Source organism: Temnothorax americanus, unplaced genomic scaffold (genome assembly GCF_048541705.1).
Source record: "Temnothorax americanus isolate GAGA-0224 unplaced genomic scaffold, ASM4854170v1 Scaffold27, whole genome shotgun sequence".
Classification (NCBI taxonomy): domain Eukaryota; kingdom Metazoa; phylum Arthropoda; class Insecta; order Hymenoptera; family Formicidae; genus Temnothorax; species Temnothorax americanus.
The window spans coordinates 740,005-872,500 of record NW_027509411.1 but is presented as its reverse complement, the minus strand read 5'-3'; the positions used below and the strand labels follow the sequence as shown (position 1 = coordinate 872,500).

Here is a 132,496-nt window from a genome sequence, read left to right as displayed (position 1 = left end):
GCAACATATGACTGAGCACAACTAAATATAGAATTACCTATATCCATAACAGCGTTTTGCAAGGTTAATCCTTGACTTTTATGAATGTATCATTCATCGCACAAAATTTTTTAATTGCAAATCGGAAACGTACCTCGAGTTGAGCTCTTCTGCGATCAACGAAGTCGGGATCGAACGTGTCAGTCGTCACTTTCTGCTTTCTGCCAAGCGTAGAGAACCTTCTTTTCCGGCAGCGATAGTAGATGGGTGCGTTCAGCCGATACTCCGCTAGCCTAGCAATCGTGAGCAGTCGCTCGTTTCCTCTCCTTTTAATCCATTGGGTCAAAGGAGAGGAAACGAGCGAAAACGAGCGACTACTCACGATTGCTAGGCTAGCGAAGTATCGGCTGAACGCACCCAATGTAGGGATACGAAATCTTTAGATAAGCACGAAGCAATTCAATTCAGTATATCGCCGGCACGATTACGGTGTTACTGCCGTTTCGCGTACGCGCGTATGCGCGCGTTGTCGCACCTTACCTCGCGACGCGTAATAAAGAGTCACACGATCGGTCTCGCTCCGCGCGTACTACCGTGTCTCTCGATCGATCGAGATAGGTTAACTCATGATGTAAAAAGAAAGGTGTTTCATTCCCGAGATGCGCAGTGGTCTAAAATAATGACTGCCTTCTGACCAATCAAAAAGCCTCCCCAAATGTAAAAAGCAACATGGCTACTTCCATGATATGTAAGAGGTTAGATTGTTAGCCGCCGCATGAGCGGATTCTCGCTTAAATCCAACCGGCGAGTTTTGCTTATCTGACGTCTAGTTCCTGGTTGTTCCTGTCATACTTACGGAAGTAGTAGGAGAAAGAATAAAAAATACACAGGACTCAATGTCTCTGCTAGACAGAGAGAAGGTGGATCATTACCGTCGAATATAAATGCATCGCATAACCTTGCTTCTTTAATTGACTAATTTAGATCTAACATTCGATAAGAAGGTATTTATCATTAGAATTAATAATAATATTTATAAATATAAATGTCCTTGTTTTATTAGTGCATGTAATGAATTATATAAAAAATTTCTTTGAAAGACATTTTATCGTCATAATATTGTAACTTTGATGAGAATGTAAGCAACACATTGGAAATTTTCTTATCTGTTTGTGAAGAAGAGCTTCTACGAGGAACGGTCAGCTTATGATTGGACCAATAAGGAAAAATCCAAGTCTCTAGACAAACCATCGTACACCAGTTTACCGCGCAGTTTCTTGGGCCCAACGAATCTACAGCTACTACGATAAGAGGTTTGTCCTGGCCATCTTTAAATGTGCCAACTTATTATTAGTAAGCTACATATTATATTTTGTTTACAGAAACAATGCCATCGTGTTCCATAAAAAATTGCAAAAATCGAACATGCGACGGAGATGCAAAAGGAATAACCTTTTTTAGATTCCCGAAAGAAATTCCAATTCGTAAGCAATGGCTTAATGCTTGTCAACAAACTGAGACAAGTTTGAAAGTTGATTCAGGTAAGTTGCTGTAATAAATGTATTTCCCCTTATTATCAGGTAGCAAGCACTTTCAGGTAGCAAGCACTCGTCATTTTGACGTCAAAATGACGGACTTTTGACGTCAATTGACGTCAAAATGACGAGTGCTTGCTACCTGGGTAAATTTCCTTAAAATATTTTAACTTTTTTTTAACACCCTGTGTAAACTATACATATTGTAATAAGTATATTATGATACAATTTTAGCAAGAATATGCAGTGACCATTTTGATACAAATTGTTTCATAATGGAATTCACAAAACCGAGGTCAAAAAATACACTTGCCAAAGAAGTACGACGATTAAAAAAAGGTTCTGTCCCATGTAAAATGTTAAAACTATGTGCAGGAATAAAAAGAAAAAGAATGTCGCAAAATGAAAAAGATAACGAAAATAATAAAAAGATAAAAGGAAATAACGTATTGTAAGTATTTTCTACATTTTTTAATATATTAATATTTATACATGTATGTGTATGTAAATAAAAAGTAATTTTTTGATATTTTTTCAGAATAAAAACTGGTATACCTACGTATGCAGAACTTGTGCAGTATGCAAAAGAGAAACAGGAACTAGACATGTATGTAGCTGTATATCTTTATAAGCTTTCTCTATATACATATATACACACACACACACACACACACACACACACACACACAAGCACTATAATTTATATAAAAATGTTTTGTATGTTACAGAAATAAAGAGATTAGCAACAATAGTTCAACGAAAACATTACTGATAGAGCTTCGAAACTCTGAGATAGACAAGCAACAATTATTTGAAGAAAATCAAAATCAAAATATTGAAAAAGGCAATATAAATGTTGAAGAAGAAACACAAAATATGACACGGGAATATCTTGAAAATATCGAACAAAATGATACAATAGAACTAGATATGTACGTACCTATACATCTTTATTATAAGTTTTTCCCTATTATACTTAATACATTTATATGTATATACATTTTATATAAAAATGTTTTGTATTTTACAGAAATGAAGAGATTAACAGGGACAACAATGCGAGTTCAATGGAAACATTAGTAATGCAGCTTCGAAACAGTGAGGAAGAAAAGCAACAATTATTTGAAGAAAAACAACAATTACTTGAAGAAAATCAAGATCTTGAACAAAAAAACGAACAATTAAATAAACAAATATCACAGTTGCAAGCTGAAGTTACAAAAATAATGAAGAATAAACAGAAAGAAGCCGAAGCAATAGCAACCAATGCTTTGAGTAAAGTATTTACACCAGGTCAAATTTCAATATTAATGTCGACACAAAACCGCGTACATTGGTCGCATGAAGACATCATGTCTGCCATTTCTTTACGCTCGTTAAGTCCAAAAGCATATAAATATTTAAGGAATGTTAAAAAGGTACCATTGCCGTGTTTAACAACTTTGCACAATTGGGTAGCTAAGTTTACAGTTTTACCTGGGATTTTAAATGAGGTTCTAAACATTATGTCAAGTAAAGGACACAATCTTTCAACAGTAGAGAAAATAACTGTTTTAACATTCGACGATGTATATATTTCAAATAAGTTAGACATTGACAGAAAGCAACAAAAAGTTTATGGGCCTCATAAGACTTGTCTGTTTATCATGGCTCGAGGTTTATTCAAGAATTGGAGGCAACCAGTTTATTATAATTTTGATGTATCAATGTCCCGTGATATTTTATTTACTGTCATACAAGAGCTATATAAAATAGATTACACTGTTATTGCTGTTACGTGCGATATGGGTTCAAGCAATATGAAGTTGTGGAAAGATTGTAATATTGGAGTTGAAGATTATAGTCATTCCAGGGATAAAATCACAACAAATATCGAGAAACAATGTTTCATTACGCAACCCGCAAACAACTCCCTAAAAATATTTTTTTATGCAGACGTTCCGCACCTTTTGAAATTAGCAAGAAACAATTTGCTAGATTCTGGATTTAAAATTAAAGAAAACTTTGTGGACAAAACATGTTTAGAACAACTACTAACGTTGAATAATGGTGATTTGAAAATATGTCACAAATTAAGTACACTACATCTTGATGCGAGAGGCACGCAACGACAAAACGTGAAACTAGCAGCTCAAGTTTTCTCAAATAAAAATGCACTAGCCATTAAATGGTGTGGAGAAAATGGTCTTCTTGGCAATACACAATGGAAACATACATCCGAGATATTAAAACTTTTCAATGATTGGTTTGATGTCTTCAACAGCAAATTTAAATATGACAAATGTGGCGTATCAAATGCCTATGGCATTAACGTAGAAGAACAAAATAAGATTATTAGTAATATGAACGAATTTATGATGGAAATGCGAGTTGGGCAAAGAAAGAGTTTATTGCAATTCCAGAAAGGAATTTTATTATGTAACAGATCGCTGCAAGAAATGTTTGCACATTTACAAGAGAAGTACTCATCTGAAATGTTTGACGTAAAATATGTGTTAACGAGAAGATTAAATCAGGACATTTTAGAAAATTTCTTTTCCTACATAAGATCCATGGGAAGTGGATATGATCATCCCACACCCGTAGAAGTAAAAAATCGTTTGAAATGGTATATCCTTGGAAAACACTCAGAACATGTATTTTCTGTACGAAAAAATACTGAAGGAGATGGTAGTTGTGAATCGTTAATTACTATAAGTGATGTACATAATCCAGATTCTGTTTATCCAGCAGACCGATTGTCTGATGAAGAAGAAGATATATTACTTAGTAATACCCCACAAGTCGGACAAAATGTCGATACGACAATTAGGGAGGAAATATATAATCATAACATACCAGAAGAAACTGGAGAAGGTATGAAAAAAATTAAAACTTTTTTGTAAATACTTGTGTAACTTCCCATCGTATTATATTAATCATTGTATTGTATTAAAAAAGATTCGCCGCCGGTCTCATCATGTTCATGTATATAGTTGTCCTTAACTTTATACATCTATGTATAAAGTTATACATCTATGTATACATCTATGTATTTATCATTAACTTTATACATCTATGTATAAAGTTAATGATAAATAGCGAAATTACTGATAAAATTGAGATATATTATTAATGTACCAATTATTCATTTTTCTAGTGCAAAATTTAAGTAATTATGAGCCTAGTTGTCATGAAATACAATTACTTGAAGATTTTGAACAAATCACTAATCAAGAGATAGTAGAAAAGAATGCACTTTTATATATAACCGGTTATGTAGCTCATAGATTCCGAAATCGCTATAGTAACTTAGGAATTTCAACAAAGTCTTTACCCAATCCACCTAATGATTGGCTTTGTACAATATCGAGAGGAAACTGCATGTATCCATCCGCAGACTTCTTAAAAGCAGCTGAAGTCATGGATACAGAATTTGTAAAATTCCATGGTGATTCTTTTAGCACTGAAAATAAGATCTTTGAAAAATTAACTGACATTGTATCAATAAAAACAAATAATATTTTTCCTAAGGAAGTTATTGCGTGTTTAGTTCGCACGAGAACTTATATAAGACTGAGAAAACTTAACAAAGAGATAGTAGAAAATAACATACGTAAGAAAAAATCAAAAAAAATATATAAACTGTCTAATAAAGAAAATGTTGATAAAAATAAAATAACGTTATAAAATATAAATGCATTTATTTATTTGTTATTATTATATTATATACTAACATCTATATACTTACTTTTACATACTTATTTTTTATGAATAGCACGGCTTCTAAAACTTAGAGCGGTCTACATAGTCCGATCTTATATTTAATATTATCATAGGTTTATATATATATATTAATAAGGCATTGCAACGGCCATTGTATCAATAACAGCATTTTATAACGTAACTAATGGTTCAATGAAGAAAATTTGTTTTCGAAAAAGAAATTCTTATTTCGTCGGCTGCGTTCCGACATCCGACTAGACATACGACTGATTGTAGAACCGGCCTAATCAATCTAGGTTAATGATTTTATCATTTCAAATTATATCACGTATTTTTATTTACGTAGTCTTTTATTACTTTAAAAATTTTTAATTTTGTTTGTATTTTTTTTACATTTACAACTTTTCTTTACATTTTTTCCAATACTGCATTAGAATTTCGCGCTACATTTGGGGAGTGAATTTGATTGGCTGCTCCGTATTTGGCCGCCATTATGCGCAATGAAACACCTTTCTTTTTACATCATGGGTTAACTGATCAGATGATGAACTGACTGACAGGATAGCGCTCTAAACGAACGCACTGTCTGCACTGCACTGCACTGCGACACTAACGCCGCTAGCCGCCAGTGTCGAAAAAGTGAAAGTGACGTTCTCTGTTTGTTACATGTATGTTATAAAGAAAAGCGGTTGACGGAGACGACGTATCTTAAAAATAAATTTTCGCATTTGGACTTTGCGTCGCAATATCTCCGCTCGTAGGGCACGTAGCGGAATATTATGAGAGAAACCCCCGCCCCCCTAATTGGACTCCAAGCTATCGATCAAGCCTACTTAGAACTTGATCCGTTCACTCGTTATCGAGATCTCAACATCTCGGGTACTCGCAACCCGTCGCGTCGCGTAAAAGAGTCACGGTCGGTCTCGCTTCGCGTGTACTTGGCGCGAGACACTACCGTGTCTCTTGACCTTGAATTTGATGGCCACGTGTTCCAAGTTGCCGATGACGAGGTCCACATAGTGCGCTTCGTAGTTTTCGGTGTCTACATGTATTAATACCTCGAATTCGATATCTACGTGTCCTACATTGGGTGCGTTCAGCCGATACTTTGCTAGCCTAGCAATCGTGAGCAGTCGCTCGTTTTCGCTCGTTTCCTCTTTTTTGACTTACTGGATTAAAAAGAGAAGAAACGAGCAAAAACGAGCAACTGCTCACGATTGCTAGGCTAGCGGAGTATCGGCTGAACGCACCCATTCAGATTTAAAGTTATTAATACACCTAGACACCAAAAACTATGAAGCGCATTATGTGGACCTCGTCATCAGCAACCTGGGACACCTAGACATCAATTTCAAGGTATTAATACACGTAAACACCGAAAACTACGGAGCGCAATATGTGGACCTTGTCATCGGCAACCTGGGACACCTAAACATTGAATTCAACATATTATTACACCTGGACACCGAAAACTACGAAGCGCACTATGTGGACCTCGTCATCGGCAACCTGGGACACGTAGACATCAAATTCAACGTACGATTACACCTGGACACCGGAAACTATGAAGCGCACTATCTGGATCCCGTCATCGGCAACCTGGGATACGTGGACATCGAATTCAAAATATTAATACACGTAGACACCGAAAACTACGGAGCGCACTATGTGGATCTTGTCATCGGCAACCTGGGACACCTAGACATCGAATTCAACGTACAATTACACCTGGACACCGAAAACTATGAAGCGCACTATCTGGATCTCGTCATCGGCAACCTGGGACACGTGAACATCAAATTCGAGGTATTATTACACCTAGACACCGAAAAATACGGAGCGCGATATCTGGACCTTGTCATCGGCAACCTGGGACACGTGGACACCGAAAACTACGGAGCGCACTATGTGGACCTTGTCATCGGCAACCTGGGACACCTAGACATCGAATTCAACGTACGATTACACCTGGACACCGAAAACTATGAAGCGCACTATCTGGATCTTGTCATCGGCAACCTGGGACACGTGGACATCGAATTCAAGGTATTAATACACGTAGACACCGAAAACTACGGAGCGCACTGTGTGGACCTCGTCATCGGCAACCTGGGACACGTAGACATCGCATTCAACGTATTATTACACCTGGACACCAAAAACTACGAAGCGCACTGTGTGGACCTCGTCATCGGCAACCTGGGACACGTGGACATCGAATTCAAGGTATTAATACACGTAGACACCGAAAACTACGGAGCGCACTATGTGGACCTCGTCATCGGCAACCTGGGACACGTAGACATCGCATTCAACATATTATTACACCTGGACACCGAAAACTACGAAGCGCACTGTGTGGACCTCGTCATCGGCAACCTGGGACACGTGGACATCGAATTCAACGTATTATTACACCTGGACACCGAAATCTATGAAGCGCATTATCTGGATCCCGTCATCGGCAACCTGGGACACGTGGACATCGAATTCAAGATATTAATACACGTAGACACCAAAAACTACGGAGCGCACTATGTGGACCTCGTCATCGGCAACCTGGGACACGTAGACATCGAATTCAACGTATTATTACACCTGGACACCGAAAACTATAAAGCGCACTATTTGGACCTTGTCATCGGCAACCTGGGATACATAGACATCAAATTCAAGCTTGATTCATAAGAATCGACTTAAAAATTCCCTAGCGGCACTTTCTGCCAAGCATAGAGAACCTACTTTTCCGTTGACTCAATATTTATTTTATATATATACCATGGTATAAATACAAGGGTATGCTCTTGCGCACGCGACCAATCAGAATTGTCGAAGTGTGACGTCACAGATAAGCGGTAAATTTAAAACTGCTGTTTCCAAACAGCTTATGTTAGCGGCATTCTCGTCAGATATATTATTTTAATTTCAAGTTTGCAGGGAAAAAATCTGTTGTAAAGTAATAGTTTATGAATTAATAAATACTCTGTAATAAAATATAATATAAATAAACATTATAAACTTAATAAATATAGAAAAGTTTACAAAACAAATATATAAAAATGTTAATATTTTTTTTACTTTGTTTGACAGCTTTCCTCCTCATATCACTTTATAGGGATTAAATGACAACAATAATAATAACAACATATATAAAGATGCTATGAAAAAGATTTATTATTCGTAAATTTGGTTAACTTCTTTTTCTTATTCTTAAATCTATTTTGTACAGCAATGGTTCGATTAATTTCGCGTACCCTAATGTAGGTTCTTGTCCTAACAAGACATAGCAAGACCTCTCTTGGCAGTTCGATAGGTTTTAATGCAATTTCTATTTTATCCGTAAGTTTCTTGAAGATGAATTTGTCTTTACTAAGCTTTGAACCGTGATACTTGGAGAATTCTGTGTTCATAATATGTGCAGCTTTTAAAAGATCAGACGATGGGTACATGCATTTCTCTCGGGAAATAAATTGTAACCAATCTAGATCATTGACAATTGGTAGCTCGCATGTTTTAATACCTAGTGTGTCGAAGCACCAGGGCCATATTTAATTGTGGTCCAATGGGTCCAATCAGATTCTAGCCGAGTGTGACGTCACACTTTGACTGCGCAGTGGGTGTCCACGGGATGAGCATACCCTTGTATTTATACCATGGACGCGCGTTGACGCGTCTGGCGCCCAACGGTAAATTCGTTTCGCGAAGTGTCGGAGGTGCGAGGGAATCGTCGGAGAGGCCTGTCATCCCGCTCTCCTTACTCCTTTTGATCCGGCACACGTCCCGGAGCGGTCCGGGAGTGAAAAAGTCGTGACAATACATATATATATATATATATATATATATATATATATATATATCATACTATTATATAAAACTCGACTGTTTGTCTGTCCGTCCGTCTGTCCGCAAACTACTCATTCGTTAGTAGACCGAATTTTTACCAAGAGTACATGAAATAGGGGTAGAATTTCCCGGGGAGAGCTATAGAGTGTATGGTTTTTCATTACCGATTTTCTGGAAACCGGTTTTTTTAATTTCATCAATTTTTTGGGAAATAATTGACGGAATTTCAAAGAATTGTATATAAAACAGGGGTTGAATTTTCTGGGGAGTGCCATAAAGTGTATAATTTTTTGTTACCGATCTCTTTGGAAGCCGGTACTGAAACTTTTTTAATTAAAAACCATTTGACCGAATTTTTATTAAAAGTATATGAAATAAAGGTAGAATTTTCCGGGGAGTGTAGAGTGTATAGTTTTTTGTTACCGATTTTCTGGAAACCGGTTTTTTTAATTTTGCTAATTTTTTGGGAAATAATTGATTGAATCTCAAAGAATTATATATGAAGTAGGAGTATAATTTTTCGGGAAGTGTTATAAAATGTTACTATTTTTTGTTACTGATCTTTTTGAAAACAGGTTCCGAATGACTAAATCTCAAAGAATTGTACATAAAGTAAGTGTTGAACTTCTTGGGGAGTGCTATAATAAAATATATAATTTTTTGTTACCGATCTTTTTGGAAACCGGTATCAGAAGTAGATAAGAAAGTAATATTTTTCAATTTATAGCATTTTAGAGAGAGAGAGAGAGAGAGGGGGGAAGAGGGAAAGGGATGGGGAAATGGAGGGAGGGTAGGGAGGGGGAGAAAAAGAGACTATTTGCGTGTCTTATTACACATGTCCTTCGGGGCGAAGCCCGGGTAACCAGCTAGTATATATATATATATATATATATATATATATATATATATTAAAAATATAATAAATGAAAATTCAAGGCTCAATTTGGATTATAATATTATAATAATATTTAGTTAGATCTCATCATATTGTCTTTTTATCGGTTATATATTATACATAGTCACGTATACGTCACCAGTGACTGATGCGACAATCAACTAAATCAACATGTTAAACACGCGATAATGATATAAACTTTTTAAGTAGTAACTGATAAAAAATAATGTTAGTAACGGAGTGGGACGTGTAAAGTTGATCTGTCAGAAATGGTCAAATTTAATATAGTTTTATGAAATATGTTAAGCATAAAATAAATATATACACACAATATAAATTTCTATATTTTTGAAATGCTTACTTCCCTCTCTCTCTCTCTCTCTCTCTCTCTCTCTCTCTCTCTCTCCTCCCCTCTCTTATTCGTTATATCATAGAAGAAGATATGTTCATGTATAATATTTTAGTAATAATATTTATTTGTCGAAAATTGTATATATATAGAAGAACGGGGAGTAGCCCCGAACAGTGGGTAACCCCAGACATTATTAAAATTCAAGTATCTATGGCCATAAATACGCGGTATACTTGAATTTCAATAATGTCCAAGGCTACCCACTGTCCGGGGGATACCACCCGTTCCCCTATACAGAATGTCTTATTTTAAATGTCCCAAGCAAATATCTCGAAAAATATAGATAATACGGAAAAATGTTTCAGACAAAAGTTGTAGGATCAAGGGGGACAAATAATGGTAAAATCAATTTTCGAAAAAAATCGATTTTTTTATATCACATAAAGGTCATCACTATTTTAAAATAAAATTGATGATTATTTTTACATATGATTATGTAAAAAAATACATATAAATATGATTTTTTAAATTATTTTACATGTAAAAGTATTAAAATAAAGTTATAAAAAAATTAAATGGTTTACGAGATATTTCATATTTTATTTTGACATTTTGACATGAAATATAAAACAGAATAATAAATTTCTTTCGTTAGTATATAGAATAACAATTAAAGTAATTTAAATCGACCTGATGACTGGCAATATATATAACGTCTTTCCGATATAAACATTGAAAAACTGTGAGCCAACTTGGTTTGTCGGATTCACACAGCACTTTTTTCAGATCGATATCGAGACATCATTAATTTTGACCATGGTTTTGGTCCGTTGATGTAATTTCTAAATTAAATAGTTTTTAATTTAGAAATTACATCAACGGACCAAAACCATGGTCAAAATTAATGATGTCTCGATATCGATCTGAAAAAAGTGCTGTGTGAATCCGACAAACCAAGTTGACAAACCATATTGCCAGTCAGGTCGATTTAAATTACTTTAAATAAAATATAAAACATCTCGTGTTAACTATTCGTTTTTTGATAACTGTACCTTAATCCTTTATATACAGAATAATATGATGAATCAATTGTAAAGAAAACATATCGTTGCTTTGCAAAAAAATTATGCAATTTCCAGTATGCAACTACACGTCTTCTTTATAATCGATAATCGATTTATGTATACACCGGAAGAAGGAATAATACTACAGAATTGCATATAAATTTGTTTATTATTATCTGTATAATATATTTGAAACAATATCATTCTACAACATTGCATAAAAATATACAAAGACATGAAAAAATGTCTTGACTCATTCGATAAAACATGTTCATGAATAATTGTCTAACGTTGCATCGCTGTTACTAGAAACGAAACGATTCGATATGTCGTTTGTAATTTGCAGTTTAATTAACTGATGTCGAATTGAAACAAAAATACTGAACTGTGAGAGTCTTACAATACATTCCATAAATATTTTTAAAAACAATTCAAATTTAGCTACAGGCAAATACAAATAATTTCAGTTTAATATTTATAATAGAAATAAGTTACAAATATTAAGCAAAACATCATTCCTGTAGGCCTATTATGTAACTCTTAACGACAGTTTCGTTATCGTTATATTGTCGTTACGCAGTTTTTTTTACTATATATAATATCTGCGCAACGCAAATATAACGACAACGAAACTGTTGTTAAGAGTTACAGAATAGGCCCACGGCGCTCGCAAATTAACGACATTATTTAGACTGCGTTTCGATATTCACTGCCAGTACTGAAAATCTATAGTTTATGTCACATATTACTATAGATTTTCAGTACCGGCATAGTGAATATCAAAACGCACACGGAGAGAATTTTTTGCTATATTTTACCGTTAAATTCATTACAAACTTGGGACGACTTGGCAACCAATCAAATATTATCAATAACGATAGGAATTTTTGAAATATACGGGACATTTTACAAACAACGTAATACAAGTTACCAAGCAGATTGGTAATTTTTGAAAAATTATTGAAATTGTAGTATATGTTTTACTAAAATTAATCAAACATATTTTATATTTTATTGTATAATAGATATTAATATTTTTATTATAGTAGATATTAATCAGAATAGCTCGCATAAAATTCTTCGTAATACACGTTGTCCCACGACTATCATAATTTTCAGGGTTAAAAGAAAATTCTCTCTGTGCAGTCTTAGAAAACAGATTTCTAAAAACAATTGAAATTAAAAATTACAGCGATCAAAAATGAATCAATTCTCACATTATGTTTCTTATGCAATGAAAGAAAATTACTGTGTTTCATCAATTTTTTTTGGAATGCGCTGCACAAGAAGCGTAAGTTTAATAATCAGATAAAGAAATAAGGACTCCCCGGGAGCAGGTATCTCGACTTTATCATAAACATGTTTAAAGAGTACGTAGGCCAGAAATAAAACTCGGTTTGAAACTTTGTAAAAACTTGTTTCGTCATTAACAAAGGATCCATTTCGTGCGTATTTGGTCGAATAATGAATTTCAAAATTTCTTGACGAAGTTTTAGCCGCATTCTCGTACGAACGCAATTACTGTTTTCTTTTGAGATCATTGATCGAAGGATAACAATGATAATTATATTAATAATAATAATAATAGTAATAATTAATAATATATAATGATAATCATATAATTATATTACTTAATAATAATAATAGTAATAAAAATAACTATCCGTAAAGTATCCCTTACCAGGAGAGATATATCTATAACTTATGTACATATCCCGTGCGTGTATGATCCTCACTCTGTTTCTTTTCTTTTTTTCTTTAAATTACGTATCGTTAAGATAATTTACTATTACTCAGCAACATAAATAATAATGTAACACTATTATTTACAAACTCGCTTTCTCTCTCTCTTTCTCTCGCTCGCTCGCTCGCACACACTCTTTCTATCTCATTCGTTCTTTCTTTCTTCCGCTCTCTCTTTATTGCTGCCTCGCTTAATCGCGCGCGTTGCATGCGGATCTGGTTCGATGATCGACGATGCACCTCTCGATCGCGAACGCGTGGCAATCGCGGAATTCTTCGTTTAATCCTTCGTTAACACTTTCCCAAGGAAATTACAAAAGGATCTATTTTTCTATCTATTCAACCTTGGTGGACATGGGAATCGAGTAAATAGCCATCCGTTAGATCGGGAAAGTATTAAAATCGACCGACGTCTCGCTGTTCTTCTAAACTTCTAGGTGTATGTGTGCGTGTGTGTGTGCTTTATTTTATTCATCGAGCGTTAATAATAATATATGTTATCACAAATCGTCGCGCGCGACTAGCGGTGGGGCATCGCTCCCGCGCCGCGGAAGCGATCCAGCGAAAGGAGAGGAGCTTCCGGTCGCGCTTTCCACGAAAGTGCGGCGCGAAATCGGCGCCGTCTTTCGCAGCTTCCTGAGGTATTACACACATACGCCGTGGATCTTACATGTGGAACAGGCAATTTTATAAACAGAGAAAAAGGATGATTTGAAAATATCTTTAGTTTCAACGTGAAAATCTTGAAATGAGATTATATTGCGTTAAATTTGCTTGAAGAAAACTTGCTTGAATGAAGTCATTAGATATATAGTTATATATAGTGCAACCCCAAGAAAAAAATGTTGAAACAAAAAGTTGAAATTCTTATGAAAAGATTATAATAGTGATGTTGCTTACATATGAAACAATCTATATCTTCTTACAAGAATCATTCTTATAAAAATTTCAACTTTTTATTTCAACATTTTTTTCTTGGAGTTGCACTATATATAATGACTTCATTCAAGCAAGTTTTCTTCAAGCAAGTTTGACGCAATACAATCTCATTTCAAGATTTCCACGTTGAAACTAAAGATAAATCAAGAACATTCTTTTTTTTTCTGTGTAACAATTCGGAGAACCGTCGTATCCTACCGCGAAATGCCGCGCGCCCTGATTCTCGGGGGGGGGGGAGGGGGTCGGTGCATCGCGATCCGTCTTGCCCTTCGAAAGCGATCCCGCTCTCTCGCCTCCGAATGCATCCGAGATTAGTCCGCGCGATCGTCGATCATCGCAATGTGACGCCAAAACGGAAACCGCCCGGCCGCGGCCGGTCCGTTTCGCGTCCGCTTTCCGTTATTATACGTTTTCTATCTACTTCTCTCCTTTCCCGTGTCTACGTATTTACAGCGACGAAGGAAAAGAAACCGATGCGCCGCGCGTCATCGTCGCGCGTGGCCTCTTCATCGATAATCGCCTAAACTCACTTCTCTCCTCCTCCTCCTCCTCTCTTTTTGTTTTATATATATATGTATATCAAAACCATTTCGCGTAGAAATACTGATCCCACTAAATGTCCCTCGCGGTGGTTAATTGATATCTAAATTTTCAGTAGACCGTCTTACGACAGTCTTCTCTCGTTTCAGGATGAACTTCTCTCTCCTTCGTCGTTTCTCGCGATAAAAAAAGAATTGAAGACTGCGAGGGAAGAAAAGGATTCCCGACGAAGAGAAGGCAAATGCCGAACAACCCGCCCGTATTAACCTAGACAGCACGCATGTCCAAAATCGGGACATAAGACGTCTTAAAGGTATGTTTAAGACATCTTTAAGACGTCTTATGATACGATGTCTAAAAGACGCGTTTGTTTAAACGCTTATTATCGAGATCGAAGGTTCTCCACGACACCGCGAGCATATTATCCCTCATTCGTGCGCCCCGCGCCGTTGCGTCGCGAAAGGTCAACGCGGTAATTGATATCGCGTTTGACAATAGAGGACTTTCGCGAGTGGCTCGAGCCCGTCGTCATCATGTCGGAGCATTGTCGCGAGGAAATGTGCGAATGCGGCGTCGTCGGCCAGTGGATCGTTGTTCTGCTCGTGCACCGCTTTGGATCGATAAAAACGTAGCTCGTGCGAGACGCCTGCAGCAGATTCGAACGAACGAAACGAGTGACGAGCCATAAGTACCTGAACGACTATAAGCGCTAACGCGACTTCCGGGGAACCATTTTCGGACACGCTTCGTCGAGGTCGACGCTTCCGCGCGCTTCGTCGTTGATGTGTAAATCGGGAATCCGGGACGATATTGACGCAATTAAACAGGACGGGATCAACCAGGTGTGAACGGGTGAGAATGATCGAAACTCGTCTCGGAGAGGACGACGATGACGACGATGGCGATGACAAAACGCGCAAGTTCCGGGATGCACGAAATTGAACAGGGCCGAGCACGTGGAGCAATTACTTTATCACGATCGCAATTCCGCGAGGAGCCGGAACGGCGAATTGACATTTTCGGGGTACGCGATTCTCGCCAAGCTATCCCTTTCCCCGCCATCGCCGTCGCCGCCGCCCTTGTAATCCTTATCCCTCAACGCAGCGGCGGCGGCGCCGGCGGCTCCTACCTACCTACCCCCTTGCTCCCATTCTCAGCCTGCTCGTTTTCTCTCCCTCTCGATGATATTGATCCTCCTGTCGCGAGGCCCACCCACGAGCAGCAACATTAGGCTGCCATTCGACCTAGTGTAAAACCGTATCGCAGATGGAGACGCGCGAATTTGACCTAAACCCCCGTGAGCCTACTGCGTGACTCTCAACGATAGTTTTGTTATCGTTATATTGTCGTTGCGCAGTCTTTTTCTACCGTATATATTATAATATCTGCGCAACGCAAATAAACGATAATGAAACTGTCGTTAAGAGTTATCAACCCCCTGTTTCGCCCGACGATTTTTCGTATGGAACGAAACAGTGCCGTAGGAAAATGAAAGAAAATGAAACAAAATTTGGGATCGTTTTTTTTTGTAAGCCGCAAAAGGAAAGACGTATGCGGCTGGCAAACGAAAATCCCGATTCCAATTCTTGCGGAGAGGGGGAAAGGGGGTATAGTAACGAGATATATTGGGAAAGAGATAAAGCAGGGATGCATAGTAGAAAGTATCGCGTTGCACGCCGATCGCGAAACACTCGCGTTATTGGCGGCGGGATAACGTGCCGGATAACGCGCATTAATTTTCGGACGGATCGATACGCGATAAGCCGCCGATGGTTTATCGTCTCTGGGATTTTCCGCGTGGCGAAACGGATCGAATTTATCTTGTTCGGCTAATCATGGAGTTTCCGATAACGCGTCGTTACTGACGGCAACGTGACGTCACTGACGAGACGGAGATTTTGGAAAAGTTCGAAAAGTTTCGGTGAAGAGATATATATATCTTTGTAGGAACTCAACGCTTTTTATTAATAACAATTCAACATGGAATTTATCCTATATACGAAATGCCCGTGTTATATAATGTTTCTTTTATAAATATTTATAAATAATACGATATATATATGCGTCCCAACCAAGGTCACCCTCGAGAAATTAACACGTCGCAACCTTCGCCTCGATTCGCTCCTTTCACGATCGATTATCGACAGTGTGAAAAAATCAATGTTTTCAACGATGCAGCATCGCGATTACCTGTCCTGTCTATGCGTACGTGCGTAGGTTCCCTTTGCGCAAAACCTCGTACAATGTTGACACCGTGTGGCTAATTGTCTAAAAAGTCGGTAACAAACGGCTCAAATTGTTTTTTTATTTTTGTTAGGCACATTGCTTCCTTCTCCGCAATCCGTTCAAAAAAGAGAGACAACGATCCACTGTGACAATCGACATCACGCACTTTGCTCTCTCGGTTGGTCCCTGATGCTCTTTCCTATAACAATGCGCAATTCTACCTCCTCGCTCTTCTCTTTTCTTCCGTCCCCTCCCCTCGCTCGCGTGAAACGTACAAAACGGACAAACCAATATAATAGATTTTCGTCGATTTTTCTCAAAGATTTTACAAAGGTATTGACGTGAGAATCAGACCTCAAATCTTCTTCTTCTTTTTTTTCTCCTTTCCCCCCTTTTTTAGATTATGTTTTGTGGCCCCAATATTTTACAAGATAGTGTCACCCCACCCGATTGAAAGAAATTTAAAAAATGATTATTATTATTAATATTATTATCTTCTAATCCACTTGGCGCGGGACTCGCTAATTTCTAGCAAAAAGTCGCGGACAAGCGACAATAAAATCCGATCGGAAGTCTTCGTGCACACTTTCGGCGAACGGTCGAGGATGTGCTCTTCTGCGAATGTACATATAAGCGCGGGATTCAATATCTGCTTCTCTTATATTATAACATTAATAATCCTTTCTGTCGTGTATTCTTTTTTTCCTTTTAAAAACAGTACTTTTGATTAGACGAACCACAGATCGCTATCTTTTTGTTATCTATGGAATGTATCGCTATGGAAGAATAGTCACAGATTCCTTTTTCTCTCTCTCTCTCTCTCTCTCTCTCTCTCTCTCTCTCTCTCTCTCTCTGCCTCCCTTGTAGCATCGAACTACATTGCGATTTGTTATACATCGTTAACAGTTCCGAATACATACGAACACAAAGCGGAAACTTTGAGATTTTGTTCGTTATTCATGATTTCTTAAAAATCCGGAATAAAGTATAAGAAGTCACCGTTTAACGAAATAAATAAAAAAAAGGACAGAATGGTGAATATATTTCGACGATACACTCCGCGCAAATTCCCGAGAAACGATTGCCCCTTTTAGAAAATACGAGTAGTTCGCCGCGTCGAAAATGGAATCTACCTCACCGTGATTATTTTGTGTGCAGCTTCGACATAGCGCGACACAGCACATTCGGTATTGAAACTTAATAAATATATATACCGATCGACAAATGTGCTCTGTCGGCTGATACATTCGTTTTCACGTCTTTTATCACACGCTCCCTCTCAGCCGCGCATAGTTTCTTCGTGCACGCGTCTCCACTTGCATATTACCATCGTCGTTAATCACTATTATCATCATAATATTTATCTATATATTTTAGGTTCCTTATTCTTATGTAATCTGCTAAACTGTGCGACCTTAACGCCTCGAAATTCTTCTAGTTTTTTTAATATCTATGTACAATTACGAATCCTTTTATCCTTGTATTAGCGCTAACAATGCAGTTTAGGAGGAAGTTCTTTTTCTCATCCTTCTTATCGTAAGAATCTCCCGATGTACGGACCCGATCAGATCAGCGTACGCGATTTTTCACGTCGCGCGACGCAAACTCATAAAAATGAATTGAATGTTTGATAATTGACTTGCTGTTAATTGTAAATATGCCGTTAATGGCATAATTAAATACGCTACCTTCTATAATCGTTAGGTTACTACATTATTATTTTCATAATAATGTAATAATATAACGATATATGATTACGTTATTATGATATAATAATATAATATATAATCGTTACATTGTTACATTATTATCCTTATAAAGTATTAACGCTCGGCCGAGCTCGTCGATCCAGAAATCTTGGAGGTTTTTCAACAACGATCCGGCGCAAGGTAACCAGTTTTTGTCGGCCGAATATAGGTTCAGTCGAGTAAACCCTAATCGCGGCCTTCGTACAATATCTCTATCTACTCGCGCAGATTTCGACGTGAAAAATCAAGAGAGAGGAGAATCGTCTTGCGGAATGCCCGTCGAAGTCATCGCAGTTTCGTCGAAGTCGTCGACGCGAGCACTCGAAAATTTATCGATCGTTCTCGATATTAGCCGGCCGTGGGCGAACTTGAAAATAAAATAGGAACCGCGGTCTCTCGCGATGTTTTGTCCTCCTTCAAAGTGCGGCATTGTTGCCCGACAAGAAAACGAGAGATAGAACGATTTCCACGTACCTCTTGATATCCCACGCTACCACGTCACCACGGGCTAAACTCCCTCGCCCTTCGGCGGTTATTATTACAAAATTAAATTTTACTAAAATGTGATTGCTTAGAAGAATAGTCGGCGGCCGCGGAAGCGGTGACCGAGAATGCACTACGACCGGCTGTGGGACGTTGTCGCTCCAGTGGGTAACTGTCACTCTCACAATTGCCTGTTCTCAAATACAACAAAGTACCTGCATATCACCAACCTGCGTCCGTTTCCTCAGCGTCGAGTTCAAAAGAGTCAGCAAATTTCTTTATTATATTACTATTTTCATCGATCGTTCCGTTTAGAACTCTCATAAGATTCGAAGATCGAAAAAGGACATTCGGGTCAACGCTCTCTTCCAAAAAGGTACTGACAAAGAAATCAATTCGAATGATACAATGAGGGAAATCACGATGAAAAGCAGGTCGATACGCGGACAGACGAAAAGAAATTCGTCGATATCGTCGCGCCAAGTAAATACTTTAGGGGGACAGTCGGTCTCACTCGTCAGCCATTCCTAGTAAAACCGGCATACCGCCAGACACCGACATCTGAACCGACCACACAGCAGGCGTGGTCCCATTACATCATCGCATCGAGATTAAAACCGGAGTCGAGAGAATTAAGCAGCTCTTGGGCGCTGAAGTTCGACGTGTCTCCCGGAGGAAGGTTCTCCAGGAATTCGAGAGTAAAGTCAGGGGCCACGGACGGATCCGTAGTTGCGGCTGGTGGCGGCGGCTGAGTGTGCTGCTGCGGTGGTGGTAGACTGCGCACTCCCGGACTGCCTCCGCCGTACTGCTGATGTGGATGCAAGGGAGAACCTAAACATACAATTCATCAAATCCAATTAAATGTGCCCTAATATCGCTATGGGTACAAAATACTCAGGGCACAAAATACGGGACAGATAATCTCACACGGAGATTCCGATTGATATTCTCTAAATCTCATAGAGTGGTTTCTAATATATTAGAATGATTGCGATAGCCACTCTAAAAGAGAGGGTTGTCACTCTAATTTGAGTAAATACGGGCACTCATATAAGGTAGGAGTGAATTTTTCACTCAAATTTTTAGAGCACCTATTCCAACGTAGTGATACGATCTCACTCTAAGGGTCAAGCACATAACATTACGTAGCGATATACGACAGTCGTAGTCGTGAACGTAAGTAACGCACAAGCTTTGACGTATTCTGATTGTCAGAATACGCCAAAGCTTGTGCGTTACTTACGTTCACGACTACGACTGTCGTATATCGCTTCGCAATGTTATGTGCTTCGGCTCTAAAACTATAGTGAATCATGATTCACTAAAGATCAACTGATAAATGACTCTAACAGAGTGAAATTTTCTATTCAAAATTGTAGAGTGACATAATTCGACTTCTATGGACACTGATCTACTGCATTCGAAAATAGTGTCCTTTTACTCAAATGGAATGCGATTTCACTCCAACTTATAAAGCGCAATTTTACTCTTTCTTAGAGTGGTGAATCACTCGAAGTGCACAGGCTCAATTTTCACTTTTCGTTACACTTGCATTTTATTTGTTTTGTGTGATATTCCTCTCTTCGACTTTCAGAGAGTAAGTATGACCAATAAAAAAAATTGACCCTCCAATACGTCGTAACATTATTGTTTCTGATGTAGTCTCCTTGAGATATCTTATGGATAACTTACCGGTTCCGGTAACGTTGACCGAATTTACGGATGTTGTCTGTGACATTTGCATCTGCAACGACATCTGATTGTTGTTCTGTTGCATGGCCAGCGTTTGCTGTTGATGCTGTTGCGTCAACAGCTGCTGCATCTGCGTGCTGTTGGCCATCCCCGAGCCGGCTAGACCGCCGTTTTGCGAGCGGATTAATTGTTGATGTTGCATCTGCGCCGCGGTCATTTGCATTGTGCCACCCGCGCCACCCATGCCGAAAGCACCTGCAAAAAATTGTACGATCCGATAAAATCCCCGCATGTCAATTCTGCGAAATAATTTTGACAAATAATAGCGAGTAAAAATTCGCCGGGACGCGCTTAACTCTCTATGAATATAATTTGCATTTATGCGCGTTCGTATCCAAACAAAACGAAGCGACACGGGCATTCGCGTTTTCCGACGGAAACGAGGGCTTCGCTCGCAAGAGCGAACCCCCCGCGAACTGACGCGAAATGAGTTCTGACATCGGCAACCACTAATTCGCGACCATCAATACGATGGCACATCCGGCGACTCTATAGAGGAAGTTCGGGTAAAGTGAAATACTCTTATAAATAAAACCACCGTGATATTTAAAATATTAAGTGTCACAATCTAGCAGTGGAATTACTGGTTGCCGGCCCCATAATCTAACATACAAAGCGGTAGCGTGGTACATACAACGTGTCGTTAAATAACAAATTAAAATGGAAAATTTGGGGTGTATCGCATACAGCGTGAGGTTAGTAAACTTTTATTTTGCAGTTAACCTTCTTAATCGCTTTTTGTTGCATGCAAAACTAAAGTAGAACTTTAGTGTAGTATACTTAGCAAGTGTCATATGGTGTACATTTCTATTTTATACGACGAAAAGGTAAAAATAGTGATGTCGGACAAGTCGAGATAATTCTCTTTCTTAAATGCGTTTTATTTTACGAGTAAAGTTTATGAGTAAATGGTTTATATTATTTTGAGTATATATTATTACATTAATAAAAAAGTTTTAACCATGTTTCATACATTTTTATATAACAATGTTATAAAAATTACAGTTTGCAATAAAATAAATGTATAATTTAATAATTATTATAAACTATTTTATTATTAACACCTTAATCTTATAATTAATACTTTGAAACACGGTAAAAATTATTTTTTTTTGTAAGAAATGAAGTAGTTTACCTTGCTCGACAAAGTTCAAATTAACCGACAAAAATCTACCTTCAAAAATTTTGCTATAACATTTAACTCACTATAAATAAACGAAATTGATTAAGAACACGTTGTAAAACAAACATTTGGCATTACAACTCAGCGTAAACAAAGTTCAATTATCATTAATAGTTTTCAAGTTATATTGAAAAAGACTTAGGGTGGTTCAAAATACCACTCTTTCTTTTTTTTTCTTTTTCTCTTTCTCACCTTGGTGACCTTGCTGGTTGAATTGTGAGCGCATTTGCGCCTGAAAGCCTTGCTGCTGTTGCATCAAAACGTGTCGCCACTCCTGCTGGGCGCCGCGACCCGCGATGCTGTTCCCAAGGCCGTCCGGAGGGCCGACGCTAACGTTGGGCGGCCGTTGATTGTTGGTTCTCGGGTAGCCTAGCCGCTGGTGCATCTGATGCATCCCGCCGATGGCGGCCATTCCGCCGCCGCCCATGTACATATTACCACCGGCTGCATGTAACGCCTGCTGCTGCTGCTGCTGCTGTTGCGCCATTTGCGGCCTCATCATCGGACCTGCGAAAAACATCCACACGTACCATAATGCCGGGACGTTGCTTAGCGTTGCTTAGCTGTTGTTACTTAAACTCGAAAACTGCGAGAATGAAGAATGTTTTGCGGCCGAGTCGAATGCATTAAATTCAACCAAATCGAGACTGCGAATTGTGACGGCGCGTTACGATAAAATTTTAAAGGAGAGAGCGCGCGCGCGCGCGGCGAGGATCTGCAGATTTCCTTCGGTTTGGATAGAATCTCGGGAAAACCGGCGTCGACCCGATCAATAGGAGAGTCTTGTAGAGGCCAAGATATATAAGGATAGTTTCGACTCCCTCCGTCTCCTCGATACCCCTTGCCTGCCTCCTCGGCCTTTCTCCCTCTAGCTTGGAGCGAATCCAGCGGAACGTCAGCATCACGTTTACGCTCGGTTGAATTCTTTCCGCGGTAATATTCAACAACGTGTAACCCGCGCCAAGATGTTGAACAACGGTAAACACGAAATATCTGCTTATCGCCAAGCAACGGATCTTATTGCTGTATTATTGCTAATTTTTTTTTCGCGAAATTATCCAGTTCTTATATGTCGAGATCTGGATATTAAACTGTAAGGTAGAAACGAACAAACGTGTAACGGGGCCGGTGAGATTATTTCTCATCGAACTTACCCGACGGCGGCATAGGTTGTTGCGTAACTCTGCGCATGGGTCCGGCATTGGCGAACCTCGCTTGCTGACCCATACCAATACTGGCGTGCATCATCTGTGCCTGAGCCGCGGCCTTGTATTCGGGCGGTGGCGGCCTTACACTTCCCATTCCACCCGCCATATGCTGTTGCTGCTGCATCACCTGTAACAGCAGAGACGCACGAAAATCAGAAAAAAAAATACAAGAATGATATGTAAAGCGACCTGACAGAGACAATAAGACGTTCTAATCTTAATTTAACTAAATTTTAGAACGTTCTAGAAATATCGTGTGCTAGAAATATCATCTTATCGCATCTCCAAAGGCAAACACACATTCACGTGTCCCATTTTTGGTGATTCGCTTCGAACGGTGAGACTAGGAAAGTCGTCTCCGACGCCGTGCGCCGGTGCGAAAATCGGCGAGAGCGCGCCTGAAAATCGCAACGCGCCACGCGCGATTTTAAGCTCGGTTCTTTCGCGGAGCCTCGAGAGAGCGAGAGAGCAGAAGGGCGTTGCTCGCCTAATCGCAGGTTGTTGCTCGGTCGAGAGTGGAAAGAGACGGCCGGCGCGACGAACGAGAGGAAGCGAGCGGAGGAGAGAGCGGCGCGAGAGGGGACGAGCGAAAGGGTGAACGTATCCGAACGGCGCGGCGCGGCGTGGAAAGCGACAGGCGGGCTCTCCGATTCGACTGCATCGGCGATTCCCGCGTATCGGCCACCGCCTGCATTGTCGTCTCTCCCTCGCCTCGGACTTTCCTCTCGCGGCCGCGTAACACCAGGAAGCGGGAAACGCAATCCCGGATGCTCTTGCGCAACAAGATCGCCGCCCCGTCACCACCGCTGATCCCGCTAAATCGCGCGCGCAGCGATGCGCTCAACGCGATCGCAATAAGTCACCGATTACGAGCGTCATTAATCACAGGAGAGAAGAAAGTTATACTTGCTCTTTCACTCGCGGGGGGTTTAAAAAAGTTTCTGAGAGTATTGAAAGTATTTCCCGTTGTTTTTTCCTTTCGTCATCGATTCTATCTGTGCCATGCGAGCCGATTTCGTAATTTTGCAAAAAGTTACCGAAGTATTTATCATTTCGATTTGCATTTATGGTACCGCTATGGCATGAGAGATCGAATGGGTTTCTGTTACGAGCCCGGGCAATTCCTAGAACTCATAGATGACGTTATACGATGATGTTCCTGTTGTTCCGCGCACGTTAACTATCCTAATGGATCGGAATGGATACGGGACCGATCATCTCGTCAATTCCAATATCATCGCGAGGCTACGAGTAAGCGCTAAACGAGATCTCGCGCTTGTACATATTGCGGGTGAGTGCGGAAAACCATAAGAGAACATACCGTGAATTCCGATAAAGATATATCACTCTATCATTTATAACACTTTCCGCATTATGTTAAAGACATTATTAGTACAATAGAATAATTACTGCAATAAAACATAATAAATATAATTATAAATAAAATATAATTCAATATATATAAATATTGTAGCATGCAAGAGTATATTGATAAGGAACTGTGATTCAATTAAGATGAAGTGATTCAAGATGAAGCGATCCAAGAATTAGCCGCAAGAATTATACCTCCTCAATTCATTGAAACTGTTCTGTCTACTAATAATCAATTGCATGAGCATTATACATGTATGTAAAAATGTGTTTCGAAAGAAAGCAATCGATTCGCGCATATTAACGTTGACCGAGCACTCCATGCCCGGGATAAAATTATTGGGCTGGCCGCGCGCGCCGTTCTGGATGATGCACCGCAGCACCGCTTTATCGTCTGCAGCTCATCCCTGGTAGAACGGGATGACTAACCAACTGCGCGAAACATACAATTAGTAACTGGAGCACGAGCGACCGTCGTCTTTGGTACCTTAGCATTATCGAGATAACAATAGGGCTGTTGCGGACTGAGGACTGAGTCATCCGCCGATAAGCGACTACGCGACACTCCGAGATCTCGACGAGCAGCTTCGTGTACGCAATTTCGCAATTGCTAGATCGATTTCCCGGTGTGTGTGAAGCTATAGCGTCTCATTTTGCGGAAACTCACAAATTATTGAGAGTTCTGACTTCCTTTTTAATAGTTCTAGAGTTCTTGCTAGTTTAAACAAATAGTTCTGGCTTTTAAAGCCAAAAAACGCATCAGTACAAACTGAGACGCTATTAGGTTCACGCAGCGTCTCACTTTGTCCTACACAAGTTCCACTACTGTATATCTCATCAGATTTTGCGAGATCTATAGTTCTATAACAGTTCTATAAAGAGTTCTGCCATATAAAAGCAAACAATTAATTATAAGGTACTAAAAAAAATTACAATGTAACGAGTATACCGAGTTGAGACGCCAGTTGAAATCTTGGAGTTCTGGCTTATATAAAATATTTTTCGTATAGTTCTGAACATATAAAAGCAATTTCTAAAGAGTTCCGTTGGCAATGTTGTAAAATTTTTAAATAAATTAATAACGCTTGAAAGTCAGGAATTTATCGAAAATAGGTGAGACGCTGGCCGTATTTCGACAGTTCTGCAAGTTTTATTATAATTTTCGTACAGTTCTAAAAGTGTTTTAACGTTTTCTAAAGAGTTCTGGCGATAAACATTATTTAATCATTTTTTAAATCATATAAAAGCAATTTATATGCTCAGAACTACTCGAAAAATATTTTACATAAACCGGAACTCCGAGATTTCAACTGGCGTCTCAACTCGGTATACTCGTTACATTGTAATTTTTTTTAGTACCTTATAATTAATTTTTTGCTTTTATATGGCAGAACTCTTTATAGAACTGTTATAGAACTATAGATCTCGCAAAATCTGATGAGATACAGTAGTGGAACTTGTGTAGGACAAAGTGAGACGCTGCGTGAACCTAATAGCGTCTCAGTTTGTACTGACGCGTTTTTTGGCTTTAAAAGCCAGAACTATTTGTTTAAACTAGCAGGAACTCTAGAACTATTGAAAAAGAAGTCAGAACTCTCAATAATTTGTGAGTTTCCGCAAAATGAGACGCTAGCTTCACACACACGATTTCCCGGCGATGCGATGCACGTCTAATCGCGCAACAATCGATCGTAGTTTTTCAATGAAAAGATATAAATCAGGCCGCACAACAAGAAATTACTTAATCCAATCTAAATCAATTTGAAAGTTTAGTTATGTAGAGTTGGAACTATTAGAAGAACTTAAGAATTATAATAGAAGAACTCAAACTAAGATGGTGTACAGTTATCACGCGGATCATCCCGGCCAATTTCACTTGTCCGATACTTGTATTAGAGAAGAATTAACTCAAGCCGTTCTTCATATCCACTATTGTGGTTCGGTTATTTAAAAGCGATATTCATTGTCGGATCTTATAATTAAGATCGTCTCAAATTAATCTTCAAACGTTGTACGACTCGTTTCATTGGCTTCGGAGTATCTGAAAGTAAACTTAAGACGATCTTATATACGATAAGATCTGACTATGAATACCGGCTCCGGAAAGCGTTTGTTTATTCAAACCGTTGTTTAGATGAAATGAAGAGTAAGCCGCTATCTGCCGCCAAACTTCTAACAATGTGATCGGTGGCTCGAGTGTCGTTCAGATTAAATAAAGCTTGGGTCGCATATCAATAAAGAATGAAACGACTTAGCGAAAAGCCGCCCACGACATCGCGGTGCCTTCTATGATCCAACAGTTAAGAATGACTACTAAATCTTGAACATATACTTGGATATATCTTATACTTTGATTGAAAAGTTTGATTGAAGGCTTTTACGGTAAAGAATTAAAGAGTCATTAAGAAAAAACATCGTCCTCTATCAAATCCTCGTTAAGCAAAGATAATCCCGAATTTTTTCTTCGTTAAAAGATCCTTAAGTAAAAGAGAAAAAAATCGGAAAGAATGTATACGTGAAGAAACTGACAAATTACAACGATTTGCGTTTGTGTGATATTCTTTGCGTACGCAATAAGCGTATCAAATGACGCTTAACGTCATCAAGAAAAGTAAGGCCAACGCGATGAGCCAACGCGAATAAAAGCGTACGTATCGACGACGTTTAATCTTGCGTGAGGTAATCGCCGAGAACGCTAATTTGCCGATATCCCGCTTCCCTCGATATCACGGAGCTCCCGCAGGAAACTCCGCGGCGCGCGGCGCAAAAACTTTTTCGCCCATTGTTCCCCGTCTCGGAGAAAGAGCCCCCGTTGTCCCCCGCGCTCACGCTATTTGTCCCATTTGTGTCGCTTCTTTCAACGCGACGGGGCAGAAGTTGCAAAAGACCTAGTAGCGGTACCTGTTGCATACGCGGACGTCGCGGGCTCTTTTTCTATTTCTCTCTTTCTCTTCCTCTTCCTCTCTTGCCGGAAACGAGCTTAATGTCTCGGATAATGTGCCATCGCGCCGCGATCTCGCGATCAACTTACCTGCATAGGCTATCGTCACGGCGAAAGCTCTCGCGCTCCGGAAAACGATGTCGTTTATCAGTGTAACGGCTCGAAATCGCAATTCTCGAACGCGATGATATCGGCCGAGGTGCGAAAGCGCCTTGTGGAAGACGATAATAATCGCATAAAGATAAACGCGTACGATCGTTACTACGTGAAGCAATTCAGGACAAACGAGAACCGAACGCGTAATCTATGTAGCATGAAAATAATTTCGCGTCTATTTCCGCGCGATGTTGGGTAAGTATGAAAAAATCCGGAAGTCATTTACGTTGATTGCGAAATCGCTCGAACGGCGACACGTGTCATTGTCGACACGTGTCACCGTCAACGCGCCGCCGTTTCCATCGTCGGGAAACGGGAGCTCCGCGAACCTCGAGACACAACCGTGTAAAACAACCGCGTGTAAAACAAGGAAAATTTTGTCGGCGCGAAGAAAATCAGGTCGCTTTACCTGTTGCGCGCGCATCAATTGCTGCTGCTGCTGCTGGAGAAGCTTCGCGTGCTGATGCTGATCGACCTGACCCGGTGGCACCTGCTGCGGATGGCCCCGCGTCCCCGGGCCGGCAGGGCCCGGCTGCGGCACTCCACCGGCGGCCGCGGCCGCCGCTCGCTGCCTCAGACTCTGCTGAGTGAAATTGATAGTCTGGGACTGCGAGACCGAGCAGTAGGTGTCGGCCTGATTAGCCGACGGCCCGGCTTGATTCTGCGTCTGTTGCTGATTGAAGTACATGCCCTGCTGCGCCGCGACAGACACAACCGGCTTCAGGTCGCCCGTGAGCTGCATATGCTGGCCCGCCGACACCTGCAACAAAAAACGAAACTAGATATTTCACATTGTTACTCGTCGGTCCTGGCAGAGTCGCGGGAATCGAGATACGCGCGATAAAAATTTAACCTGGAAATATAATACGGATTTAATTGCATCGACGCTTGATTATGATGTCTTGAGCGTTCACGCTTAAGGATGTATTGCACCTATTTTCAAAGCGCTACCAAGTGGATAAAAACTTGTGAGAATGTTCTTTTAGTCTTCCTGATGTGCTACAAAAAAAGTAGACACAAATCCACTAAACGGTTGCTGAGATATAACGATTTTAATTTTCACTGATTTTACACGGATAAAACAGCTAAAAAAATGTTGAAAGAGCGCTACCAACATTTTGAATTTGTTTGTACATGTAGTATACAAATTGATGAAAATATCTGCCAAATTTCAATTGTCTTCACTACACCGTTTTAAAGAAATAAATTATAACTTGAGATAATTGTGCTGTCGGCACGAATGTATCTCGATGGCTTGTGAAAGCGCGGCAATCAGCTGGGCAAGCGAAGCATAATCTATGGCTGTGGCTGACGCTACACGTATAGGGTAAACCAGCCAGTGAATGAACAAATAAGGGGTGTCTCCTATTCATTAGAGACGTGAAATAAAATTATTATCCGTATCACTTTCGGCATCGATGTAGTTGAATCAATATATCATACTGATTATTAAAAAAAAATATTAAAGGTGCTTTCAGAATAAAACATTTAGAAAATAAATGGAAAAGTGACAAAATGACCGATATACCAGTGAATGAACAATATTGCCAGGATATGAACGGCTGCTTACCAGTGAAGGAACATATGTATTTCATGTAGATATATACCTACTAATGTATATAGATCTTAATAATTAAAGTTAAATATTATATTTTAACAATCACAGAATGTTATTTTTGCACTGGAATAATACTATAAAGCATATAAACCTATGTATTATAAAGCTAATCTAACCTAACCTAACATAAAGCTTTTTTGGCTTCTTAACTCTTGACAAGTTTTATCTCAAATCGGAGATTAAAGTAACTTTACTTCTTTTCAGTCTCAGAATTAATAAATTTCTTTTTCTTTGACGTAGACTTACTAGTTACTCTTTTTTTATTTTTTGGAATAATTTGATCAACATATTTACAGCAGTATCTTCTGTAGTTATTGAATCATATGTATAATAGCTATAGAGACGTTTTTTTCTTAATTAAAAATGTCGAAAATTAAAAATGTCAAGTCAATTTATCTAGATTACTATCATTACTATCTAGATACTACCTAATTACCAAAATAGAGCCCACATGTTCATTCACTGGGAAAAGGTTAGAAAATCACACCAGTGAATAGACATCGTTATATTTAGCGTATTTTTACGAATTTACAGAAAAATGTTTGACAAAATAAAATATTGACTCTATCTTTACTTATATGATGCAATATTTACCTTCGAAAATCAATTATAACGCTTATTCAAACGTAAAATCGCAACCTCTCCAAAATTAACCTCTTATTAGCTTGCACGTCATAAGCATAAAAATATTTCTCCTTAAAGGGATCCTAAAGTGAAGACTAAACTTCCTCGACGTCGGTAATGTCAACATTGCTAATCCTGTTTTTTATGTCATATATCTATATCTGTCCTTGTCTAACGAGAGGCATCTGTCCTTGTTTCGATTGCTGCGCCATCTCTCGCTACACGCAATGTCAACCTGAATGTGCTTTTGCACATATAAAAGTTTATTTAAACTAATCTTTTTTTCTAGGCTTTCAATTGTTGTCCCTAGGTCATGCCGGTCTAATTTTGTGGATATTTATTGTGGAATTTTTGTACACAAAGCAAATATTGTCGTCACGTATACCAAAAATTAACAAAAATATTAATTTTTTCTCGTTTTCGATATAAATTCGACCACCATGACCTAGATTTTGATGCGTACTTTAATTCTAGACAAGAATTTTGCATTTCTATAAAGCTAATTAAAAGATTAGTGCTAAGAAAAAAAAGCCGGTATTACAGACGGCTTTAGGATCCCCTTAAGTCGACACTTTGTTTATAACCGTGACATTGATCTCAACGCCACCTGTTAATTTTTCTCTTAATTTTCATCACAAAATCATTTATCTTTGACCCATAATTTTTTTCATATTTAAAATATAAGTGATTTTGTTCATTCACTGGACCCCGTTCATTCACTGGCTGGTTTACCCTAACTTTTCGTTGAGCGACTCTTTTTTCATAAACTGCTTGTGTCACTATTTTGCCTTTCCACCGATAACTTTTCGTGTTTGACATTGTAAAAATGTAAACGAACAGACAACCTCGCAGCTCGCATCAAGTCTCGCACTACTGTGCAAGGCTGCCAACCTACGTGAATCGAGTCATAGAGAGTCGCATAACAATGTTTATAATATAATTATTTGTGTAACAAGTGCACGAATTGCAATACGCGTGCGTGATAGACCACTTTTCATGCACGTGTTACATAAAATAATATTCAAAATTATCGTTTATATGATACATATTTATCTTTTTTGACGTTATTAAAGTCACATTTATTTATCAGCACTGCTGAATAATGTCTTTCGCTTTGAAATAATTTGACGTTATAAAGTTAAAATCAGGGAATTTTCACTGCAAAAAGTTTAGGCTCATAAATTACAAAAATCGCAAATAATACTGGAAATAACATTTGTAAAGTAAAAAATACCTTTCTAGGAGTAAAAATAAGACTTCTACTATCATTTGAGTATCTTACATCTAGATTTACTATGCGTTAAGCGTAGATATTCAAGTATTTCAAATTTTATGCACTTTTGTCTAAGATTGTACCAGCGATACATCCTTAAGGATAGGAGTGATAGTGGGGTGTGATATATCGAGGAGCTAGCTCTCTTATTAGTAGAGTCAATTATTTTGTTACAGTTGTTATTTATTGTTCCCAAAGAATGCGGTCGAACTGTCGATCATCGGGAAGAGAAACTCTTGGAGAATTGAGATGTTTCTCGTAAATATAGATGTTTCTCTCGCTACAGATGGATGTTAATACGTCACCACAACTCGCAAGGCGTACTTTATCACGACTAATATATAAGCGTCTAGTGTCAGATAAACATAACGGCGAAATGTAACTGGTGTTTAACACGATGAGTTTTTTCGCGCACGCGCGATCCTTTTTACGATGCGGCACCTATCTCGCTGGTGTAATAACAAGTTGCCCGTTTAAATCGGTTTTAAACACCGGGATTCGTCTGTCGAACGGGACACGGTTAACGCCAAAGTCGGGTCTCTTGCTTCTTTAAGACACTTTAACGACACGCATGATTACACAGTAGCTAACTCGCTAATTGCGCGCACGCGGGATGCGGCGAAAATGTTATGAGGGCTATAAAACGCTACGAAATTGCATACTCGTCCGCCCAGTAATCATCTCGCTATCAACGTTTCTTTCTCTCTTATTTTCTTTTCATCGTGCCTGTTTTCTCGCAGCGAAACGCGACTTTCCACATTTCGTCTTCGGAGATTTTCCGAATTTAAAATCAAAGCGCAAAATTAAAGTCCAAGATTAAGGTAACGATTGAAAGCTCTGGATTTAGGCATTTTAGATTATTCCCGTTGTTACACCATTACCACATATGAACTCGCAGTGACGAAAAAGATACCTTTCGACGGATATATTCGTCACACGGGTGGGCAGGAATTTCTGGAGAAAGGCAGTTGACAACAGACTACAACGGTGACTATCGTCGGGAACGTATAGCCAGCGATGATACGAAGTGGTCACCGTTCCTCCATATTTCATCTCCACGTGAGAGGAGCGAAGAGGGAAACGGTCGAAGGATAAGCTACCGGGCGCGGATCGTGTCCCGCGGGTGACCCTTCGATCTAGCCGCGATTATTGAACCCTCGTAATCTAATTGCGACTTCGTATCCCGATACACATGTACACACATACACGCACACGCACACGAACTTGACCGTGAGACTCTAAGCATCGCCAAATTGTGCATCGTATCGTATAACGCAGTTCGTCGCTGTGCGTTTTTATTGAAATTGCACGTCTCGGCGTCGATCAACCATCAGGTTTGCGAGATCCACGAAGCTTATGAGAAGAAAAGAGACGCGTTCGTTTTAAATGTAAAGCATATATAAAATAGTACGTGAACAATCGCGGTATCTGAGTACAGATGTAGACCACGGACGATGATAGACGCTTACGCAAATGCACAGGTATGGAGTCGCTTCCTCCGTTGATAGTTTCCGGTCTACTAAAATCGTCCAGACATATATGATATACATATAAGTACATATATATATGGTTATATTATGTATTGTATATATGCATGTATAAATGTATGAGCAACCCGTGTAGACGCTTAGCTGTACTATATTGCGAAGATCTAGCCGCACACCGATACGTCAGGATAATTATACGCGCAGTCAAGGATCGGTATTTAGTACAACCGGCGTAATTTCGTATTGTATACATATGTATATATAAGCATATACCGCGTGCACGCATAATGTAAACGCCATGTACAGCTGCATTTACATGTACGAGAGGGAATTATCACGTCTATCCGCATCCGCTCGATGCGTATCCGTATACACGTGTATTTCGCGTGATAAGCAACCATATTACGTGTACATACAATGTATATACGAGGTGTTCCAGAGTTCCCGTCAATCCCTTTATCAAAGTTCTGATTTGAGATTTAACAACATATATTAACATATTTAACAAAATATTTAACACTGGCGATTGAAGAGTCATCGCTCTATGTTGTGGAATTAATTTCTCTTAATGAAAGCTAAACTGACCAAAGGGCGACAGTTCTCGAATGTATGTATACATATGAAGTGGAAAGGCGAAGCATAGAAAATTCGAAGCGAGCGAGGGTCAAGCAAATGAGAGCAAACAAACGACTTGGCTCAACGTGCCTCACTGTCTCACTGAAACAAGTTGTTCATTGGCGTATCCGACGTTTTGTTCCCCGGAAAAAATCTCCCGGAAATCAGTTCCCGGAAAAAATCTCTCCGGAAAAAATCTCCCCATCAAAAAATCTCCCCCGGAAAATATCTCCCCCGGAAAAATTCTCCCCCGCAAAAAATTTCCGTGCCCAGCAAAAACCGAGGTGCCGATGACCCCTCATTTTATCTCAGCCCAAAACATCTCAGCAAAAATATCTCGTCTATAATATTTCAGTCCAAAATGTCTCAGTTCAAAAATATTTCAGTCCACAAATATCTTACACAATAATGTATCGAACAAAAATATCTCGAGTAAAATAATAATAATGGGACGGAACGTACTTTGGGGGCACACTATGTGTCTAGTTTAACAATAGTGGAGCCCCCCGCAGGGGGGCGGAACCTACTGCCTATACTACTGCCTACGCATATACTTTCCACGCGAGACAAGGTGCTATATGGGTTCACAACTTGAAACTGATCACTGTTATTCGAGGTGATATTGCTGACGATGAGTAAACACAGTACAATCAGTTGACGGTTCCGAATAATAACATATACAAGCACCAAATAAAGTCGCACAGTCTAGTGTAACGGCCTTTAAAAATGCCATCTCAATTTGAAATACAGTAGTACTGAAATTTTGGATGAAGAGATTTTTTTCGGGGGAGATTTCTTCCAGGAGAGATTTTTTCCGGGGGGGGGGGGATTTTTTCCGGAGGAGATTTTTTCCGGGGAGATTTTCCCGGGAACTTATTTCCGGGAAGGATTTTTCCGGAGAGATTTCTTCCTAGAACCTTCATTGGCGTTTGTTCATACTTGTTCGTGTTTGTTCGCGCTTACTAGTCTGATCTGATGTTTTAATGTGTACTCGCATTCACAACGCAGGAAACGAAACGCAAAATACATACATGCTCGGTCATCGCGAACCTGAAATACGATTTATCCGGGCGAATACGTCTACGATACACGAAAGAGATCGTGTAACCCGGTGAAGCGTATGAAGATATAGCCGGCCAGTAGGAGAGATCTACTCGGCCGTCGGTCGCACGTAATTAGCCTAAATCACAGACGGCGTCCCGCCGAGGGGGTGGCTCCTGGACGCGACATCTGCATAGCACGTGTCTTGTTACTGCGACGCCTCGTAAGGGCTCGGGAAGAAGAGAGAGAGAGAGAGACAGTTTAGCAGGTGCTTCCGCGTCTCCGGGGGTGTCGCGAAGGAAGGAAGGGTACGCGGGAGCGCGGCTTGCCGAGCATACTAATGGGACATAATTTCCCGACACTTGGAAGAGCTAAAGACTTTGCTCTAATAAAACGGTGGACCCGTCGTCCGTGCGCGTTTTATCGATCGAAACCTGTCGCGCGATTGGAGCCCCCGTTTCGAAGAGAGCTCCGGAGCTTCGACGGGGAGGAAGTCTTGCGATAAAGAACGACTTCCTTCTCGATTTGTATTCGAGCGTGTATTCCGGTTCGAGATCCTTCCAGTGTCGGGGTTCACGCTGAAGTGAAAGCACAAAGAAGCAAAATCGAGAATACCGAGAGTGCCGATACGCGCGCCCGCACGAAACGGGGCCAGATGTGACAAACCGTTTTTGAAAAATCGATAATTACACCGAGGCTCACGGAATGCCGATACTGCGAGCTCTTGCAATTAAGCCCGATTAATGATGTGACCGCCATTAACGAGTAATTCGCAGAGACCGATAAATCGAACGCGCTCATAAACTAGAGTACTTAGATTCGTTCAATTTATTGTACTCGGGCGTACTATTTCTGCATAGTATATATATATATATATATATATACTATGCAGAAATAGTACGTCCGAGTACAATAAATTGAACGAATCTAAATATATATATATATATATATATATATATATATATATATATATATGAGATATTAATATATATATTCTAAACATTTATAGCTTTTTTATTAGGTTAGATCATATAACTTCTGTTCTTTTTTTCTTTAAATTTACTTTTGCGTAAAATATTTTTACGTTTAGCTTCTCTATTCATTTTTTGATTGTTTAACATGAATTTTGCTTCAACAACATCTTCAAAAAGTCATCATCGATAAAAAAAGCGATCTGTTTTTTGCTCTACTTATTAAATTCATATGGACCGAGACTTTGCAAACTAGCACTACATTAAGGTGCCTTTTCATGCTGACGCTCGACGCTCGATTTGGGCGTCAAACTTGATCACGCGATAGGTCACGTGAAGGTGCCTTTTCATGCTGACGCTCGACGCTCGATTTGGGCGTCAAACTTGATCACGTGATAGGTCACGTGATAGTCTTTTTAATTCCAGCGTCAAATGGCAAAAGCTCAACTGTGTTCAGCTTTGACGCTTGACGCTCATTTCAGTCAATTGCTTGTTTTGACGCTCGCATATTTGATACTATTTCGCCTTCTTACCGATGAAATTGGTCACGTGACCAGTTTTGACGCCCAAATCAAGCGTCGAGCGTCAGCATGAAAAGGCCCCTTGGATAGTTTTTTTAATTCCAGCGTCAAATGGCAAAAACTCAACTGTGTTCAGCTTTGACGCTTGACGCTTGTTTCAGTCAATTGCTTGTTTTGACGCTCGCATATTTGATGCTATTTCGCCTTCTACCAATGAAGTTGGTCACGTAACCAGTTTTGACGCCCATCAAATCAAGTATCGAGCGTCAGCATGAAAAAGCCCCTTTATTCGGTGAGTTTTTTTGCTGTCTTCACTGTTAAATTCATAGGGTTAAATTAAACTCAATTTTGAGTAATTTTTAACTATTCCATAGGTCGCCACTGCTCCTACTCAATATGTAGTTAATTTAACTAAAACAATGTTAATTTGACTAAACCAATGGAGTTAAAATAATCCTATTTTGTTTCAATTAATAAATTTTGACGCACATGGTAGTTAAAAATAACAAAATAAATCTAACTCATGGTATTGGTTTTAAATTTCATCCTCTAACCTTTAACAGTGTTCTTTCTCATTAATATCAAATCTTACTTTAATCCAAATATCATATCTTCAATTATGTTATTGTTATTAAAATCGATTAGTTGTTACAGTCACTGAACTGATTTAACTTGTTTCATCGTTGACTCACCCGTATCACAGATGAATAGGTGAACTTAAACGATATATACATATTTATGACAAGTTAAATGTAATATCAAATTAAACGAATAATTGGATAATTTCGCAGCGTTGCGTAACACCTCTCTACGCATTTATGCGGTTCGATTAATATCCATTAACTCCCTCGCGTCTCAGACTTCCGACAGAGCGTATGATTATTCTTCTTATCCACGGAATCTCTTGCCTCGATCATTGCCACGCGACGCTAAAAAATCTTACTCCGCGAAACGTTTTTGGCTCGTGAACTGGTTATACTTGTAATCAATTATCCATCTTCCACATACATATATAGAACGGGAGAAATGTATTTTATCATCTGTCAGGCACATGTGATGACTCTATTTAAAGTTAAACGGAAATCAACTTTTATTCAGCGCTAAGAATATTTATATCACTATAAAAGAATAGTCTTAGAACGATACAAGATATAATTAACAGAATATATCTTAGAATACGTAAATAAAAGATGGTTCGGTTCGACAGATCTGGAATACTTTGTTCACCAGCTATATCGGGGCATGGCGAGAAGCAAGAGGTGTGCACGAAAATCAAACATTCGAGAAGAAAATCTTCTCCAAGCTGCGTAGATGGAAGCGCACGTTTAACGCGACAATACCGCGTCGTCATTAGCATACTGTACAGAGCCATCGCACTGCCACAACAATCGATATCGCTCTAAAGGCCTTCACACACGAAACGACGGAAGACGTAAGACGTAAATCATAAGGAAATCCACCAAGCAGAGTCGACTATTCCCCTCTTTAAGAGGGAAGAAGAGAGGAATAGTCGACTCTGATTAGTGGATTTCCTTACGATTTACGTCTTACGTCTTCCGTCGATTCGTGTGTCCGGGGCTTAACAGACGATAGCAACAACGAACGTGCTCGCGTAGTGTCGTGTCGCGTCGCATCGCGTCGTACACATGGCCGAGGAATCGCATTGTGACTAATATCTTGCGATGCTGTAATCGCTAATCATAGCGCACGCGTCCGAGGTGCTCACTCGCGACATGACGAACGCGCACGCGGAAAAATTACTCAGACCATTCAAATTTCGACCTGGAACGCGATGTTTCGAGCGCAATGGAGTATGATACGATTATATTTTTTAATGATTTAAAAAAAATTCCATCATTGAATTTGACAAGCGGCATTTCTGTTTTACTCAATTTATTAAATACAAAGTAAGTTATACTGATGGTCCAATCAGGAGAAAATCAGAAAGGGAAAGAAACACATGAAAAGAAGTGCGAGTACACGTGTTGTAACAGCTTAGAGAACCACTGATAGGTTTTACCGAGTGCAACGTACCAAGGTTCGCGAATACTGCGTTGCGGCAGCGACGACGGCAGTCCGCGCGGGAATGGCATTCTGACGAGTGACCTTGAGATGGACACCTCACGACGGACAGAGAGAGGTTCTCGCCTCTCTCGCGATGAAAGGAGAGAAGACCAAGGCCCTGTATCGCGTATATCTACGCGCGCGTTATACCTACGTGGCTTATCCCGTGGCGGATTACGATGGCCGCCGTTCGTGGAACGGCACGCAATTGCGTAGCAAAAGGAGTATACGCAATTGTGCACCGGCACACGGAACGGGAGAGGGAAGGAACGGCGATGAAGAAACGGCGAGGAAAGGCGAGGAGGCGAGAGAAGAGAGAAAAAGGAACGACGGGGGGGGGAGAGAAAGAGAAAGAGAAAGAGAGAGAGAGAGAGAGAGAGAGAGAGAGAGAGAGAGAGAGAGAGGCGAGAACGGCTCCACGGGAGCGAGTCGCACGAGTCTCCGCGGCCGGTGACCTCTGCCCCCTCTTCCTCACCTTCGCCGCCTCGTATTTCCCGTATACACATGCGATGTGTGCTAAACGCCACCCGCGCCACCATCACCGCTATCACCACCGCCACCGCCACCACCGTCGCCGGTGACAACGCCGGCGTTTTCCATCACCTCCCGGTGCGAGCGAGCGACGACCCATCTCCAGTCTACCCCTTTACTACCCCTCCCTCCCTTCTTCCCTGCCCGAGCGTCGGCCTCGTCGCCTCATCCTTGGTGACGCGCGGATATCGTCGCTCGACACATCAATCGACGACTACCGACTACTGCTCGCGATGCAGTCGGCCAGCCTGACCTGATGTGCGAACGAAAGGGGGATGCGCGCAATCGAGGTTGCGACCCCTTCGCTTCACGCTCGGCCTACCGAGAACACAGGAATTAGCCGCGCTTCACCTCGCGACGCGTCTGTGCTAAGAATTAGGCGGTTCGCGACGCGAAACAAAAGTATACGTGCGTCGTTAAACGCCTCGTATCGCGCGCGAATGAGGTAATAAAGACACTATCGCAAGCACTTGCGAAATCGACTCTACTTGTTGTCTTCGATTGCGTAAAAAAAAAAAAAAGAATTTTACGGCAAAATTACGTGGTTACTTTCGTAGAAAAACTCCCGTTATATCCTAAGACTCGTAAAAATTATAGTCTGCCTCAAACAGTCGGATAATAAGTGATCAAAAATACATCGCGAAGGGGGCAGTGCCATACGTTTTTAAATCTCCAAAATATCGATTTCCCGCAAATAACATTGCGACGTCGAACATCGGAATTTGTTTTCCAGAATCGCGACTTTGTTCGCAATCGTTTATCGCCACGCTAGTTATGCGTTGACGTTGTTCGCGATACTCGCGACGATTATCCGCTTTGATTATCTCCGAAGTTTCGTGCAGCACGTATAGTGTCAAATGTTCTCGGGAAGGCCAATTGCTCCGGTACACAGTTTTTCCCGCTACCTCGAACGACGCTCTACCGCGAAATCGGGAAGGCGAGCTTCGTGGCGACCTAGGTACCCCATCGATATACCAACTTCTTAGTCGACCACCGCGAGTGAGGCGACCATCGAGTGAATTCGCTTCCGTCGAAAAACAACGATAACACCGCATAATTCGAGGGCAGAATTCAAGGGTGTTGAATACGCTACTTGCATTTATTTGCCCGTATAACGTCTGTTACTCCATAAAGTCCGCGACCCTCTTTTCGGAGGATTCTCAATCTTTATCATGCAATCCTTACTTCCATTTCCTTTCTTCCCTTCGACCTTCCGCAGACCCATTTTTTTACGGTTCAATTCAAGTTCACGAGTAATTCAACCGATTTGCCCTTCGGAATTTTCTGGCATGAGGACGTCCGTAGTGGAAAAGTCGGGCACGGGAGGAATCAGTAGTACAACCGTCATAATCGTCAGACATAACAACCTGAAATTGCTTTAGGAAAATCTAAATCGTGCAACCTCCTAACCGATCGCGGATTTCTTTGACTCGCGATAGGAATTGTAATATCGCGATAAAAACTAAAAACATATAGTGTTAACGAAACGTGCTTAAAAATATCCAGTATAAAGAACAGTTGCCTTAAACGGAATTATTCTTACTAATTTCTTATCTGCGAAAGTAAAACCAGAAAGTGTAAAACGGAATAAGGGAAGGTGACTGCCCTAACAACATCGCCGAGTTAATTCTGAAACGGAGCTCTCGGATCGATAATGAGCGCTTCGTGGGTATTCCAGCCACCTGGACTCTAAAAACTGGATACTCTCTAGGTATTCGTCGACGTTGCGAGGGTGCGATAGTCACGTGATTGCAACGGCGACGGGCCCGTATAAAGTGAGGAGGGTTGGAAGACAGAATTTTTCGTGAAGGATTTGAAGGCCGCACGCGACCACCACCACTACCACCACACCATCGCCATCGCTACCACCACCACCACCACCACCACCACCACTGCCAGCTACGTCTTACACCATAATTCTACCGTTTCTTTCTTCCACCGTCGCTTTCTGAATGCCATCTGTCTCCTTCGTTCTTCCGAAGCTACTGTTCGCCGTTTCCCTCCCGATCCCCACTCTCCCTCGCCGACCCTGTCGCCCCAGTAACGACCTTCCTTCCTTTTTCTTCACTTGAACTATCGGATTGCTTGATTCTAGGTACCGCCGGGAAACTACCGCCATTGGCGTACTCATCGAAGAGCGGATCGTAATTCATATCTCATCAGCGACAATATTTTACTTTTATATTAATTTCCAGTGTGTCTCTTATGTGCGAGACCTGCGAGACCCATGCACAGTTGTATATTTAAGCAAATTAATTTATCAGAAAATCTGATATTTTTACTAAAGATAATCTATGGCAATTGCAACATTAATCGCAAGGGAAAACTCGATGTGCGATAACATTGAACTTTGCGCCAGAATTTTTCGACGAATATTTTTTGTATGTAAACTTGATATTTCTACAAAACTAGGGTATACGTACTGACATACGATAACTACGTTTATTCTTGTAACAATAATTGCTGTTACTCGACCAGTAGAAGAAACTGTGGATTTACATCAAATAATATTTACAAAATAACGATTTCGCTTCCAGCAAATGTAGCTTTTTTGGGTGCAGTTTCCGTCATCGAACGTTGAAAAAATTCGGTTTCGCAATTCCAGCCTCTCGGCGTGACATCCGTGAACTTGCATTGACGTTCTACGTTCTATGTACCGAGAGAGGAAGAATGCACGTTGAGGGAACTGCAAGAAACGCGCGAATTCACGAAGGAATTCAAGCATGCGGCGCCATCGTCCCGCATAAAATGCACATGCGGCGACCGGTTAATTGTCACACACACGTATATGCACGTCGCGCGATTTGATCGAAAAGGAAATCATGAGATGAAGAAGAGCACAGTTTATTAACATACTTTAAAATCAAATCCTGTCCGAATATACAGAGATAAAAAAGAGATTTGTTAATTGCAATTAATTAACAATTAATCGTAAAAAATTTGTTTGTTATTGAAAGAAGTGGCAGAGAAAGATAAATAATTCTAAAAAAAAACCCAGCAAAAGCGAATTCCAAGAATTCCAAGAACGGATGCTGAAACGACTAAAAAAAGACACCGAAAGAATATCAAGAGGATAGAAGGAAGCGAGGGAGATAGAAAATCTCTACTTTCGCTGAAAAGATTCGTGGTCTCGACGCACCTTTTGTCGCTCGACGCATCTCAGCATCTTCTTGTACAGTTATGGCTCGAGTCATGCGCGACCGCTGAGGCGAATGTCCGTGAGCGACCGTCGACGGTCAATTAGTTGCTGTACGTTAGCTCGCGGCTCGGACGGAAGATAATTAAGCTGATCGCCAGCGAGCATTGTCGCCGTGACAATTAGAGAACTCGACAACGTACGGAAAACCGTGGTAAAATCTCATGTTTAGATTTCTTTCGCGCGACAAACCTCGAGAGAAAAGTAAACCTTACCGAGAGAATTGGAGTAGTTTCCTAAAAAAAACAATGTGCCATAACGAAAAGAGGGGAAACAAGTTAAAATAATACAATATAGAAGTATCCATTACCTATTATGTGATGTTGAAACAAAATATCTGTTACGGGGTAACGAAGACCTAATACAGGCTTATTATGGACCAAGAGAGACAGATTACTTCGGCAGATTAGCCTTGAACGACGTTGTTGGTACGAATGGGATTTTCGAACGTGGCAACGACGAATCGCCACATGCAAGTTAACGCACTCGCTTAATGACTCGTAGGAAGGGTGGACAAGAAAGTAGCGAAGCGGAGAGGTCGGGTTACGCCGTGAAAGGGAAACGCTTGAATACGGTTTAAGCGGGGCGTGCAGCCAACAACACACAGAAGCGGGGGTCGACAGGCGTTGATTCTTGTATATTATAGAAAAGCCTGGGTGTGTATTTTGCTGCGCTGTGCTCTATGTGCATATGCATGTGCATATGCATGTGCATATGTGTGTGTATATATGTATGTGTGTGTGTGTGTGTGTGTGTGTGTGTGTGTGTGTGTGTGTGTGTGTGTGTGTGTGTGTGTGTGTGTGTGTGTGTGTGTGTGTGTGTCGGCGCACGGGAATTCTGCTGATCGATATTACCGTAGTGCACGCCTCTGTCGCGTATATATATATAATTCCCTCGGTATTGTCAAGATGTTCGAAGACAAAAGTGCATCGCTCTATTTTGAAGCACCCTGTATCTAATTTTTCTTCTTTAATTTATGTCATCCACATATGAAATGTTGCATCAATAATTTTAACGTAATATCTTCATAAAAATAAACTGTCGTATATGTTATATAATTTATTAAAATATGAAGCTTGTAAAATATGAACTTTAATCGTTTCAGCATATTGTCGATCTTTCATCATGGAAATTGTATTTCCTGTTCAATGTTGAGAGAAATTATCCTCAGAACTAATAAGTTTCTATTTTATTCTATCTTGTACTACACGCGATACCGCATCGATCTAAATAGCTCACAAGTTGACGATCAGCAGTGGATCTTTGACGTCGAACAATGGTTTCGCCACAGCTCGCAAACTTCCGCGCGCAGGCCCGAGGAGATCAGTCGTACTGAACTCTAAAATCGTCTAACAAGTTTGTGTGCGTCGGCATGCCGTCGGTGCCGGTGTCGCAAGACCCCGAAGCGTGGAATTGCCGGATTGCGATCGCGCTTGTTGCACGCGCGACAACGACGACGAAAGAGATTAATTTTCATTAGCTCGCATCTCGCGCGTGCACGCGCATACGTTTACCGAGCATTGAACATCTCGATCAGATCTGAAATTACCGAGATTTAATAGTCGCTGTAACAGGTATTATACGGTTCCTATATACGATTCAGGTCTTCCTTCCTTGGATTACATAAAACACTGCATGTAGATGTCGAATAGATTTCAAATACGTCGCAGCTGCGCGGATTGTATTTTATTTCTTTAAAGTACGGCGCCATTTTAATAAATTGTCGTCGCGTCAGAATCGGATCGGCGCGACGCAGCGATCTGTTTCTCTTCGATAATCGCGGATGAGGTACAAAGTAGGTCTAATAGATAGAAATGCAAACTTCGAGGTCGATAATTGAAGCAGCGATGATGAGCGGCATCAGCCGCACTCGTCCCAGACGGATCGCAGAGCTCTCTCATCGTCAGGCGTAGTTCAATCGGTAAGCTTCTCGAAATGATATTAGCCGATCAAATTGAGTCCCGTGTGTACCTAACCGGAACGGATACGCCGGTAAAAGATGTCGATGCCTCTTCCAGATGAAAATGTATAATCGAGCATTAGTGGAAAAACCATCAGAGAACGCGAGAGCCGGTAGAGAAAATTGAATCTACGCGTGACTGATTTGTCGACGGGAAAAGAACAGGCGGAGTTTGAATACGTATGATGATATATACCGTATGATGATATACCGTATTATTTTCTAATGGTAAGTTATTAGCTTTTCAATTCTATAATAAAATTCTATATTAAAATTCATCAATAATTCTGTAAAGATTGTTCATTTCATTGCGCAGAAATATTCGGAGTATATTGTTTCTTTCCTGCTGTGTCACAATTATCTGTCGATAGAAATTATTCACAAATACCGCATCATACTTTTCGAGATACATTTAGAAAATTTCAGCTATGACGTCAGTCACAATCGTCCTTCCCGAACGATGTAAATTCACAGAGATCGTCGTAGCGGAAAACGGGCTTTTCCCATTAATCGTGCACGATCTTCGTCAATTACAATACTTTAAAGCTACGATTCTCGGCTGGCATTCTCCGGCTATCCCGGCGATAACGTTCATCGTTATCGAAGGACCGATCGATATGGTCGTTACGAGGAGAGATTTTAGACCGCTCTGTCTGATACTCCCTCTGCAAAGGGGAGCGGACGGTTGAACGGAAGAAGAAGAGAGAGAGTCAAAACGGTGCGAAAAGAATTTAGCGATGGTTTGTGGAGCAAAAGGCTGCCCTTTGAAAAATTCTTCGCAAGGATGGATCAGAGGGAAAAAGCTGACAAACTGCGATACAGACGATAAAGAGATGCAAGAAAAGTATGACTAATAGAAATAAGGCAAAAGGGGGCGAGGAATAGGGAAGGGGTTTGGACCAACATGATAGAGCGAGAGAAAAACGAAACTCCCAATGCGAGAGTGCGAGAGAGCAAGCGAGCAAGCGAGAAAGAAAGAGAGAGAGAGAGAGAGAGAGAGAGAGAGATGTGAAGAGTAGCTACTGCTGGCTGTGGCTCCCCGATATCGATTTCCGACAGACGGCATTTAGTGCTCTGTATATTCTGTCTGGTCCCCATACGTGTCTGATACGAGGACATATACGTATCCGTGATGGGCACGACACCGTGATGCGCGGTAGGCACTGGAGAACCGAAGGGGAAAGGAGGAGGGAGGGAGTGAGGGAGGATAGGAAGCAGAGGCGAGAGACCGCGGGCGCTGCAAATTGCAGTCAAGCGGCATACAAGGTGACGCAAAGGGAACGGCCGATGCGTTCCCGATGAACCTCGGAGGCGAATGACCCTTTCGCGTATAGCAATTAGAGAGACCTCGAAGAGAGATTGAAGACCGGTACTGGTGGTGGTGACTTGGTAGTCGTATGGCGAATAAAAAACAAAATTTGAGTGAGTCTTTGAACTGTTTTGAAATTAAGCAAATGCAGTTCGAATAGTAAAAAATAAGCTTGAAATTAAATAAATAATAAAAGATGGAAAATTTTTTAAAATTTGTTTTGCAATCAATTAAATACGAAAGACACATTTGATCTTTTATATAAAACTTAATAAATAATGTAAAAGAGAGTTTAGTATTTGAATATTACAAACACAAGCGTGAATGTTAAAATAAACTCGTGTTTTTTTATTTCGCTCGCTGAATTATTAAAACCGATAAATAATCGTCGATAAGCGGAAGCTACCGGTCATTTTCAAGATATTGCTGTCCGATAAAATAATGTTTATCGACATAAAAAAAAAAAAATAACGAAAACGTAAGACGGTAAAGACCGCTGGCGATTGCAATTAAACGTCGTAATGGAATCTCTCGCTTCCGTTGCCTTTATGAAGCGCAACGTGTTATTATTCGAGTGCACTAACGGTGTGCCACATCGAATTCTATAAATAATATGCGATGCACGCGAATATTCCGGTTTTAAGCTGGGCATCCTAAGTTTGTATCGCCTCAAACCGATCATAGTTTCGACGCGACATGTGTAATTATTTCCTGATTAAAATCGAGATCAAAAGTCAAGCTAAAAAATCTTCGTTATCCATGTCATGTTATGTATTTATAACAATATTCCGTAATATTCGGAAAATGCATCAATATTTTTACATGCGCTAATTAACATTTGACTAATTAACATGAGACTAATATGTCGATTTCTGGAGAAGAAGTGTCAAAGGAAAAAATCTCGGAAGGAATACTTTGAGTTGCTTTTCAATTTTACAAATGTATACGTGGAAGAAATTAATTTTAATTACCACAGTATTTTATAAACATATTATTCAATGATTATGACTTATTGTCACCATATAGCACGCCAATAAGGTTTTACGTTTTTCCCCGACTTTTCTCGATGCTCTCTGACTTTTCCGGGTTTATGCGATCCGTGGCAATCTCGGTTTCTTAATCAACAAGAACAAATTGTCCGATCTGTGATCCGTGACGATAATGGGATCGCGAGGTGGCGGGACCGCGGCTCGATTTACACAGAAGGGATTCGCCTTCTCGCGGATTGAAAGATGCTCTCACCACGGCGAACGGGCCGGTCGGTGCAGCCGGGGTGTAATTAGCCCGCACAATAGCGAAGGTGCCAGTAAACTCCTCATTAATCAAAACCGCTTCCAAGAGAAGCCTTTGCCCCCCCCCGTTCCCCTAACTCCTCGCATCCCCGTTTCCTCACGCGCGCTGGAAGGAGGAGGCACGTATTAATTATTGCTCGCGGTTGGCCTTTGTTTACCCCACCAATATTCCATCCACTACCGCTCACTCGCGGGGGTCTTTCTCCTCCGTTTTACGAGCTAAAGTCTCCGCGAAGCCAATGTCGACGCTGTTGTTCCTTAATCGCCGATCGATACACTCGTCTAATCGCCAATCGGTGTACTCCGCAACACTTCGAGGGGGAAAGGATAATATCATCCCCCTCTTACCAGCAGAGCGTTGATGATTATATAGCTAGCGAAAGCAGCGTCGCCTTCTCCACCCCTGTTTGCATTCTCCATGTTCCGTTATAGCTGTGCGCCATGCTCACGAATAAGGACCTGAGGCTGAGTAAACTTGTCCCAGTTTTCAACTCTCCGCGGTTCTCGACGACGAAACAATGAAACCGACTATAAACGTGCGAATCATCGTGTCCTCAAATCGACGTATAAAATCCCGTCAATGACGTCGCGAAATAATCGACCGAATGTATCCAAAGATGGATCAACATTGCGTTCGGACAATAAACAGGAACAAACAAGTGCGATAATCAAAAATAATTTGCGGATTACTTGCGCGAGAAACGTACCGAAACGCTTTGAGTGAAACTGATGTTGGTACCAAGCAAGGGTAAAAGCCGAGGGTAGAGGACAGGGCGGAAGCGATAATCGATGCTCGGCACCAATTAGTAAAACCAACCCGCGCGCGCTGGACTTGCTTTGAGCCTGCTATCGCGGAACAATGCGCGACGGAACGCGCGTATCGATCGATTCTTTGAAACTTCTCCCGAGCTCGAGAATTCGAGAGTTTGAGGAAAAAAAGAGAGAGGGAGGAAGAGAGAGCGCCGCGTCGCCTTCACGCTTCGTACCGTTACCAATTTTACGAACTATGTCACGTAATATCTTAGGGCCACTTCGACCAAGCTCCGATTAACTTAATCGTTGATTAGTCATTTGTTAATCTGCTTCATGAGCAAATGCGATTGGTCATTTCCAATGGACTAATCAACGATTAAGTTAATCGGAGCTTGGTCGAAGTGGCCCTTAGAGATCGCGATAATGATTTGTGCGATAATAAAACAATAAATAATCCTTTGTAGAATTAATCGTTATTTTTATGTGCCAAATCAGAATTGATTCATGTAATACAACGCTCGTCGTAAAAACAAAGCTGCCTTTCCGCGTGAGATAAGGCAGGATGCTGCACCCTTGCTTACAGGGTGTCATCCCGCGTTGTCCTACTTCGCGCGGTCTCGTGTAAATGTGTAGTACGTGTGTGTGCGCGCGCGCATCCCACAGGCATGTGGAGTAGCGTGTCCTTGCAAAGTTTCGTCTGCTTCTCTCCTGGTCAACGTTCCTACGCCTGCTACCCGGGTATCGACCGGGCGGAGGATGAGGCGCGATTTAATCCTCTGGGAGTAAAAAGGGCAAGACCGAGAGAGAAAGAGAGCGAGCGAAGGAAGAGGGAGAAAGGGAGAGTTGAACGATAAAGGAGGATAAAGTTGGACCGTCAAGAGTTCTCGCTCCTATCATCTCACGTGAAAGGGGAATTGTCTCGTAAAATAGTCAAGCGTTGCGGGAAAGCGTGAAAGTCCCTTTACCGAGGAAGTAAATCGAGTCTTACGATCAGAGAAAAGAAAGTACCAGGTGAATTAAACATAAAGTGGAAAAGATCGAACGACGTTCGGTCAATATTAATGTCAGGTAACGTTAGTCACTTGACTTAGTCGCCAGATTTTGTGAAATTCGAGATATTTGTCGTATACAGAGATCTAATGTTCCATAACGTTCGAACGTTACGGAGAATATCGCGAGTAATGTTTCACATAAAATGGCAGAGAATCCCACGGAGTATTTTATCACTGTCGAGAGATCCTTCGGCTGTCGGCGGGGAAAAATCTCAAGGACGCTGACGCTTCGCACAGCGACTGGCATCAGACGGGACTGAATATCTCTGAGATCTTCGACTTTTCGATCGAGTTTTCCTGCCGTCGCGTTCGCCATCGCTAGGGAAACTTTCGACTACTCGCTAACCGACGAGGAATAATCCTCTCAGAAATATTCCTGCCGGGTGTTAGTCGTCGCCATCGCCGCCGTCGTTATCGCGGTACGGTAACGATCGTCGACGTTAAAGTCACGAGAGAGGGATGGAGGGAGGGAGGGAGGGAGGAAGAGAGGCAGAACAAAGAGAGAGGAGAGGAGAGAGGAGCGCGCGTGAGTGGGATCGACGAGGTAAGAGAAACAGGAAGAGACGGCGAAACTCGACGGGGGTTGAAGGGGGGAGTTGAAGAAGGAAAACGCGTGCGGCAAGGGTGGTAAAGGAAAGCTTCTCGTGTGTATAGGTGTGTCTGCCGGAGAGCTCCGCGAGGGAATGTTAATTAATTAGCGTTGCGGCATTGATCACGCCGCTACTTTGCACCGCGCTGCGCCCTATACACCACGACACGCCATCATTGCCTTGTGAGTCCATATTTTCTCTCTCTCTTTCTCTCGCTTGCTCTCCTCCTCGGCAACCTTTTCTACGCCGCCTCCATTAACCGTCGGTGCAGCCGTCGCTAATGGCAGAGCGCGCGATACCCGCCACCGTCGGCATCGTCGATGCCATCGTCGTCGTCGTCATCGTCATCGCGAAACCACTCGTCTTGAAGTACTCTTCCGCCGACTGCGCCAGACTGCTCGTTGGTATCGGCAAGCAAAACGGCTGTATGTAGGCATCACGCGACACGAGAAACGTGTCGCACGCAAGGCGCTATACTTGACAGCAAAGAGCATGTCGATGAAGTAAGCCCGAAAGTGAACGAGGAAGCACGAATTGCACGGTATTCATATACGTTTCACCGCTGACTTTAGCTATTTCGAGCTCGAAGGAATCAGTGTTTCAGAAAGTGTCACACCTCGGAGATATTTATAGACAAGTAATTTTTTGCGATTAAACGTCTGCAATCACTTAGAAAACAGCGAGTAACAATACAGTCAGACAATACAATGCGTTTTACTTTCTTGAGTAAAGACTAGAAATAAATATTTGTCAAGTAAGTATCACAAAAATAAATAATTCTACGTTAAATTGTCAATAATTAAATCCTCAGTCCAATATTTGTTAAGTAGATTAAGATTTATATTATTATATACAGTGTAAATTCAGATAATCAATCGTCCACGAGACCCAAAGATCTCAATTTCACACGGAGCACGAGCAAGGATAATTCGTCAGATTTCCGAGAAATATAAAGAATTGCGCTAGCGGATTTGGGATAGAGATAGAAAGAGAGAGAGAGAGAGAAAAAAAAGAGAATAAGCGGAAGTATCGCCCGGCAGGGATGAGTTTTTTTCTGCGGAGATTTGTGTCAGCCAGAGGCGGCGGGGTTCCGCAAGGTGGTATCTAGGGCTCGGCGTCGAACCACCACCCGTTTCACTGCCTACATCTACACAACGTCCACCTACACACGAAGGAGCATCCTCTGCACACATCCCGGAATGCCGCTCAGCCACCCCGTTCGCACCTACGCGCCGCCCTCGTGAGGAGAGGAGAGAAGAGGAAAGGAATAGCGAGACTCATACACGGGGGATAGCGGACGGGCGAGGGGGCAGATGACGCTTGTAGGCAGAGTCCTCGCCCCGAGAGATCTCATCATCGCGCTACTACCGAGAGAGAGAACGAGGGCCGAACCCTCGGGAAAGTCAATACCTTCAGCCAAGATCGCACCTTCGGAGTGCCTACTTTTCCGCTTCGCTCTTTCCAGCAGACTGCCGTCTGCTTTTCTCTATCTATCCCGCTTTCGCAACCAGAAATTCAGATTGCAGAGAGTTCCTGCCGCAAAAGTTATTGAAGATAACTTCGATCGATGTTTTATCCATGACGACGTTTTACGGAGATTTTATGTAACTTGATCGTGATGAATAAAATGTTGATTTTCTATTGTTACATCGCTCTCTCGTGAAATTATTCATCGTAATACACAAAACATAAGACATATTTTATATGATTAATTACAATTATATAATAATTGTTATATCTCGAGTGTCTATATAAAATTAGGTTCGTCATGTTCAGAATTTGATAATCATCGCTCGGGACTTAATGTGTCTGAGAATGAAATTAATTCGGCGATTAAAGCAGCGCATCATATGCAATCGCCTCTATTTACGACTTCGACTAATCGTGACTGATTATCGTAATTATATTTTACATATTCGCATACTCAATCTCGAGGGAATCTTTAATTAAAGAGAATATATCGAACTCAGATTGCAAAGGTATTCTCTTATAAAATTCATGAATTACCCGCATTTTTGCAACCAATGCATTATTAATGTATTGTAATCAAGTTCTATAAATTACAGGTTTCGAACAATTAACTTAACATCAGTCTCATTTCATAGAAACAGTTTGCAAGATGAGGTCACGCCGTCTGTAACATACGGGATGTTCGGCGAAGAATATGAAAAAGAAATGACTCTTGTGTGTGTGTGTGTGTGTGTGTGTGTGTGTGTGTGTGTGTGTGTGTGTGTGTGTGTGTGTGTGTGTGTGTGTGTGTGTGTGTGTGTGCGTGTGTGTACTTAGTTTCAAGTTGGTTTTTTCTCGATTATACCTGCCGCATACCTTCTGAGATTTTCTAATTTCGCGAGTCGCTCGAGTCGCTTCCTCGATTCCAGGTCATCGCGCCGCACCTGATACGCGATCCGTTACACGTCGCGCGAAGTAGCCGAGTAATGGGAATCGGATACTTCGGCCGCGGCTGCGCCATACAGACTTCGATCGCCGCTACGTCGACCGACGTACCAAGGTATACAACCACGAAGAAGGGCCGTTGCGCGCGCGGCACGCTCGCGGCAAATCACCTTTGACCTAGATTAGAGACACCACTTCGCCGGCGCGGATGGGGGATGACGCGCGCGGGTATATTAAACCGATGCGATATTCGGAAAATTATGCGCGTTAGCACAGCCAGTCCTATTATAAACCGGCGCGTCTCGGCAGCTCCTGATTGGCGAGACGTACGGGGCGTGTGTCGGTATGGTGGTGGCTGCTCGTCTTTTTCATACTCTACGAGGCGTATCGAGTTAGGTCATGCTAGCGGGGTGTCGAGATTCCTCGAAGTTTTCGACACGTTTTATCCCTACTCTCCGCGCCTTTCCATTTTGCTTCTGACGACTCTTTACTTCGACCCCTCGTCTCCTATAGCTTGTTAATTATTCTTTGCTAGTTTGCTCGGAAAACTGATGCATCCTGATGGACTCGGTTCTTTTGAATTATTATCACAAGATAAAAATCCGTGAAAGCGATAAAAAGAAATTATTTTAATAGGTGATGCAACAAAAATAAAATTTATTTATATCAAGAGACACGGTGTGTGTAGTGTCTCGCGCCAAGTACACGCGGAGCGAGACCGACCGTGACTCTTTTACGCGACGCGACGGGTTGTGAGTACTCGAGATGTTGAGATCTCGATAACGAGTGAACGGATCAAGTTCTAAGTAGGCTTGATCGATAGCTTGGGGTCCAATTAGGGGGGGGTTTCTCTCATAATATTCCGCTACGTGCCCTACGAGCGGAGATATTGCGACGCAAAGTCCAAATGTGAACATTTATTTTTAAGATACGTATACTACTTCTAACGCCGACGTCTTATATGATGACGTCATAATCAGAAACGTTACTTTCACTTTTTCGACGCTGGCGGCGCAGGTATCGCCAGTTTCGATATCGCGCGCGTATTTCGAAATTAGGTCGATAGACTTATCGGTCAAGAGGAAGATTTCTATTTAGGTAAAAATTAGGTATATATACTTATATAATATATATTGAGTCAATTGCTTCATGTTTATCTGGAGAGATTTCGTATATCCTTACATCGTATTACCACCATTGCCGGAAAAGAAGGTTCTCTACGCTTGGCAGAAAGTGCCGCTAGGGAATTTTTAAGTCGATTCTTATAAATCAAGCTTAAATTCGATGTCTAGGTATCTCAGGTTGCCGAAGACAAGGTCCAGATAGTGCGCTTCATAGTTTTCAGTGTCCAGGTGTAATAATACGTTGCGCCCGTGCCGAGACACCCGTTGCGCGCTGAACTTCGTCCACGTGAACTTCGCTCGAAGAGCTTCAAGTCGAAGCGCGGTCCTTAACGACGGAATTATTGATTTATTGATTACACATTGACTGTGAGATTTCGCTCTGGGTTTCCGATTTGTTCGGACGTGTCCACCCGAGCTCTTTGTTAAACGAGTTCCTATTAAACGAGTTCCTTTCTAACATAAAGAGAGTCTTTATTCCTGGAAACGGGATTACGCGCCGCGTTCGCGAGTGAGTGTGTGAGTGAGCAGCGGACGCACGGATAAGCGTAACATTTTGGGGGCTCGTCCGGAATGTAGTAGAGTCCTGCGGAGTCAAAGAGGAAGTGGTCGAAGGAGACGTAGTCTGGTTACCCGTAGCAGCAGCTCGGGGTAGGACAAGAATCCGTCTCGGGGAAGACCTGGACTTCCTGAGGAAGAGGACCCGGTGGGGAACCGTCCGCTTCAGCTGCCCTTCCGGATTGTCGGGACGACAATCTGGAAGAGGGAGGGCAGTGTTGCGCCCGTGCCGAGACACCCGTTGCGCGCTGAACTTCGTCCACGTGAACTTCGCTCGAATAGCTTCAAGTCGAAGCGCGGTCCTTAACGACGGAATTATTGATTTATTGATTACACATTGACTGTGAGATTTCGCTCTGGGTTTCCGATTCGTTCGGACGTGTCCACCCGAGCTCTTTGTTAAACGAGTTCCTATTAAACGAGTTCCTTTCTAACATAAAGAGAGTCTTTATTCCTGGAAACGGGATTACGCGCCGCGTTCGCGAGTGAGTGTGTGAGTGAGCAGCGGACGCACGGATAAGCGTAATAATACGTTGAATTCGATGTCTACGTGTCCCAGGTTGCCGATGACGAGGTCCACATAGTGCGCTCCGTAGTTTTCGGTGTCCAGGTGTAATAATACGTTGAATGCAATGTCTAGGTGTCCCAGGTTGCCGATGACAATGTCTAAATAGTGAGCTCCGTAGTTTTCGGTGTCTACGTGTGTTAATACCTTGAATTCGATGTCTAGGTATCCCAGGTTGCCGATGACGAGGTCCACATAATGCGCTCCGTAGTTGTCGGTGTCTATGTGTATTAATATCTTAAAATTGATGAAATTGATGTCTAGGTGTCCCAGGTTGCTGATGACGAGATCCAGATAGCGCGCTCCGTAGTTTTCGGTGTCTAGATGTAATAATACCTCGAATTCGATGTCTACGTGTCCCAGGTTGCCGATGACGAAGTCCACATAGTGCGCTTCGTAATTTTTGGTGTCTAGGTGTATTAATAACTTTAAATCTGAATGTAGGACACGTAGATATCGAATTCGAGATATTAATACACGTAGACGCACCGAAAACTACGGAGCGCACTATGTGGACCTCGTCATCAGCAACGTGGGACACCTAGACATCGAATTCAACGTATTGTTACACCTGGACACCGAAAACTATAGAACGCACTATCTGGAACCCGTCATCGGCAACCTGAAACACGTGGACATCGAATTGAAGGTATAATTAATACACCTAAATACCGAAAACTATTATGAAGCGCACTATGTGGACCTCGTCATCAGCAACCTGGGACTCCTAGACATCGAATTCAAGCTTGATTCATAAGAATCGACTTAAAAATTCCCTAGGGGCAGAATTAAAATTATGTCATGACATAATAAAAATTCGCTGAATTAAAATTATGTCTAGACATAATAAAAATTGGATAAATTAAAATTATGTCTTGACATAATAAAAATTGGATGAATTAAAATTATGTCTGACAAAAATAATTCCGCATTTTTATTATGTGTATATACACAATTTTAATTTATACAATTTTTATTATGTGTACACATAATTTGTTTTCGAATGAACGTAAAATGTATTTGTTATAATATCCATTATTGAAAATCGATACGCGCGACAAAAGCGTATATCATTAATTATGTTATTATTTATTATATACATATATTTCTATCCATATATTTTCAGTATTATTGTTACATTAGAAAAATTATTGGCATTTAGGATACGAATCTTTTTCTGTTAGTTTGTAAGTTTCATGATTAAAAAGATCATGTCGTACTATTAACATATACCTAAGATTTATATAGAATCGTTATTAATTTTATTATATATCTCAATTGCGCAAATCTCAAATATGTTTTGTAAAAATTATGCATAATATTCCTATGCAAGGATACTTGTTTAATTATTTCTTTCTATTGCATTTAAGTATAGAAAAATATACAATTTCTATGTGTTTGCACTTTATATTTAATGAGCAGGCAATTAAATATATATGATTCAATTTGCGTCTATGTCTCTTTATTGACTGACATAGTTATATACTTTTAAATCTGTTTCTTTTCTAAAATTCAATCAATTGAATAGCAAAAACTACGTTATCATATTATATATTTTTGGTACGTAGTGTGCAAATGTATTTTGAAATGAAGATTACATATTTTCTACTGAATTATTTACACACACACGTGTGGTTTCAGAGAATCATTTTTCGCCAACTCAAATATGTTCCTACTCAACTGTCAAAATATGAAAGATAATTTTATCTAGTTGTGACATTTGCTCGATATCTCGAAATAATTTTCAAGGATGTGTGAGTACGAATATATATATATATATATATATATATATATATATCGTACTATTTAATATTTATAATAAAAAATTATAAACGATGCGCGTTATGTATAAGAAATTTAACAGAATTGCTTTTATCAAATAGAATTAATTTGCGATTAATTGAAGGGAATAAAAGAATAAACAAATCGGGTAAATTTCAGACACGTGTTACAGTTGTCCATCTGTAATTATCAAAAATATCAATACCTGAAGATATCGATACATATACAGTTGCAAACAACATTCAGTAAGATACGCGAATAAAAATAAATAAAGAATTTTACAGTTAACGACTTATTAACATTATTCGCTATATTGCAATTATGTTTTATGTTGAAATTGAAAAATATATACAAGGTGTACAGCTGAAAGGGTTACAGATTATTATTTTTAAAAAACTAAGCAAAATATTAAATTGTTGTTTTCTTTAGAAATAATAGTCCGTAACACTTTTAGCTTCATACCTTGTATATACTGTTTATAAGATTATAAGATAATAATATTATAAGAATTATAAGATAATAAGATTATAAGAAAATAAAAATAATTCGGAGAAGAATGCGATAAGAGTAATATTAAATGATTATCAGCGTGGATGTGCGAGTGAGTGATATGGGTGTGCGTGACGACGCGGACGGCGGATAATGCGGCTTATAATTAAAAGTAGAAGATAAGTTTATTAATTTATTTAAAATTTCGAGTTCTAGCAACGCCAAGTTTTTTTACAAGAAAAATTTATATATTTTAATAAAATATTTTTATTTTGTACTGTTACCTCTGTAATTCTTTGTGACCACTAAAAAATACACATGTAAACTTTGTATTTAAATATCTTGTATTCTTTTGTTAAATTTAAACACAATTTAAAGATTTTTCAAAGTAGTGCAACAATTATTACATATATTATGTTATATACATTACAATATATGTAATTGGCGCTGTAATTTAAAGAGATATCATTTCTTTTTTGTAATTGTAATAGATCACTTGATGCGCGACTCTTCTTTTTGATAAGGTAACATAATTTTGTGATGTGTCTTGATAGATTACTTGGGTTATAATTTTTCGGAAATAAAGATACTATATACTTAGATTTTTTCGAGATTTTTCGAGATATAAAGATTACGTCTACCACTTGTTACTTAAATTTTTTCGAGGTATAATACTACCACTTTTTTTTTTTTTTTTACGTTAAACTTTCGAACATTATTTTCACGCACGATGACCTTTGTTAAAAAATGGGAGCGAAATCAGAAGGTATTTTATGAACTCGAGAAACTTGAAGCTAATAACTTCTGAACTCGCGCCTTCGTTGTTTCGACGCGCATCGAGAGAGAACGTTTGGGACGCGGTGGCGAAACATTAATTTCAAATCGTGGATAAATGTTTGCTCGGCCGGTCGTGCTGGGGTTACAGGGAGGGTGGCTACGCCGGAATAAGCCTGGGAGGGCCTTGACGCCGAGGCTGTCGCGGAAGGACGGTGTTGCTTATATACGGTGGCGGCTATTGGGATCCGGGGAATCGTACATCCTCGGAGAAGACGGCAAAGGGACGCCGTCGGGCGGGAACGAGAGAGAGAGAGAAAGAAAAAGAGAGACAGAGGGGGTAAAGAATAGTACTACGTGCCTCGGGTGCCAACTCTTCGGAATGGTTTATATAGAGCAATCGCGCGCAAGCGAGCCATGCACTCGCGTCAGGGTGGCTTTCAGGAAAGCTGTTAATGGCCGGTACCTTCAGAATACACGACGGGCTCTCGAGCTTCTCCAAACACGACCACAATGATTGAAATGGAGCCGTGTTTGCGAACTGTCCTGCCGGATCGCGAAGCATCCTCTTGATTAATTCGCACGTTATTATTTTTTCCTCGTACAGCAGATACGTCACACTGATATAGCGCGCTATAACAAGATACTGATGTAACGTGGGACGTGCTATACCCGCTCAAAGATCTCCCTGTGTTACTCTTGAAGAAATTTAACTTGCGTTACGCTAACTGCAGGAAGAGTCATCGTCACTTACTAAAATCATGGAGCAATAAGAACGAGATATAAGATGCCGGGCGTCATCGGCCGGCACTGCGACATGCAAGAGAGCTCACCGTCAACAGCGAAATATTTCGAGCAAGTAGGTCGTAAGAACTCCTAATTAAACGTCCGAAAATACGCCCGGTGCGAGTATTTCGGGATAGAGCGGTGCGTGAACGGCGACGAAAGATGTCGAGTTCATTGCACGCCGACTGGCCGGCGGTAAACGTTCTCGAGATTCGCTTCGTCACCGACCGGCACAAACGCGAAGATACGATCTGCGGCGATTTCTGCGGCGTATTAAAACGACGGCGCGTTTATATCGTAAAGTAATGCGGTCTCGCGAAATCTCAGTTTCTATCTCCGGGCGACACGATTTCATTAAGCGAATGCGTCTGTTCATCACGATCGAAATCTGGCCTTCGATGTGACAAATCCACTGAGAGAATAGTCGGACGTGACCACACGATGCAAGAAAAGGCGCGATAGCGAAAATGAGATAAGTAGCACGTGTTTTGCCGCGACACAGTTATTCGCGGATGTAAATATAGTCCAGAAAATCTCACGCAATTATATTTACAGACTGCGGTAGACAATGCGGCTTTATCGAGCCAGCGCTTCGGCGATCCGCTCGAATCTCGATTCGAATTCGTACAGCATGTGTTTAAGGAATGGTGTAAACCCAGATGTAAATGAAATTTAGTTAACGGGATATTTGAGGCTCTGCCAAGAAAAGCTCGTTTATACGATATATCTCGAAGCTACCCATGCAAGTCCGTCACATTACACGGCATGCATTTGATTAATAAATCAAGTTCAACGTATAATTATGCAGAAATATGCAAGAATTTTTCACGTCACTTCGAGACAACATTACTTAATAATGCGTTTATAGAGACAATGGTCGTATTCTTCCTTAGACGTTTGCAGTGACAAGATCGACGATTAAAATAGACAAAGTATATTAAAGTTCTACAACTATAAGACATAAGTCACATAAAATTCGTATAACGCCACGTTGTAAAAATATGTGACTTGGAGATGACGAAATCGAAGGTTCGTTTCGTCTCCACAAAAGTTCCCTTAACTTTCTCAAGAACGCAATCTGCAGTTTGTGCAAATTCTCAAAAAGTTTTGATCGTATCTGTTGCATAATGTTAAGCAGAACTTTCTACAATGCCTCAGAATTTCACATATACGTTTTTTTTCCTATTAAATAAACTGCGAATCCTCGTTTTTCGCGCGACGAGCATTTCCGTTGTTTGTCTCCTTAAGCTTACGTCAGTGTTCTCTGTGTTGATACGAATTCCAAGTTCACGACAATCCTATGCATATTTCTTCAAGCACACGAGAGAGCGTGATAAAGTCACGTGTAATCAATTGCGTACAACGTACGCAATAAAATATGAAGATGCAGAAATGTGTGCGGGATAAAATGACGAAGAAAATAAATTCAGTTCTGAATCGATGAATTATGCGAAAATGCGCAACGTTCAAGGCGGGATGCCATCAGGCTTAGAGAGTTAATAATGATTAAAAGACCGGCATTATACATCGCATGATTTCCCGTGTGGCTCATTACAGTATGGTTTGATACTGCTAGCAAGGCCGTATTGCGATTTTATAATTGCACCCGCCGTTGGATACGCGAACTTCGAGCCTTCCTCGAGCGAGATCGATTTATATCGTGGCAAAGCCTCGCATAAGTAAGCAATGGAGTTGCATGAAGATGTTCGGGAAGCATGCATATTCGATAAGACACGATCAAGGTGGATCAATACGTATACGTATATATATACGTGCCATGCACATGATTTTTCCAACATCCGGGAAAAATCGTGTTCAAAGACCAAAACGAAGTCTGTGGTATCACAAACCATGCTCGAATTGTGCTGAACAATATACACATTACGCATTAAAACGCTCTAAATTGCCAACGCTATGTAGTGTTGTTCGATAGTCGCATAGCTTTTGCAATAAAATACAATGTAAATGAGGGCAACTATTTTACAAGAACTTAAAGCGAGAGCTTCGTCGGCGTACAAAACCTTGCCACGCGACCCCTGGAGACGATCGCCAACTTATCGAACAATACCTGCGACAGTAGCAGTACTACTTGCCATTAGCAAAATTAAAGCTGCACCGACTAAGCCTAACTTATGACTTTAATTATCGCGTAACCATTACGCGCCGCTGTTTGCCGTTGACGTTGCGGCCTCTTTTCATAAAGTGCCTGCGAGACTTATGATACTCCAACGATTACTAAAGAGCCGACGATACCGCAAATTTTTATTGCAACGCGTGACTTTTAACATGTATAAGGATAGATGGAGCTCGTGAGTGGAAAATTGCGTGAATAAGAATGAAAAGGACAAGTATTTTTCCGATCATTGCTGCATACGGTGATGTCGACATTTTAATTAAAAACGTTATTATTCGTGATACGCGAGCCGAATCCCTCCTTCTGTATAGCTAACATTTTACGCTTTGCTCACTTCATTTTACTTTATTAACACGTTGATGAGAACAAAACGCTGATCGCCTTCGGCTTTTAATTGCTCGACTTAGTCGTGAATTTGGCACTTACACAAATTAAATTTAAAGTGCGTATATTCTTTGATTTTGAAAGCAAGAGCAAACTTTATTAGACGCGTTTTTTTCTTATAAATTTCAAGTTTTCAATATTAAACGTCTTAATAATATCGAAATAATGGAAGAGAATAGTTGTATAATCTTTAACAATCAATGTTAAATAAAGTATTTCAATGTCACAAAACACTCTTGTTCATCGTTCAAATATTTCTTGTCTCGCCGAATATTCTAGATATTAAATTCACGCTTTCTATATGCATTACGAAAAGTCATATCGCTAATCACTCGCTATATTCAATGGAATTTTCGACTTTAATATCGGTTAGAACACAGCGAGAATCCCATCCAGCCGGGGAGGACGCGGCGAGAAGAGGGCGCACAGACACAGTCGGAGAGGGATAGATACGAGAGCGCCGAGTCGTTTTAAAATACATCTGGGAGACGGCGTTGCTTTCAGAGGAACGAAGAGAGCTTTGCGCTCTCGCGATGGAATGGCTCTCGCCGAGTATATGACTGCGAGATGAACGACGGGACGAGATAGACGGGCGTCGGGTAGATAGGTAGGCAGGCATGAGAGAACGAACGGCAGGAGAGACCGGACGTAAAGGGAGATGCATTGTTTACAGTAATGAAGGCGTAAATAAGTGATGAGTCGAGCGACGCATCGATCTCGCTCGGCCGGGCCCTGCCTCCGACTCGCTACGGCACTGTCGCCGGCAAATTCACCCCTCCGTCCCGTCCCGTCCACCCTAGAAAGTCTGCGGAGACTTTCAGAAGAACGTGGTATTTTACCGCCCTGCGCTTTCAGTTTAATAACCTTCTTTCTGATGTCATCCGGCAAACGATGTGCCAGCAGCAGCGTATACTATTCCGGAATATACATTACGATTAGAATTTTATCACTCCGCCGCCGCGAGAGATCGAGCGAGAGATTTAATGCGAATAATAAAATATCACCGCGAAGATCAATGATAAAAAATACCACTGGCGAATAAATATATCTAACTCCTCGTAAATGTTTATGTAATGCAGGTAATATTGTTTTCATGTATATTTCAAACATTTTCGTTCACGCGCTGTCGTACAATGTTTATCTAACAACGTACCGTCGATAATTTACACGACTTGCCCCCTTGAGCGCAAGTAGTACAGCCAGCGTATGGTCAGACAAACAGAAATAATATATAGAAATGTATGAAAATATCCCGTATACAAGCCAATTGCACAAAAATCGTAGATACGTTATTACGATAATATAGATGTCTGTCTGTACATCAATTGCGGCACATGATAAAACAAAACGCTTTTTAAATATATGCGATGTCAAGAAATGGAAATATAAACTGAATAATCGATGCACGCGTAGAATTGTGGCGAAATATTTTCAGCATATATCTTCACTATATACGCGCGAGGTAAAAAATCCAGGAATAATTATTATTTTCGTTATAATTGTGCCGACGTAACATATCGCTGCGCCGCACATCGGGGCGGTTCGCTGTGCCGAAAATACCAGCTCGCCGGATTTTACAACCGACACCGGGTCAACGTTACCGTGCGGCTGTCGATCGATTTATCGCGGTCCGCGCGTCTCGCGAACATATTTACTCGATTAAAAGCGCTCACTCGGCGCGCATACTCGGCGTGCACGTTTTTAATCTGCTTTCGACGTATCGGACCTGTCGCGCGCGTTTGTGCCGCCCGCTTATACAACGAGGCTCTCGAGCCTGCTGGACGGTATATAACTTCCGCCGTCGTGCGTCGTCGCGAATAAACGGCGCGACACGACGGACGGTCCACACGTGTCTATCGCGAATGAAATTAACATTGAATAAGAGACGCGGCGCGCTTTATGCTTCATTGAATCGGCCATAAACTCTCCCGCGTAACGCGCAGTACGTCTTGTTTTTCCGCGCGCGCATTTGCGCCTAGCAAGCGCGTGTCAAGCGAGTTTACGGTTTACGGTTGGTATATAAAAAAAAAGAGAAAAAAGCGTTTGGACTAAACGAGGAAGATACGCGCGCAATTTTACGCGTATTACGCGTCCGAACACTCCAAACGCGCGCGATCAGAATAAATATACGCGATAACGTAACTGACAATAAGTTAACACATTCATTGCGGTGCGCTTCACCGCGTAAGTCGACTCCGGTAAAACAGAGTTGAAAAATGAGTTAATATACCGTTGCAACGAATCGGCAGAACTGTGAGCGACTATGCATCAAGGACGCGACACGCGAACATCAAAGTGACGGTGAATTATGGCCAGTACTGTCTTAATGGCCGCGATAAAAAGTATACTATTGTTGTCATTGGGCCATATGCGTGCGCATTTAAATAATTTTTTTCCTCCCTCCCTTCCCTCTTCGCGTCTTTATGGATCTACGAAGAAAGATTTGTTCCACTTTATATGCGAACTACCTTGACTCAATTCCGACAAATAATCGCGGAAACAGTCATGAATCATCGTCATTTTTCATTAAAATTCTGCGCCGAGAAACGATCGATGGCCACTCGATCGAGGTGATAATAATAACACGGAGTTCTTACAAAAGTAAAAATTTTTCTATTATCTCTTCGAGATTTCTGACTTTCATCATTTTGTAGATAAAGTTTTGTAAGATTTCATAAAATTCTGCTTAATTTTTTACCCGAAACGTAAGATATATATGGTAAAATATTCAAAGCTAGGTATCAAAAGCAAGATATAATAGTAGAATATTATCGAAGTATCGCCGTGATTGCGTCGCGCAAACACATCGCAAAACCTCATACGCGCAAGGATGGCCACCAAAGAGATCGGCATTGAATCGAGCTTACGTCACGTTCCATACGGGAAGACAGTCTCTGGTATCATCGGGAGCATCTCGTCGCCATTCGCCACGCCTAATTATCATATCTTCGTGCGTCGCGTATAGACATCGGAAAGCGTACAAAGGCGAAGGAGCGCTATACGCGCTTATTAAACCGAAATCGACGCTTCTATCTGTTTGAGTCATAATCCAAGTGCGCTATATTGACGCCATTGTATAATATTATTAGAACAGGATAGATAGCTATTAAACGGCACAGATAAGGATTAGGAGAGCAGATTAATCAGGGCAATTAAGTAACGAAATAAATTAAACATGTAAAAGAATATAACGCAACTATTATACTATCTATTTATTGCTTTTATTCGAATTAAAACAATGAGTGCAAAATTTCTGCTTCCCCGCTTTATTGCGTTTCTCGAGCCTATATAGATTATACTACGAAGGTTATCGCCAATAAGCACTATTGCACAACATTTCGATAATACTGGCAAGCTTAAAACTCGTCTAATTTTCTATTAGCAGATAATTAAATTCTGCTGCTGCTCTGCTTTCCGATTCTACCGTCAAACAATTAAATAAATTGATTATAAAGATTTAAGATATCTGTATATAGCGCGTAGTATTTACCAAAAATAATATTAATTACGATAGATCTAACTTCTTGGTAGCGTACTTAAAAATCTTAAAAAAAAATTCCGACTACCATCGACGATTAGCGAACGCGTACAAGTGTTCAACAGTGAGTGGTCATTGACGCTTCTTAGCTGACGAGTGATCTATCTCATCAGTCCAGAAAGAAAGAGGCGAGCAGTTAGCGCGCGGTTGAATGTAGTCGAACACGCGTGCGGGAGTTTGTCGTGTCATCGAGAAGGAATTAGTAGCTACCGCGTTAAAAATAGCGCGGTGGCGGCGAAATGATTCTGTTACGAGAGGAGAATGGGGGGAGAGCCACGAACACAACATCGAACTAAATTCTTGATTTACAAGTGGAGCGGAAGCGACTACCGCACAAAGCCGTGGCTCGCGCGTCTAATGTGCACTCGTAAACGAATTTTATCGTCGCCACAGTTACGCAGACAAGCCAGCTGGAGAGCTGTGTCGCGAGTGGAAAATAGAGAGGCTCCCAACGCGTGGGATCCCCTCTATGTAGGTAACACAGTTTTGATGACCACATTGTATATTTCTTGAGATGTTACTTTGACCAACATTACGATGAACGCGCGAGTGCGTGCAAAATTTGAATCTTTTTTTTTCATATTCGATCGAAAATTAACATATGAGAATAGAATGTTGTTATCAAAAATCCATTGTACGAATCAATGAGAGACTAAGAATTTGAACGAAAATCAAATTAGCTGTAACATTAATAATTTGTGTGTGTATTCTAAATTTAGCCAAGAAAACATCTCTATTATCCATTCTTCGTGGGTAGATTTATGCGTCGGGGAGCGCGCTGTTACAGAGAGGCGTCTGCTCGATCGAAAGAACGCGTTTACAAGCGTGGCATTCCATGTTGGTTGGAGCCCGAGTTATTTGCAGTCGGTGCAATTGCACCCAGATCGTGGCCTCTTTTTGCGCCAAAGACGACGGGAACCAGAAGCATCGAGACGAACGAGATAGAGCTCCGAGGAGAAATCTTATCGTCTCGAGTGGCGATCGAACATCGTCGACTCGAAGTTTGTCAAAAGGTCCTGTTACATTAAGGGCTCGTGAGCGTGCGTCTGATAGCGAATCGACGCGTCATACAACTCCGTATTCGGAGATGGACGACCAAGAAACGATAAACAAAAGAAACTACAATAAGGTGCGATTATGGTATATTTAGCGAATCGCAAAGCCCTCTTCAGGCTCCGAGAGCGTTCGCGTACGTTTAAAGGCAACGCGCAACATTAATACGTAGCGACCTATCTTTAGAGGCGAGCTAATCTCGGTCCGCGAGGAAAGAAGAAACACGGCGCGATTGAAGCGCGCGCGCGGGAGTCTGACCGCACACGCGGTTCCGCTTACGATCCCGCATGCGGCGTACGGAAAAAAATACGCGACTTCGACGGAGAGGTGCGCGCGCGCGCGCGCGCGGTCATGGTGGGAGGACTCTCTCTGGAAGACGGCGATCGCGATTTAAGAGCGTCGTCGCAGCCGCCGACTCAGCCTCGTTGCCGACCGGGTCTACTATTTTTGAGAGATATTTATCTGGCCTGGATCAAATATATAGTTATGAGTTCCAGAAGGCGCTCGATAGTTCCCCGAAGAGGTCACTATTGGCCGCCGCCACCGCCGCCGCCGCCGCTCCGCGGAACGCCGCACCAAAAATACGCGTGCCTGCGGTCGGGCTACTTGTCGGCGCGTTCGTTCGTTCGTTCGGTTGCCGCGATATCCTCGGCGACGTGCCAGAGTTGAGCGACGACTGGGGATAGCGATGGCGCCGATATCCTCGCGGCAAGACGCGCTCAACGTCTTCTCTAGCAAGAGAGACTTCAAGTTCGAAAAATCATTCCCTCGAAAACAACTCAAAAATTAGGCCTAGAGATTAGATTCAGAATTAAAGATGTACACATTTTGTGAAAAAATCATAAGCAAAGACTAATTTTTAGTTAATTCTTTGACTGGCAGGAAAATAAGCACTAAACGGCCCAAGAAGGGCAAGATAAAAAGTTCTGTCCGATTTTCATGAAACTTAGTACTAAATGGGTTTCTTGAGTCGCTGAATACGAATATGGGGTCAGAATTTGAAAAATGGCGGATCCTAAATGGCGACCAAAAATTCAAAAAATTCAAGAAATTGACATCATTCCAAATAGGGGTTTATTGCATCATTCCAAATAGGGGTTGCCATATTGGGTTCGCCATTTTAAAATTTTCACAGCAAATTCGTATATTTAACGATCCCAAAAAACACAGGAACAGTTTCATAGAAACATACCAATTATTGGATTCTTCAAAATTTTGGTTGTATCGGATCGAGTATTTTAGTATTTTGAATTTTGCATTTTTTAATTGCATTCCTAAATTCGTATTCAGCAACTCAAAAAACCTCCTGGTACCGAGTTTTATAGAAATCCGCCAATTTGTAAAAATCTTCAAAATTTTGAATCGCCATATTGGATCAGTCATTTTTAATTTTGTAATTCTGATCCTAAATTCGAATTTCGCGACCCAAAAAAACCTCTAAGTAGCAAGTTTCGTGAAAATCTTGCTAAGTGGAAAAAAATAAAACAATGTGCGCGTATATGCGTCAATGCTAGTTTTGGTACATCTTTTTTCTGCGCATATACGCGTCGAAGGATTAAAATCACAGATCAGTTATACGCTGTATAATTTCGCAAGATTACACAGTACGTAGACGTAAACGAATGACGAATAATATGCGTCACTGAAAGATTGTGAGCAAGATAAAGGTATAATAGCGACCATCATTGTACAAGAAGATATTCAGAAAGAAGCAAACGTCCGACGCCACTGAACACGTGCAGCTCGGCTACATCGTTTGTCTTGCGGACTTTGTTAGCCTTGTTACATATGAGAGTGATGTATACATACTTCAAAATATCGCCGCGCACGTCGGAATCGCGCCGGACGAAAATACTCGCTAACGCTTCGTAGTTTCGATAAAAGATGCAAAAGATCCAACGATGCTGTACGAAGACGCGATAAACATTGACTAGATTTGATTTTCAATCAGAATTAATTATACGAAGATAATAAATGCTAAAACTAAAAAATATATACGTGCAATAAAATTGTTCATAAACCACAACAAAGTTGTATACGTACGACAGCGTAGGATTTGTAATCCTGATGAAATTGCATGGTACATCGACAACAATATCATTCGCAGAACGTTGGCCAAGGAACACGTGCACCCGTTTGTATACCCAGTACACCAAACAGCGTACTGACATCCTCGGTATTTTCGCGAGTCATAGGCTGCGGTCCACTTGACGCTACAAATGCTTTGGAGCGTTCTTCTTCTCCTTCTTTCTTCATTGAAAGAAAAGAGAAAAGAAATGCTTCGAAGCATTTGTAGCGTCAAGTGGACCGCAGCTATAGTTCGCCGTTGCGCGGATTAACATACATAACATGCCCGTGCAATACGCAAGTCACGCTGTATTCGATAGGTATTCACCCGGTATAATTCTCGATAATCTCGCGGTCGAGCTTTATCGGGCGGCTAACTCGCGCGCCGGTTTCGCGAGTAGAGTGACACGCGCGTAAAAAAAAAAGTCGCGGCCGTGCGTGCGCGCGTGCTCGGGCGCGTGGAATCACGAATTCCTCGAGGACTCGCTCGCTCACTCGCTCGCGCGAGACAATCGCGCGCGGAGCCGCGCGGTATAGTTGCACTTGCGCGGTGTCACGGTCGAGTTAAAATTAGCAAGTCAACCGGATTCGCGCGCCGGGCGTGGACGGGAGAGGTGCGGAGACGCCTCGACTCGATGCCTCGATGAACGAGCGTCAGAGCGCAAGCAGCGCGGCGGCGAAACAATGACGACGATCATCGTGCTTGCGCTCACGTCGGCGCGGGCGCCCGCGTCCCGTGTCCCGTGTCGTGTGCACGCGTGCACACCGCGCGCGGCCGTTCGTTCTCGTCCTTGCCGCGGGCTAAGTATCCACCCGCGTGCGGCGCATCGACGATGACGAGTTTCCGTTACGTCAATCCGTAGATGACGACCAACGTGCGCGTCACTAGATCGGATCGCGAAATCATATACGTCGATCGACCTGGCAGCCACCTCTCGAGTTGGCGTTCTCTTTTTTTTTAGGCATCGAGAGAGAGAGAGAGAGAGAGAGAGAGAGAGAGAGAGAGAGAGAGAGAGAGAAGGAGAGAGGGAAGGAGGGAGGGAGGGAGGGAGAGAGCGGAAGAGAGAGGGAGGGAGGGAGGGAGGGGGAGGGAGGGAGGGAGGGAGAGAGAGAGAGAGAGAGAGAGAGAGAGAGAGAGAGAGAGAGAGAGAGAGAGAGAGAGAGAGAGATTATTCGCGTACGTCTGAAAAAATATAGGTTGCAGTCCATTTGATGCTATTTGGAAGCGTTTTTCTTCTTCTTTTTTCATTAAAACAAAGCAGAAGAATGCTTCAAAGCATTTGTAGGACTGTTAAGTGGACCGCAGCCATACGCAGTCGTATCATAAGGATAAACTTGCACTGCAACTGTCTTGGAAAGAAGGAAGATATATTTAAAAAAAATGATAACTATGATAGATTCAGGATACATGTAAAAGAGACGCTTGTTTCTCCATGCATATGGGATGCGAGCGTGTTTTTATTGTCCGAAGCTAATATAAATAATGCATACTCGTGTAATGCATAAACTCGATGACATCTGTCCTTGAGTATGATTATGTATATTGAGCGCGACATCGCTCAGTTTCGACATTATTTTTGCGCTGCTAATTGTTCGCGGATTCGAGCGAATAACGCGCGCGCGGAGATTATTATGTAGACGGAGCACGGAGGTTGGGCATCGCGAGTATTTGTACCTCGTTAATATGGGATACCCCCGTGGGGGCATATCGACGAATTTCATTTTTCGCGCAAAATTGAACCGTATTCGAAAACAGAGATTAATATGTTTTTTCACCTGGGATAAAAAATAATGAATCCCCAACAATATTTTCGTTCATTTCCGATGCGGCGTTCAAGCGGGCGCGATATCGTAGAGGGTAATTTCGAAAAAACACGTAAAACTAATTTTCGCAAATCTATACCGGAGATTTCGTCAAAATTGCACGGGGACGTGATTCGCGCGGATATGCATTTCGCGCACAAGTTATGTTTATGTTATCTCGATCACTTAAAACGAAAATGTCGATCGCCATAGCAGGAACATACTATGTACATACAGGACCGGCGCGATGTAGGTTATAAACGGAGGGACGTGGATATCGATTTCAGCGCGGTATGCACGAGCATTGTGGAATGTGCCTTGTACATTATGCCGGATCGTGTGCTGGTGTGTGCGAACGGCGCGGCGGCTGCACCGTCGCTTATACCGTGACGCGCGGAAATCGACGAGCGCGTCTGAAAAATCACAAGTTGCTCACCAAGATGTTATAGACCGCGTACATGACATACGTGCAAAGTGTATTAAGCGTAATCGGTGCAAACTGTAATTTCGCAGAACGGAGATCAAAGCGAGTATAAATAATTCGCACCTAGCGTCGTTGTGCATATGGACGACATCTACTGAGAGTCCTCAATTTTAATAACGATAAATCAATAAAAAGAATCAATATATGCCAGAGCTTTTCTACCTTTTCTCATTACTTTTCTCATTACTCCGGTTATATTGTCGATCCATAAGATTGCACGCGAAGCGGTGTTTTACACATTAACGTATATATGATCAGTGTCGGTGAAGCGGTGTTTACCTGCCTGCTCATACGTGTGACGCGTTCGTTCACTACGAGGAAAACGCGTGTTCACCGATTATAGCTGTGGTAGCGTTTAGCGCGATAAGAATTGCGCAGCTTGCGCGAGGCGACGGCAATATATATATATATATATATGCGCTGCTTCGCAATTTGCAACGACGCGGCAATTACGTTGGCCGGCACGTCGCGTCGCGTCGCGTCGTCGCGCGTCCTTCTTCGATAAGAGCGCAGCGTTAATTTATGCACACCATTTGCGATTTATCGTAACCGCTTGTCGCCGCCCAACGAACGCCGATTTTCCCGAGCGTCGCGTTTAAATCGCGGGTACCTGGCGGGGATACTCGCGCCGTTATTTACCGTGGATACGTAATTCGCTGTTACTTGATTAATCGGGGCGATGGAGGTGGACGCGCGGACGTCGCGTCGACGCGAAGGAACGAACGAGGTAGAAAGCGATAAAGTATACACAACGAACAAAAGCGTGCGACTGGTTAAAAGTCAATTGTATGTTTCGTCAAAACAGCGTCCGGGGTGGGTGATACTCGTCGGCGCATTTGCGTTTGTGCGTCGAATAATATGAGGTATTCCGGACGCGCGAAAATCAGCCGGCTCGACGACGGGACGAGTGCTGTTTCATTATCGAATCACGTTTCAAGTGGTACGCGCGGTGTAGAAATAAATTGAGAACAACGTTACACTCGTCGAGCGGCGCGGCGTGGCGCGTTGCACCACGTTTTATTAATTTGTGTTACCGCGTATAGTGTACAAATATATGTGTATATATATATATGTATGTATATATATATATATATATATATATATCCGTTAGCTAAGAAAGTACGAGGGATACGTATCGATAGAAGCGCAATATTTTTTTTTATTGACAGGCAACAAGGATCGTGAATCGACACCAAAGTATTTCACCGCGCCGCCGGTCGACTTGTATTATACGGCAAAAGCAGTCCAGCAGTCCCGTCAACGATTAAAGTGTCTTACTCGACAAAAGCGAGCTATTAAATGCTAACTTACAACGTATGATGTGCCGATTGTGCGGCAATAATGGCGCAGTGGCAGGAGCGTGGACTTTGTACAGGGTCAAGATGAAGGTCACGCGAAAAGGAAATGACATCCTTCTTGGACTCATTACGATATGTAGATTGTTGACGTCATTGTCAGCGATAACCCTTCCGTCCAAAAGCCCAGCCGATCGCGCATATCTCACACAGATCGTTTCGATGAAATAGACAACGCTAACGGAAAGGGTGACAATAAAGAAGAAAAAGAAGAAAAAAAGAAGGCGCACACTCACGTGCGGGCAACGATTATCATTTGAATGCGCGGCACAACTGCTCTTTGGCACCCCGAAACGCGCCTCGAAATCGGGTAATTTTAATATTTCGTCAATTAAGCCGCGGACGCTGTTTTACATAGGTCAGGACGAGGTTATTAACTGCATGCGATCGACCTACTTTATTTCGACAGCGAACCATCCATCTGCATTTGTCGTAATGCTATCTGAATATCGATCAAACTACCGAATCGTCAGATCGAACGTAAGAATTAATCTCACAACGATATGCGATAATGCCCACGAGAAGTCGCTTCGGAATTCACGATAGAAATACAGAAGTTAGACGACATGACTTAAATGAAGAGTTACTTAATTAGCGGAATTAGTAGTTCCCGCTAACATTTTGATTAACTTTTACCTCCTCATAAATTTGTACGGCTCACCGACGCGGACGGAGGTAGCGACAGGCAAATGGATGCTGCACCCTCACCAGTTACGCCATTGGAGGCGTTTTCATCTGCGTGAAATTCCTGGCATAGCTCGCGATACGAAGAAGATTCCACGAAATCCATTCCACGCGTTATTCTTCTCCTTTGCCAGAAAAGATATATACTTTGGCGACGACGCGTTTTCGACGGTGACGCGTTTTCTCTCTCTCTCTTTGAATCGGGTGACGGACGCATCAAAATGCGTACACTGATTACACTAGTCTCGGTAACGAGCGGTAATAAATTCTTATTGAGCATTCGCGCGTTTGTTTGCTACGTTACCATTCCCGATTCCGTAATTAGCGGTAAATTAATATTCGCTGCGAGTGTACGAGCGCGGTTGAATGTTTCGAAAACCCGCTTAACGCCCATAAACATACACGCACCCCCTCTCGCCAAACGAGGAGGGGGAAGAGGAGGGCTAAAGGGAGAAGAGGGGTTACGCTTCGCAAATCGTATCAATCGCGTCGTATTTACCGAATGAGTTTTACGAATTACATCGTAGCACGTTTGATTTGCACGGCATTTCGATACGTCGATTTTCCCCGCCCACTCACCGATGATACTCGCGTCGCTTTTCCACCGTAGCCGGTTAAATTTGTATATCGCATATCCGAACGTGACGCATAAATAAAGAATGCTTTCATCAATCATTAAACGAGCGATATTGCGAATTTTATGCAGTGGGTTAAAGCGGTTAAATAGCAGTACGAATTCTTAATTAAATCCTATCGCGTTAATTTCCGTCTTTCCAACGCAATTCTACCTCTTCTCCTTTGGAATGTACAGAGGAGGCGAAATTTGTCGACGCAATTGCAACTTCGACGTGTACCTGACATCGACTCGAGCGACAATTCCGACGCTTCGCGATAAACGGGCAACACGGTCCGTCTCTCGATGGACTTCCGTCCTGATAACGACACCGATTCGGAGGGTCTGGCGACAAGAGGTTACGAAAAGAACGTGGGAAAGTCGTGTCAGGGTATGTAAATCGATCGCGCGACACCGTGGGTCCTGAAGAGAAACTCGGGTTTCCGGACTACGCCGCGTAAATGACACGTCGACACGTGTAAAAAGAGAGTTTCCTCTCTCTCTCTCTCTCTCTCTCTCTCTCTCTCTCTCTCTCTCTCTCTCTCTCTCTCTCAATTTTTATGGACCTTAAACGAGCATTTGAAACAGTAGATAGGAAAAGGTTAATAAAGAAATTGTATCAATATGGAATTAGAGGAGCGGTGCTGGAATGGTTGAAGTCATATCTAAGAAATAGAACACAGCAAGTTCGATTTAACGATCAATGGTCGAAGTTATTAGACACAGAAAACGGAGTGCCGCAGGGATCAGTGTTGGGACCTCTGCTGTTTATTATATATATAAATGATATAATCAAAGTCCGACTAGAAAGAGGTAGTATAAACATGTATGCGGATAATACAATAATATATGTAATTGGTAAAAACAGTGAGGAAATAGAAAGAAAATTAAATGCAGCCTTTTCCAAAGTGGAGAGAGAGAGAGAGAGAGAGAGAGAGAGAGAGAGAGAGAGAGAGAGAGAGAGAGAGAGAGAGAGAGAGAGAGAGAGAGAGAGCAGTGGATGAATATAAATAGGTTAAAAATGAATGCGGGGAAAACAAAATACATGATAGTTAGAAGTGGGAGGAAAAAAGTGAGGGATGGTATCAGGGTCAAATGTTTAGATGGTACGGATATAGAACGTGTGGAAATAATGAAATATTTAGGTATAATTATTGATGACAAGCTGCGATTTGAAAACCATTGTGATTATATGCTTAAGAAAGTAGGGAAAAAAACGAGTTTTCTAAATAGAATAGGTAATAGTATATCGCCGTATGTAAGATGTATTATATATAAGACAATTATAGCGCCTCACTTTGAGTTTTGCGCGACTCTGCTAGTCAATATGGGAGAAACACAGTTAGGGAAGTTGCAAATAGCGCAGAATAGAACGATGCGAGTGATACTACAATGTGATAGGCGGACCAAAGTGGAACATATGCTCCAAGCGTTACAATTTATGTCGGTAAAACAAAGGTTGTATTATAACACCTGTATATTTATTTATAAAATTTTGAACAGCATGTTACCTGAACAGCTAAGAAATAGGTTGCAAGTAGTACAGAGTGAGTGGAAAACAAACACGCCAGGCGGAGGACATTGCGATACAGTTCCGTAGAACTATGAGCGCACAAAAAAGTGTGTTTTATGAGGGGTTCAAGATGTACAATGCATTGCCAACCAAAGTAAAACGTTGTGAACAAATTAAGAAGTTTAAAAGAATGTTAAAGGAACATATCGGAAATATGTAATTGATTTGTATTACAAATAGCCGAGAAGGCTAATAAAGATCAGTCATTCATTCATTCATTCATTCATTCTCTCTCTCTCTCTCTCTCTCTCTCTCTCCCTCTCTCTCTCTCTCTCTCGAGTAGTGCGGAAAGACGCTGAGAGCATGAAAAAAAAATCACCGATTTGATCTCGCTTACATCGCATTCCCGATTATACGGCTCGATATTCAATGGTTGATTTTGTCGGACACGGAGATTTCAACATCAATATCCGTTTATCTTTTCTCTTTTTTATGAGCCTCGATAAAATATCTCGATGTCGAGACGAAACCCATCGATCCGTATTGACAGCCACGCGCGCGGGGCTCCATGATTCGAAGCCCTCCGAGAATGATTAATTATAACCGCGCGGGATCGCGCGCACTGATCCCATTATCGTATCGTACAACGAATCTCTGCCAATCACGGGAATTCCGTATCATACCAGCGTCAAAGTAATATCAATGACGTCGATTATCCCCGCCCATGATATTTACATGACATGAGCGAGATTGTGCCGTTGCTGATTCGGGCGGAAACGAAAAATCACTACGCAGCCGCGCGAGAATAAAAATTCGAGACGGAATTGAGCGCGGAAAAGCAGAAGATGTGTGCTTATAGACAGAGTTGAGGGGAGATAGAAGGTGGATCTGTGTGTGTGGCTAAAGAGGTGAAGGAGGAGGGAGCGTCTCGCCTCCTCGACGCATTGAGATGCAAATACGCGCCGCCTTAACGTAATTTACGAGGAAGGAGCGTGCTCTCGAGCGAGCGAGTAGAAGCGCTTCCGAGCCCAAATCCATTCGAGCAGATAAGATCTGTCCGAGCAGCCGCCACAATGGACCGGGGATTTTATAGCGACAAGTATTCGCACGCGGTGCCGGAGAACCACCGTTTTCTCTCGGTCAGCAAGTTCCTCCCGCCGGGATTGACGTAAGTATAAAAGGGTCGCGGCTGATCCTGCGAGTTTCTGTGACCCGATGGCGATTCGCGGTTTGCTCTGAATCTTTTGCGGACTCTGCGAGATTAACATCATTAGGTTTTCGTCGAATCGACAGTAAAAATAAAGCTTCAAATTAATTAAATTAATGTATTGTTAGTTGCTATTAATTATTTTAGTTGATAAATAGATAAATAGATAAGAGAAAAAGAGAAATAAAGAGAGATAGAAAGAAGAAGAGAGAAAGAGAGCTCGATTATCATGTCAGCTTCCCTAACGATTGGCTCCCATTGTTTATAGGAAGATACGTTCGCGTGGACATCTCCGTTGACAGTTTTATTCAGAGAGCTCCCTTCATCGACAACGTAGCGAATTGAATCGGGGCCCTTATGTAATTCAGCGCGGCGAGACGAGCGTATCGACGAGCGCGGCAATCCTTTTCATTCGTTCAGGTGAAATCTTTTGTACGCGAACGTACAGACGTATGGGGCTACCTCATCCGGACGCGACGCGCGACGCTGCCCGCGCCGCCGCGCACCGACGCCGGCGTCACGTGCATATTGTCACGAGTGCAGCCCCGCGACTATCACTACGGAGCGTATTGACGCGGATTGCAGGCGCAGGTTAAATCGAGCAGACGGCGACGGTGGCGTCGCGACGCCGGCTGTGCGCGGCTGCGTAACCCCTCGCTGTCCACCTCCCCAACTCCCAACGCCGCTCGGAAGCGTCGGCGCGGACGCGGAGAGATAGAGAGAGATAGGGAGAGAGAGGGGGGGGAGAAAGAGAGAGGGAGAGAAAGAAAGGGAGAGAGAGGGAGGGAGGGAGGGAGAGGATGCGGGAGCGGGGATGGTGGACTCTGGCGAGAAGGAAAATTTACAAAGAGGACCGCCACCGCCACCGTCGCCGCCGTTGGGAGAAACGAGACTACTTGTTGCGCGTCGCGTCGCTGCGCGGCGCCCCCGTGACGCCGTGGTGCTCCCTTCTACGCCCCGTATCACCGCGTTTCATCGACGACCAACAACGTCCGCTACCGCCGCCACTGCCGCCGTCGCCACCCCTTTGACGCCGCCGCCACCACCGCCGCCGCCTCCGCCGCCGCCGCCGCCGCCGCCGCCGCCGTCGCCAACGATGCCCCGCGATGCCGACGACAAAAATAGACGCGTCGTCGCGGCGCAACAGATATCACTCGGGCTCGAGTAGCCCTCGGTTGCTCTGCGCGCCGCTCGTTTCGATTGCCACGATAGCGACGATTGGCAGCGGCCGGCACCTGGCTGAGAGAAGTCGCTCTGTCAAAACTTGGAAGCGCTCGATACGAAATCCATTCCCGTTGAGAAGAATAAATATTCCGTTGAGAGTCTAGTATTAGCTCGGGGGAACTTTATCCGCTTGAACTGGATAAACTGGAGAGATGTACGGTGTACTTTATTTATATCCTTGCAAATCGAGAGAGAGAAGAAGCAATATAGCTCAAACAAAATACGGTGTACATTTCGCGCGCAGTCGTTTATGTATTATGGCTGCATTCCGATATTCACTGTCAGTACTAAAAATCTATATTTTTCTATATTTTACATCACGTATACTACAGATTTTCAGTACTGACAGTTGCTGACAGTAAATATCGGAATGCAGCCGCCTATTTTATAATTACGCAGTTAATCTCCAATTCATATAATTAGATAACAATATTATTTAAACCGAATAAGTAACATTTGCTTCGCCAGTGAGAATAATAAATACAATTAAGCATTGTTATTGACTGTAACTGGCAATGATTATAATCGTAGCAGCGATTATACTCGTCGTGACGAATCGTCACCCCATTTCGACCAACGATTCTTGGTCATTTTTAAATTGATGTAATTTTAGATGCTTATAATATAAGCGTCTTGATTAAATAATAAAATTTATTGCGAAAAATTAAATAAACAATATTATTTATGATACATTTCTTTTCTTTCAAATACCAAGATACAAAATGCTATCTTTCGCTGAAAAAAATAACTTGCAGAATACATATTTCCGATATGCGATTTCGTTTTCGAGAGAATCGATCTCGTGGAGAAAAAAGCCACTTCACTTACCTGAATCTGGTTGCCAATGTGCAGCTGCTGAGCCTGATTGATCTGCAAAGTCGAAGTACCGGATCCCGAAGGAGGTCTCGGCGGCGTGGAAGTCGTGTTGAAAGGTCCTTGCGAACCGGTCGGGTTAGGTCCACCACCCTGCGATCCTCTCGGTGGCAGTGGGTAACCCGGGCTACCGTGATTCGGCATCGAACCCGGGCTGCCATACGGCGAGTATTGTTGCTTGTAACCGCCGCTGGGCCCCAGCATGCCGGGCTTGCCGCCCGTCGCGGTCGGCTGGGGCCTCTTCATATCTGTGAGGCCCGCGGCGAATTGGGTCTGCGAACTGACAAACATATCGTTGGTCTGCTGACTCTGGAAAGTCGGAGTGCCATTGTTCTTGTGATACGAGCCGGTTCCCGTGGCCGTCGCCTGGTTCTGTCCACCGGTCGGGCCGGTGCTGCCGGGACTACCGAGGTAATCGGAAGCGCCACCGAATTGAGAAAACTCGGCGTAAGGGGACCTCGTCGCCGGGCCCCGCGCCGCGGCGGCCGCTGCGGCCGCTGCAGGGTTGAATCCACCCAGGCCCAGTTGCTGACTCTTGTGCTGATGCTGCTCGGCCATTTGCTTGAGCGTCTGCGCCGCCGGGCTCATCTCAGATTTGAAATCCAGCCCGGAGTAAGGAAGTCGAGCGGGCGAATACTGCGAGGAGCCGAGAGCGCCCGGGCTCGAGTTAGCCGGCATCGCGTTACCGTTGTTATTGCCGACATTGTTGCTGTTGACGCTGTTGTTCGCGCCGTTGGCGTGCTGCTGCTGTTGCTGCTGCTGATGGATCGCATCTTTATCGTCTTCGATCTTGATCTGCCCGTTATTCGTCGGCAACCCGTTATTGTTGTTGCCGCCGTTATTATTGTTATTGGCGGCGGCGGCGGCGGCAGCTGCGGCCGCGGCCGCTGCCGCGGCATTGTTCGCCAGCGTGTCAACGCTCTTGTCCTCAAAGTCGAAGTCCTTCATAAACTCCGGATGGAAGTCCGATATCTCGGAGATGAGGTCCTTGAACGCGTCCGACGTAATGATCTCGTCGCCGGTATCTTCGCCCATGAACTCGGAGAAACCGGGGAATCCGGTACCGTTCGCAGCGGCGTCCTTTTCCAGTGCCGCGGCGCACTGTTCCAGATCCACGAACTCGTTATCGGGTTCTTGTTTGCATTCGACTAGGTTACCGATGTCGACGCAACCGATTCCGCCGGTACCACCGGCGCTACCGGCGCCACCACCACCTGCGCCGGGCCCGCCAGGACCTCCCGGACCACTTCCATTTCCGGGCTGCGGTCTAGACGCGGCAGATGCTGACGTGTCTGGACCGGGTTTCGGCGATGAGGATGAATTTAAAAGATCGCTCTTCACCGACGCGTTCGTCAGCGCTTTCACCGTTACGTTTGTAGAGATCGCCTGGGCCTGCGAGTTATTCGCCGCCGAGGTCGTGAACTCCAGTTGCTGCACGATCTGCACCTGGAACTTGGTGAGACCTTCGTTCCCGTCACCACCGCTACCGCCACCACCGCCACCGGGCGCCGGGCCCGTCGAGTTCGCGCCGTTCCCCGGCTGATGCTGGCCATGACCGTGATGAGGTCCGCCGCCACCACCGCCGCCCGGACCCTGCTGATGCTGATGCTGCCCCTGCGTGCATTGCAGCTTGACCGGCGGCTCGCCGAAGCCGCCATCGCCACTAGCACCACCTGCTGACTCCAACTCCTCGGTCGTCCTCTTGAGGAATTTCGGCTGCTGAAATGAGAAGAGAGGGAGGATCGTGAATCGTCGGTTAACCTTTCAAAAACCGGAAAGTCAACAAAAAAAAAACAACGCAATACAAATCTGCCAGCAAAACAAATTTTCAAGAATATTTGCTGTGTGCGATTACCTGCATTGAAAAAAAATCTGGTTGAATTAATTGGACATCTGGTCGAAAATGAACGAACCAGATTCTTCCAACTAATGCAACCAGAAATTCCAATTAATTAATGCAACCAGAATTCTAGTTATGCAACCAGAATTCCTATTAATTCAACCAGATTCTGGTAGATTCAACCAGTATTTTCTGATGGAAAATGAACGAACCAGATTTTTTTTTCAGTCGAAAAAAGTACTTTCTAATAATTATATAATTTTATTATTTTCTTTATCATATAACTTCAGCCGGTAGTATTGATCGTCTTTCGATCAAGCTCGGATCGAGATGGTCTTTTAAAAGAGTACCGCTTTTTCCGCTGCTCTGTTGCTCGACGACCGAACCGAGCGACGCGAGGTATTTAACTCGTCGCTTGGTGTCGCCGAGCTCGATTCCACCGGCTTTTTCTGCGATTAACCCGGAAAGTTTCTCACCGTACTTGTCAATACTCGCGACGCTTTTTCAGCCGCTGTCTTTATACGGATCGCCGACTGCCGCCCGCGGAGGGTCGTTTTGTTTCGCGGAGCGTCGGACCCCGATGCCGCGGCTCGTAAATCTCGACGAGCGAATCGTCTACCGACTCGAAAAGATCGATGGCACGTGACTCTATGCGCGCGACGCGATGAATCCAAATAATCCTCGCACGCCGCGAATGCACATTATTATACATCATTCATTTATATTACCATATTACGTCTCAATAATACTTGAAACTCATCAGATTTTATTAGTGTCGGACAAAGACCGATAATTTTCATAATTGATTACTACAGAGAACATTATTAAAATAATCACGTAATCATCGTCGCAAGATTGATTATTAATCATTCATTAATAAATAGTAATCGCATAACAGGAAAGATTATATATTGTCTTTATTGGTGTTATTTCAATATGTTAATGTACATTAATTCATTGAATCAATCACAATCGAAATCGAAAGTGTAATAATTTTCTAACGAAAGGTTTCTGAAAATTATATTATCGATAACAAGGCTTTAGCTTGATTATTTCTATTATTAATTATTAACTACTTAATAATCATAATTATTAATATCATGATATTTTATCCAAAAATTTGACTTATATAATATAATAATTTATAATTAAAAGACAGGCAAATATTTTCCACAAAATTATTAATCAAATTTAACAGACAATATTACCCTAATAATTCCTCGATAAATCTCGAATATGCATAGCGACAATACCGCAATTGATTCCTAATTATCTCGAATAATCGACATACGGCAAAAAATTTGAGGCAATTATCGCCGGATTTCGAAGACGAATCCGCTTAGGAGCCACGAGCTACTTCTCGCCGGCGGGGATTTCTGTGAGATCTCCAAGTCGACGACCCTGTTTTCGACCGGGCAAACAAATTCACGGCAGCGGGCGGGAGGAGAGGAGCGGAAGGAGGGGGAGGAGGAAGGAGAGATTGGAAAAAGTTTTTCCAGGGTGCGGTCGCGAGAAACGCTTCCACTGAAGTATTCACATACACGTATACGCACGAGAGCGCACGGTTGCGCGCGCGTCGGTGTGTATCTATACATTTGTCATTATTTGAACTGGGATAACCCTCCTGGTTTCATCCCAAAATCAATAATACACGTATTACCCTCTAATAGAGAATCGGGCGCTCTACGTGAAGTTTCCCCTTCGTTCCCCTCTCTCCCGCTCGCCATCCCCATTCCACATGGGCCGAGAGCTCGAATAATCTTGCGCGTCTTCCGCAGATGTAATACGGTATTTCGTTAGTCTTTCTCTACCCACGACAACATCTTCCCGCCCATCGCAGAAAAGTCGTAAAGGTAAAGGACGTTTCGTAACCGGGCCGTCCTCCCCTTTTACGTTTCGCGAAATGAAATACATTACAGTAGGTATAAAGTAGAGGTATAAAAAAAGTGAATTCTCCGTGCGTCTCGCAATCATCATGATCTCAACGAAGTAAGCCTCATCGCACAATATCAAGAAGAATCTCTGGCAGGTACGCCGCAAGAGCGTACATCGATCGCAGATTTACGATGATTTTTGCATTTGAAGACCCATCGTTAAATTGCGTTAAAGATCAAAGTGTTCTTTTACGGATTAATGACTATTAAACCAAAGTATAAAACTTATTTAATTCCTTTTGCGTACTCTCTTCTGGCAATAAGATAGGTTTCTTTTTACTTCTTTCGATACCTCATAAACATCGTCTAAATGCCATTTCATGAATTAATCCTTTTTATGAACCTAATTGTATAATGTTACATCGGGACACACACAGAAAGAACATCCAGCGTAGATTGCACGCGTGCAAGCCACAACGGATGCGAAACGATGGAAAAAGATTTCGGTCGGGAAAAGAGTTCGCGCGGCGCTTTCGCGAAGCAATTTTACAGGACGAAAGGTGTGTGTCGGGGGTTGACAGATAACGGCGTGGCCCGCGCCCTCGTTCGCGTCAATATATTGTACTCGCTCTTTCCTCCATCACCTTTCATGCACCGCTCCGTCGCGGCTCCGGGGCAAAAAACAAATAAATGAAAACAAAAAATACTTTAAACTCTGCGCTCATTGAAGTAATTACTTTCTCCGAGTCGCGCTGTCTGCAATCGCGCGAAAATACGAGATCTTTTCTTCCTTCTAATTCGACGCCGGTCAAAGGTACGTTTATATCAGCGAATTAAAATACCGTTCGTGTCAAAATGCACACTAATGATGAACGATAAACAATACGCTTCCGCTCGTGGAAGCATAAAATAGCAAATAGCAAAATCGCGAGAATTTTATGCAGAAATCACGTCATTTGCAGTTGCAACGCAAGGGAAGTGAATCATCGATCGCAAAGGAAATTTGTTCACCGATAAAGCGCCGCGTTTCGATCAAGATATAAACAATGAAACGAAGTAGGTACATATTTTGATCGGAGAAAAATAAAATCTCAATGCGTCCGCGCGTATATATTTTTAAATTTATTTTAATATACCTGTAACCTCAATAAGTGTCATATAACGTAATATTGTTATTACGCAGATTACGCTTCAGTAATTCGGTATATGTGTATGTTGATCAGTCGCCAAGCGCCTTATAATGCGCGTCCGTAGACTGTCTTATCTCGTGGTTCAATACATTATTGTATCTTATCTGAGCTCGCGCAAGATAAATCGAGTGTCACTCGCAATTTCGTAAAGCAATCTATCGCCGAATAATAATAACGTATCGACGTTTGTTTTCGACTTGTTTATACGTGTTTCCCATTCTCGTTCGTTACCCACCGACGAGCTTGCGCGCGATCAATTTATCGTCGAGACGTTCAGCGATTAGAAATTAATACGCAATCACTGGAATCAGCAGAGTAGATCGAGGGAGAAAACTAACTGCCTCAGGGTGGAAGCACCCGCGCGTGCGACGTCACGGGTGTTCGCGCCGCGATGCGTGTGCTTTGCGGCGAACTGATTTCATCCACCCCATCCTTTATCACCTCCTAGCGAAATCGGCTAACGACCAGACTACATCGCCCGAATGCGAGTTGCCCAAGCTCAACCGGGGGCCCGAGTTATGCCACTTCATCCGGAAGCAATAATCCGCAGCGCGCACAAATTTACGCGAAGAGCGCGAGCGTTGCTTGGATACAGAGAATCGTGCTCTTGTGCCGTTAGAACTAAAATACCGTATCGCCACCGAGCGGTTTACTTCGCCACGTCGTAATCCACCGCACCGCTCATTAAACCCGCCGAGTGCAACGGGTGCGATCGGTACAGTGGAGTCCGATTTCTGGGCGATGTAATCGATCGCGTTCCAAATTCGAGAGACAAACGTCTTGGTCGAAGAAACTTCGTCATGATATGCCATACCATCACGTCTAGGGTCTATGTGCATTATGTTTGCGTAACATCGTGGGAATGAGGCTATTATACGAATGAAAATCTGCGGAAAGGGCAACTTGGGATACCTCATTAACTCTCGCTCGTACACCGTTCTCCGTTGATTTCTAATGAAAGCTCGTTCGTGAGTACTCTCCTACATGTTCGTATTCTCTGAAATGCTTTCTTCCGAGAGATCAATGATCGCATTACTACAAGTCGCAACGGTTAGAGTCAACTTAGGGCATGCGAAGGCCGTCTTAATTCATGAAACCGACGACCACAATGACCAAAACGGAAGACGGCTAGGCCCCTCTTGATGTCCATTACTTGTTCTGTACGTAATAAGCAGTATGTTGCGCCACTGATTAAGTTGCGAATGAGTCAGACGTCTGGAATTGGCATCTTGGATTCGTGTCACGTTATTGTCGTTGTATATCCCGCGATTTCTTTCCGGATGTTTTCATCTCTCTTTTTATTAATCGCGCAAGCAAGTCCAATTCGAGATACCTAATTTAGAGTACAGGACAAATATGTCCTATTTAACTTTGTTCTGTTTTTAAACAGACCGTTTCATAATTATACAATTATCACATAACGAGGAAATCTCTCTCTCTCTCTCTCTCTCTCTCTCTCTCTCTCTCTCTCTCTCTCTCTCTCTCTCTTTCTCTCTCCCTCTCATTTCTATATTAATCGATGAAAATAACAACGTTATAAACTTTAATATACATAAATTAATAACACATGGCAATTAATCTCAATCTTATTTATTCGGAATTTTATTTCTTTTTACCGCGAGATTTTCGATTCTGCACGATGCGCATAGCTCTGAAGGATTTGAAAGAACCTGTTACTTCCTATTTCAATTTCCTGTTTTTACGACATGAAAGTATCGTCAGAGGTGACAAATCGGACATCTCGAGTGGTGAATCTTGGCAAGACGACACACGCGGCGGTGGTGCTTCGAGATAAGAAGCGTGTCACTAACCTTGACGTGTGTGCGAGCGCGCTCGTGGATGTGTGTGTGTGGCGAGCGTGGGCGGATACACCGGTCTATTGAGCGTTACATTTCGTTAACAACGCTCCCCCGCCAGTCGCGACGCGATTGTTAACACGACCTAAATATCAGCCGGCGAGAACGACGACGTTTCGTGACATATGGATGCCTCGCGATTCGCTTTTCGCCTACAACTCCTACAAGACGCACCTTTCGTTCCGCGTGCACACGTGTTTATCGCTTCCGCGCTTTCCACTCCTGATTAGCCTCCCGCGGACCCTTACGTTATCCCACCGTCGCAGATAACGGAAGAGGGTCCGCCAAACTTCGCGGTATATCGCGACTGCGGTTTTCGGTTTATTTACGCACGAAGATAATATACGTGCGTCGCGTCTAGAAAGAGCCGCGCGTCATGTGCATCACTAATTAATCTGAAACTTGGTGAAACTGCGTCAAATAAAAAAAAGAAGCTTGTATTATAATAAAGGAAGGCAATACGCGCGCGACTCACGAAAAAAAATACGACGTATAAAAAAAAAGAATTCACAATCTCTATTCTAACGCTTCTCGACGTCCGAAATCGCTGGGAAGGTTCCGAATTACGGCTTACAGCTCGACCGAGCGGAATCGGCGCACGAGAATCGTAATCTGCCAACTGATAGGTACTTACCGCTTCTTGTGCAACGATGCGTTTACGTAATCGCCGTTTCCAGGATAAGCTATCGCGCGGAATTTATTCAGATCACATTCCCCTCGGTCTCCTCCGCTTTGCATGAAATCACGATCGTGTATCGCTTCCACCTCGTTGTTCGGATATTTTAGACGCGGGAATTTATCGCGCTCTTTTTTTCTGCCTCCTTTTTTTCCTGCCGGTCTGATGTCACGCCTTTCGTCTCGCGACCGCGCAATCGATACAAACGCTCACTTCCGGCGTAAAAAATGAACCGCTGTGCTTCCTCATTGCTTGTCCACGACGCGAACGTCGCGAACAACGCGGTCGTAATTTTGCGATTGGACTTCGCGCATTTTCAACGGGAGGGAGAAACAAAACGAGAAGGAAGAACGCGGGACATGCACACGCCGGCACCGTAACGGATGTTTATGACAAATTTCGGGCGTCCGGCTGGTTTTCGCGCACCGCCCGCCCGTCGTTAATCAGCCGCGCTTCTCTCCCTTCCGTCGCGAAATGATTTAATTTCGACCGAAAACCCCGCGCGTTCCGCGCGAGAAAATGGCAAAAGTGACTCCGCGCGGCATAATGGCGCGGCGGTATATTTTAACGCCCCGATGCGAGGTGATTTTTTTTCGCCAAACGCGCGACCAACGCGAATATGAGAGACAGGACAGAGAGAAACAGCCGCGGTTGGAGAGAGGGCACGCACAATTGCAGATGCAATTACGATATTCATCCGTGGAAATGTAAATGCGCCGGGTGGCGAGTGCCGGTGCTACCGGTCGCGATGCGCGGATTCGACGCATCGGCTTTCAAACGAAAAATGGATTCCCCGCCGCGCCCGCTCTGACCGCGCGCGCTTTTGAATAATCGTTATTGCTGCGAACCGTTGCGCGCGCGTTTGCCGGTGCGAGCGGTTCAAATAACTGTCACGCCTGTTTTAAAGAATCACGCCGCTTTCGAACCGCGTCGCGCGTCGCGTCGGCGTCGGCTCTCGCGCCGCTATTCGCACATTCCGATAATCAGGCGCAATTTAACGTGGATTGTGGAGTCGCGCGGTAAAACCGTAAAAAATAATATCCGCGTTGACGGATGGAAATGATTTGTGCGGGAGATAATCGCGCCTGGGTGAATCAAGCCACGAGGAATATCAACATTTCGAACGGAAATTTATTTTGAAAATCCTAATATGAAATACACCGCGGAAATGCTCAACGGATCGTGAGCATTTCCGTGAAATGTTCATTTTCCTTCTCTTGCTCGAGTAAAAGTGTCGGATGATGCTCATGCATTTTCTTGGCGTTATTAATTTACGCTGGTAACGCTGCGAGCGAAATTATCAGAATATGGCGCGACCTACTCTACAAAGTGTCTATAGGCGAGGCGCTGAGCGCGCGGAATGGAGCAATAACGTGCGCACCGCGTTACAAATATGTGCGACGTGGTTACACAACGGCGAGCGGCGAGACGACAATACGTCGCGCCGGCATCCTCTCAGTTTCCACCGAACGAACCCGTCCATCTGCCATGCGACCGACGACCGACCAACCGGCCGTCGTATCGTCGTGCCTGCACCAACGACGGCTACTCATCCACACGCCAACGAGGATAACACGCATTACGCCACGCATCAACCTCGAAACCGCTCGCTCCTCCTGATTACGATATATCATTAAATATAACGTGATATGTGACAGTACGGCACGAGAGCGTTAATAATAATCTTCTTAATGAAATGCCGCTTCGTATTTTCGTCGAGGAGGAATCAAATCTAGATTGGTCCGAGAATGAGGGGAACGGCCCGCTAAGTCAGGGAGGAAGATTTCGCACAATTTCCGCCGTAATTATCATCCTTGCTACGCTACGTGCTCTGTGTCACGAATTACCCTCGCAATTAGCGTTGAGATTGGAGAAATTGACCGGCTGCAAACTCTCGTGAGCGAAGTAGAATTCATCTCGCATAGCGTTCGCTGTATCTGTGTGTCCTTTCCAGATTGTAACGCAGGAATTAAAGCCTAGCGTATATCGCGTTATGAAAAGAAATAGTGACGGTTATTACTGGGAGCGGTTATCGCCGAAGTCCGACCGGTGTATCGCGTATTCGCGCTCGGTATCACGTTAATTCAGAAATGTACGAAGGAACGCGCGTGCTTTATAATTGCAGTGGATACGGTTCGGTTAATAAGGTGTGGCAGGCACCTCGGCCCCGAAGTTATTACGTTTCTGTTACGTTTATTATTGATACAACTTCATTACGAGAGTCCTTGGAGAGTTCTAACCGCGTAGCGCCATGCCGTTTTTCGCGGTCATCGTTGTGTACCTTTGCATCCTCCGAACATCGTTGTTGAAAATCTAACGCACGCAAAGTGAAAGCGAGCGTTGGGAATATTCGAGAACACTCGATTTGCTTCAAAACGCGTTTATTTACCTTCCCCCCGGTTTTTTTGGTGTTTTCGCTCGCGCTCGGAACACAGGTGCACATCGCGTGATCGCTCGTACAGCGACCAATGGTCTGGTCGCTCGACGATTTGGAACCAATCAGCGTTTCTCACGTATCTAAGTTTCCCCGCGGAAAAGTTCGGAGCTTCGGCCGCGATCGCTTCGCTTGCTCCGGCTGGGAGCTCGATCAGTGAGCCAAGTGCGCCGTAGTCATTCGTATACGCGACACTGATTGTCGACATCGAAAACGGACCACGAATCGGAGCGAGTGTAAAAGCGAGTGCTGTGTAACAACCTTTAATAAATTGACTGTTACATTTTCCAAAACAAGAACCTAATTATTTTAAACTGTCCTCGGCTCGCCGTGCGAAAACTCGGAGCGGTCCACTTATAAACAATCGTGATCGCTCAGAAAGTCTTTTCGTTTCATCGTCGAACTCGCGCTGCTCTTTGACGATTCTTTTTTAATTAATAATTATTTTCTTGTGGTAAATGGCGTAGAAATTTTTCTTGTGATAAATGTAAAGAGCGTAGCACAGAGTATGCCGTAAACACCGGTTTCTTTTGGCATATAAATTTTTTAATCGATCTAAAATCGTTTCCTCCTTGACGAATTGCTCGACATTAAATATCTATAGAGTGCACTCCAATTTCGAATTCGAAATTAAGCTTTACTTGAAGCTAAATCAAGACTAAACGTCTCACCTTTCAGAAGAGTTCTAATAATTACAATCTCATTATACCAAAAATAACAATAAAGGATAGTGACGTAAATAAAAAAATAAATATCGCCGGAATACGAAAAAAGTATAGACGAGTGCAACTTAAGATATTGCACTCTGTAATTAAATCGAAGATAAATTGAGCAGCAATCGTTGCATAAAACGAGGGTAAAGGAGTCCGGAAGCCGCAGGACGTCGCGCGCGAGAATCACCGAAGGAAACTTCTCGACTCAATTCTTTTTTCCGCAGCCACGTCCTTGGGCGAGGAATTCATCGCGTGGCCCTGCAAAGCGCCGGGATTCAGCTCGGGAGGTTCCCTGAGAAAAGCGATCACGTATATACAGCGTCGAGTTTCGGTGTTCCCTCCACGCGAAATCGAGATAAGCTCGGCTAGAAATCACACGCGTAAGGGCGCCTCTCCGGTTCGCGCAAAGCCATATTTAGCTTTGGCACGATCGCGCACGCCGCGCCGGTTACTTTTGGACGAGTTGGATGACGCTCGTGAACGTGGGCGAGCGGGCTCGTACCCGCCGAAAATCTTGCTTCCTTTGTGAATGAATTCGTCAGATTCTGAAAGATTCGCAACTATTGTTCTGCGTGATCGAATGTCGCGTATAAGCGCGAGACAAAAATCTGTTATAAAAACGTGCTAATTCATTGCTGGCGACGTCGCTATCGAACATTGTTCAAAAGTTTATCTATTGTATTATATATTTTTAATAAAATACAGTAAAAGCTTTACATTTACAAATTTTTCATAGCTTGATAAAAGATCGTCAGATGCTGAAAAAATCATTGTGGTTATAAAAATCGCAAATACGAAAAAATAAAATGTAAACTTTTCAAAAACAAAAATTATATAGCTAATTGTTGAAGTAATTTAAAATAAATGTATTGAATATTATTTGTCGCTTTTTTAATTATTTAGTTACTTATATCATCTCGGGAATGAGCGGGATGAGGAGATATTATGAAAAATGGTTACAAATACCGAATTACAGATATCTATATATGAGTAAAAAATACGCAAATATGGAGCTTTTATAATATTGTATCCAGAGATTATGCTAACGTTCGCATAAGGTGCACTCTTTTCATATATTTTTCAAGAAAAAAGTTATTATTAATCGTAATATATTCAGCTAAAAATACGGAGTTTACTAAATCCAGAAACCGATACTCGTTTTTGTACGTAATATTGATATATAGAGAATATACAGGATGGCCCACATAACTCTTAACAGCACAATATCTCGGAAACTATTTCATCGATTTTAAAGGTTTAGATCTTGAATTGGATCTGAAGGGCCTTTAAATTGGAATGTGGAGGTTGGTTCCCTAACCCCTGTTGCGTGGGTAGAACAGAGGTTAACTTTAAAATTTTAAATGAAAACCTTTATAAAAATGACATTTTGAATTCTATGGAAGAAAACAACTTAGTTTTGTCCGAAATATTTTTTCGTCAAATGTTTTTATTAAAAAATATGACGGTGTTTGGACTTATAGCTACTTGCAAAATCAAAATTACTGCAACATTTTACATTCTGACTTATTTAGTTTATTAAATGTGCAAATTATCCACCACGGACTTGTAAATATTTATTTATCCGAATTAACAAATTATTCCTATATAACATTTGATAACATTTCGGGAGTCACGAAGCAATTTTTTGATCGCATAACATTCAAAAAACATTACTGCTGCACGCTGATAATTCTTTATATATATATAATAGCATATTCACTTTCATATCAAACATAGTGATTTTCACGATGTTACCGCTTGAATAGTAGCTTCAAACTCAGAAGATTTTCATGAATAGTTGAATTGAACTTAATGAACGTACAGTATGACAGTGTTTATTTATGTTTCTTCTGGTTCTGAAAGAAAAAGTTATGTTAGAATCGCCGACGACAAAAGAGAATATAAAGCAAAGGATACGCGACGCTTGCGCGTCAGTGACTCCCGAAATGTTATCAAATGTTAGGAATAATTTGTTAATTCGGATAACTAAATGATACAAAGTCCATGATGGACATTTTAAACATTTAATAAATTGAATAAGTCAGAAGAGAGAGTGTTGTAATTTTGACTTCGTAAGTGCTTCATATGTAGCTATAAGTTGAAACTTCACGCCGTATTTTTTAATAGAAGCATTTAACAAAAAATGTTTAAGCAAAACTAAGTTGTTTTCTCCCATAGAATTCAAAAAAGTAATTTTTTTTATAGGGGTTTCCATTTTTAATTTTTAAGATAACCCCTATTCCACCCACGCAACAGAAGTTAAGGGACTAACTTCCACTCCAGATTGAAGACCCTTCAGATTCATATAATTCAAGACCTAAACCTTTAAAATCAATGAAATGGTTTCCGAGGTGTCAAGCTGTTAAGAATTGTGAGCCACTCTATATACAGGGTGAGGCAATAACTATTACCACCTTAAATATATTCGAATCTATAAGGCCCAGAGAAAAATTAGTTCAATCAAAATTGTACGGTACGAAGGGTGCTATCATATAGCAATAATAATTTTTGTCCAGGTAGAGGCGCTTTGGAGATATCAAGGTCATCTTCATTTTTTTAAATTGATTCGGTACATTTTTTTCCATAATATGATAGAGGAGCTGAAAACAAGTTCAGAACTCATGACACAAGATCATTGAACAAGATTTAAAGTGAAGAAAAAACGATTAAAAAATACATTTTTGTATTGAATAAACTTTTCGTTTAAAGAAAATGTTTGATGTGATGGCCATCATTATCGATGCAACACCGGATTCTTTCGATCACTGATTGGCTTGCTCTTTTAATAACGTCGGGAGTTATTGATGCACAGGCTATAACAATCCGTCATTGCATGTCTTGAGGTGTAGTTGGTTCTTCTTTATATAAACCATGTCCTTTAGGGTTTCCCATAAAAAGAAATACAGTGTTGTCAACAAGCTAGCCACACTACACGACCCCACGTCCAATCCAGCGATTGGTAAATTTTTCATTGAGTTTATTTCTCGCAACAAATGAAAAACGGGAACTCCCGACGTTATTAAAAGAGCAAGCCAATCAGTGATCAAAAGAATCCAGTGTTGCATCGATAATGATGGCCATCACTTCGAACATCTTTAAACAAAAATTTTATTCAATACAAAAATATATTTTTTAATCGTTTTTTCTTCACTTTAAATCTTGTTCAATGATCTTGTTTCATGAGTTCTGAACTTGTTTTCAGCTCCTCTATCATATTATGGAAAAAATGTACCGAATCAATTTAAAAAAATGAAGACGACCTTGATATCTCCGAAGTGCCTCTATCTGAACAAAAATTATTATCGCTATATGATAGCCCCCTTTGTACCGTACAATTTTGGTTACACTAATTTTTCTCTGGGCCTTATAAATTCGAATATATTTAAGGTGGTAATAGTTATTGCCTCACTCTGTATACATAAAAAAAAATTTATATATGTATACAGTGTGACTCAGAAAACGGATCAAATATACAACACAACAATTATTTACAACCAATTGATTTGAAGAAGGCAATCGACGAAAATGACCTTTCAATATCGACACACAAACGAATAGGTATTATACCTATATAGACTTGCTACAAATATTTTTGTTTACGACAAATTTTCAAAAAAAATTCATAACAATGATACACTGTTGGAAAATTTTTGTAGTTTTGTTGAAAAAGGTTTTTGTTAAAATTTTTGTGTAAAGTAATCAACACATACATGTGTAGATTTAACATATGCTATGTCAATTGAACTTAACAAACTTAAAATGTAAAATTATTAAAATAATTTAAAAAATATGTTAAAGGAACACAATTTGAACGTATTTATTAAATGTGTTAAAATTTACAGAAAAAAAGTGTTGATTTTACTCTATAACAGAAGTGGAAATAAAAATTTACAGACAAAGAGTGCGTTGATTTTATCCTACAATCTTAAGTTTAACATAAAATTTATGTTAATTATACACTTAATTAACCTCAAATTACGATCAGAATTACATTTCCTTTTTGTTGAAATATTTTAACATAGTATCGTTGTTACTATTTAACACACATCCATATTATATTAAATTAATACAAAAATTTGAGTGGACCATTTGGGACATGTAATTTATGTTATATTTAACACAAATTTTCCAACAGTGTACGATTTGATCAGTTTCATGAGTTACTGTACATATATATATATATATATATATATATATATATATTCATAATTTGAGTCACCAATTATCATACTCCGAAGAATTTCTCGCTGTGCGTTTACGATTAATTTAAATATTATGCTCACGCAGGCACATCGGAACAATTGCAGAATTCGGCGAGAGCCCCACGTATCTTGCAGAAATAGTCGTTCCAAATAAAGGATATTTAAAAAACTATAGCGTTTAACGATGTAATGTTAACAAAAGAATATTTACAGACGGATTTGTCGAGGCACGAGGCAAGCGAGCATACACGGAGCATATCGCCGCGATACAGCGCACGTACCCATCGACGTCGTGTCCCTTGACATGTAAATTCGTAATTATAATTACAAATCTCTCGGAGCCAGACACACCGGAATCACGTGATCGCCGCGCGCCTAAGTGCCATAAACACGATACGCGAAACCGTCGCTCGGGTCGAGCTTGATCTTATCGCGATTGGTGTCTCGGGTATGACACAGTATTTGTGTTCCACGTTCGAAATTCACTCCGAGAGACTAGTACAATCTAATCGAGAAACTCCAAATGCGAGCTAATACGTTTCGTCGATTCTTACGACATTCTGACGTATTATGACGCGCGATATAATTAAATCCACAATTAAGCTACAATTCAATTATACACTCCGTCGTCAACAGATCGGCTTGGAGAATGCATTGAGTGGATATTATCACGCAACGAAAACATAAGATTATAATTTTTTGTTTCACTCATCGTGCCGATTTCGCGCATAATCCAAAGTGAGGAGTAAACTTATTTTGCGAGAAATCTTTTACGTCCGTATCAACCGGCTGTATTGCCGATGCGCGTATCTACCTCCGCCGAGAGAGCGAGAGAAACGCGCGTCGACTAGGAAGTGGTGGCAGATAAGGAAAGAGAGAGAAAGAGAGAGAGGAAGCGTTACGCAATCTTGCCGTCGTACTTGCCGGTAATTGCTTATTTATTGCGCTGTCGCGCGTGTTGGTCTCTCTCTCTCTCTCTCTCTCTCTCTCTCTCTCTCTCTCTCTCTCTCTCTCTCTCTCTCTCTCTCTCTCTGTCTCTTCGTTACGCGCGACTACGTTTACCGACGACTCTCTGTCAACAATCGGCGAAAAGACGACTATATTTGTAAAAAAAAATTTGAAAGGTACAGGTACAAAATAATTTTTTTTATTCGCACGATTTCCCGAGAGAAATAATATTCTCTTTTCTTTATGGAATATTATTTTTTTGTTGTTTTCAATCATTCGCTCGCCCCGATTATCCCGCGATTTTACTGAACTCCCTACACGCATGTCATGTGCAACATGGCGCACGGTTACCATACCCGTCGACGATGCATATACGCGTAATGCCGGAGAAATTCGCGAAATTATTCACGCACGTGCGTGGGAGGTACCCACTTGCGACGCGCGGCCACACGCACGCCACAAGTTTTACGTGTAATTCGCGTGGCGCATTGCCGATTGCGTGCACATTACAGTATTAAGTGCTCGGAATATACCTCGCCGTTGCTTATCCCGGTGTCTCAGACACGGTGTTGCAGTTTACTCATGGAATAATACGGGTTTCCTTTGCAAAATCGTTCGATACGTCGCGTCGCGCCCAACGTAACAACTCCGTATTACCTCGCCGATCGAAAGCTAAAATCTGTCTTACCGAAAGTTATTTATTCTGTATTCCATATCGTCAATGTGTCTGACTCGTTATAGCACAAAGACATGTTAATAATTTCATTTTTTGTTCGTACATTTAAAGTAAATTTAATTTATTATAACGTAGTATTAAAGAAAGATTTGAAATGAATTATGTTTAAGCGCGTTTTCAATCTTCTATTGATTCTTTTGCTTGACAACAGTTTAAAGAGTATAATTTACTGTTAATTAAATAGTTCTCTCTCTCTCCCTTCTCGTGTCTAAATCCCTGCGACGAGTCGCAGCGGAGAATGACAGCGGTGCGATTTTTCGGTGAATCGCTAAGGAGAGGAGAAGAGTGCGACAGGAAGAGCAAGCACAGATCGATCGCAGGGCTGCAACCGCCGCTCGACTCGAGTTTGCAACTTGCAACGCGCGGCGCTTTTCACCGTGGCGATAAATTCTGAAGCTTGCAAGCTCAGAGCACCGACATGCGGGGTCGCCGCCGCCGCCGGCCGCGCCGTCGTTGCCGTTGCTATTGCCACGCCGCGCGAGAGCTTTCGTGCAAAATATTTTAGCACCCTGCAAACTCATCGCTTGGCCGTTGCGCCGGGGCATCGAATTGACTATTGAACAAACAGTGTGGATACCCCACGCGACTTACGCTCATGATCATTCTCAGAAAGAACGGCAATACGCACGACGATCACAATATCACATGACATGATCGAAATTTCGCATTGTTCGCTCATATCCGATATGTTTGTCTTCAAAATCTAATTAAAAGTCAAATAGAATAATTATAAAAACCGGTGACATAATAATGATGTATTAGCTTTTGAAAACTAAGGCGAAATCACAAACTACATGAAGGAAAATATTGATCTATATGCGCGAAAATCGTATATTTATTTATAGCAAAAAGGTATACAATTCGGCGCTATTCTTACCATATTCGATTTTTCTTCGCGGCGATAGATAGACAGCGAGTATTTCTCGCGGACGTACTGTTCCGTGTCCAGGAGAGATTTAATATCGAATTTGCGAAATGTATACCTATTATTACCATAATTCGAGAGTTTCGATGTAAAGCGCAAGTTCGCATTTTGTAAAATCGTTAATATAAAATAAAATATCGCGATGGATCCATAATATCGCTCGATTTATTGATTGGGCTAATTATTTCGAAATAAGATACTTGAAGTGTTACTGAGTGCGTTATTACTCCGCCAGAAAACACCGGTTGAGTGTCAGTGCGATCTCCGCTAGCCGTACGTCCCGTCCGTTTCATCGCGCGATAATTCGCCGGCGCGAGCGTTTTCTTTCAGCGTTAAACTTTTCATCGGACCGTTTGATTCGCGTTATAAGCGTACACCCGCGAGGGAAAAAGGGTGCTTAATTATTCACGGTGATTTTTTATTCATACTTGCTATCCCGCGGCGAAGCGGGGCGCTTGATTAAAAACAGTGTAGGCGACGGGCATTTCCTATACGAAACTCCTCATTCGTGCGGAAAAACGGTATAAGCTTTGCTTCATACCCCCACGTACGGATATTCAAATATAAATCATTTAATAATAATTACCCATTTTAACTGTGCAACCGCTTTACGTTGACAAACAAATAGCTTTAAGCGTGGCAAATAAAATACAACATTGCGAAACGATCTTTTATTTTAAACGCGGGTTAGGTAGTCCAGCACACAATCTCTCGTAAGCCTTTCTATTTAACCTACACGATTCTACGCTGTGTACCTTCGTGTTTCCTTCGCTGTGTTTCCTTCGAGGGTTAGGCATTATCAACATTCATGCAAATGGCAACTATCTTTCCGGAAGTTTGTCGATGTTTAATTCAACAACAAGTTGCCTACATCACTTACGCGTCATATGGCATAGTTTCGTTTCAGTATACTTCGTCTACCGGAGAAGCACGGCGGTCAGTCGCTTTTCTTGGGAACGGGAAAAGAATCGGAGTGCGTTCATCGTCCGCACTCGCCGCGACACCCACCTCGTTACACGCTGTTCGTCAACGTGCGAAGGGTTAAACGAGTATAGGGCATCGACTTTTGGGGAGCGCGTTGCCGCAAGATTATCGATCCCTTCGACCTCCTTCGCCCTCCGCGACTCCGCTGTTTCGCTCGCATCGAGCGAACGTTTACGTTCACATGTCAACTTTCTCGAGTGTCAGCTTACATGCGAAAATTATGAGCGCGCGCAAAGGACGAAGAAAGAGAGAGAGAGAGGGAGCAACTTAGGAGATGGAATCATCGGCCCAATCCCGGTGAACTTTGTCCGCGAGAACCAACTTCCGGCGCGAGAGTTGTCTTCAAGTCTTTGTCACGCCTCGAGAAAAGTTTTCGAGGCGATCGATACACAGACAACCCCGCGTCGGCCGTCGCGTTTCTCTGTGGAGGCTAATCGGTTTCGACGCGTTTATCTCAAGTGCGCATCGATACGTCGCGCGCATATCGATGGTTACAGCTATTAGCGAAATGACAAAATATATATGTGATACTGGTGATACAACAGATATAGTGTACTGATGCGAAATGAGATTCTGATGTAATAAACTGATGCTCCCATGATTCATATAAAATTCATGTGTATTCCTGCAGCGCCATTCGCAGTTACCTATATATTACTATGAGGCTATATAGATAACTTTTATAAAATGCATCTACAATTGCATTTAAATCGCGCCAATTACTTTTGAGATACGTCGTCGCGCGTAGAGATAAAAAGTTAACGATTTTGCGATTCAAATTATCTCCCGCAAATAAACAAGAATTTCATCATCAATTTAATTTAACATATCGGCGGATCTGATATTACAAGGGATCCTAACATGGTGGGTAACAATGTATATAATTTAGCGCAATTTATAATTACTTCGGAATAATATCCGGAATATCCGAGAATAACGATGTTTTAATCCGTTGCTTCGATCCCGACGGTCTCGATCAATGATTCACGATTCCCTCCCGTCGAATTTCTTCTCGCTCGCCCAGGGAAGATGCCCCTACGAAACGAGGAAGCGCCGGAGCTTTATTAACTCCTCGTGATTTACAGCTGCCTTCTCGCGGGTGATACGTTTCCCTTCGTTCGAAATGAGCGCGCGCGCGAGTTGCGATTTAATTGCAAAAGAGTACAGGCGGCGGCGGTGGATGATTTACAGCCATTCCGTTACCGGCGCGGCGTCGTTCCCGATACGGCTCGTTACGAATCCTTCGTGTTACCATTTGCAATGCGCTGCCCGGGCTCGCCAGATTACGCGAGTGCGCGATTCTCGATCGGAGATCAAGGTTGAGGCTCTTTGCGAGTTAAATTATTTTTCGCCAAGATTTCGCGCCGATTTAATTTAATCGGTGGATCTAATTGTATAACAATAAATGTATTACTTATTATATAATGTATTATTTGAAAGAACTTATCGAAAGATTTGAAGAAGCAGTTGATCTTGAGTAGTAGATTTTAAAAAGTAGATAGTTTGTTAATTATAATTATGCACTGCTTCGAATGTTTAGAGAATGAAGAATTGTCGCAAAGTATTACAGTCGCCTATCTCGCGCATGCGCCTGCGCAATTCAGAATTAAACCTCAAAGAATAAATGTCATCGGGCGTAAAAATAATGAAGCAATAAATATACACACGGAAGTACTGAAGCGTTTAAGTAAACGTATTATACATTGAATCATTAAACATTATCTTGAGAAAAGTTCATGCCATTGCTGATAAAATTGCCACATCAAGGAGATAATAAAATCACGAGCGTTAAAATTAATATTTTTTAAGAGAACGGATATAATTTTTTTTCCAGACCTTTCCCGTTTCGATTTATTATACTATGAAATGCTGGTAATATCGCTTAAGATATATCGGGGTAGTTGAGAAAGAAATACAAAGGTATAGCTGACAATACGGTACTATCGATTAAGTATTACGGAAGCCGTACAAAGGATATAATTCGACCAGACAGCACTGTGTATATACTCGTAATTATTATTGTCTTATGATGACGCAAATAATCCGAGTCGGAAGCTCGATTATCCAATCTGAAATCCGCCGTTCCTTACACTAAATGATACGCGGTCGCAAGTACATCCTTCGAACTTTTCCACCTATAGAAACTGTACTATTCTACCTATATAGTTCTTTAATATAGTAAACTTTCTGGAATATCGCAGTGTATTTTTTTCAAAATTCATTCAACTTGATATCACAAGCAATTTAGGTAATTTTCTAATTTTTACCAGAATAGCATATTTTTTTAAGAATCAAGCAGCGAAGATCCGCAAAATAAAGGATCGTTAAGTTGTCGGTCTGTTGGAGGGGATCGCGTCGCGACCGTTAGCGCGTTTCGTAGAATCGCCAGATGGTGGTTCGAAAGAAGAACCGAAGCAGCCGCGAAATCGTACATACTTAAACGACACTGCTACGTCCTGCGTCTCCTCCTCCTCCTGGTAGTTGTGTCAAGTGTGGATCCGCGCGAAGTGTACAACGCGCTCTCGTTGCGATAGTTGCGATACGGATGCGGCGCGGATACGGCGCGGCCTCGGTGGGCTCGATATACGTAGCCGAGCGCGCGCGAGCGAGTTCAGGCCAAAGTCTAACAGACACGACACACCTCCGACCTGCCTATCGATCTGCGGCCGGAGGTTTTACGCGTCCTCCACCCTCCGTAAGCTCGACGACCCTCTCTTCCCACCCTCTTTCTCTCTCTCTGTCCCTTTCTCTCTTTCTCGCTTACTCTATCCCTTGCTCTCAGCCGTATAACCCTCTTTCGCCTCCTCTCGGTCTCCTTCTCTCGGTGCCCAAGTCCTAGCGAGAAGGAAAGGCGAACCTGCCTGCCGAGACCCTCGCCATGAGAACGAGTTTCTCGTCCACCTCCTCCTCCTCCTCCTCCTCCTCCTCATCCTCTTCCTCCACCGGCAGCTCCTCCGTCTCCTCTTTTACCTCTCGTCCTCGGCACTCGCAAGCCCGCACCCTCGCAACCCGTTTCTATCGCACCCCTCGTCACCTACGGGCTCGCGACGGGGGAGGGAAGAAGGAGACGAAGCGGCGCGGAGAGAAAGAGAGCCAATAATGCGTCTTTACGACTCCGCGCTTTCGCAACACAGCCACGCCAGCTATGCGCACCGCACCGCACCGCGGCCGTTCTCGATTTGATTTAAAGGCGAGCTGCCGCTTTAGCGGTCCCGCGCGCGCGAACCGAGATATATCGTCTGGCGGCCCGTGAGATCGACCCATCGCACAAAAATATCGTTTCGATTTCTCTGAGAACCGGCCGCGCGCGAAAAGAGATTATACAGATGCCGTAATTTTGACAAGCTCGATTTTCAAACGCTAAAGAGTTGGAATATATCTTCACGAAGATATATATTTCAACTTCAGCGAAGTACTTGTGAATTTTCAAGTGACGGTAAATTTACAGAAATCTAGAAAATTAGGGAATTTCTTTTTACGTTATTATTCCAATGAAAGTCGAACGCGTCCTCTATAAATTTCGTACTTAGGACGTGTCTTACTAATAAAAGATTGGAGCTCGATGCATAAGGTTTATTATTTATGATATAAAGCTGGGAACATATTATTGTAGCTCTTCTCACTTCAAAATTTTCTACATTTGATCGAAACAAGAATTGGGATTTTGTATTTTTTTTTATTTTAGTTAGCTTCTTTGATTCGACGCCTCTCTTTTGGCCAAAATTTTCTACACAACATTCTACGATTAAACTTTCGTTAAATAACGATCTCCGCCAAAACACTCTGTCAAAGAGTCCAAGATTCAAAGCAGAGGAGCGATAATTTCGAGGCGCTCTGTAAATAAGCGTGTGTTGATGATGCATGGACGAGATGCGCGAGAGACGGTGCGCGAATAATGAATTCGGTCGATCTTCGTGAAAGTGGGAGCTATCGCGAAACCCGTCAAGGAGGCGCGCGATCCTCCCCTCTCTCACCTCTTCCCTCTCTCGCGCTCCCTCTCTTGAAATATCTCCGTTACCGGACGAGAGCGAGAGCGAACCGCATGGCTAAAGTCCAGAAAACTGAAACCAGAAATTCTCTCTGGTGCGCGCGCGCGCGCACGCGATATTTCTGGATATGGGCGCGCGCGCGAGAGAGAATTCATGGCCGGAACGACTTTTCGTCACGCTGGAAATTAGTTTGAGAAACGCGGAGGTTTATCGCATCGTAAACCGCATACGGGCGCTTCGCGTAGCGAATTGCGCGCAATGGTTCCTCTCCTATCGTTTCCTGGACAAAGAAACGAGAGAAACGAGAGAGTTACGCTTGTTCAAAATCCGAACGGATAAATAGTTTCTGAATGTAAAAAAGTTTACGTATTCCGTAGCTACAAACAATAAGCTGAATACTTACATTTGCAGAAAAGAAAGAGATAATGATAAGATGACGCGAGAAAACACATTTATACGAAATCGGTGTGAATTGCGACTTAAATGAATAGTGTGACAAAGAATGAATAGAAACGCGCATAAAAATCGAAACGAGAGAAGGCGAGAAAAAACCGGACATAGGCTATCTCGCGGTTGCGGGAGAAAGAGCAAGTTCACGCGGAGGAAGGAAAAAGAAAGGCCGTGAATGACGCCGGCGTGAATGCGTTCCGTCGCGTACGCGTCGCGACGCGCATCGGTGCGCATTCGCGCCGTAAGGTAAATGTACCAATGCCGGGACACTTAAGATCTATAGGTCTGGACACCTTTATCACTTTAGCTTTTAAGTAAGTATAACGCGAATTAAAATCAAAAATAAACATATAATACACAAAAAATATTTTCATCTTTGATTCTTTGATTTTAATTCGCGTTATAAACTTATTTAAGGACTAAAGTGATGAAAATGTCCAGACATATATAGGTACGTGTCCAGGCACGAGCATCGATGCGCGCGCGAGATGCTCACGAATCACGATTATTTCGAACGACTCTCTGCCTCCGCTCCTCATTGTCTTCTCCATTATACCACTCCTCTCTGTCTTTCTCTCCCGCCGATTGCATCTTCGATGCGCAGGCTAAATATAGATATCCTTTACGGACACACGAGAGAGACTATCGACACACAGAATTACAGAAAGCGAGACGTAGGATTTAAGTGTAAGTTTAAAGTGTACTCCAATAATCCGCCCAAGGTCGCCGGATAGATATTTTCGTGATCGAAAATTTCGAAGGCGCGGGATCGTGTTTTTTTCTTCGAAAACTTAGTACATATACATGCGGAATCGTGTCGCGCGATAAACTGCGACGATTGACGTAAATCGGCAAGATTATACACCGTCTGAAAAATAATCAGCAAAAACGCCGCGATCTTCCTTAGTGATGCGATCTCGTTTTCTGAGCGAGATGTGCAGACGTAATAATGTCGATAGCGCGCAGCGATCTATCTCGGTGGTCTCAACGAGCGCCCACTCGTCTCCGAAGTAAATTTATCGCGGTGAACTGGCGGATCCGTCGCTTGTATGGCAACATGTTCTATTTTCGCTGTAAGGTAACGACAGTCGATAGCATTCTCTTTTGATACAAATTATATTATTACCGTGACCATCAATTTATTAGTATATAACTAGTATATAACTAATATATTAAATTAAATACAGAAGGTTGAGTGAGCCATAAATACTGCTGAGGTAATCAGTATTACATTTTAAACAACGCTGGGAATAATGATCTGTCAGATTTCGACAAATCGGTGAGCTAAAAATACGAATGCAAATCAGTCTTATCAATCCGCAGTATATACCTTTTGCATCGATATCGCGGTTTTCTGCGGTATTAAAAGAAGACGCTCAAGGACGCCCCGAAATTCCGCGTCGAATAATACTCGACTGTCGTTCGGAAGAGAGAAAGAGAGAGCGAGGGAGAAAGAACAGAGAGAGAGAGAGAGAGAGAGAGAGAGAGAGAGAGAGAGAGAGAGAGAGAGAGAGAGAGAGAGAGAGAGAGAGATATGCGTCGACTTTTCTCAATGTCATTCCACGTCGGACGCGAATTGTCGTCGTCCTCGTTATCGCGCTCCTGACGTTGCCGATAACGACCGAGCGTATATGTACATACATACGCCGACGGCGCGGCGCGATCGACGGTTGCAGCGTCGCCTCGGCATCGATCGTCAATAGAGCGAGATCCGTGCAGCGCGGAGACGATGGACGGGAGAGGAAAAAGAGACCTTCTCCGCGCCATGAGCTAGCTCGCTCGCTCGCTTCGTTTCATCACCAAGAGTCGTTCGTTTCCGCTGGTCGCTTCGGCGCGGTTCGACGCGGCGCGGCGCAGTGCGACGCGTAATCAAGTGGTATAAATAATTCCGACGCGCAGCCATGAGCCGGCCCCGTCCTTCCGTCCTTCCGTCCATCCGTCCGCCGCGTCGCGCCGCCCGTGCGAGGCTTAATCCCCTGTTATGACACGCCAGAAATCGGGATGACACGCCACGCGTCACCGCGTCACTAAACTGAAAACACGCGCCCGCCCGCTATACTCGAATCCTCGTTCCTGACGCGCGGCGGCCGGGATGCGATTCCGACGCGAGGCCTCGAATCGAGGCTCGGATAAATTTCAAATCGGACAGCCGATTTCTTTCTCCTATAGGCCTATATGTACGATACCGAGACGTTTTTAGAATAACGTTAATTCGCATAAGTGACATAAATAGGTGCGCATGCTATTGCGCCAGAAATTAACGCGCTGACTTGACGCACGAGTTTAATTCAGCTGAATTGCGAACGGTATTTAAAGGAATGGTACAAGTCGGAGTTCTCTCGGCGAGAGCACCGTAGTATAGATTGGCTACTATAAGAGAAGCTAGCTTTATACAGATAATAGCTATGAACTAGAACTCAGCAAGCCACGCTGAAAGCACAGTTACGTTAATATCGCTAGACTAATTTTGACTCGTCGGTGAAACGCGGAAGATAACGGAATGCGCTGGAGATTTTAACGTCGCCTTTTTGCGCTCGGAGCATATTCGTATCAAACTCCCTATATAGCAATGTTACAATAATAATGTTCTACATTAATCTACATTAATAGCAATGTAATACATAATTATCTAGACTTTGAAAGTTCTCATTATGTCTTTCCATTGACGGACGCCGATCAGTTTCAATCATTGCAATTTATTAAAAATGTTACCGTAGTTTTAACATGTTAATACAATTTCAAACTGTAACGATGTCAAAGCTCCATATTTGACAAAGGTTGCGAGGTTTCAAAGAAGCGATGATGACTGCGGTTGTAGAATTTGGGAAATACCGGAGGATACCGGAACGGTATACGGCACGCCGCGCCGTCGTCGCCGTCGCCGTGTATGACTGGCCGATTCCGCTGACTAACGCCCCGGATCGCGAACCGGTCATTAGTGCAACGGAACCGGTGCATCAAGGACAGGGAGAGCAGCGCGGCGGAATGTCCGCGAACCGGCGCGGAGCGGAGCGCGATGGATGCCCCTATTATCGGTCGCTCGACCGCCAGAATGCCGTTAGACGCGCTGGCGGTCAATCTATTGTCCTACGTGCGCGCATGCAGCTCCACGGGCGTTCCCGCGTGCGAGCGACGTGAACGAGGGAGCGAGCGAAAGTTTAACCGGGCGACAGAATTAGCTCGAGTCTCGCGCGCGCTACGAGGAAAATCCGAGCCCGCCGCGCCGCGCGATGCGCTTTCGCCACGGCTGGATTCGGGGAGCGCGCTATTAGTGCTATTTGCTTATTCTATCCTTGTTTTACACCTGATGAGCGATAAAGATAGGATGATGCAATAGCGCTAATAGTACGCTCCCCGAACGCAGCCCACATCGTTCGTTTCAACCTCTCCGAACGACATTATCGAATTTATTATGATACCACCTGTAATCAAACACCGGCTTACGCGCGATCCAACTCGGCTTTGGTTGGTATAGATCGTGACCGTTGATTTTCGATATCGCGAGGATGACTCGAGTGGTACGAGTCGAGTCGTATCTTTCTCTAATCCTCCATGTGGCGAATTGCAGATAAGACGCGACGAGTTTTATGCGTGTCATGTTGCAGAATAAAAATTTTTAGCTGATATATTCGCGAGAGAATTTTGATTGTCGAGAAGAAATGTAGAGAAAACATCGAGAAACATTCATTTGCACCCCCCCGAGTAATCCCGCTAAGCGGAGAGCGACAGAAATAAAGCCTGCGTTTATAGTAACCGCGGGTGAATGGAATTGAAAGGGTGAATCACTTCCGCTCGCTTCAACCTACTCCGCCGCCAACTCTCTCGATCGCCTCGAGGAAGCGGTTGATCTTACACTCAATCGTCGCGCTTTCTCCGACTCGACGAATTTTCCAGTTTAATCCAATTCGCCCGCCGATATTCGCACTCGTCCGCTATTATGAATCGATTACAGAAGTGAGACAATAAAACCGATCGGGCGCGACGACGCGTAAATGAAAATCCTCGAGTGTTGCGACGCGAAATTTCCAAGTCCTGGCGATGAATAAATATTCGTTTCCTCCTCTCTCTCTATTGCTATTCAACATGAGGGAGTAACGTGCGGTGTTGCAATGCAAACTTACGGTACGGATGCACCTGTGTTATGCTTCGAGACACATGAGGCGCGATTTTAATACAAACAGCGGGGGCCTGTACGGTGCGTAATACAGTTACGACGGTCAGTAGTTTCCGGTTTCTTTGTACCTCCGAGAGGAAGAGACGGACAAGAAACGGACGCCGTGAGCGCGAAATATCGCGAAACCCTCAAAGTTCCTTCTTCTCTTACTGGAAGGTCAAACACACCCGTCTGGTTCTCGAGTTAAAACATGATTTTCGCGTCGAATTAATTGATATTGAAATAAAGCAGCTGCAAATTAAATCGCGCGATGACAATAGCGAGCGTTTGATTCGAGGCTTTCGCCTTTTTACATTGCAAATAAAATTGTGAATTTTTTTATAGATAAAATTAACTATTGCAAAAGAAATGGTAAACGTACCATCATTCCAGGCAGTCTAATGTCGCAGGAACGACGTGATTGAAGAAAGATTTCTTTTCACAGAGAGGCCACCCGGGCCTGAGGCCCTGGCAGAGGGGGGCCCACCATGCCCCTCCAGTTCCTTCGTTCTGTTGTGTCGTTATTGTTGTGTCGTTATATCAATGCGACGGATTTCGCCTTCGACACGCTCGTCGATACACTTTTTTTCGTCACGATTGGAAATTTCAACGAAACTTGAATGTCATCTTTCCTTTGCTCGTGCAGCGATACGCGTCACTGTTTCTGCTCCGGTCCCTCGTTGATTTTTGGCGCGTAGCACTAATTAACGTTTGCGAATGTTCGCTAACTGTCGCGAATAATAATAATAATTAAATTCAACGTCGTTCGATCATTCGCGGAGAAGACGTACGTCCACGCGAACGATATATTTGTTCGATTGTACCGTTATCCCGATGGAATCGAATTACGACTAAACGCCACTCGACTGCGAAAAAGCGCGACAAGCTGCAGCACCGGAGAGTCTTCACTTAATTCGTTTGTGCTCTCGCTAGCGCTAAATGTCACTCAATCCTTTCGTCCACGCTTCCGGAACAGCGTGCGCAGCGTCGATTTCCTCCTATCGATCGTTCGTGAAATGTAATGCCCATCTTAACAATTTGACTAGCTACCATCGTCGACACGCACTAACACATATCGACACGTCGTTTTTCATGCATGCGCGCGTCTCAGACGTGGTTTGAGAAATCTTTTTCGTCTCTCGGCCTTATCGCTTCCTCACTCGAGTTACCGATCCTCTTTCACCGAGAGAGCGTGACACTTCTTTCGACCGTAAGCCTTGCACGCCGCGTATCGCCCGCTAGCGACTGCCTGACCTCTGAACTCGCCAAGTTCTCTGACACAGCCGGCGACGTCCAACCGACACCGACGAGATGCGTATCAACGATAACCGATCCCGACCGTGAAAAACAATCGAGGCGGCGCGATCGTGTATGCGATTGTGTATCTCACGGCGTTTCTGTATAAATTTTTCGGAAACGTTTTACCAGCCTTTCGCCCAGAAATTCACACTCTCCGCAAAATACAATAGTCGCGGCAAGCACTTTCCATACAGTTTCCGTATTCTCCACAGTCTTTTCAATTTTCGTACTTTTTTAGTTTCTTTTTTCAAGCAGTGAAAAAATGCCTCGTCGAGAAGGCACGCGCGTCCTCGTTATTGACGGCTCGCGCCTATCGCCTCGCATCGCAGGTCTCGGGCATGACGTGGTTTCGTTCCAGAAAATGATCCGGCACCGTAGTGGTCTCTCCCCGACTCGACGAGCGTGGGAACGGATATGGGCGTGCGAAGAAAATCGTAACGGAGGCGGCGGCAGCGACGGCGGCGGAGGTGGAGGCGTCGTCGTCGGCGGCAAACGTGCGCTTCGATTTTCCCTCGTAAATCGTCAACAGGTGGTTTTCCGAACGACGACACACGGAATGCACGCGGGGTCCAACGGGACGCGGCTGTGTGGTCCCCCTCGCTCGCGACGATCGTTGTCGGCGAGCGGGCGAGCGGTCGGGTCGCGCGGCGATACGCGACTTGCGGTGAACACGGCGACTCCGGCGAGAACAGCTGATCGTTCGTGCGACGACTCCAACTCTTCTCGGCGGGGCGGTAGAAGACTAAAAGCGGCGCGTATCGCCGCGCGCGATATCACGATCGTATAGCTGACTGATCGCGCGCGCTCTCGTACGCCTCGTAGAGTCCTCTCGACCTCCCCTCACCGACGAGCCGAGCAGAACCGTCCCGTCGTCGCGATTCCAGTCACCGCTTGCTGAAACTCGCACCGCGCGCGAAATGCCGGACTGTTATATCAGGCCTCACTCTTCTTGCACGCCTGCCCTCCCCTTCCTCCGCCGCGTCGGTGTTTTGTTCGTTCGTTTGTTCGTCGGTGTTCCGATCCGGTGTTCGCGCGCCTCCTGCCTAACTACTCTCTCGCGAGATTATTTTCGTGCCCGCGATGGCAGAAACGACGCGTTTAAGCACGCGTCGCTTCCCACTCTATCGTGCCCCGCTCTTTTCCGTTTCCTGCCGTCTTCTCACGCGTCTTCTTGCTCTCTCCCTCTCGGCCTCTCTCGTTCGGCTTCTCCTCGTGGCCCTCCGTCGCGCGCCCTCCGTTGCCGGTACAACGTGTTTTCGTTGTTATCGTCTTCGTCGCCGTCGTCGTCGTCCTCCCCGTTGCTCCGTTGCTCGCTCGGTTTACAGTACAGGGATCGCGCGTGCCTCCCCCCACGCAATGGACGCGCAGCAGAAGGAGGATGAGATGGAGGAGGGCGACCGGGTTCTTTCATACGCAAACATCGGCTGACGACTCTCGTCGTGCGGCGTCTCGGCCATCCGACGCCCACGAGCGAGCAGGTAGTTGCTGCGCCCCTTTAAACTAAACGACGAACGGTACGTGGGGGCCACTAGGATCGGCCGTACGTTTAATTTGCTGAGGGAGGCACTCACGCACTCGTCCACTCGCGGCACATGGCGCGAAAGCTGACTGAGGAGAGGGACTGAAATATAACGTTGTCGTTTACGGCTACCGGCGGTGCACGTGTAAGACCGCAACAAGGAAAAGCTCGCGCAAAAAGAGAGGGAAAAGTGTCCATTTGCCGACACGTACGTTTAACAGATCGACAGGAAGAGGACTTGGTGAATATTCAAAAAATCAAACGCGCTGATGAAGAGGAAAGCGAAGAGGAAAAGAGTGCAAGGACGTTGGTTGTTCGCCTTGTCGAAGACCGCGAGCGATTGACTCCCGCGCGTCCCGGTCTCTTCGTAGCCACGGCACGCGTGAGAGAGGAACACGGGAGGGGATTCCCATAGGAGAGGGGGAGGAGAAGCGGCGACGGCTGCCACGGTAGGGCCAGGAGGGCACACGAAAAAGGGAGAGAAGAGAAGATAGGACAGAGTTGGGGGTGGGCGAGGAAAACGAAGAAAGAGAGAGAGAGAGGGGGGGAGGGAGGAGGGGTGCAGGGGCAACGTGAGTGACGACGAGGGTGGCAGAGGGAGGAGGCGGTGAGTATGGCGCGTGCCACTACACGCTGGCAGGTGGAGTGCGCGTGCCCAGAAATCTCTATTTCTCCCCCTTCGCGTTTCCGTTCTCTTTCCACGATTCGCCGCCAACTCTTTTCTTCCCTCTTTTTTCCGTTTTCGTTCAGTCGCTCATCCGCTGCGCGTTTCACGGATTTTCCGTGTTTCAGAAAGTGCCCTCGTCCTCTTTTCCCTTCAACGTTGTTTTTCTTTGTTCTTGTTTTTTTTTACTACGTTCTCAGAAGGACAATTCGCGAAGGTATCGCATTCTCATTCTCAAAATTTCACTTTTTTATTCAGGTATTCTTAACCGATGACTTTAGCGTCGCGCAGATATCGTTTCGGAGTTTCCCGCGCGCGTCACGCGATTACAACGACGCGCCGCCTCGACCACGACGTGCCGGCATGATAATACGAAATCGATTCGCTCGATTGAAAGATCCCTGCATTCATAATGTTTACGCTGCACGGTCAGGTTATTCTCGTAGCCCGATAAGAGTTGCTAACGAAAGTCTCTCAGTAATGATAAGCGGCGTTGGCCAAGTTATCGCGACAAGTTTACAGCAAACGTCATGACATGTCCACGAATCCTATACCGCGTCGAAAACTCACTTTTATTCGTGTTCGTCGAGCATTTAAAAAAGTGACACTTTGCGAAATTCGTTAAAAATTGTATATTCCACGTATTTCAGATTCGATTTCAGATCTTATGGAGGGTGCATGCCGCGCGATATTGAATTTAAAATTTGGAGGGAGCTCCAGTTAGATTTGTCGTGACGATTCACCCATTATCAGATCACTGATGAATTAATATGACATTTCAACATGTTATATCGTTCATGAAAATCCACTAAATCGATAAATCAGTCAAAATCGACGCACTGCTGTGTTTCTTTACGCGTGCACGCATCAGTCTCGATCTCGCCAAAAGCGAAACAATGCGCGAGGGGACTCGTCGAACTCCGAAGTATCGAGTCACATCTCGCGACGAGTCTTTCGCCGCGAGGCCGAGGACGCCCCCTCCCCGCCCGTGTCGTTACGTCGCGCAGGACGAGCTGTCACCGCTGCGCACGTGGTTCGCCAGGAGACGCGGAGCGACGACACATCCCCCCGATATGGAGAACCTGACGCTCCGAGAAGTCGCCAGCCACTGACTACGTGCGCCGCGACCCGCGACCGCTCTGGGCTCTGGGCGGCCTGGCGCTTTCCTCTCGCGGGGAGGCACGCGCGGCGGCGACGACGGCGACGGCGTCGGCTACGTTCGGCCGGACTCGACACCGCTCGTCGTCCTTCTCGGGCCGACTCGAGGCACTTGGCCGGCGCAACCGCGACTCCGCCGCCGCGCCTGACTCGCTCCGATCTGCACCCGAGGCCGCTCCGCTCTGCTCTGCTCCGCGCCGCACCGCGCCACGCCGCCGGCCGTCTGCCCGATGCCACCCGACTCCGCGACTTCTAGAACGAACCTTAGCTCCTTCTCTCTCCACCCCGGGACCCACCTTCCCACTCCAACCACCGTGGGTGTACCGTAATTGCGTACGACCGGTGTATATCGCACTGATAGTATACACGCTGCGAAACAGTCGGTGTACCAGGAACGCTATTTTAATCGCTTAAATTATCGTTACGAACGTTCCTAACATTCCTTGGAAGTGTTTCTAATTGCGACGATATTTGCGCGATGCCAGAGTGAGATTTTGATAGGCAACGAAACAAATTCGCTGACGTGTGACACATCGTCCTTCGTCCTTCAAATCATTCAAGCTTGAACAACCGTGAACACGTTATTAATTTTCTGATTCCTGAAGTCATTTTTCGACTCATTTTATTATATTTTCTTTTTTGATTATATCACATTAAAATAATGTTTAATAAAAAAAAACAATGATTGATTCTAAGATCAGTCGTATAGTCACAATTATTTCGAAAAAGAAAACAAAGGCCTGCTTGATCGACGTTAACACAATATCATCTTTAAGAAGTCTTTAAACCACATTGCCAAGCTAAGAAAAGAGAAAGAAAAAGAAAGAAAAAGGAAGAGTGTAACGACGCGCGCGGGAAGCGACGTAGTCGCAAGAGCGACTTAAAGGCGGCCCTCCCGTGCAGCTGGCCGCGTCGGAGACTTTACACAGGCGCATTCGCACGACACGTCCGCGTCGCCCGTACACATCCAACCTCCTCCACTTCGACCGTTGCGTCATCACGGCTTCGCGGTGCGCGTCGGGATTCAACAGCGCGGGGGGATCGCGCGGAAGCGGGTGGCGCGGGCGCGGACGCGCGCGCCAGCGCAAGCGGCCGAGTGCGCGGCGACGGACGCATCTGTACCGCTCTGCTTACACTTACTATAAATCCGTCCCAGTGGCGCTCATCCGATCGCTCCGCTCGCACATCGAGCGGCGACGCGACGCGACGCGACGCAAGTGCAGCGCGTCGACGTGTGCACGACGCATCGTCACGCCAGCTTGCCAGTGAATTAGCCAGTGGCTCTCGCCCGGGAAATCCCCGCAATCATGCGTACACGCGATGAGAATGTTATCTGAAAATTTTGAAAAGTATACAGAGGGATTGTCCTATTAGGAGATCACTGATGAAAAATTCCTGGATGCTCATCCGCCGTCCGTTACGTGCACGTGTATGAATGCGCGTTCGAGAAAAAACTTTTAATCGCGCCAAATGCGCCGCGATTAGCCGCGATACGCGCGATTATGACTGCCGCGTATTATGCTAACAACGATTGACAGGGTGCTGATTATTTGTCGATGGATAATTAGACAACGAGATGTACCGCGGGACGCGAGACGCTGAGGTGACGGGCGAGTAATTGCGATGCGGATATTACTCGCGATTACGAGCGCTGTCCATGAGCACACTCCGTAAATGAGAAGTAAAATTGGTAGATGGACGCAGGAACGCGACGACGATAATACCGAGGCGGCGGAAAGAGAACGAGGCTTTTAATTAAAAGTCTAACGCGGCGCCATGAAGGCGATCTTCCGCGGCAAACGATGCCACCTACGCCGTTGACCATTCCCTCCTATTTATCCCGGCATTGCGACAATTCGAATTTCGCTCGAGCAACAAACTTCTATATTTTTAATTTAGAAGAAAATGCCATTTACAGTCCGAGCTGGATCTTGGTAGACTAATAATAATAGGTACTATGGAATTTTGTATGCTTTTTCTAAACTCAGTAAACTGTGCGCCGATTTTTTATCGGTTTTTAAAACACAGCTTCTATTGGAACAATAAAATTCCTTTTGTATACATTAATTAATTACATGATTTAACACCTAATAACTGCTCGATTACCGGCCTTTTTTCCTTTATTTTTATATTTAGACGAGCGTGATTATTAATTTTAATAAAATTCCTCCTACTTAAATCGATGATCGATTTAATTTTGATGCTAATATAAGCATCCTATTTTAACTATTGTCAAGAACTTAACAAAAAATATCAGCTCATCCAGGGTTCGAACCTGGAACCTCCCTCAATTCGTGAGTGGTATGTCTAGTTTACTAGGTTGGACAACATTTGTGTACTTGAAAATACACAGAAATATTATTAGTCTGCCAAAATCCAGCTTCTAAATGAATTGTACATCAACGGTCCTGTTTCTCTTGATATTCTGTATTTTTATCCCTCATTCAACATATTTACGAGTCAGCGTCTAGTTTAGTTTTCAAAATCGTCGAATAGCGGCAGTTTTTATTCGCGTTTGATAAAAAAAAAGCTTGTAGTACTTCAAATTTTCCCGGAATCACATCACTTTCGGAACAGGCGAACTGATGCATGTCCATGTGCAATTGTCTAACTCCGTTGTCGAACCAACGGTACGAGCACCAAAAATCATATTCAACATATTTATGAACAGCGAACGGTCGTATGTGTCGACAACGACGTAATGCAATCTCCGTTAACGTAAGATGATCTCCCGAGATAAGAAATGACATCGCATCGGTTTTCGTTGAATCTCGAGGCGCGCAATCTCTCAGGAGAGAGAGAGAAAGAGAGAGAGAGAGAGAGGGAGAGGGAGAGGGAGTGGGAGAGGGAGAGGGAGAGAGAGAGAGGGAGTGGGAGTGGGAGAGGGAGTGGGAGAGGGGGAGAGAGAGAGAGAGAGAGGAAGAGAGAGAGAGAGAGAGAGAGAGAGAGAGAGAGAGAGAGAGAGAGAGAATCAGAATCAGAATCATCATTTATTAGACGCTCTGGGACTACGTCCCCTAAAGCGTCGAAACTAAATTACAAAAAGAGTGTCGAATACAATATAAAACATTCGTGCATTCATATATAAAAAAAGTAACTACAAATGAAAAATATAAGAGTAATAAAGAAAATACAGATACTAAATAGGACGTATTACCACAGTAACTTAGCGTTTACAACTGAAAAGAAATAGCCATAGCTATAAAAAATGATTTACAAGAGCCGTAGGGCAAAAGATAATTTACACAATAATTTCAAGATACGCTCAGGTCTACCGACAGAAATCTCATACACCTAAAGATGAGAACAAGAATTTATATAATTTCGCCTTGAAAGAGCCGATACACGTCGCGTTACGAATGTCGGAAGGGAGAAAATTCCACAGCTCGGCAGCAGAGAAACAAAAAGATCGATTAAAGAATTCAGTACGGCAGAGCGGAAGGTTAAGGACATCGGTCGGAGATCTAGTATTCCGCTGCATGTTTTCGTGCCTAAAAGTAAAATTGCTGTAGATAACTTGCGGCTTTTCCTTCTTGAGTACAGAGAATGTCAGACTTCCCACCAAATATGACCGCCTAAGATCGTTCTTGAGCCAGCCCAATCTGACAAGATACAGAGTGATGTGTTCGTCGCGCTTAAGGTTGAAGATGAAGCGGACACATCTGTTCAAAGCTCTCTGCAGGCGCAGGTTATGCTGGCCTGTGATGTTAGTAATGCTTTGGATTTAAGAAGGCCGTATTTTCTAAGTTTTCGCCAGATCTCATTAGGCTCATTCAAATCCTGGACTTCCCTATGGAAGAACTCCGACTTAGCTCTCCGTACCTCGACCTGCACCAAGTTTCTCAGGCGTCTAAAGGTGAGGTAGTTGGCGTCCGTTCTACTCCTCATCCAGACTCTTCTGGCTCTATCCCTCTCCCTCATCCGGGATTTAATATCCTCCGTGAGCCAAGGTGCTGGCAGGTGCTTGGGTCGCATGACCCGGTAGGGAGCGTGCTGGTCGTAGCAAGTCAAAAGAAGATTGTTGAAGATATCAACTTTTGCGTCGACACTAGCTGCAGAGTAAAGCTCAGACCAGTTCAGAGACGCAAGTTCGTCGAGAAAATTTTCCAGATTAAAAGCTCGAAAATCCCAACCTCGGATGGTGCGCTCAGGGATCCGTTCTATCCTGACATCGTATGTGATGGCGATAAGATCGTGAGCGGATAGAAAGCAGACCCCGCGCTGCACGTAATCGACAAGTTTATTAAACTCATCTATAAGGCACAGGTCAAGCAGAGTGGACGCAGTACGGGTATGATGCGTAGTGGTGTAGGGCACAAGAAAAAAGTTAGATGCGCGTACAAATGATCGAATATGTTCCGAGTCAAAGGTCGAGAAACAAAGATCGGCATTAAAATCCCCGAAAATGATGGAGTGCTTGTAATTAACCGACAAATCAGAAAAGACGTAAAAGAAATCCGAAAATCCGCAGTGTGGTGGTCTGTAAACAACAGCTAGTAGTATCTTGGAACAGTTCCTGACAGAAATCTCAAAGATTAGTTGTTCAGGACCTTCACAGCTGATGTTCCCGGATTGGCGCAAGGTCGAGGACTGGAAAGAGTTCGACACGTATACTGCCACCCCCCCCGCCATTTCTACCGACACGGTCGCATCTCAAGAGATGATATCCATATAGAGAGACCATATGGTCAGGTACATGCGGTTTTAGCCAGGATTCAGATATGCAGATGATATGATATCCCGAACCAACGAAAAAGGATCGGAATTCGTCAAGATGTGCAAGCAGAGATTGGCAGTTGACATGACAGAGACGTAGATGATTCGTAGGCTCGTTATCCATAATTAATGCTGCTAATCCTTTCCAACATACGTCTGCGTAAGATGGGACAGTTCTTGTTGTCAAGGGCTGAATGGTGTCGTCCTGCTTGAGGCAACCATCGCTTGCAATTCCCGCACTCCGGTGCCCCGCTTCTTAAAGTGCAATTCCTAGTTTCGTGACCGCCTGCACAGTGACCGCATATAGTCGTGAAACGACAATGTTTCGCGAAATGTCCAAAAGCAAGGCATTTGAAATAGTGGTGCGATTAAAATTTGAATATTCGTGATATCCGGATATTCGGATAACCAGTTAAGGAGGTTCTACAGATAATAGATGTATCTAAAAATTGGAAAAAAACTTCATGGACGTATAAAGTGAGATGCGAGAAAAATGCTCAAAAAATTTTAGCATCGGTTATCGTGTAAAAATTTGCAAAAATGAATTTTGAAATCACAGTTTTAACATGAGCTCTTATGGCAAAAGGGTTCCCGGAGACAGGAAACGAGATATTAATTATATGAAGGCGGCCTACCAAAGATTCAAAAAACGGAGCTCTTATAGATCTTAATCTAAGCTTTTCAGAAATATTGAGAAAAACAAGGGTTATCGTGTAAAATTTTGTGATATTGGCTATTGAAACAGGCCATATCACAGTTCACGTAGCGTGCTTCGAATAACAAGGGAGATTTAACAACGTCGCAGCGACTGCACCTCACATAACCTTTTATCTGTCAATGATTTTTGGGCATTTTTCATTCGAAGAACAACTTTCTTTTTTAGCGAATTTTCCTCTTTTGACACCACGCAAGACTCTATCCTTATTATTTCTCCATGAATTGGTCGGACTTGGTGGAGTCATTGTAAATTTATGAAAGTAAACGCAGTCACTGACTTGAAAAGGACCACGCTCATATGAGCAGAACAGCGAAACTCAAGTTCGTGACGTTACCACATTTTCTCGCATGTATAAGAAACCGGAGTCAAAGGAGCACTTACACGATATTTTTAATTATTCCTCGCTTTGACTAATGTGGGTATGATATAAGCTCTAACATCATCAAAATTCATGAAAATATTTTATGAATACTTAGAATTGATGAATTTGAAGATTTTCTCTTCATCTCTCGACTGACTAGAGAGTACCTGTAGAACCTCCTTAAAATAAAAATTATTCGAATAGCTGAATATTTGGATAATAACTATTCGGTTATTCGGATAACTGGTTATTCGTATTATCCGAATAACACGCTATCCGTATTATTCTGATATTTTGAATATACATACATATTATCCGAATATTTCTGATATTAAAATAATGCGCACGCAGATATGCATACTTTGAGTTGGTGGAAAACAGGAAGAAAACTTTATGCTTTGCGGAGACAAATGTGGTCTGTTTGGGTACATTTCTCTACAAGTAGAATACTGAAAACCTTATTTCTACTATATGCGGCTATCATGCTAAACTTCAAATTTTATTATGTCAACATAACACTTCTCGACTTACGTATTCATTTGTGCTACGTATTTGTTGATTTCTCCTCGGTCGAGCGTCTAGTGTCTAGTATAGCAGTGTCGTATAGGCAGCATAGGCGTACGACCATTAGCAAGCACTTGTTGTAAGGAGACCAGTAACAGCCATACAAAGGTTTGAAATCTAGTTAATACTATTTCAATCGGTATTCTGGATAGAAACTGAGTACGCAGCAAAAGCTAGAACATCTGAATCTTTCAGCGATGGGGAAAAGTAAATTGTGGGAGCATTTCATGCAATCAGCCGACAATAGCGAGGCGGTATGCAGGTACTGTGAGTCAAAACTGTCTCATAAAGGTTCCACGACATGTCTGTGGAACCATTATAATACGAAACACAAAGTAGTGCTCGGAGCTTCATCGTCACGTATTCACAGGTAAGTTTTTTATTTTTAACGCTGCCGTATTTTCGATACTATTCGACGTTTTCTTATGTTTCCCTTTTCAATGTTAAAACAGTATATTCCTTAAGGATGTTCTGGAAAGTTTGTCAAAATGCTATGAAGATGATAAAATTTAATATCTGTACACAGAGAGAATTTTTTGTTATATTTTACTAATTCACTACAAACTTGGGACAACTTGGCAACCAAGGAATTTTTAAAATATACAAGACATTTTACAAACAACGTGATAAAAATTACCAAGCAGATTGGTAAATTTTGAAAAATTATTGAAATTTTCTAAATATATTTTAGTAAAATTAATCAAACATAATTTATCTTTTAATGTAATAAATATTAATATTTTTTATTATGGTAGATATTAATCAGAATAGCTCGCATAAAATTCTTGGTGGTACATGTTGTCCCACAACTACCATGATTTCAGGGTAAATTTTAAGAGAAAATTCTCTCCGTGTATATATCTAATATTTTGTATTCTCTTTTTGAAAGTTCGGGACCAAATTTCAGATCAATTCACAATTTAGATAAAAAGTTATTACTATAAATTTAGAATATAAAAATTTCAAAACTTTACTGGTTTCCAGCAAACCATGAGCGATTCTGACTCGAGTTCTAATGGCCTAGACCAAGAATGTGAGCAGTCAGAACCTAACAGCAAGAAAAGGCGCTTCACTACATCTCAAAATATTATTTCAACGAAAAAACTTGTGAATTCTAGACGTGCAGAGGATATCACCATGGCTATTTGCAAAATGATTGCGATCGACATGCTCCCAACATCGATTGTAGAGAATGAAGGTTTTATTCAGTTCATGGCTATCAGTGTTTCAGGTTACAAAGTACCTTCAAGAAGGACGATTGATAACCAAATGCGCACTTTGTACAACGAGGCAGCGGAACGGGTCAACGGGTGCGCACCACATTAAATAAAGTCGACGCTGTAGCCATTACAACAGATGCGTGAACGTCTAAGGCAAATGACAGTTATATAACATTATCAGCACACTACCTTGATGACAACTGGATCCCACACACCATCAATTTGATGACGAGAGAAATGACTGAGAGCCACACTGCTGAAAATTTGCAGAAAGCAATTCGCGAGGTTGTGCAAGAATGGAATTTAACTAACAAAGTTACCGGACTTGTACATGACAATGCTAGTAATATTGTTAAAGCAGCTAAAGAACTAGGCGATACGGACGGTATGCTCAGTGTACGATGTGCAGCACACACCATACAATTGTCTGTCAATACAGCTTTAGAAGCACCAGAATGTGTGTCTGTGATAAAGAAAGGGGCAGAGATTGTTAGTGCATTCCGGCATTCTTATAGCAGAACAACCGCTTTAGAAAATAAGCTGAAAAGTCTTGGATTGCCAACATTGCGACTGATGCACAGATGTCCGACACGTTGGGATTCCACATTCTTTATGTTAGATAGACTTCAAACTTTGCGATCCGGCATTATGGCAGCTTTAAGTGACCGGTCCGTATTCAAGTCGACGATTGCTGCTAAGTTAGAACTATGCGAAGCAGAGTGGGTAAAAGTTATGCAGCTTACAGTATTGCTAAAACCATTCCAACAAGCAACCACAATCTTATGCCCCGAAAAGTCCATCACATTAAGTATAGTGCGTCCCATTATCTACAATTTAATCAATCGCCATTTACCGGTAAAGGACGATGACAGTTCTTTACAAAGAACTTTTAAAGTTCGAGCGGCCTTAGACCTCACTGATCGATTCAAGATGGAAAATATCAACGTTAACAATGAAGTGACAGCGATGCAAATGGCCACTTTACTCGATCCTCGACATAAGAAGTTGATAGCGGAACCATCTGAAAGTGTACGCTCATTTATACACACAGAAGTGCAAAGGCGCACTAATTTAAACCATAGACATTTAGCCACACTTAATGGAAACGAGCAGCGTCAAGACTTGACGGTCATGGATTTCCTCCTCGGAATGGACGAAAATCATGAGGGTGATGATTTTGCCAAATACGTCGCGGAAACTCAGATTGACCATAATCTTGATCTGTGCGCTTGGTGGAAGGCACATGAAGTATGCTTCCCAGCAGTGGCTAAAATAGCCCGCCAGCTTTTGTGCATTCCCGTCTCATCTGCTACAGCGGAAAGGGTGTTTTCTACTGCAGGAAACATTGTCTCGGCGAAATGAAGTTGTTTGTTACCAGAGAATGTATCTCATTTAATATTTCTGCACCAAAATAGGTCTCTTATTTGATCTAAGTAATCCTAAATAGTCCAGTTTTTCATCATTTAATTTATAATGTCTGGTTGAGTTACACTAATCTATTTTTCAGTAATTTTCTCTAATTAACTCTAATTAATTAATTATTTTTGTTGTCTGAAAGAGTGACCGCAAAAATCGCCTCTTTTTTCACCCTTGAATTTAGACTTCTACTTGGTACTAAATGATAGTCTATAATGAATCATAAATCCTCAGAAAGTTTCAGATTAAGCCGGCTTTTTATTTTCAAAATATGGAGAGTCAAAGTTGGTTGCGTATTCGCTGTTAAAACGTTTAAAACGTTGAAATGGAAACTTACATAATAATAGGTTCAAAGAACGTATTTGTTCGCTGTTATGTGATTATTTACAGGTATACGCGAATATATGTTAGTATAAATGTGATTAAAGTGAGTCCCCTCTCACTTTTGGGCTGCTTGATTAGAGTGAGTTTCCTCGCCTTTTTTTTTCAAACCCGGCCCAATCTGAAACTTTCTGAGGATTCATGACTCATTATAGACTATCATTTAGTACTAAGTAGAAGTCTAAATTCAAGGATGAAAAAAGACAAGGGTAAAAACAGGCAATTTTTGGCGTGTTTTTGCGGTCACTCTTTTTTGCTTTTTTATGTTAGAATAGCAACCTTTTTGTTTTTCAGCTAAATAACTTTAGAATCTGGGAAACCTACTGAAATAGAATTGTCTAAAAGAGTAAATAAATAAAAGACATTTTTATTTTCCTTATATATATATATATGATAGTCTTCGTTTGTCTAAAAAAGTAAATAAATAAAAGAGATTTTTATTTTCCTTTTTTATATATATAATAGTCTTTGTTTTTCTTGCAGTGTGAACACCTTGTTCTTTTTTGTGCATTATCTAATACTTGCTGTGACTTGAAAAGGAGCATGTATGGTCGACTAAATAAATAAATAATATTGTCGTTATTTTGATAACATCTGACTTTCTGTTCTGCTTGGGTCAGCGCATTGCGTGTATGAAACGCGAACTTTACTTGGCGCGAGACACTACCGTGTCTCTTGATATGCAAAACAGTGTGTGAAACATGTGATCAATTGTCATTTTCGCAAAACATTAAATGACTGTGTGAAACTATGATAAAACATAAACAAGATATGCGTCTTCATCTGTCCCCACGAGGTAAAGTTTTGTTAATTTCCAAGAGATTAAGGAATCATGGCCTCATTACGTAGGTAAAACAAAAGTAGCACCTTGGAGGTAGATATAATCCATGTAAAATCCTTGTAAGTAGCCAATACATTAGGCTCCCGCAAAAAATTTGTGAAATACGCCTATTTTTCGACGCTTCAAATGTGAATACCCCTTTAAGAAGAATAAAATGCTCATCGGTCAGATTGCAAACAAATCTGACATTGTGCAATAAATACGTGTTCACGAAAGAACAGTGTTCATATATTATCCGAATATCCGCATATCTACGCTATTTTTGGATATCCGCATTATCCGGATACCTGCATTATCCGGATATCCGAGATATTCGAACATTTTGTTGCAGATTATTTAAATATTCAGATATCGGATGATCCGGATAACGAATATTCATTATATCCGTTATCTGAATATTCGAATAATTTTTATCCGGATAGCCGCAGCCTTAATTTGAAACACTGTAGGACTCTTACGTAGTCAGTAATCTCGCAGGCAAAGTAGTTAAAAAATATGTACCGGTCTTTAAGCAAATGAGTGCGGATGTCCGGAGTGACCTCAATCACGCAGTTGGTCGTGCGCCGATTATCTTTCCGGGGGAAGATGTACACAACTTTTATCTCAGGCGCATCGTGGTCCTTTAGGTTGAGAGTGACAAGATCCTCCCTAATCTCCTCCCTCGACATGGTGCATAGCACTTCGCGAATCAGTAGCCTAGGGTTGACCTTGCCTTCCTGCTCCAATCTGAGTCCAGCGTCTTCAAGTTCCCGAGAACTTTTTATCTTGGGCAGATTCACAGCAAGTGCCTCAATACGCACACCGTTGTTCTTCGCTGACGTAATTATGTTGACCTTAAGGTCAACAGAAGGTCGAGAGAGAGAGAGAGAGAGAGAGAGAGAGAGAGAGAGAGAGAGAGAGAGACAAAGAGAGACAAAGACAAAGAGAGACAAAGACAGACAGAGAGGGAAAGAGCGGCGTCCTCGCCGAGTCGTCTGTATCGAGACGAAAACGACGATTATCTCCGTTACTACATACTACACACATCGGCTGAGTTTCTTCCTCGAAGCGTTTCGCGCGACGCTGTCGCGCGTACGTGCCGAACAGCGGCCGCGAAGTAAACGAGCCGTGGAGGTATACGATCGAAGGTCGATTGTAAACATTTATGACGACGCCGCCGCGGCTCCGGCTATCGACGTTTACGTTACAGATATACGAGCCGCGAACGGCTGAAGGCCAACTGTAAAAATACGAGCCGATTCGCGGCCGTAATAAAGACAAGTAAAAAAATGCACGCCTTCGGACTCGAGTTCAAAAAATAATGTGGCGAACGGGAGGTGAGCACGTCTCTTTTCGTTGAGAAAGCGCAGGAAAGATGAGCGTTCGGCAGAAATTACGCGAGGTAACATTGAGAACGACTACTTGTGTTGATAAAACTCGACAATTACGCGCGATCGAGTAATTCGAAACTCTTGATCTCTGTGTCGCGAATTGAAAATGCGGTAACTCGTTTTCAGCTTTTCATGTAATTTATATATATGATAAAGTGCCACATCGCGCCGTGCGTTGCGATGAAATAGCAGCAGCAACGCGGCGCAGCAACGTTTACCTGTGTACGAGTTTGCGTACAGTAAAGTCAATGGAAACGTCAAAAACTCCCTGATTGGATCACGTTCCTTCCTGTCCTGTCCAACGGCGAGCCCTCTCTCCAAAATATGTCAGCGCGTTATCAAAAGTTCGGCTTGGATTTTTGCCTCGGTCGCCTACGGGATAAAATGTCCGCGGGATAAAAATGTAATTTTCATAGCGAACCAAGCTCCGCGTTACTTCCGGTTAGCGTACGCTCCATCGAGCGTGTTTTCGCAGAAAGCCTTCTATCGGGGGAAACCAACGAGATCCAGTCGAAAACAACAAACGAAAGGAAAGAGACGGAGAACCAGAGAGAGAATACTGGTCAAATTTCTCTCTTCTTTTATGCCAGATATTCTTTGCCCTGCTTCCCACTTTTACTCGCACGATGCGTAAAAAAGCACGTCGCGGGGAAATGAAGAAGGGAGAAACAGGTCGCGGATAAGAGAAGAAATGATGGCGGTGGGGGTGGGTTGAGATCGATGCCGTCTCTCGCTAATTTGTGAGATCGCTTTTCACTCGTCCTGGTTTCCCTCTACTCTCTACCTTCTTTTCGCCGATTTTTCCCACCCGTTTTCCCTCCTTGTTTGTCATCCCGCCGAGTTCTCTCGCTCTCAAACTACTCTGCATCGCGAACGCAATCGTGATTCTGTGAACGATAGATCGAGCAATCTGACCGAAATTTTTCACTGTCGTTAAAGTTGAATAACGTAAAAAAATTCGTCTAAATAATAATGCATCTGAATAATTAAACTTTAATTGTTTAAGGAAGTGTAACATAACTAATTTAATAACTTCTAATTCATCTAATGTATACAATTTGACCAATCACTATCTCAGCGATTGATAAAGCATCTAAAAAACACTAGAAAAAATGCACGATATTGTTATATGTATAAGTCGTTCATAAAAAATTGATATATGCATAATAGTGACTAGTGACTAGCAATAAGTAAATGTGTCGAAATGGCCGTAACGCCACATAACCGCGTAAAAAAAAAACTGGGTATCGAAGGAAAATGACGATGATAGAGGTGTTGATCTCTCACAGCTGGATCTCGTCAGCGTTCACCCTCTGAATAGGCGAAAGTGCAACGGCGCTTGCGCCTTGCCAATGTTTCAATCTGACGACTGATATTATTACCGCGAATTGATGATGTATTCGTCACTTCGATCACTTAAATTCCAAAAACATCCAGCCCTGATTTAATCGCACGATTTGGAAAATTTCACGTCGACTATATAAATTTTGCGAGAATTTTCGAGGTAAAATGTTAAATAACGGAAATAATTTGATATTATCTAGTATTGTATTAGAGATCATTATTTATACGTATATTTATCATATGTACATAATATTTTAATTCTTATCTTAGCATTAAGAAAAAAGCACAGTTTTCATATCAGAAAAATAAAAAATGGTGATCTTTATAGCCCCGCGTATGACTAATACATGTTATACATGTACGCTTTGTACTTATTTTATGTCATAAAGTTATTTTACATGTTCGTTTAACTTAAAATACGAACTATCTCGAATTAATTATCTCGAAGAAATATCATTTATGTTACGCGGGGACAATCGTGATAGGTCGCTGCGACGCGAGCGTCATGTGTGACGTTTAAGAAACTATACGAGTTAAGTCGTTACGGCGCCTCATGTAATTTAATCGCAGGAAACAATTCCAATTTTGCATGCATAACGTCGCATATTGCGCACGACAGATCATAACGCGCACATCCGAGAACGTCAGCGAGCCTGCGTTACGTTATACGTGCCTGCGAAGAATAATCTTTCGGTATTGCCATCTTTAAAACATCGGCTCGATAAAACATGGCAAATGATCTATATTTATCACTGCCAGGTTACTTATGTACACTTTTACGTGACACGTGTTCGTCTATAAATAAGCTACATTATCTGAGATCGCTGGAAAAGAACGATCTCCGACTACTTACAATCATCTATAATTACAATCATCTTTCCATATATTTGATATTCTAGTATTATGCAAAAAAATTAAGTATATTTATATAACAGGCAATCGGAAGGATATCATTGTTAAAACTTTCTGCCATCGATTAAGGACATCAGATACATCTATACGGATGCGAGATCACAAGAGAAGAATTTTGAATGAGACAGCCGGAGCATGATCACATTGCACGAACGCGTTCAACGTTTCTGCCTCATCTCACTACCTCTCGTCGTAAGCGTTACTCTCTGATTTATCTCGAGGTGTGCGCGTCGTAATCGCGCGATTTCAGCGAAACCTGCCGTCAGCGAATTCCTCCGGCAAACAAAGAGTCGCGTCGGTGACTAGAGAAGGACAGAGCGCGCGAGAAAGAAGGTCGCGAGGAAACGAGTCAAAAATAAAAAGGTCTGTCTCTGCGCGATGTAAAACGAACGAATTCTCTCGATCCGTTGTTTTACTTTAGCTTTTATATTATGAAAATTAAATGCATAATGACAATAAAACGATAATAAAGTATGTGAAAATGAGAATAAAACAAATAGAAAAAAATTGGAAATTATAGGATATGCATTTTTTATCTACACAATGATGATATAAATTTATGTATATAAATGTGTATGTGTGTGCGCATGCATCGTACGAAATAATTAAAGAATAAAAACAAAAAAAATTCATAAATTTAATATCACAAGTTCATTCTCGAAATTAATTCGCGCTGGCCTTTGTCACAACGCAGCCTTAATTCGACGCTTAATTAGTGCTATACTTAGCGTTGGAAATTAATATGTTACTAGGCTAACCACACTCTGGAGGGACAAATACTAATGAGAGCCGCTGCTCAGGAATGGCCACTACCTACTTGTTTTCATTTAGACACTTACGAGCGTATGTGAACGACGAACTGTTTATATTACAGCGACGCTTAGAGACTCTTGCTATCGGCAAGAGTCTACGTAACCGGATCACGCAGTCGTCATCAACCAACTCGTTCCTGTTCTCGGTAAAGCGATATACCAAGAAGATCGAGATTCAAAAGCTATCGGCGTTATAACTCCACAAAAATATGCACGAACTAATTTAATTTCTTACTTACATTTGCGTTACTTACAGATTGCAGACTGACAGACAGATAACGTGCATGATTTATCCAATCATGACTTACCTGAAACAAAAATTAAAATGCTATATTTAATAATATGAAGAAACATATTTAATCCAGTTAACGCGTAATATACATAGTTTATAACTTGATTAAAGATATCTTTATTTCATTCTGCATTTATATAAATGAATAAAATAAATGACGTCAGATTATTAGCGGCAAAAATTTGATTGATGTATTCCATGTATTAAATATTCTATATACTTGCACGTAATATACACACCAAATTAGAATCTCAGCGCGATACGCAAGTCGGGCGTATACGCGTGTCACAAACCACTGGGCGCTGTTTTTCTAGTATGTCACGGCAATAATCCACGAAACGATTTCGCTTGTCATTGTCTCCCGTGCGGCTTATTATCTAGCGGCGCATTATCATTAATATCATTCGCGATAATGCCCGTGCGATTTTTACGTCAAGTAGCATCTGGTAATAACTTTTTTTTTTACGACCGGAGAGTCCGCTATGTTATCAGTTAAAATCTCGTGAAAAATATAGTAGCCCGTTATATTTCCGTTACGTTATTGCAGCGGTGACATAGTTTACAACAACGTAAACGATGATGTCACGTATCGCCTTTACAATAGATTCTTTCTCCCCTGCGAACGCGATTGTTCGCGCATAATTAAAAGGAAATTCGATGTTCGTCGCCGGTTCGGCATACGTCGCTGCTTTTGATCTGACGAAGCATTTAATTATAGCTAATTATTGATCCCACATCTTGCTATTCGAGAGAACGTTGACGGCGTTCTGGGAGTACAGTGGGCGATAAGCCGGCGTTACGCTAGGAATGTATGACGATCGATATGCTCTCGCCGGTAGTGCTGTCGCAGCTCGAAGTTCGAGATACATCGAAGAACGGAGAGGAGAGCGCGCGACTGTGAATCATTGCCTCGAGTGGCTAAAAGTAGGGAGCCGTTAAGAAGGCGAAGGAAGACGAAGAGGAGAAAGAAACCGCGTAGGGACAGGGGCGAAGACGTGGCCGGTAGTGGTCGCGAGAGAGACGGAGGAGAATAAGAGGTTCGGGGACGAGCAACAGTGTTTACCCTTGACGGTCGGCGAACGCCATCCGTGATCCCAGAAACCAGACCGTGATTATATCTCGCTCTCTCGATCCTTTTTTCCTTCCGTCGCGTTGACGCGTCCTCCTCCGCGCTTATCGCTCTCGTTCCCTCTCCCTTTCCGAAGTACGATAAGTCGCTTTTACAACACACTCACTTCTCTTTTCTAAAGCAGGAACGCCGAGCGTACGTGCCTTCGTTGCGCGTAGAGATTGCTCTCGTTTTACGAGTCCAAATGAGAAAAATGTTCTTATGAAGGGCCAACTCATCGGCGCATTCCGGAACTACTCATGGAGCATGTACATATATCTTCTCACGCCGGTAAAACAAAGTTCGACAAAGACATTCTGTTAAACTCATTCCGTCATCCTCTGGATGCGATAATTCAAAGGAACGTTGGTAAATTGCGTCGAACGTAATTCGCATTTGCACCCCGCTGGGCACAATCGTCTGGCATTTGAGATGGGCTCGAAATTTTGTTTCACAGAGAGATACCGAAACATTTTAAACTGGGGATCTGTCGAAAAGCGATCGGGCCGCCGGGGGAGGTCGGAATCGAATTATCCCGCGGAACGGAATCGAAATGCCGCGAGGTACCGCGAGAGATCGATTCGGTATCTCCACCCGGACGGCGGCGGCGGCACGGCGGTGAGAGATCTTCTCGGATAGCCCGGAGGCCGGTTCGATTTATCGGCGAAGGGATGAATCCGGGTGCAGGGGCGCGTAAACGAGCGGGGCGGGTGACGGTTGCATAAAGCGGTGGAAAATTCGGGTTGAAACCTGTGAAAGCGGGGAAAGAAAATCAATAAAGTGGTGTGCCATACTGTCGGTGCCGCCAGTGTGTCGTTGTAGTAGCGGGTGGCTCTCGCTGGTGTGTATTATTAAGCGAAGAGGTGTGGAGCTGGAGAAAGAGAGAGGGGGGTGAGAGGGGAGGAAGGGAGAAAGAGAGTCGAGAGAGATGAGAGGAAAGCGGAGAGGCGGAAAAGAGACGGAACGAATGTTGCGGAGAAAGGGAAAGAGAGAGGAGAGAGAAAGAGAGAGAAAGAGAGAGAGAGAAAGAGAGAGAGAGAGAGAGAGAGAGAGAGAGAGAGAGAGAGAGAGAGAGAGAGAGAGAGAGAGAGAGAGACAGAGGGAGAGAAAGGTCGGTGACTGGAAAAAAGAAAAGAAAAAAAATACGCGAAAGAGCGAGGGCGTGATGATACGGGAGCGAGGTGGAGAGACAAAGAGGGCGACGGAAAATGTGGAACAGACGTAATAAAAACTTACGGCAAAAACGAGAGACGGAGAGGATGAAAGAGAGAGAGAGAGAGAGAGAGAGAGAGAGAGAGAGAGAGAGAGAGAGAGAGAGAGAGAGAGAGAGAGAGAGAGAGAGAGAGAGAGAGGAGATTACTAGGGTGATAGTCGTGTAATCTACCGATATCAACCGCTGCAGGGATTTGGCAGAAGCAAGTTCGACGTGGTCTTGGACATATAATTCGTATATTCCATCTCTAGATTGAAATCGGATATTCGAACGAGATGTTTGACCTGCTTGTCAAAATGTTTTATCTAAACCACGCTGAAAGGACGCGATACGTACATCATACGGGATATTCTGCGCAAAAGAGAGCAAAGTGGTTTAAAAGAGACGGTGGGAGAGAGGGGGAGTGAAAATGAAGAGAGAGAACACACAGGGGATTTTTCCCGCGATCATTTCCAATCAAGTGCACAATTATAAATTTCGATCTCCGGGCTTGATTTCTGCACCATAGTTCGAATAGTAAGCGTTTCTCTTACGAAAAATAATATCGCGTCGGTGCAATCGGGCCGGAAGATAACGACATCGGACGGCACGCTGACGTCGATTGCTGTGTACGGTCTACTTAGCAATGCACTTTTCTGCATGGTTTGCACGCAAAATCGGCGCAGCAAAACGAGGCAGATTAGAGAAATTTGTTCTACATAGTTATATCCGCGGAAACGCGCGGCTCGCGGGAACGCAACATCCCCGATTTCACACCTTTTTGTCCGATCTTCGATAACCGCTGAGCGCAAATCTGGCGAATATACAATGACTTCGAGCGCGTTTGAATTTTCAGGACGTCGCGGACAAGCGAGTACGAGGGAGCGACTGAGCACCACTGACCGCCGAGGTGCTGCGTTTCCCCTTTATGCAGCCAATGGCGTAACCGCTTGCGGTATCAACCTAGCGGCAGAATCGACAACGTCTATTAAGAACGTAAATCTTGTCGCTTTTAGTGCGCCATGAAAGGCACGGACTGCGTCTACACGTCGTTGCGCAGATTTACGCCATCTCGTCGTCATGCCATTACGATGTAAAATGATCTCCCGCCGTAAATATTTAGGCAGGGCGAATCAGTTTAAAATTCAAGACTGATATGCGTGCAAAAAATTGTGATGGACGCGCGATTATACGAGCGGATAATTTCCACGTCAAGTTTTGAAATTCCGCGTGTTATCGCCGATCACTATCCGTCAAGCCGATTTTCCCGCGAGCGCCAACCACCCTTGACGATTTGCCGTGACGTACTCAACGCCCAATACTCTACAACCCTTTGTCAACCTCTCGCGCGCGCGAGGTTTCGTTTCTTGCTGGTAGGGGAGAAGAAAGGGGAATATGTTTTACGCAGAAAAGCTATCGTGCGCGCTGCCGGCGTCAGTTTTTTTCCTTCGCAGGAAATCCATAAGTACCGGGCACTCCCCGGCGGGATGTTTTTCTAATTTGTTTAATAACTGTGACTAATTTATTAGTTCATTTTTATTCAAGATCTTTTAAGTCGGATCTATATTTTTAACTACACAAAGTATTGATTAGGAAACATTATAATTTCTAAATTATAGTGTCTTCTAAGTCTAGTCTAGTTAAAATTAAAATTTCTGTTTCCTTTTTAATTTCGTTTCGGTGTAAGTAAAGTGTAAAAAAGGTGACCGCACACTTCTAAATTAGACTGTGGTGTCGAGGCGACTGCGTTCTCTGCAAATTAGTCGGTCTTTCATTTGCGCGCAAATTTCATAGCGATCGTATAACGCCGATTAATACTTTCTTTCCTACTTTCCTTGCCGCGAGCATCTAGTGATATATTCAGTCATCCGAAAGTTCGCCAACGGTTTTACGAACTTGCATTTCCGTTATTTCAACTTACTACTGCGCTACGTAAAAATGCATAAGCACACAGAGCGACAGTTCTAAAATGGTAATCATGAGAAATATCTAGCTATAATTATTTAATAAAATATGAAATATCTGAAAAAATTATCGTTCAATATAATATTCTTAAGTATATTTACGACATTGATCGAGGCATTATTAATTATTTTCTTATAACAAAGTTATTACAAGAATATTTTGACACATTGTCCTGAAAATTAAAAAATATTCTGATCAAAAAAAGTAGTTTTTTCAACATATAACGCCTATTATTTAGATTGATTTAGATGATTTAGATATTCAATCAAAATCGATAGTGTCAAGGGTCAAGATGTAGCCGACGCAGGCTTCTTAGCGCACATACTTTCACGTTGAATGAAAACAATATTCCCGAAAATGTTTCATTGCCCCGAAGTTAAACTAGGACATCGCACGGCATCCACTCCCTCCAACTCCCTTGGGTAGCATCGGCGCGCATCTTCGTTCGTTCGTTAATCCCAGAACGTCGCGACTACTTTACAGGAACTTACCCTCCTGCCTGGTGGCGTAGCGTCCTTCTTTCGTACCCTCGCGCGCTGCTTGTCGGTGGTGGCGCGGGTGGTATATGGTGGGTGGGTGGTGGTGGAGGCGGATGGAAAAGAGGTACCACCATGTTATGCAGCCCCACCACCGACTCCGTCCTGACCAACCGGCTGTTTACTGTTTGGCCTCCCGGGATATCGATCCCAGTGGCGTAAGAACCCGCAACCCAGAGCCACCCGACCCAGAGAGTGAGAGAGTATGAGAGAGACGGAGAGAGAGAAGACAGAGGCAAAAGCAAGGAGAGAGAGAGAGAGATCGGCACGCCGGTGGGTTTCGGCCGCGGGCGGTTGGCAACCGACTCTAGTGTTGATACAGCACGATTCCGACACCGCCTCCGTACCCTCGGACTCGGCCCGGCACTCAGGTAAATTGACTTCGACTGAGTAGCACCCGTCTTTAATTGAAGATACGCTTCGGCACGGGCGAAGCAGCGCAGTGAAAATCGCGACGAGAATCGAATCCGGGAAGCTATACGAGATAACGAGTCATTTATCTTGGCTAGGTACACGGCTAAAGTCGATCCTCATCGGACAAGGCATTAATAGTCTTCGTGTCATGAAAATTGTCCGTCGTTCAATTTCAAAGCGAATTTTATTTTAATCAAATTTAAACGTCGCGATTTTATTTATTAAAATATAGGACGTTACGCAAATTGTGAAAAATAACAATATTTTCATGCATCCTTAATGAGATTTAAATTTTCATAGGAAATACTATTACACCTGTCCCTGCCTATCAAAATTTTCCAGAAATATGCGTGGGTTCACGACATTATATAGCACAGTCATCGCTCTCCGTTCAGAACGAGAAAGAAGATCTCTCCATAGCTATTTTACCGAGACGATCGGAGCGGAGTAGAGTGGATCGTGTTCGAAACCGAACCGGCAGCGGCCATTGTTGTGCCAAGAGGGTTGAAGAATGAATCTTGCCACGAATGGATTTCGGGTGGGATTATGCCGTCCCACTTTCGATTCCATTCGATGGTAGAATTTATCGAGCCGCCAACTTGGACGGCCTTCCCCCTGCGCTCGGAGTAATCTCCGGTCGCGTAAATCGCGCGCAATATCAACGATGCGAATTCAAAAGTAATTTTTATCCCGACTAATCATTCCGAGATACTCTCCTCTGCCACCTAATATTGTCCTCTTTTGTCTACTTCAATACATAGTCGCTTGTTCTGAAAAAATACGCTTATCAAAATATAAAATGTATTTTTTGAATAACTAAAGATTCCTGTGAATACTCGAGAATTTATTTCTCACTGTTACGATCGCCCTAAGACATGAGCGTGAAAGAAAATGTTTCATGCAAAAAAGTCGAGTAGCTTCAGAAATTCGCGACTCGCTGAAACGCACAATTCGTCTACATACATCTGGTAGCAGCTCGCATATGACGATGCACACGCCGCGGGCACACGTGTCCCGCGGCATGTTAAACACGCGCTATCGCGGATTCAATCTTTTCGACCCTCGATTTGTAACCGATCGAATAAGCATACTTACTAGATTTTATCGGAATTTCGATTCGAGAGATAAATTCTGATGAAATTTCTGCTAAAGAGAGATCGAATCGAGACTTATCCTGTTGAAAATACGGTGCCGGTCGGACATCCCGGTGCACCAATCGCGTTGGATTGCTACTCAACCGTTATCTGAGCCTCGGTGTCATCCACGAAGCGAGGAGGCAGGAGAAAGACGGAGGGAGAGAAGAAGTTTGCTAACGTTTGCAACGCACGAGAGAGCCGCGCGTGCGATCACGTGACGTTGCAGTGACTGCACCAGCGACCGCGAGATGCGCGAGCGCATTTATTATGCATGTACACCCGCATATATCACGGTGATACACATTAAAGCGACACAAACGTACATCTACGTGTACGCACACACGCACATACGCGCGCGCACACGCACACACACACACACACACACACACCACAAATACACCCCCCCCCCACACATGTTAATATCCCGCTGATTTCTCCCGACGACGCAGCCGTGTTTCGTAATAATAAGAAAGCGCGCGTGCATGATGACTCGTTTGTCGTACGCATAAACGCGAATACTGCGATCGAGCAATCGATATTTATTCTCCGAAAATATCTTGACGTCATCTCCAGAATATGTGCTGTCGATAAATTGTACGTCATAAAATAGAGCAGAAAAATATATTGAAGAGATCGATGATTCGCTGATCCCAACGTATAATCTTCAAAATTCATTTTTGAAATTGCCAAATGTGGAAATTAATTTGTCCCTAACTTTTGGAAAATTTGGAAAATTTGGAAGAACTTAGCATTTACGCTTTAAATTAAATATAGGCAGCATACTTGTACAGTGCAGGAGAGACGCGAGAACCCCGAGATATCGAGGCGACAGGGAGTACAACAGAAAGGCGAAACGGAGGAACGGGTCGAGTTTTGAAATTTTTGCAACCGTTGCGAGAGAGGACTGCCTTGAGCAATCCCAGGCTCGGTTATTCGCCGAGAGTGCATCGGATGTACGAGCGCGGCTGCTTTCCCCCGCGCGGCTCGGCTGTCCATGCCGGCATTGCCGGCGCGGCAAGGCGAGCGCGCGTGATCCGCCTTGCATCTCGGACGCATCCGCGACGCAAACGATGCGGTTACTTTATGATCGATCCCTCCGCCAGGCACGGCGGATGATGACCGTGTATTATGGATTCGGACTGTATCTGGTCAAATGGGACAATACGTTTCGCTCCCGTAACATTGTAATTGAAACAGAAACATCGTAATAAAGTAGAAGCGGTTACCTGTAATCTTTTTCTTTTTCTTTTCTTTTTCAACGTCGGTATAGCTGTTTCGCAGTTACGAAACTGTTCGTGCAAATTAAATGCGGCGGAGTCGGACGTTACGTTAGTCGCGGCAGCATTTTCCACTTATCACATTTTCTGTACCTACATTTTCTGGTCGTGACAGTGCAGTGGCCACCCTCGTGATGACGCGCGGTACCAGAGAGCCTCCTCTCTAGACGTTCCGAATATTTTTCACGCTGCATAATTCAGTATCTTAAATTCTGTGAAAAATTATCTTCATAGTACCGTTCGTTAAATCTTGTTTTTGGTCCAACTTCTCGGACAAACATCATTTTTATACACTTTATTATAAACTTTATGAATGGCAGGTGCACGCGTAGCGGCGAAGAAATCGCGAAAACCGTCTATTCGTTAATTAACCATAAAGTCGGAACCGGGAGAAATAATTAAATATTCTTACGATCGTAAAACCGACGACTCGCGTTATAAATTGTTTAACGGACGATCGTAGGAAAAAGAAAACTGTTCTACTGACGGTTATGCGAGGTAATCCACGACAAGTGGAGGTCAAGACGCGAAAGAGGGAAAGCCGAGGCTGCTCCCTTCGAAGGAAAAGGAGTGAAGGGAGCCCATCGGGGCCGCGTTAGGAAAAGGAGCCGCGCTATTACGCGCAACGCGCGCGCGCGGCTGTAAGAAGGCAATCTGTCGGCTAAGCCGTCTCTTATTATCTTGCCACCATCGTCGGCGACTACCGGCGGAATCCGCGTGAAAATATATGTACCTTCGTATATACACGGTGTACGTCGTGTGCGTCGCGCGTCTCTAACAGAACGGTGCGGTGCGGCCTGTCTCTTCCCCCGCGCGTCTCGTTGACCGGTAGGGTATCGCGACGCACACGTGGTTTATGCCGCGGGTATTACCTATCTGCACCTCGCGGGGCATCCTGCACAGCCCGAGTGCAGGTTGCCGCGAGTGCGTACCACCCACGAGTAGGTTACGTGTGAGAGAAATCCGTTATCTTTCTTTCCACACTCTTTATCTCACGCGTAGACCTAATTTCATACTTGAAATCGTTATTAATGATGGAAACGTACTCGAATTCGACAAACCCGATGATCGGTTTATCATGCGATCCTCATTTTCGTGACACGATCGTCTTAGCGACATAAGCAATAAATTAGATCAATCTAATTCAAAGACAGTTGCGTCTTGAATAATTTTTGTTAATAATATTTTAGTGTATTGAGAATTCATATTTATTAAATGTCTTGCCGTGCCAACGTAGCCCGCAGTACCTTTCAAGAGTTCCTTTCAACGTGTACGGGAGTAGGTACGTCTATCTCAGGGATCGCTATCCCACGCTTTATTAAAACGGATGACTCTATGACGATTCACCGCGCCGCTGCTATCACTGAATCCTCTAAATAATAGATCAATCGCCCTCCACCTCGCATCCAAGTGCTGTCTAAGTACGGCAGCATTAATCGTATGAGGCAATAAGGAACTCGTCTCGAAAGAGAAGATCTCGCGCGCGAGGAGCAAGGACGAGAGGCGGCGAGGGAGGAATACAGAGACCTTCGATGATAAATTTAGCTGCGATCGACGGTGTAAATCGCGAATAACGGTAACGCGCGGCGCGATTATTATCGCCGCGTAAAAGCAAGGGGGATTAATAAGGACAGATAAGCTCGTTCCTAGCTAGCGAGCTACAAAACGCTTGGATTTCCAATGGGTCGTTACCTTCGTGGGTGCATCATGCGATCGTCACGGTCAACCGAGTACCTGGCTGACGGCTGACAAACGAGAATTCCTCACGAAGATCGCCGATACAAGAAGCCCGCGCCGATCCCCCGTTCACCGACCGGTTTCCGGGTGAAGGAGAAAAGGAATTCCTTCTTATTCCTTAAAGTATCTTACGCAGTCGGCAGTCGGCAGTCGGCACACGGAATTTTCCTACGCGCGAGCACCCTCTTCCCTTTCTTCTCGCGATCGGTTTCTTTATCTTATCGCAGTCATTATCTTCATGCAGCAGATAGAAAAGCAGTGCTTTCTAAGTAGGGCCAGTTTTCTATAGCAGCAATATCCGAAACGCATCTCTTGCGAAGAGATTAAGGTTCAATGATCAAATACTTGTGATTAAAGCTATTTCCAAATTAAATCTATTATTCTTTTTCAGGAATAAGGGAAACGTGTTTTCAGGAAAATTCATCAAACACAAAATTCACAAATTTAGAAAAGTAACATTTCAAAAGAATTTTATATAAGTTATATATTTTATATGGTATTTAAGAAATAAGTATATCTGCATTGCGGATTATACCTGCCATATTCAAATCGGCGACTCGTTCGATGGACACTGAGATCCGGCGACCTATGCATTTTCACACACAGAACGATA

The 132,496-nt window shown here is 42.8% G+C and overlaps 3 protein-coding genes and 1 long non-coding RNA gene across 5 annotated transcripts in view; 1 reads left to right on the top strand and 3 right to left on the bottom strand.

Annotated features, from left to right (window-relative positions):
- The window catches only part of LOC143899485 (uncharacterized), a 9,735-nt gene extending 9,312 nt beyond the window's left edge, over positions 1-423 (bottom strand). For both annotated transcript variants that reach the window (XR_013257511.1, XR_013257510.1), the window contains exon 1: positions 134-423. This is a non-coding gene — a long non-coding RNA (uncharacterized LOC143899485). The remainder of the gene's footprint in view (positions 1-133) is intronic.
- An 11,100-nt stretch (positions 424-11,523) lies between these two features.
- On the bottom strand, positions 11,524-103,450 carry Mam (neurogenic protein mastermind). Its single transcript, XM_077409799.1, has 7 exons — positions 103,314-103,450; positions 75,917-77,680; positions 28,073-28,423; positions 23,142-23,322; positions 22,180-22,494; positions 20,745-20,999; positions 11,524-19,883 (listed from the first exon to the last, which is right to left on the bottom strand). Exons 1-7 carry the CDS (start codon positions 103,317-103,319, stop codon positions 19,645-19,647), a joined length of 3,111 nt encoding a protein of 1,036 aa, XP_077265925.1. The 5' UTR covers positions 103,320-103,450; the 3' UTR covers positions 11,524-19,644.
- Positions 103,451-110,478: 7,028 nt separating this feature from the next.
- Positions 110,479-122,171, bottom strand: LOC143899482 (uncharacterized). Its single transcript, XM_077409802.1, has 2 exons — positions 118,290-122,171; positions 110,479-112,573 (listed from the first exon to the last, which is right to left on the bottom strand). Exon 2 carries the CDS (start codon positions 112,201-112,203, stop codon positions 111,238-111,240), a length of 966 nt encoding a protein of 321 aa, XP_077265928.1. The 5' UTR covers positions 112,204-112,573; positions 118,290-122,171; the 3' UTR covers positions 110,479-111,237.
- On the top strand, positions 112,562-118,276 carry LOC143899481 (E3 SUMO-protein ligase ZBED1-like). Its single transcript, XM_077409801.1, has one exon. It carries the CDS (start codon positions 115,376-115,378, stop codon positions 116,510-116,512), a length of 1,137 nt encoding a protein of 378 aa, XP_077265927.1. The 5' UTR covers positions 112,562-115,375; the 3' UTR covers positions 116,513-118,276.
- Positions 122,172-132,496: the final 10,325 nt, after the last annotated feature.

Coding starts and splice junctions, on each gene's coding strand:
- LOC143899482 (XM_077409802.1), bottom strand. CDS start 112,203: ATGGCGGGGGGGGTGGCAGTATACGTGTCGAACTCTTTCCAGTCCTCG.
- LOC143899481 (XM_077409801.1), top strand. CDS start 115,376: ATGACGAGAGAAATGACTGAGAGCCACACTGCTGAAAATTTGCAGAAA.
- Mam (XM_077409799.1), bottom strand. Junction 28,424..75,916: donor ACATTGGCAACCAGATTCAG/GTAAGTGAAGTG, acceptor TTTTTGTTGCAG/GTGTCGGCGGGCCAGCATAT. Junction 22,495..23,141: donor ACAACCTATGCCGCCGTCGG/GTAAGTTCGATG, acceptor TGTTTTTCGCAG/GTCCGATGATGAGGCCGCAA.